Source organism: Oncorhynchus mykiss, chromosome 9, assembly GCF_013265735.2.
Source record: "Oncorhynchus mykiss isolate Arlee chromosome 9, USDA_OmykA_1.1, whole genome shotgun sequence".
NCBI lineage: Eukaryota > Metazoa > Chordata > Actinopteri > Salmoniformes > Salmonidae > Oncorhynchus > Oncorhynchus mykiss.
In genome coordinates this window covers 13,205,738-13,335,923 of record NC_048573.1, presented here as the reverse complement: position 1 = coordinate 13,335,923, position 130,186 = coordinate 13,205,738, and the positions used below count along the sequence as shown (strand labels likewise).

The 130,186-nt window shown below is 41.2% G+C and overlaps 4 protein-coding genes across 5 annotated transcripts; 1 reads left to right on the top strand and 3 right to left on the bottom strand.

Annotated features, from left to right (window-relative positions):
• Positions 1 to 12,032: 12,032 nt before the first annotated feature.
• On the bottom strand, positions 12,033 to 14,618 carry LOC118966160 (sterile alpha motif domain-containing protein 9-like). The gene has a single exon (XM_036989252.1). The coding sequence runs from the start codon at positions 14,616 to 14,618 to the stop codon at positions 12,033 to 12,035; it is 2,586 nt and encodes an 861-aa protein (XP_036845147.1).
• An 11,290-nt stretch (positions 14,619 to 25,908) lies between these two features.
• Positions 25,909 to 36,196, bottom strand: LOC110532923. 2 transcript variants are annotated; one of them, XM_036989201.1, is made up of 9 exons: positions 36,162 to 36,196; positions 35,710 to 35,748; positions 31,508 to 31,778; positions 29,369 to 29,514; positions 28,601 to 28,880; positions 27,901 to 28,067; positions 27,423 to 27,514; positions 27,208 to 27,326; positions 25,909 to 26,871 (listed from the first exon to the last, which is right to left on the bottom strand). In XM_036989201.1, exons 1-9 carry the CDS (start codon positions 36,193 to 36,195, stop codon positions 26,856 to 26,858), a joined length of 1,164 nt encoding a protein of 387 aa, XP_036845096.1. In that variant the 5' UTR covers position 36,196; the 3' UTR covers positions 25,909 to 26,855. The 2 variants fall into 2 exon arrangements, with proteins under 2 accessions (XP_036845096.1, XP_036845097.1); XM_036989202.1 differs by lacking the exon at positions 35,710 to 35,748.
• Positions 36,197 to 49,098: 12,902 nt separating this feature from the next.
• On the bottom strand, positions 49,099 to 118,418 carry LOC110532922. The gene is made up of 16 exons (XM_036989251.1): positions 118,325 to 118,418; positions 72,381 to 72,666; positions 71,900 to 72,051; positions 71,416 to 71,507; positions 71,194 to 71,314; positions 64,877 to 65,162; positions 64,396 to 64,547; positions 63,912 to 64,003; positions 63,690 to 63,810; positions 57,373 to 57,658; positions 56,892 to 57,043; positions 56,408 to 56,499; positions 56,186 to 56,306; positions 49,869 to 50,154; positions 49,388 to 49,539; positions 49,099 to 49,106 (listed from the first exon to the last, which is right to left on the bottom strand). The coding sequence occupies exons 1-16, from the start codon at positions 118,416 to 118,418 to the stop codon at positions 49,099 to 49,101; spliced, it is 2,493 nt and encodes an 830-aa protein (XP_036845146.1).
• Positions 118,419 to 118,922: 504 nt separating this feature from the next.
• Positions 118,923 to 124,409, top strand: LOC110531504 (E3 ubiquitin-protein ligase TRIM21). The gene is made up of 9 exons (XM_021614714.2): positions 118,923 to 119,134; positions 119,526 to 119,630; positions 119,832 to 120,001; positions 120,199 to 120,297; positions 120,712 to 120,930; positions 121,440 to 121,545; positions 121,831 to 121,857; positions 122,310 to 122,485; positions 122,862 to 124,409. Exons 2-9 carry the CDS (start codon positions 119,528 to 119,530, stop codon positions 123,234 to 123,236), a joined length of 1,275 nt encoding a protein of 424 aa, XP_021470389.2. The 5' UTR covers positions 118,923 to 119,134; positions 119,526 to 119,527; the 3' UTR covers positions 123,237 to 124,409.
• Positions 124,410 to 130,186: the final 5,777 nt, after the last annotated feature.

The following is a 130,186-nucleotide window of genomic DNA, read 5'->3' as shown; positions in this document are numbered from 1 at the left end:
GGATGGTGGTGATGACAGCACAACTGAAACAGAGAGAGAGAAAAAGATAGAGAGGGGGGGGTGGATGGAGGGGGGGGTGGGTGTGTGGGGGGGGGGGGGTGGAGGGAGGGGGGGGGGTGAGAGGGGGGGGGCGGGTGTGGAGGGAGGGGGGGGTGGGGGGGGTGAGAGAGGGGGGGTGGGGGTAGGGAGAGAGGGTGGTAGGGAGGAGAGATGGCGGGTGGAGGGACAGAGAGAGATGGGGGTTGGGGGGAGAGAGAAGTGTGGTGAGGGAAGAGAGAGAGAGGGGGTGGGAGAGAGTGGTGAGACAAAAGGGAGGGAGTGGGGGAGAGAGAGGGGGGTGGGGGAGAGAGCGAGGGACATGATTGTTTTCAACTCTAGAGACAGCAGGAGTGGTAGAGATACTCTGAATGATCGGCTATGAAAAGCCAACTGACATTTACTCCTGAGGTGCTGACCTGCCTGTTGCACCCTCGACAACCACTGTGATTATTATTATTTGACCCTGCTGGTCATCTATGAACATTTGAGCATCTTGGCCATGTTCTATTATAATCTCCACCTGGCACAGCCAGAAGAGGACTGGCCACCCCCCATAGCCTGGTTCCTCTCTAGGTTTCTTCCTAGTTTCTGGCCTTTCTAAGGAGTTTTTCCTAGCCACCGTGCATCTACACCTGCGTTGCTTGCTGTTTGGGGTTTTAGGCTGGGTTTCTGTACGGCACTTTGAGACATCAGCTGATGTAAGAAGGACTAAAAGTAGAAAAAAAATCCAGAAAATCACATTGTAGGATTTTAATGAATTTATTTGCAAATTATGGTGGAAAATAAGTATTTGGTCACCTACAAACAAGCAAGATTTCTGGCTCTCACAGACCTGTAACTTCTTCTTTAAGAGGCTCCTCTGTCCTCCACTCGTTACCTATATTAATGGCACCTGTTTGAACTTGTTATCAGTATAAAAGACACCTGTCCACAACCTCAAACATTCACACTCCAAACTCTACTATGGCCAAGACCAAAGAGCTGTCAAAGGACACCAGAAACAAAATTGTAGACCTGCACCAGGCTGGGAAGACTGAATCTGCAATAGGTAAGCAGCTTGGTTTGAAGAAATCAACTGTGGGAGCAATTATTAGGAAATGGAAGACATACAAGACCACTGATAATCTCCATCGATCTGGGGCTCCACGCAAGATCTCACCCCGTGGGGTCAAAATGATCACAAGAACGGTGAGCAAAAATCCCAGAACCACACGGGGGGACCTAGTGAATGACCTGCAGAGAGCTGGGACCAAGGTAACAAAGCCTACCATCAGTGACACACAGGATTTGAGTCCCCGCCAGGGACTCAAATCCTGCAGTGCCAGACGTACTGGCTTAAGCAGGGGGACACATGTCCAGGCCCATCTGAAGTTTGCTAGAGAGCATTTGGATGATCCAGAAGAAGATTGGGAGAATGTCATATGGTCAGATGAAACCAAAATATAACTTTTTGGTAAAAACTCAACTCATCGTGTTTGGAGGACAAAGAATGCTGAGTTGCATCCAAAGAACACCATACTTACTGTGAAGCATGGGGGTGGAAACATTATGCTTTGGGGCTGTTTTTCTGCAACGGGACCAGGACGACTGATCCGTGTAAAGGAAAGAATGAATGGGGCCATGTATCGTGAGATTTTGAGTGAAAACCTCCTTCCATCAGGAAAGGCATTGAAGATGAAACGTGGCTGGGTCTTACCGCCCGGGCAACGAAGGAGTGGCGTCGTAAGAAGCATTTCAAGGTCCTGGAGTGGCCTAGCCAGTCTCCAGATCTCAACCCCATAGAAAATCTTTGGAGGGAGTTGTTGCCCAGCAACAGCCCCAAAACATCACTGCTCTAGAGGAGATCTGCATGGAGGAATGGGCCAAAATACCAGCAACAGTGTGTGAAAACCTTGTGAAGACTTACAGAAAACGTTTTACCTCTGTCATTGGGGTATTGAGATACACTTTTGTTATTGACCAAATACTTATTTTCCACCATAATTTGCAAATAAATTAATAAAAAATCCTACAATGTTATTTTTTTTCTAATTTTGTCTGTCATAGTTGAAGTGTACCTATGATGAAAATTACAGGCCTCTCTCATATTTTAAATTGGGAGATCATGCACAATTGGTGGCTGACTAAATACTTTTTTGCCCCACAGTACATACAGGAAAACGATTCCAAATAAATGACATTGTTATGTGCTCCACCACCCATGTTATCTACATGAGAGAGAATAAAGTACACGGCACACGTCAAACGTTTGATTTATGACCCTATGTCCGGATGACGTGTAAATGCTCATATTTGGGAATCCGGTCAGGACATCCTGGCGGGAAGTTATCACGTGGTTATGCCCATATATGGGCATCCTGTTCCTGTTCTCACGCCTTAGAGTGAGTGTTAATTTATGCATATAGTGCGTCTATTCCTTTGAAGCTGTCACGCTTTAGTTGGTGTTTATTTAACAAGATAGTGCATCTGTATATGTTAAAGCATGTGTAGGCATTTGATCTATCCTGGTGTGTGTGTGTGTCTCTGCAGGGTTGTTTGAAACAATGTTTTTTCAAATCTAAACACTTCAACAATAGGAGGGCATATATACATAACGATACCCAAACAACAGGTGATTTTCCTAGGTAGGAGAGCTGCTCTCCAGGGTGGGGGCTGTCACAGTCAATCATGCCAGCCTATTTTTGAAAGGTCTTTACTTATGACTTAAACAGATTCATTTTCTACCCAGCTTATTAATTAATTCTGTGTGATAAATCAGGTGTTTCTTGGTGGGCTTAAACAAATCTACTGTGAAACAAAAGTACGGTCATACGTCTTGTTGACCCCAAGATGGCCTGCCATAGTAACATCATGAGCCAACCTCAGTATCTCTTGTCGAAGTGTAACTGGAACGACAACGAGCTGTCAACTCACAGGCATTGTAGCATTTGGCTTGTCATTTTTCTTCACTGTCCAATTACATACTGAGGGGAGTGTATTTGTTTAAAAAAAAAAATATTTCTATTGTATATTTTGTTGTCTGTAAATCCAGGGCATCTAGGTGACATGGTTGAGCATTTATCTTTTCAGAGGACTTCCTTGCCGGAAATTCCAAGCCAACTCCTGTATATCATTGACAAAATTCCAAGCTAAAATGTAGGGTTCCTGTGCTGCTGGCTACTAACATTTAAATGTAGAAGTAAAAGAAGGGATGATAAAATAACGATTCTATGCTCCTGTTATATTTGTGTATTTCTTGTAAACACAGAAATAAAACAAAGCCTAAATGCCATCACGCCCTTTCCCCTAAAATAATCTTCAAATGCCCCCCATTCTCCATCCCAGCTCCTCATTCACTCTTCAGGTCTCTGATTAGCAGATACTTCTCCAGGTTCTTAAAGAAAATATATTTGATGCCGCTTGCTTTCAGAGGTCCAATGCAGAGTTCCCTCATCTGATCGTATCTGGTGTTTTTGGCCAGTACTTCACTGTAGCCCTCGTCAGTGAAGACTCTTTTGGCCAGTACTTCACTGTAGCCCTCGTCAGTGAAGACTCTTTTGGCCAGTACTTCAATACATCTGAATATACCGTATATTATGTTTAATAAGTTTGGATGCAAAATAAGAACAATAACAAAAACGAAACTGATTTAGTTTAGGATATTCTAATGTTTACAGGACTTACTTTGTAAATAGCAAGTGGTACTCGTTGTGTAATCAACTGAAAAGGAAACAGAGACAATTACTGTCACGTTCTGACCTTTATTTCCTTTGTTTTGTCGTTATTTAGTATGGTCAGGGCGTGAGTTGGGGTGGGCAGTCTATGTTTGTTTTTCTATGATTTTGGGATTTCTACGTTTTGGCCTAGTATGGTTCTCAAACAGAGGCAGGTATCATTAGTTGTCTCTGATTGAGAATCATACTTAGGTAGCCTGGGTTGCACTGTTTGTTTGTGGGTGTTTGTTTCCGTGTCTGTGTTTGTTCACCACACAGTACTGTTTTCGGTTTCGGTTATTCACGTCACGTTTATTGTTTTTGTATTTTAGTGTTCTGTTTGTCTTTAAAATTAACATCATGAACACTTACCACGCCACATCTTGGTCCGATCCATACTACACCTCCTCTTCAGATGAAGAGGAGGAAAACCATTACAATTACTATTCCTTTTACATATGACTTGAATGACCTTAAACACACATTGAAATCATATTTGAGGACATGTACTGTATACAAATCACTGGATAATATTCTTCTAACCTTTCCATATTGTATGGGCCCATGTGATGTACCCCTTTCAGTTTAGGGATTAGTTCCATCCTGAAGTAAACATCTGCATCTTCTATAACTCAAATAAATGTGTTAGATTGACATATCTCAGGACTATTTCCTGTTGTGTGTGTGAGGTAGAGAGAGAGACTATAAAACTGTAGCTTAAGACTGACATGGAGCCGACAGTTTCTTCTGACACAAGGTTATTTACATTTCTGATAATTCTTAGTTTATTCTGGATACATTGCTATCTTGTTTTGGATTTCATACATTTTCTATAGGACTTCAAAACGTACAGAAGGGTCAACATTGGAAGGGGAAAGGGGGATACCTAGTCAGTCGTACAACTGAATCCATTCAACTGAAATGGGTCTTCCACATTTAACCCAACCCCTCTGAATCAGATGTTTTCTGACCGATTGACCGATGGGTCTTCTCTGGTCTTTGTTTTAGAGTCCTTGTGTTGTGTGTTTAACCTGTTAATATAGTATCAATTCACCTGTTAATGTAGTATCAATTCACCTGTTAATGTAGTATCAATTCACCTGTTAATGTAGTATCAATTCACCTGTTAATGCAGTATCAATTCACCTGTTAATGTAGTATCAATTCACCTGTTAATGTAGTATCAATTCACCTGTTAATGCAGTATCAATTCACCTGTTAATGTAGTATCAATTCACCTGTTAATGCAGTATCAATTCACCTGTTAATGTAGTATCAATTCACCTGTTAATGTAGTATCAATTCACCTGTTAATGTAGTATCAATTCACCTGTTAATGTAGTATCAATTCACCTGTTAATGCAGTATCAATTCACCTGTTAATGTAGTATCAATTCACCTGTTAATGTAGTATCAATTCACCTGTTAATGTAGTATCAAGTCACCTGTTAATGTAGTATCAATTCACCTGTTAATGTAGTATCAATTCACCTGTTAATGTAGTATCAATTCACCTGTTAATGTAGTATCAATTCACCTGTTAATGTAGTATCAATTCACCTGTTAATGTAGTATCAATTCACCTGTTAATGCAGTATCAATTCACCTGTTAATGTAGTATCAATTCACCTGTTAATGCAGTATCACATGGCATCAGATATAAACATACTACATTAACAGGTTAATTGATACTACATTAACAGGTTAATTGATACTACATTAACAGGTTAATTGATACTATCACATGGCATCAGATATAAACGGAGCGTGAGATGTGCTGCTGTCCTAGCCCAATAGATCTGCAAGTCACAGTGTACAGGAAACCATGAAAACCCTCCTGTAGGATAACTCCCTTCAGAAAGATGGATAGAGAATCTTGAAGTGGAAGCGGGTGAACTGATCTGCATTTTCTATGTACACACCACAGTGTTCTACGTGTAGAACTCTCCCTTTCTCCTTAATGGAGGGATCATCACACGCAGGGACACATGCACAGATCAGTTTGACCTCTTAATTGAACTTGGATGAGAAAAATATGCCTCATGTTTGGGTTAGGAAATGTACAGTACCAGTCAAAAGTTTGGACACACCTACTCATTCAAGGATTTTTCTTTATTTGAACTATTTTGTACATTGTAGAATAATAGTGAAGACATCAACACTCTGAAATATCACATATGGAATTGTGTAGTAACCAAAATACTTTAAACAAATGAAAATACATTCTATATTTGCGATTTTTCAAACTAACCACCCTTTGTCTTGATGACAGCTTTGCACACTCTTGGCATTCTCTCAACCAGCTTCATGAGGTAGTCACCTGGAATGCATTTCAATTAACAGGTGTCCCTTGTTAAAAGTTATTTTGTGGAATTTCTTTCCTTTTTAATGCATTTGAGCCAGTCAGTTTTGTTTTGACAGCGTAGGGATGATATACAGAAGATAGCCCTATTTGGTAAAAGACCAAGTTCATGTTACATATGGCAAGAACAGCTCAAATAAGCGAAGAGTCGACAGTCCATCATTACTTTAAGACCTGAAGGTCAGTCAATCCGTAAAATGTCAAGAACTTTTAACCTTTCTTCAATTGCAGTCACAAAAACCATCAAGCACTATGATGAAACTGGCTGTCATGAGGACCTGCTACAGGAAAGGAAGACCCAGAGTTACCTCTGCTACAGAGGATACGTTCATTAGAGTTACCTGGCTGTCATGAGGACCTGCTACAGGAAAGGAAGACCCAGAGTTACCTCTGCTGCAGAGGATAAGTTCATTAGAGTTACCTGGCTGTCATGAGGACCTGCTACAGGAAAGGAAGACCCAGAGTTACCTCTGCTGCAGAGGATAAGTTCATTAGAGTTACCTGGCTGTCATGAGGACCTGCTACAGGAAAGGAAGACCTAGAGTTACCTCTGCTGCAGAGGATAAGTTCATTAGAGTTACCTGGCTGTCATGAGGACCTGCTACAGGAAAGGAAGACCCAGAGATACCTCTGCTGCAGAGGATAAGTTCATTAGAATTACCTGGCTGTCATGAGGACCGCTACAGGAAAGGAAGACCCAGAGTTACCTCTGCTGCAGAGGATAAGTTCATTAGAATTACCTGGCTGTCATGAGGACCGCTACAGGAAAGGAAGACCCAGAGTTACCTCTGCTGCAGAGGATAAGTTCATTAGAGTTACCTGGCTGTCATGAGGACCGCTACAGGAAAGGAAGACCCAGAGTTACCTCTGCTGCAGAGGATACGTTCATTAGAGTTACCTGGCTGTCATGAGGACCGCTACAGGAAAGGAAGACCCAGAGATACCTCTGCTGCAGAGGATAAGTTCATTAGAGTTACCTGGCTGTCATGAGGACCGCTACAGGAAAGGAAGACCCAGAGTTACCTCTGCTGCAGAGGATACGTTCATTAGAGTTACCTGGCTGTCATGAGGACCTGCTACAGGAAAGGAAGACCCAGAGATACCTCTGCTGCAGAGGATAAGTTCATTAGAATTACCTGGCTGTCATGAGGACCGCTACAGGAAAGGAAGACCCAGAGTTACCTCTGCTGCAGAGGATAAGTTCATTAGAATTACCTGGCTGTCATGAGGACCGCTACAGGAAAGGAAGACCCAGAGATACCTCTGCTGCAGAGGATAAGTTCATTAGAATTAACTGCACCTCAGTTTGCAACCCAAATAAATGCTTCACAGAGTTCAACAGACACATCTCGACATCAACTGTTCAGAGGAGACTGCGTGAATCAGGCCTTCATGGTCGAAGTGCTGCAAAGAAAGTACTACTAAAGGACACCAACAATAAGAAGAGACTTGCTGGGGCCAAGAAACACAAGCAATATACATTAGACCTGTGGAAATCTGTCTTTGTTAGATTCAGAGTTGGTGAGGAGATGTGATGGTGTGGGGGTGCTTTGCTGGTGACACTGTCAGGGATTTATTTAGAATTCCAGGCACACTTAACCAGCCTGGCTACCACAGCATTCTGCAGCAATACGCCATCCCATCTGGCTTGCGCTTATTGGGACTATCATTTGTTTTTCAACAGGACAAACACACCAGGCTGTGCTGCATCAGATGACCTGGCCTCCACAATCCGCTGACCTCAACCCAATCCATTGAGATGGTTTGGGATGAGTTGGACTGCAGAGTGAAGAAAAAGCAGCCAACTAGTGCTCAGCATATGTGGGAACTCCTTCAAAACTGTGGGAAAAGCATTCCTCATTAAGCTAGTTGAGATAATGCCAAGTGTGCAAAGCTGTCATCAAGCCAAAGGGTGACTACTTTGAATAATCTAAAATATATTTTGATTTGTTTAAAACATTTTGGTTACTACAATGTAGAAAATAGTAAAAATATAGAAAGCCCTTGAATGAGTAGGAGTGTCCAAACTTTTGACTGGTACTATATGTATAATGTTGAGTTTGTCAGTATGGGGTATTGAATAAGGCTGTAACGTAACAAAATGTGGAAAAAGTCAAAGGGTCTGAATACTTTCCAAAAGCACTGTATGTATTAGCAGACCCTTATCCAGAGCTATTTACAGTAAGTGAGAGCATACATTTTTTGTATTTCTCCACCATGGGAATTTAACCCAAAACACAGTGCCATGCTCTACCAGCTGAGCCACAAGGGCTCAAATGTATATTCATTTTAGCACACTAACAAAATAGCATCATTTCAGTTTAGTCTCATTTAAATCAGGACAAAGCCACATCTGTACGTAGGTATTTATTTCAATACATATTCTAAAACCTTTGTTGTGAAAATGTCACAAAAATTCTCACATATCATTACTGTTTAAAACGTTGTATTAGGCTTGTACATAAAGCTTTACAAAGTCATATCATACATGTATTTAGATCGCTGGTATTCCTTACCCTCACTGACTTGTCAATCATTTAGTAGCCAAAATAATTCAATTGTTCTTTTTATCATTGATTCTTTACACAGTATACTTTTGTATTTTCATAATATATTTTCTTTATATATTTTCTTGTCTGTAAATGATCTAGAGTATCCAGGTGAGATGGTTGAGCATTTATCTTCCAACCCAACTTTTACCAGACCCCCAAGCTCGCTCAAAATGTTATATCTTTGGCAAAGCCTCAAGGCTAAAACACTAGGTTGCTGGTTGCTGTTCTGCTGGCTACTAATATTTACATGTAGAAAAATAAGGATAAAATAATGAGGCTATACCTCTCTTAGGTTGTGTTTTATTGAACACAAAGTAGTAAAACAAAGCGGAGCTGCTGTCATTTATGCCCTTTTCCCCTAAAACAAACTTTAAATGTCCCCAATTCACCATTCCAGCTCCTCATTCACCCTTCAGGTCTTTGATTAGCAGTGGCTCCAGCTCCTTCAGGATTTCATAGAAAATATATTTTGCTCTGATGCCACTTGCCCTCAGTCCTGTGGAGAGCTCCCCCATCTGGTCCTGTGTACTGGGCCAGTACTGAACTTTAGCTCTTGTCAGTGATGAGTTTATCCAAGATGGGCTTCACCTGGTTCACCCTCTAGATCAGTTCTGTCCGGTGAAGTCCTCAAAGTGCTGGCCTGAGGTCTGAGGTAAAGATTGGTCGCAGAACAACTGCATTTAAACACAATGACATCCACAAATGTAATACACTAAAACGACATTAAAAACATGATAAATGGGGCTGAAGCTTGAATGCTACTGGAGACTACTAGGGTCAAGTGAAGATAAAAAATAACTGAACGGCAATAGGTGGTGGTACTTGGATTATTACATATTTTTTAAATGATTTTTTTTTTTAAAATCGAGAATAATCTAAATTAAATTTTAACAAGGAAATCCTTTCACTTTTAGAACATACTTACCATATTATTAAAAGTAGACATTTTAGGACCTGCAAGAGGTCGTGCCATAGATTATTTTCAGAAGAAGGAGCCACACAGAATTGGATGAGGTATTTCATCCCAGTTTTTGTGTCTACATACATAGACAGTTGTGTGTGTATGCTGGTGTGTGTGTGTTTGGTGGGGGGGTCTAATACACTCGTTCAAACAGGCTTCACAGATACACATTGTCAGCGTTGTAAGACTGCGAAGAGGCCTATAATTATCATCTTGTGAATGTAGGTCAAGGATTGCGCAGAGAACGATTGCGCATCCCTGTCGGAATCAAGGGCTGCCCCCAAAAACCAAGTGAAGGAGCTTGCATAGCCACAATACTCTACAATGTGAACAAGTGGTAGTCTAAATGAATGGTATAGCTGAGACAAATAGCCTATAATGGAGATGATGCACCTGTTTTGGGATAACCTATGCATCCTTCACTCCTCCCATCCTTGAAAGCTTCACCAAAAGATGGATAGTGAAATAATAGAACGCGTGCGCTATAGGCTACAACCAAGTCATGTCAGATCAGTGATGATTTATTTTTTAGCATGTCATCATTTATCTAATAGCCATATATTTAGATCAATGATTATTTCAAGAAAGGGAGAATCCAGCCTTGAATCAAACAGCGTCTCAGGTTAGCTGGTTTGCGGATGCAGCAGTGGTCCTTGAGTTGTCTTTCCTGGCTGCTCCCACAGACACGTCCATAAAACTCCTTCTTCATTGTTCATTCATCCCGCAGCTGTTGACTAGGCCTATAATTTATGGTGATTTGCCAACTTTAATTTAAGATTAGCCTACATGTTAGGCTACTTAATCGAGTGTGCCGATATAGGTTTATAATTGAATGCAACATATCGGTGTAGTAGAGAATCTGGAACTTTGCTCTTTATAATATATGTTTTTCCTTATGGAGTCATAGCCGCGGAAGGGTGCTGGAGGTGTCGCAGCACCCCTGATAAATTGAAATACATTTGCCAAAGTTATAGAATTACTGCTAAATGTAATAATTCAGAATACTACACCAGGAGTAGGCCTATAATTCAGCCACAGAGGAGCAATAGCATATTTAAAATAAAGAGCCTAGCTGTGGATTGTGTGAAGCCCAATCACAAGGCCTACAGTCGGGAAGCGCAGCAAATCTGCCAGTGAACAGCATGTAGCAAAAAAGGCCTTTCAAATATAAAAAGTCACAGGAAAGCACTGGTTGGAAAGACAATTATTCTACTGAAAAGAGAAGACTAACTTGTCTGCAGGCTACCAAATATGTTATCAACTTCCAAGTAGGCCAATTGAGCAAACAGCTGCATTTATTGTAGCTGGGGATTTTAACAAAGCTATCTTGAGAACAAGGCTACCTAAATTCTTTCAGCATATTAACTGCAGCACCCGCTCGGGCAATACACTGGATCACTGCTACTCTAACTTCTGGGATGCATACAAGGCCCAACCCCCGCCTTCCCTTCAGCAAATTCAGCAAACCCGACCACGACTCCATCTTGCTCCTACCGTCCTATAGGCAGAAACTCAAAGAGGATATACTTGTGACTAGAATCATTCAATGCTGGTCTGACCAATCGGATTCCACGCTTCAAGATTGTATTGAGCACGGTACTGGGAAATGTTCCAGGAAGCCTCATATAATAACTTCGATTTATACGCAGTGTAGTTATTCCCTCCGCAAGGCAACAGCTGCAGCAATCGGTATAAGCTGCTCAGATAGCTGATGCTTAAAGTTAGTGAGGGAGATATAAGTCTCAAACTTCAGCGATTTTTGCAATTCGTGAATGAGCGTCAATTCGTGAATGAGCGATGATAATGCATGCAATGCTTGATTATAAAAGTAATTTTTTCATGTGTTCTGGTACCAGGTAACACCCCTTTCGCGCTCACTTTTTGTTCCATCACCTCCCATTTTGACAAATTATGCACTCGAATTACGAATTCGAAGAATGCAGCTGCCAGCCGTGAAACTGGAGCAAAATGTAGGATTTTCCCACCATATTTGTTATTTTCATGAAAACTATGTAATATTCATAAATACAAAGCTCAGTCAACATAGGTGGTGGTAAAGTTGCATTTGTCAAACACTTATCTATTACTATTGTACGCTCTATGAATACTGTAACAAACATTAACTCACCATCACATTGGCACGTTGTTCAACTTCTCACAGGCCCTGGGGACAGACACATCAATCAGAAAATCAGCCAAACCAAGCACTAACCTCAGTGATAATACAGTGGTCTTAATTTCCTGGTACACAAAGCATTTTAAAATCAATGATATCACAAATACCAGCGTCACTCTCGCCCCTGTGTAGATTGGTAGGTTTGGACGTCCCGTGTCATTATATTGTGTATTAGAACATTAAAATATCAAGAGCCTGTACATGAGTGAGAGAATATAGAGATACAAATTTGAAAAATACCGGTCTTTGATCAATTCGATGTCCGGTACTTCAATACTTTAATCCTACGTGAATAGGATGGGTAGTTGATGTCGTAGGCCACAGGACCTCTAATGGTGAAGCCAAGGTAGAAGCAGACGTCTCCGGACTTCCAAACTTTGCTTTGTTGGCCGGCACAAACGTTAATCTTCTTGCCATCAACGTGCGCAAACACCTTGTGCTGTCTAACCACTCCATTGACTGGAAGAAGAAGGTCCTGGACACTGGGTTCTCTCCACACTTCACCACTGCTCCACTTTTGAGAGATAAGGTCTGGCCTTGCCTCTGGCCTTGCCATTGGATTCTCCTCTATCAATAGGTTGTCTATTTTTGCTCTATGAACCAGTCTGCTCAAACCCTCACCCTTACCCAGGAAAATAAGGGGGAGAAGGTACCTTGAGCGAAGATGCTTTTTGTATGTGTTTTTGTAGGACTCTTGCATCTCCAGAACACATTTGTTGAGGTCAATATTGAAATCCATTTTTTTATGCTCCTCAGGCCAAAACAGCAAAAGGACTAAGAAGTAAAACTCTGGGGTTTGGTTACTAAGATTAGCCACTAGATGTCTCTCCAGACTGCTTCTTAGGATTGGCAACGGGGTAAGAATTGGAGATGCTGCTTCCACTTTGCTTAAGATGATGTTGGCAAGGATGAAGTTTTGGGACGCTTTGTTGTCACCATCTTTCTTGTTTATTTTTTTATTTATTTCCCCCCACAATGTTGTTATTCGGCGTAAGTTAGATGCATCATAGCCCTTATCAAGACAGCAAAGCAGTCCAGGGAAGGCAATGGCCATTTCTTCTTTGAGCTTCTGGAGGGGTACATCTATTGCAGACTCTGAGTGTATAGGTGTGCATGTCCCCACGTATTTGCAGTAGCAGTTCTTCACATCAGTCTGAAAGTAATGCGGTTCATTTTCTTTCATGCTGGGTTTGGAGTAAGTCAGGTAACCATCAAAAAACTCACATTTCCTCTCCACCTCATCCCTGAGGCTGATGATGAGTGGCTTGTACTTGAAGAGCTTTTTCTGTCCGATTGATATGAAGAAAGAGTCAGCGGATATTTCCATGGTAAGGACCTTTTGCCAGTTTTTATCAAGAGAGACAAGTGAGTCAAAAACAATGTTGGCAACCTGTAGATAACCAAATAGTCCCCTGTTGTTATAGATGTGTGAGACTTTGTTAATACCATCGTATTGCATGTCTGCTCCCTGCTCATTTTCAGCAGCCCATTCCTCATCTTTGAAAGCCTCAAAGGCCATTGTTGATAGTTGCAAAATTTCTTGTGCAGAGATGGAACCCAGCTGTTTGGGAACCCTGAAGGAACTCTGCTCTACTTTCATTCTGCTCATCAAATGGTTCTTGTATACTTGCCCCAGTGTGTCAGCAACAAATGAATTGTTGGGATCTCTGTCTTTTGCTATTTTTGCCCACTTCTCCGCTTTAGAATAGTCTCTCTTCACAATGTAAAAGAAACGAGCAAGAGCTTGAGGAAAGAATGGGTTTTGCTTGAATTTCTTTGAAGCTAGTTGTAAAACAGATACACAGTTGCTTTTGGATTCTTGGCCTTCAGTATCTTCAATATCTTGAATCAACCTGGAAAACTTGCTTTTCCTTTCTTCTCTCATTTCCCTTTTCGTTAACATGTCTCGTTTCCATTCTGCATTCTGCTTAACATCCACAGTGATTTCCCTCTTAGTTAGCATATCTTTGATGACGGACATCAAATGTTGCTGCACCTCTTCTCTACAAAAGTCTGTCAGAAAGTTCCTTGCTGTATCACTTCTGGTCACACCTGCTGTAGCCAGTAACTCAACACACTGCTGTGCAATCAGTGGGTGAGCCAAACGGACATGTTTGTCTTGTCCCTGTTGTGAAGGGAATGTCACTATCAGATGACTGAAAGGCTCCATTCGCTGCTCAAAGGAAGGACCTCCATAAATGGGATCTGGAGGCCCCAGGAATGCCTGACATTGAGACTGCAGAAGGTGGGAGCCAGGAACGTAGGCATTCACCAGTGATAAGAATGCAAGAAGCTGGGATTTTTTAGGCCTTCTTTTTTTCCTGACATCTAAAAAGGCACACGTTTCTTTAACATAATCTTCACTAAAATTTTCTCGCATTATGTTAAAGCCATGAAACTGTTTGTGTTCATTGCTGTAGCTTCGACTGATCTCAATCTGTTTCTCCTCAAACTGTTGTTTCTCTGCTTCAGAAAGTTCCGCCCTGAGAATAACATGTCTTGAGTTGTTATGGTCCTCTTGTTTGATAACTGCCTTATGCACACAGTTTAAAATGATGACCACAGGCATGTGGGTTGTAATGTTTCGGTCTGTAATCTCTTTCATGATGGCATCCTGCAGATTCTTCTGAATACACACATCATTCAGCAGTAAGAGCACAGTGTTCTGGTGGCCTTGGCTGCCTGCAGTGAAAAGGTGAATCACCTGCTTGGCGATAGCGGTGAAGTCTGAGGTAGCACCTGTTAGAACAGCACATCTGAGCTTTTTACGCATATCCCAGAGCACCTGCTTGGCCAGAGTGGTTCCTCCGCTGCCTGGCTGATGCAGCAGATTCATGGTAGAAGTCAGGTCGCCCTTAAGCTGTTTCTTAATATTTTGTATCAGCTCAGTGTACCCATCTCTTTTGATAAAGGGGGTAGTTTTATTAGCTGATGTTGCCTTTTCAGCCCAGCAGAAGTTAAGCCATTGAGGTGGGGCTCCTCTGTAAAAATCTGCCTCTGCCTTTTTCGCTACTGCTGAGTCTATGTCCTCTTCTTCGAATGCATTTGAGTACAAAACATCCAGAAGGGAAATGGAATCCCTGATTTCACTTCCAACATAAATTTCACGACCACGGGCATTGGACAGGGACGACCCCTTGTTGTGTGCCATCTTTGTTGTCTCCCGTCCCAAGCTGAACCAATTTTCTGAATATTAGTTGTTCTTCATTAGGTGGTATGGACTCTGAGAACGGAGACAATAATGTTTCAGTAAAAATGTCAAACGGCATTAACAGTTATAAACAAAAGGCTGATTATAGTACATCTTTGACTTTGTTGGACTTTAATTTATATAGCTAATAGATTGGACATTGGTTGGATGTATCTACAGACATTGCATCCTGCTGATAAATACAACAGCATGCCTATGTGTTTTTTGTTTCTTGTTGCTAACCTCTGATAAAAAAAAAAAATCAGTCACATTTGTGCAATTTTCACTAGTATCCCAGTCCATCACGTGGACTGGGACATGTTTCGTATTGCGTCAGATAACAATATTGACGAATACGCTGATTCGGTGTGCGAGTTCATTAGAACGTGCGTTGAAGATGTCGTTCCCATAGCAACGATTAAAACATTCCCTAACCAGAAACCGTGGATTGATGGCAGCATTCGTGTGGAACTGAAAGCGCGAACCACTGCTTTTAATCAGGGCAAGGTGTCTGGTAACATGACCGAATACAAACAGTGCAGCTATTCCCTCCGCAAGGCTATCAAACAAGCTAAGCGTCAGTACAGAGACAAAGTAGAATCTCAATTCAACGGCTCAGACACAAGAGGCATGTGGCAGGGTCTACAGTCAATCACGGACTACAGGAAGAAATCCAGCCCAGTCACGGACCAGGATGTCTTGCTCCCAGGCAGACTAAATCACTTTTTTGCCCGCTTTGAGGACAATACAGTGCCACTGACACGGCCTGCAACGAAAATATGCGGTCTCTCCTTCACTGCAGCCGAGGTGAGTAAAACATTTTAACGTGTTAACCCTCGCAAGGCTGCAGGCCCAGACGGCATCCCCAGCCGCGCCCTCAGAGCATGCGCAGACCAGCTGTCCGGTGTGTTTACGGACATATTCAATCAATCCCTATACCAGTCTGCTGTTCCCACATGCTTCAAGAGGGCCACCATTGTTCCTGTTCCCAAGAAAGCTAAGGTAACTGAGCTAAACGACTACCGCCCCGTAGCACTCACATTCGTCATCATGAAGTGCTTTGAGAGACTAGTCAAGGACCATATCACCTCCACCCTACCTGACACCCTAGACTCACTCCAATTTGCTTACCGCCCAAATAGGTCCACAGACGATGCAATCTCAACCACACTGCACACTGCCCTAACCCATCTGGACAAGAGGAATACCTATGTGAGAATGCTGTTCATCGACTACAGCTCGGCATTCAACACCATAGTACCCTCCAAGCTCGTCATCAAGCTCGAGACCCTGGGTCTCGACCCCGCCCTGTGCAACTGGGTACTGGACTTCCTGACGGGCCGCCCCCAGGTGGTGAGGGTAGGCAACAACATCTCCTCCCCGCTGATCCTCAACACTGGGGCCCCACAAGGGTGCGTTCTGAGCCCTCTCCTGTACTCCCTGTTCACCCACGACTGCGTGGCCACGCACGCCTCCAACTCAATCATCAAGTTTGCGGACGACACAACAGTGGTAGGCTTGATTACCAACAACGACGAGACGGCCTACAGGGAGGAGGTGAGGGCCCTCGGAGTGTGGTGTCAGGAAAATAACCTCACACTCAACGTCAACAAAACTAAGGAGATGATTGTGGACTTCAGGAAACAGCAGAGGGAACACCCCCCTATACACATCGATGGAACAGTAGTGGAGAGGGTAGCAAGTTTTAAGTTCCTCGGCATACACATCACAGACAAACTGAATTGGTCCACCCACACAGACAGCATTGTGAAGAAGGCGCAGCAGCGCCTCTTCAACCTCAGGAGGCTGAAGAAATTCGGCTTGTCACCAAAAGCACTCACAAACTTCTACAGATGCACAATCGAGAGCATCCTGTCGGGCTGTATCACCGCCTGGTACGGCAACTGCTCCGCCCTCAACCGTAAGGCTCTCCAGAGGGTAGTGAGGTCTGCACAACGCATCACCGGGGGCAAACTACCTGCCCTCCAGGACACCTACACCACCCGATGTTACAGGAAGGCCATAAAGATCATCAAGGACATCAACCACCCGAGCCACTGCCTGTTCACCCCGCTATCATCCAGAAGGCGAGGTCAGTACAGGTGCATCAAAGCTGGGACCGAGAGACTGAAAAACAGCTTCTATCTCAAGGCCATCAGACTGTTAAACAGCCACCACTAACATTGAGTGGCTGCTGCCAACACACTGACACTGACACTGACACTGACTCAACTCCAGCCACTTTAATAATGGGAATTGATAGGAAATGATGTAAATATATCACTTGCCACTTTAAACAATGCTACCTTATATAATGTTACTTACCCTACATTATTCATCTCACATGCATACGTATATACTGTACTCTATATCATCGACTGCATCCTTATGTAATACATGTATCACTGGCCACTTTAACTATGCCACTTTGTTTACATACTCATCTCATATGTATATACTGTACTCGATATCATCTACTGTATCTTGCCTATGCTGCTCTGTACCATCACTCATTCATATATCCTTATGTACATATTCTTTATCCCCTTACACTGTGTATAAGACAGTAGTTTTGGAATTGTTAGTTAGATTATTTGTTGGTTATCACTGCATTGTCGGAACTAGAAGCACAAGCATTTCGCTACACTCGCATTAACATCTGCTAACCATGTGTATGTGACAAATAAAATTTGATTTGATTTGATTTGATTTGATTTAGTATGTGGTTTATTTTCAGCACATAAATCAATTGACTGAGTACAGTAAAGAAATGCACAAAGTCACTTGTTCCCTGCAACAAATCACTCAAACAAATTATAATAATATAGATATCAATATAAGTATCTGCTTATCATAATGTTGTATTCACATTTATTTTTATATGTTTTTTTGTCTTTTGTTAACAATACATTTAACTATGACTTAATTAAACTGCTAAAAAACTGCTAACTACTGATCCAAAATTGTATTGTCTAGTTTACATGTATAGTTTGAGCAATGCTGAATACTGTAAACTTCTATATATTTTACATCATGAATATATCAACTGACATTAATTTACTTTGGAAGGTAAAAAAACAATGGTATAGGGTCTTTATAAACTTTATAAACACTTTACTTGACACCCACCCTGTCATAACACATTATGACAGGTCATAACCATGTCATAATACTGTATGTCATAACTGCTGACATAACATGTCATAACCTGTGATTATATGGTCTTAACACTGTCATGACCCATATATTTACATCTGTTTTGGTATATATTGCGTTATTTCATGGCTGGTTATTTATTTTATTTTTTATTTTACCTTTAGACTAGGCAAGTCAGTTAAGAACAAATTCTTATTTTCATTGACGGCCTAGGAACAGTTGTTCAGGGGCAGAATGACAGATTTGTACCTTGTCAGCTTGGGGATCAGCTCACCGCTCTAACCACTAGGCTACGCTGCCGCCCCACCTACATAAGAGTGTCAAAACCCACATTTATTCAAATGTATTTTTGCCCTTCCAAGAAGTTACCTTTCGTTTGCAATTTTGTTGTTGTTGTAATGAATATTTTGCAGTCATTTTTTTTTCTATAATATTTTAAATTACTTGTAGAAACTACAGTTTAACACTGTCATGAAGCATTAGCCCAATTAAAGGTTTACAGAATGGTCCTAAGAAAATGCACTTTATCGCACTGTCAAGAAGCATTATGACCAACATAATCATACAAGCCAAATAGGCCTGTCATTACATGTCCTTGTCAGTCATCAGTCAATAAGAGGGTGTCCTTCTCCTGAAATCTGCTCCTGCATTCATCAGCACCAGAGCATTGGGGTTGGTGCATGTCTGACATCAATGTGTGCACAATTACAATGATCATTTAATACGGTAAGAACATTTTATATAACAATCATACTATTGACAAGTATGATATGGTGTAATGGAATGTTTTGCCTTGTGTGGTGGGTTTTGTTGGTTTGAAACTTACAGTATGTAGATGTCATAACCAACCATAAAATAAAACTCTCACCTTTATATAGATTGGTCATATTAGTGTGTAGCCCAAACTGATCATACGGTACAGACAGAATTTGCCAGATCGGCGGTATCGAATTCAGACGAGTCCCGTGGTGCTTCTGTGGGTCGTAGAGCTAAGAACAACATCGTGTTCGGGAGGGCTTCATCGTTGCATATAGGGGTCATAGTAGTTTGTGGGCCAAACCGTTCCAACACTAGAAACATTTCCGTGAGATGACCGATTTCCGCCATGTCTGATGGTCGAAGGCTGAAGCAGTCGATGCAGTGGATTGAGACCCAGTCCTTGTAATAACACATATCTCTATCTTAAACAGACAGATTTTTATGGGGATTTTGCTATTATGCTAATTCGATATCTACAGAGTGTGGACATTGTAAACTGCTGTAGTGAGTCTAAATACAAAGTCTGGAATAAATCTGACATATGGTTCATAAGCTAAAAGATGGGGGCACTGAGGAGGACGCTTGTCCTGACGGTTCCTGTCCGACTTCACTTTTTTATGGCTATGTTTGTATTAATTATTACTTTGTTTGCTCAGAATGTTTGTGCAATAATTTCCTACGACCAACAAACACTTCTGGATCATGAATCGTAAACTACTCACTTATCTCGCAGCCTCCCAGATCTGAAATACTACATTCACTACTTTGTTCCCCACACAGTGAGTGTACCTGTTGCTCCTGGCCGAGATTAACCTAAGGCAAAGTCAGTGATGAAGAAGAGGAATGAAACATGGATTCCAAGCTGGGCTGAAAAGATAGGCTACACTGCCTTGTCGTCCAGGGATCCTGATGGCTAATGTCCGATAGCTGGAAAATAAACTTTGTGAACTCAGATCAAGGCTTCCATCGCAGAGGGACATCAGAAAATGCTATGTATTTGTTTTTACAGAGACTTGGCTTATGGAAAATACACTGGACTCTGCTATTCAACCAGCCGGCTTCTCCATATGTTCATTTACTAAAGTTCAGCACTCAACACAACACCAGCACAAGCTCAGAACCCTGGGTCTGGACACAACCCTCTGCAACTGGATGATTGACTTCCTGACGGGCAGACCACAAGCTGTGAGGATTGGAAACAGCGCCTCCCCCACACTGACTTTTAACACAGGGGTGTGTCCTCAGCCCTCTGCTGTACTCCCTGTTCAATCAGAAATGCATTGCTTTGCACCACACCAACTCCATCATCAAGTTTGTTGACAACACCACGGTTGTAGGCCTGATAACCAACAACCAAGCGTCAGCCTATAGGAAGGAGGTAAGTGAACTGGTACTATGGTGTCATGACAACAACCTATCCCTCAAAGACAGCAAAACAAAGGAGTTGATTGTTGACTTTAGGAAGCAGAGGAGGGAACATGTCCTGATCCACATCAATGGCACTGCAGTAGAGTGAGTCACGAGTTTTAAGTTCCTCATCTCAACCAATGCCATTCGGTAAAATGATCATGTGGTTTTCATAATCGCACTCCTGTATTTCCTTAAACACAAATTAAAAGATGGTTGAAAACCAGGAAGTGAAACGTTTGTGTGCCAATATAAATACTCCAGCACTGGAGTGCTGTCCTATTTTTGTTCTTCGCTGCAGGGTTGTAGCCACTTATTACATGTTTTGTTTGTTGTTTTTTCTATTTGGTTGGTTGTTTTCTTGTATTTTCTTTTTCACATCTACTTTCTCCCATTATTTTAACAGCCACCTTGGGCAGGGGTTCTCTAACTTTTGGGGTCCGGAGACCCTTTTTGTGATTTATCAGGAGCCCCTTCAAAATCAGAACACAACTCGAGTGAGATAAAAAAAATATGTATACAAAGAGTTTTACTATGACTTCGGCAGTGCATGGCCGGATGAACCATGTCTCGGAGCCCAGACAAAGAACATTTTAAAGCCTCTTGGCATTGGAGAGAAAGTGATGCCGTTTTCAAGCTAATTTCCTTCCATTCAACATATTTTATCATGAAGCAGAGAAAGAAATGTTTTGAAATATTTTATATTTTAAGATCTGGTAGCGGACCTCCTGCAGTACCTCCTGGGGATCCGTGGACCCAAATTTGAGAACCCCTGATCCAAGGACCTGAATGTTGGGGGAAGTTTATTGTGAAATGTTTAGGATGCTTTCCTCAATGTTTTTATCTATCTGCCCTGGGACTACAGATTAATATTAGCCAGCTGACAAAATCTGACACATTTACAGAAAAGTTCATTGATGTGCATTGTCCATGACAAGTAAATAAATACATGGATTCTGTTAGAAATTTGGCCTTTTCCCCTCGAGTGTAAAGTTAATCAATCATCTTATAATTCTGTGTGTTGTTGACTAACTTCAATGAGTACATTTGATATTCCCTACCAAGATAAAATATTCCATGGAAAATAGACATTACTCTTACCTTTGTCTGTTTGAAGAAGGTTCTATATTTTTGTGGGAATCACGGCCGAGTCTGGAAAGAAACATATCATATTTACACTTCAGAGAAACAATTACTTTAATCTGAAATCCGGTTCATCTGAAAGTACAGCCTTTGTATTGTATACATGAAATGGTTTATAAAAGTAGGTTGCTAAGTTATTACCTGTCTTGGCTCTTGAAATGCAATGACTGACCCTGGATGATGTGTCCCTTTTATAGTCAAATTTGAGTTGAGCCACCCACATTCAAACCGGTTCAGGTTGATGTTTTCCCCTGTGTAGTTGGTCTCTATGCATCAGTCTGTGCCAAGTTTACAAGGTAAACTGGATGACCTGGACAGATTAGATGATGATGAAGTTGTCATTGCTAACTTAAGTTACATTTCACTGTAAATTAAAATAAGTTGGGGGACCTCCCGAGTAGCGCAGCGGTCTAAGTGCTAGAGGTGTTACTACAGCCCCGGGTTCATTCCTGGGCTGTGCCACAACCGGCTGTGTCTGGGAGTGCCATAGGACGGAGCACAACTGTTCCCCCGTCGTCCGGGTTTCGCTGGGGGGGCTTTACTTTGTTCATTATGCCCTAGCAACTCCTTATGAAGGGCCAGGTTCCTGCAGGGTGACACCAGTTGCACTTCAACCCACCCCCTCCGGAACACCTCACCACACCCCTCCCCCCTCCACTCCACCACTACTACCCCATGACCTGGAGAAGCAGATGAGAACCTGTTCAGGTATTTACCCATGCTCTCAATTCCTTGAATCGGATCTCCTCGCCTCCTCAACCATATTGGAGGAGGAAGTCCAAGCCTCCTCTGACCTTTTCCAATGTGTTTTGAGAAGGCGGTGAGGATGCAAGGAATTGAGAAGGAAACTCTCTTCTCATTTGTGCAATATACACTGAGTATACCAAACATTAGGAACACAATACTAATATTGAGTTGCACCCCCTTTTGCCCTCAGAACAGCCTCAATGTGTTGGGGCATGGACTCTACAAGGTGTCGAAAGCGTTCCACAGGGATGCTGGCCCATTTTGACTCCAATGCTTCCCACAGTTGTCAAGTTGGATGGATGTCCTTTGGGTGGTGGACCATTCTTGATACACACAGGAAACTGAGCGTGAAAGCTGCTGGGTTTTTGAAAAAGAAAAGCAGAGCCGCACACTCTAGGAGCTCAGATGCAATAATGTAACAACCTAATAACCAACTATTCAACAGACAAGCGGTCGTCATCAGGGTATCATGACAAACACTAGTCACTAGTTTATAAAGTGTCAAAGGACGCACACAGGTGTCTAATCATGACCGGGTGGATTGACATCATTGGTATATTCTCAGATATAAGAACATACAAAAACATGAATGCATAGCATACGATAATAGATACAATTTGGCTACATAGGCCTACAAACATTAACAATGAATAGAAAAATCACAAGAATGACTTTGATCTGAAGCCAATGCTGAGACTGAAGGGAGCAAGGGTCTTTAAATTAAAGATCCAGGCAGCCTCTCGTTTGAACAATAAATTGAAAAGTGGGTAAGTCGTGTTTTTGCACCTAACGATGCTCGGAGATTTGTAGTTTTATTTCGCACTTTGTTTAACCCAATTTGTTTACCGCAAGGACAAGTTATAAGATAAAATAACTGCCTTAGTGGAGCGCATGATAACACCTTTCTTTGGGATAGTTTTTCCTGTTAGGGGGTGTTTGAAGGATCTACATTTGCAAGTGCCATTGCATTGAGTGCAGCTATTACACTTTTAGTTTCCATCTGGTAGAGGTGCAAATAGATGTTGCGAAGGGATATTTTGAGGTGGTAAATCAGAGTTTACCAACTGATCTCTGAGATTTCTGCCCTGTGAGATTCCAACCAATGGAGGGTCCAAAAACACATTACGGATACTGTCATCGGATCTTAGAATGTGCCAATGTTTGAACAATTCCCTTAATTTGTTCAGAGCATACATTGAATATTGGCTAGTTAGAATGCTTATTTTTGCGAGACTGTACATGAAAGAGATCATGTCTCTGTTTAGAATTTTCTCAATGTCCGTATTAAGCTAACGGTTTTTGTACCCCCTCTCCTTGAATTTTCTTTGTGTCTCAGCCATATTTCTGTCGCAATCTGACAGTTCTTTTGCAAATTCTTTTGATTCGACAATTGGCTATAGGTCAAACTGTTTTCCAAGGGGAAGTGTGTGACAACTATCAGCCCTCAACACACTGTTACGATCAGTAGGTTTCCTGTAAAGATCAGTGTATAGAACATTGTCCTCACACAAAATCAGAAGATCAAGGAAACTGATTTCACGTGTGTCAGGTTGCATAGTAAATATCAGGTGCTCAGAACAAGAGATGAGAAGCATGGAATGCCTGGTTCTATTTTGCATCACCCCTCCATAGAACAAAAAGTGTTCTAATTTCTAACATTATTATTTGGAAATGGTACGTTGACATTTTTGAAGGGATTGAAAATGGACTGTTTCTCCATGTAACCCACATACAAATTAGCATAGTTAGGAGCCGTATGGGGTCCCATAGAAGTACCCTTCGTCTGAATAAAGAAATCCTTTAGAAACATGAAGTGTTTGTGTGTGTGTGAATAGTATTTCAGCAAACTATTTCAGCCAAAATGACCTGCTTCTGGGTTGCTTGTGTGATGTCTGTGTTCCAAACAAAAAAATACAAGTGTGCTTGCTTTACTTCCTCAACGGCACAGCTAGGAGAGAACCTAACAGTTGAAGGCTCTTTCCATGAGTCATAAAAGTTTATTGAAATTACTTAGGGACTGTGCACACTTGAGAGGTGTGTGGCAACTTGGAGACACCAGTTATATCTCTCACTAACCCTTGCATTGTTTTAATCTTATCTTACACCTACTCCAGATTATGCAGCAATATTCTTATGTTACTGAATGTATCCAGAGTAAATCCAGATTTCGTTATCAACAAATGCTATGAAAAGTTCAGTAAAATGTATACTGCACAGTCAAAAGTGTAAAGTCTGTATTCAGGTGATCTGTTGTGTCCTCATCTTTGTTCTGATAATACATTGATTCTGTTAGAAATTTGACCCTGTCCATTTAGGTCAATTCCCTCGAGTGTAAAGTTAGAGTTGGATAAAACGCCCACAGATTTTAGACCTGAGGGGTTTACAACCAAACAGGATCAGTCGGTTAGCCAGCTAATATGCCTAAATATTTTTTATTAATAATTTATGTTTTCGAAAGATAAGCTTGAAATGGGCATGGTGTAATTAACTCAACAACCTTAAACACAGATCTAAGTTTAGATTTCTTAATGAACCTGAAAATCAATAGTTATATCTGGTGTTTTGTCAACGTTAGCTGGCTAACTGAGTCAGGTTACCACGCTAGGGGTGAGATTTCTTAGTTCTACTTTCATTATTCGGTGTCAGATGTATATTTTAGTTTTCCTGGAAATGGTGTGACAGAAAGAACACTGCAGTATGTGCCAAGTTCACATTCCCAACCCACCTCTCTGCAGGAGCAGATACTCATCATCACATTCCTTCCACATAAATTGAAACTTATAAGTCATAGTTATTGTGATGTAATAGGAATGTTAATTAAGCAATAAGGTACAAGAGGCTGTATCATGACTGCAGTCACAGGCAAATGGTGTTGTTCGGCCCCCCGGGATTGTCAACCCATTTACCTGTGACTGTATTCCTGATACATGCCTTATTGCTTTTAGAAAACTGTTACCAGCATATTCAAATAACAAAGAATTAAGAAAGAGCTCTTACTCCACTAGCGCGTCGTGAAACACACCATCCAAGTCGCTAATTATTGTTCAGAGAACGTTGATTACCCTCGTTGATTATCCCTTACATGTAGGGCCCTGAGTTTTCCCTGACAACATGATCTGACCAGGGAAAACTATGTGCCCTACTTATGGTCTACCCTAGCCCTTATGAATGAGTGAATACCAGTTGAAATACAGTAATGAATGAGTGAATACCAGTTGAAATACAGTAATGAATGAGTGAATACCAGTTGAAATACAGTAATGAATGAGTGAATACCAGTTGAAATACAGTAATGAATGAGTGAATATCAGTTGAAATACAGTAATGAATGAGTGAATATCATTGTAATACAGCAGGTACATTCCAAGAGCAGACGATACACTGTGATATTTCTCAGGTTATTGCATTTATTTATATTCTATAAACTGTTCATACATTAACTTATATTATTTCCCAACTCTGTCTCAATGTTTTAACAGGTGATTCTGTCACCCATTTGAATGGTCACTGCACAATGAAATGAAAACACCTACAGCTTTTCTTCTATTGAGAAAAGACCAGATTGGGTATAGTGCAAAGCAGGATCAATGAGTTAGCCACAAACTTCCCTAAATATTTAGAAATAACTTTTTATTAAAAAAAATAAAAAATATACGCTTGAAATGGACATGGCCTAATTGACTCAACAACGCAAAACATATATTGAAGTTTAGCTTTTTTAATATACCTGAAAATCAGTCTTTATTTTGGTTGTTTTTCAAAGTTGGCTGGCTAACTCATTGGTGCTGCTTTGGTTCGTCAAAAGAATTGAGGCTTGAAGTAATATACTTGACTAAACCATGTTCATTATTTGAAATAAAAATGAACCAAACTGCATATTAACTTTTACATGTTGAAAAGAATAATGTTGTTTCTACATACATTCAAATACCGTAAAACTTCAATGAATCACCCCAGAGTTTATTTGCTTCAATCACTGAACACAACAGATACAGGCTTCTATTTCAGCCAGGCGTCTAGTTCCTTAACGCACACAGCTTTTACTCATTTGCATAGTTCATTGTTTAATTCCAGAATTCACTACCAGCATTTTTATTAATTTATTTCACTAATGTGTTACCATTTACACACTGTATCACACTTGGTTTATCTTGGTAGGCTTTTATAATAAAAATAAAAAAGAATCCTTGACAGAAAGTTATTCTCCTCTTTGACTGTGCATTTAAGGCAATTCCTACGTTCACCACTAGAGGGCAATCAGATGCTTTCTGGGGGTCTGTACCCTCAAAGATGTTGACTGCTTTTGTGCTTGCCAGTTAGATAGCAGTTCTTAGCTGTTATCAGCCCATGGCTAGAAGTTGCTTACTGTCGATAAAAAATGTATTTTTGGCATCATTTTTTTCAGTCATTACTGAATTAAACTATTTGGAAACAATTCACGGTAATTCATGGTAACATCGTAAACAATTACTTTAGTTAATTTAATTCATTTAATTTGAAACAGGAATTTATTTGCTGAAATGTGTGCCGTTGCCTGGATATTAAAAGGGACAGGCGGCTATTTGAGACTCGTCGTTTAATTGAAGTTTTACGGTCGGTTGATTGGACTGTATTGATGACAATCTTAAAACTATTGTTTCTCATTGGAGTCTCTCACCAGGCTAGCCCTCTTCAGGTCCACAGACACCTGGAAGAGAAATGACATACAGAAACTCTTTCATGTACTAATTTAGTTATGACTCGCTAACACGTTCTCTTCTTACAATAACAACTTGGCAATAATATAATAAGACCCAGAGTTAGGGTTGATTACATTTCAATTCAGTCAATTCAGGAAGTAAACTGAAATTCCACTTTTACATTTTCATAATTGAAACTCATTAAAGTATATTGAAATTAGAATAAATAAAATATGTTTTTTCCCTGAAATGGTATAGAACCCAACTCTGATGAAAGCACAATGTCTTCATTGCCTGTCTGTTGCAATAAGGAAAACAGTCTGTAATATGCTCCTTGTTGTTACCTGTCTGTGGGTCCACCCTCCTTCTCTTCTTTCTCACGGTGGAAAATGTGTCGACCTGGCTGAGTCCTCCAGAGCAGTTGAAAGTCAGACACCCCCTGCTTCACAAGCTCTACATTCAGCTAGATTAAAGCACAAGCTTTTAGGTTAAATTGTTAGATTATTTTCTCACTCACTCTCTCTGTCTGTCTCTCCCTCCCCCTTTCCCTCTCGCTCACCTGCTGTAGTAGCTGGTCACCGACTGCCTGGTTTGTCAGATCAGCATCTGATTGGATCTTCATCCTCACCACCGTTCTCTTTGACTTGGGGGCTGAAATACATTTGCTGATATTTTTTATGGTGCAGAATAGTTCAAATCTATGCAAAATACCGTAAATACCACAAAACTGAATGTCTTGACAGTATGATTTTATTTAACATATTTCTTTAACAATGCGCTGTACAAAAAGGTGATTGTTCAGCTTACTAAACTTTAGTAAAACAATGTGTAAATTACACTGATTTGTACTAATTTGCATTGTGAAAATGTCTCCCACATAGTCACAAAATAACATTCAATATAACAAAACATGAATTGTGGGAAAAAAAAGTATAATCTCCACTAAACCGAAGTCCGATACGAAAATATGTTCATTAAAGTCATTATTCGACGTACCTTCTCTGACAGAATAAATAAATGTACCAGGAAAGAAGTACCTTCTGTGGAAGACTCTGGAGGTTTGACTGTGGCAAATACTTCCACCTCACAAAGTGTGAGCCACTCAGACCTGCCAGGGATGACCACAACAACATAGCGACCCTCCATCTCATTACACTGGAAGGTGTAGGTCTTTCCTGCTGGGATGTGGGAGATGACAACACATCTGAAAGAGAGAGAGATGGTGAGAGGAGAGAGAAGGAGGTGGGGGATAAAGAGAGATGGGGTGGGGGGAGAGAGAGAGATAAGGGTGGTGGGAGAGAGGGGTGAGATGAAAGAGGGAGTGGGGGAGAGAGAGTGGGGGGTTGTGGGAGAGAGTGAGGCGGAGTGAGAGGAGAGAGGGGGTAGGGGGAACGTGGGGGGTGGGGTCGAGAAAGAAAGGGGGTGGAGTTTGAGTTTATTTTTTACAGGGACAGTGCACATTAATCAGCATTTCAGTAAAAGTGCCGGTTTTAGCCAGCCGGCTAATTTTCCTGCGCAGTCCCTGGGCAGGTTATTAAAAACAATTACAATATAGACAATCATTGGGAGAGAGAGAGGGACATGATTATTATACAGTGTGTTGAAATAGTGAAAATGCCTCTTCACTACAGGAAGACTGAACATATTAACATATTTCATGAAACAGTTTTTTTTTAATCACATAAAATGTACAATCAGATTATAGTATAATGTTATTTATTCTATTTCACTACTCACCTGGGGTTGTTGATGCCGTTGTTCTCCAGTGAGTTACCGATACGAATCTCAGCACCATCAAGTCTCTCAGGAACAACATCTCCTCTGTTGGTGATGGTGACAGCTGTCACTCTGGTCACATCCAGAAGGTCCACTCTCCACCAGGGGTTGGTCTCCTGTTCAGTGTGTGTGCAGGATCTTTTGTAATAGTCTGAATCTCTGTTCCCATCAATGGCATTGTGAGCATTGCCATACCCATTCAGTGATGACTGGCTGGCCACTCCTTTCAATGCTACATTTACTACCGGGACATAGAATGTTTTAATATAGAAATGCAAGTTATTCTTTATCATCTTACAGTGTATACATTTGACATGTTTAAAAGACGGGAGATATTAGTGGTGGGAGGGGGAGTGGAGGGGAGAGGGGTGGATGTTAGAGAAGAGAGGAGATATTAGTGGTGGGAGGGGGAGTGGAGGGGAGAGGGGTGGATGTTAGAGAAGAGAGGTGATATTAGTGGTGGGAGGGGGAGTGGAAAGAGGAGTTTATGGGTCTGAAATAAGAGGTTAAGAGTTCAGTTATTATTACGATCTCTATATAAGACATAAATACAACATTAAAAGTGTGAATGCAGAAGCAAGTAACACTAATAAGAATATGACAGAAATCTAGAGTGATGTTCTGTCAGCAAGCACATTATTTATACTTCCAGAACATTGATGTTCTACTATATAAAAGTAATGTAAACTTGACTTGGTGATGGATGTGAAGACAGTGACAGATGATTACCTGCAGGAGTGCCATATACTTCCAATTCACACAGAGTGAGATATTCCTTCCTGACATAGATGACCACAACAACATAGCGACCCTCGATCTCATTACACTGGAAGGTGTTGGTCTCTCCTGCTGGGATGTGGGAGATGACAACACATCTGAGAGAGAGAGAGAGGGAGAGAAAGAGACGGTGGGGGAGAGAGAGATGCATGATTATTGTACAGTGCGGTGCTGTAGTTCAAATGCTACTTCACAAAAGTATTACTGAAAATATCAACACATTTAATGAATAACTGTTATTTTTACTGAATCCCATAAACTTGACAATTAATCAGAACTACCGGCTCTGACGTTCGTCGGATGCGGCGGTGCTTGCAAACTATTATGGAATACAAAGTGTAACCGAGCTGCGAGCTGCCCATTGACACGAGCCTACCAGATGAGCTAAATGCCTTTCATGTTCGCTTCGAGGCAAGCAACACTGAAGCATGCATGAGAGCACCAGCTGTTCTGAATGTTCTGGCTCTCCATAGCCAATGTAAGCAAGAACTTTAAAAAGGTCAACATTCACAAGGCCCCTGTTACCAGGGCGTGTACTCAGAGCAGGCGCGGACAAACTGGCAAGTGTCTTCACTGACATTTTCAACCTCTCCCTGACCGAGTCTGTAATACCCACATGTTTCAAGTAGACCACCATTGTCCCTGTGCCCAAGGAAGTGAAGGTAACCTGCCTAAATGACTACCACCCCGTAGCACTCACGTTGGTAGCCATGAAGTGATTTGAAAGACTGGTCATGTCTCACATCAACACCATCATCCCGGAAACCCTAGACCCACTGCAATTCGCATACTGCTCCAACAGATCCACAGATGACACAATCTCAATCAAACATCATACTGCCCTTTCCCACCTGGACAAAATGAACATCTATGTGAGAATGCTATTCATTGACAACAGCTCAGTGTTCAACACCATAGTGCCAACAAAGCTCATCACTAAGCTAAGGAACCTAGGACTAAACACCTCCCTCTACAACTGGATCCTAGACTTCCTGACAGGCCGCCCTCAGGTGGTAACGGTAGGCAACAACACATCTGCCATGCTGATTCTCAACACCGGTTCCCCTCGGGGGTGCGTACTTAGTCCCCTCCTGTACTCCCTGTTCACACATGACTGCGTAGCCAAGCACAACTCCAACACCATCAGTAAGTTTGCTGATGACACAACAATGGTAGGCCTGATCACCGATAACAATGAGACAGCCTATAGGGAGGAGGTCAAAGACCTGTCAGTGTGGTGCCAGGCCAACAACCTCTCCCTCAATGTAAGCAAGACAAAGGAGATGATTGTGGACCACAGGAGAAGTAGGGCCAAACAGGACTCCATTTAAATCGACATCGCTGAATTGGAGCGGGTCAAGAGTTTCAAGTTCCTTGGTGTCCACATCACCAACAAACTATCATGGTCGAAACACGCCAAGACAGTTGTGAAGGGGCTACGACAACACATTTTCCCCCTCAGGAGACTGAAACTATTTAGATTGGGCCCCCAGATCATAACAAAGGTATACAGCCCAATACATCACTGGAGCCAAGCTTCCTGCCATCCAAGACCTATATACCAGGTGGTGTCAGGGGAATGAAGGCCCAATAAAATTGTCAGACTCCAGTCACCCAAGTCATAGACTGTTCTCTCTCTCCTACCGCACGGCAAGCGGTACTGGAGCGCCAAGTCTAGGTCCAAAAGCCTCCTTAACAGCTTCTACCCCAAGCTATAAGACAGCTGAACAATTAATCAAATGGACACCCTGACTATTTACATTGACCCCCTGCTGCTACTCGCTGTTTATCATCTTATCATCTATGCAGTCACTTTACCCTTACTTACATGTATAAATTACCTCGACTAACCTGTGCCCCTTGAGTAACCTGGGCCCCTTGTATGTAGCATCGTTATTGTTATGTATTTCTACTGTGTTACTTTTTGTTTTTGACTTTATTTAGTAAATATTTTCATAACTATTTCTTGATCTGCACTGTTGGTTAAGGGCTTGTAAGTAAGCATTTCTCTGTCAGGTCTACACATGTTGTGTTCGTCGTATGTGACAAATACGATTTGATTTGAGTACAATGTTGTTTATTCGATTTCACCTGGGGTTGTTGATGCCATTGTTCTCCAGTGAGTTACCGATACGGATCTCAGCACCATCAAGCCTCTCAGGACATTCATCTCTGTTGGTGATGGTGACAGCTGTCACTTTGTACACATCCAGCAGGTCCACCCTCCACCAGGGGTTGGTGTCCTGTGCAGTGTGGGAGCAGGATCCATAGTTTGTGTTTCTGTTCCCATCAATTGCATAGTGAGCATTGCGATCCGAAAACTGTGATGACTGAGCAGCCACTCCTCTCAATGCCACGTTGTCTGAGTGACAGAGACAGATATAATACACAGGTTTATTCATTAGTGCACACCGTAGCAATACGTTTTGCAACTGAAAACGTTTTGCAGGTTAGTTCAGTTTAGTCAGTCTCCATTTTGTCCAGTTTGGTTCCTAGTGAATACACCTCAGATATACACATCCCCATCCCCCTGTACACACACACCTGCACCAACTTGTATTAAATGTAGATAGTTACCTTTAATTGGGCACTTTGTATTTGTAATTTATTATGGATCCCCATTAGCTACTGCCAAAACAGCAGCTACTCTTCCTGGGGTCCAGCAAAATTAAGGCAGTTTATACAATTTTAAAACATTACAATACATTCACAGATTTCACAACACACTGTGTGCCCTCAGGCCCCTACTCCACCACTAGAAGAAAAAGAAACGCACACCTATTTAGACGAGGTGCCGGCTAGCGGAGTAGAAAACTTGAAAATAAAAGAGAGCTGCACGCTCTAGGAGCTCAGATGCAAAATTTTAATTACCAACGTTCCGACAGCCAAGCTGTCTTCATCAGGGTATGATCACAAACACTGCGGGATGACTCGTTTATATAGTGTCAAAAGACACAGGTGTCTGTAATCATGGCCAAGAGTGGCCTAATATCATTGGTTAATTATCAAATATTAAAATGACATACAAACAACAAATGGATAGCATACGATCATAAATTCATTTTCGACTACACAAGCTTACAAACAATTACAATGGCAAAGTCACAATAAATCACAAGAATGGCTGCAAAGTCTACGTTGAGACCGAAGGGAGCAAGGGTCTTCAAGTTAAAGATCCAGGCAGCCTCTCGTTTTAACAATAAATTATCAAGACGCATTCTTGTGTTCTAACTACCTGCTTTTCAAAGCGTTCTGAACAAATTAAGGGAATCGTTCACAAACATTGGCACATTCTAAAATCCGATGATAGTCTCGGTAATGTGTTTTCGGACCTTCCCTTGGTCGTATTCTCGCGGGGCAGAAATCTCAGAGACCAATTGGTAAACTCTGATTTACCACCCCAAGATATTCCTGAACAACGTCTCTTTGCGCCCCTCCTGGATGGAAATTACAAGTGTAATGGCTGTGCTCAATGGAATGGCACTTATAAATGTAGATCCTTCAAACACCCACAAACAGGGAAATTGAACCCATTCAAAGGTGTTCTTACGTGCTCCACTAAGGCAGTCATTCATCTTATAACTTGTCCTTGTGGTAACATTTATGTGGGTAAAACATAAAACAAAGCGCGAATTAAAAGTACGTATCTCAGAGCATCGTAGCACCATTAGGTGTAAAAACTTTACTTATCCAGTTGCGGCCCACTTCTTGGAGGCAGGCCACTCGATTTCATCTCTGCGTTAAATTGGCATCGAACATGTCACCCTCCCTAGGAGAGGGGGTGACCTTGATAATTTATTGTTAAAACGAGAAGCTGCCTGGATCTTTAACTTAAAGACCCTTGTTCCCTTCGGTCTCAAGTAGACTTTGAAGCCATTCTTGTGATTATTGTGACTTTGTAATTGTTTGTAAGCTTGTGAAGTCGAAAATGAATTTATGATCGTATGCTATCCATTTGTTGTTTGTATGCTGTTCTTTGTATGCCATTTTAATATTTGATTATTAACCAATGATATTAGGCCCCTCTTGGCCATGATTACAGACACCTGTGTTTTTTGACACTATATAACTATTTGACACTGACTTAGAATACGTGGACAACTACAAATACTTAGGTGTCTGGTTAGACTGTAAACTCTCCTTCCAGACCCATATCAAACATCTCCAATCCAAAGTTAAATCTAGAATTGGCTTCCTATTTCGCAACAAAGCATCCTTCACTCATGCTGCCAAACATACCCTTGTAAAACTGACCATCCTACCAATCCTCGACTTTGGCGATGTCATTTACAAAATAGCCTCCAATACCCTACTCAACAAATTGGATGCAGTCTATCACAGTGCAATCCGTTTTGTCACCAAAGCCCCATATACTACCCACCATTGCGACCTGTACGCTCTCGTTGGCTGGCCCTCGCTTCATACTTGTCGCCAAACCCACTGGCTCCATGTCATCTACAAGACCCTGCTAGGTAAAGTCCCCCCTTATCTCAGCTCGCTGGTCACCATTGCATCTCCCACCTGTAGCACGCGCTCCAGCAGGTATATCTCTCTAGTCACCCCCAGGACCAATTCTTTCTTTGGCCGCCTCTCCTTCCAGTTCTCTGCTGCCAATGACTGGAACGAACTACAAAAATCTCTGAAACTTGAAACACTTATCTCCCTCACTAGGTTTAAGCACCAACTGTCAGAGCAGCTCACAGATTACTGCACCTGTACATAGCACACCTATAATTTAGCCCAAACAACTACCTCTTTCCCTACTGTATTTAATTTATTTATTTATTTTGCTCCTTTGCACCCCCATTATTTTTATTTCTACTTTGCACATTCTCCCATTGCAAATCTACCATTCCAGTGTTTTACTTGCTATATTGTATTTACTTTGCCACCATGGCCTTTTTGCCTTTACCTCCCTTATCTCACCTCATTTGCTCACATCGTATATAGACTTGTTTATACTGTATTGTTGACTGTATGTTTGTTTTACTCCATGTGTAACTCTGTGTCGTTGTATGTGTCGAGCTGCTTTGCTTTATCTTGGCCAGGTCGCAATTGTAAATGAGAACTTGTTCTCAACTTGCCTACCTGGTTAAATAAAGGTAAAATAAAAAAATAAAAAAATAAATAAACGAGTCATCCCGCAGTGTTTGTGACTATACCCTCATGAAGACAGCTTGGCTGTCAAAACGTTGGTAATACAATTTTTGCATCTGAGCGCCTAGAGTGTGCAGCTCTCTTTTATTTTCAAACCCAACTCCACCACTATCACATATCTACAGTACTAAATCCATGTGTATGTATAGTGCGTATGTTATCATTCGTGTGTGTGTGTGTGTGTGTGTGCATGTGTCTGTGCCAATCTTTGTGTCTCTTCACAGTCCCCGCTGTTCCATAAGGTGTTTTTTTTATCTGTTTATTAAATCAAATTTTACTGCTTGCATCAGTTACTTGATGTGGAATAGAGTTCCATGTCGTCATGGCTCTATGTAGTACTGTGTGCCTCCCATAGTCTGTCTGGACTTGGGGACTGTGAAGAGACCTCTTGTGGGGTATGCATGAGTGTCAGTAGTTTAGACAGACAGCTCGGTGAATTCAACATGTCAATACATCTCATAAATGAAAGTAGTGATGAAGTCAATCTCTCCTCCACTTTCAGCCAGGAGAGATTGACATGCATATTATTCATATAGCTCTCTATGTGTACATCCAAGTACCAGCCGTGCTGCCCTGTTCTGAGCCAATTGCAATTTCCTTAAGTCATTTTGTGGCACCTGACCACACGACTGAACAGTAGTCAAGGTGCGACAAAACTAGGGCCTGTAGGACCTGCCCTGTTGATAGTGTTGTTAAGAAGGCAGAGCATCGCTTTATTATAGACAGACTTCTCCCCATCTTAGCTACTACTGCATCAATATGTTTTGACCATGACAGTTTACAATCTAGTGTTACTCCAAGCAGCTTGCTCAACTTGCTCAATTTCCACAATATTTATTACGATACTTAGTAGAGGTTTTAGGGTTTAGTGACATTAACTGAATGAAAGTTATTACTAGGCCTAGCTTCTGTCACAGCGGCCAATGCTTGTACTTCATGCATTGATTAGTTGATTTATTTACTTATTCATTCATGTTTTTACTTATTTTTTTTTTTTATGTATTGCTTCTGTCACAGTGGCCAATACTGATACTTCGTTCATTGATTCATTGATTTAGATTGTTTTTTTTGTCTGTCTGTCTGTCTGTCTGTCTTTCTGTCTGTCTGTCTGTCTGCTTTATTAAAAATGCATTTACCTATTTGCACCGTGACCCTCAGAAAGAGTAGGAAAATCCCTGTAAAGCCACAATAAGCATATGAATGATTAGTCATAATTAATCAATGTGAATGCACTATATGACAAGTTCTCTAATGTGCTATTACGTAATGCTGATCATTAAAGATCTTTGACTTAGAGATGGAAGGGTTGGGGTCGATTCAATTTCTGTAAATTCAGGAAGTACACTGAAATTCGAATTATTTGTTAAACTCTGAGTGGTTGTTTTGGGCTCTGTACATGAAAATAGAAAGTGACACATCATTTGAAAACTACAGGCCTTGTCTTTTTGGAAATGGAACTAAAATCTTACTGCTGACAATGTCATAAGAATCTCTTAGAGTTGAACTTCATTGGAATGCGGTTCACGTTCTGATTCGACAGGAACTGAAATAGAATTGACCCGAACCCTTGTAGGGATTTAGTTCTCACCAGAGACAGGGACAGCTCTCCTACTCCACTCCATGGATCTGGGATGTAGCAACATATTCATCAGTCAATATGAATTAATAACGTTAAACATTTCCCCCTTTTAATTATCAGTTAATATGATCTATTTCTGGACATCCAACACCTGCCATGTATAGGATGTGGATGTACTATTCTTGTCCTTTCAGCATTTCCATGTCACACATACCACAACAACAATAACCTTTCATTAATGTGATAATAAACCATTTTCTTTACATGTATATTATCATCATTCTTTATTATAGCCAAGGTTTTGAATAATAAAACAGTATATCCAAACATAAGATTAACATACCTGTATTGACAGGGCTATCTTGTCCTTTGCTGAATCCCTCGCTGCTCTCCTCCGTCTCAGTGTGTGCGATGGATTCTTCTTACTCTCTTTCTCTCTCTCTGTCTGGCAAACATGCAAACCTGGGCCATGTTCATTAGTGAACACAACAGAAAAAATGTAGCAACTTTTTGCAACTGAAAACAAAAATGTGTGTTTGTGATTGGAAAATATCAGATAGTCCCTCACTCCTTGTTACAATCTGTTTTCTTCCGTTTGGTGCCTTATGAACACAACCCTCTATTAGCCAAAGTTGGGGAGGTTAAGGTGAGGTGTATTTGGTTAGCAGTGAGCTGTAGCCCACCACCCTGTGTGTGTGTGTGTGTGCCGGTGGGTTTGCCTGTGTGTGTGTGTGTGTGTGTGTGTGTGTGTGTGTGTGTGTGTGTGTGTGTGTGTGTGTGTGTGTGTGTGTGTGTGTGTGTGTGTGTGTGTGTGTGTGTGTGTGTGTGTGTGTGTGTGTGCCGGTGTGTGTGTGTGTGTGTGCCGGTGTGTTTGCCGGTGTGTGTGTATGTGGTGTTGTTTCCTGGGGATTTGTTTAACAGTCATCCAGATAACTTCATCCTCTCCCTGAGGTGTCAATAGTTACACAACTTCAGCCTTTCCCGTCCCTGATGGAAACTGTTTGAATCTGATGGAAACAGTGGATGCTCCTCAGAGGAGGAAGTGGAGGACCATCCTCCTTGGTGAATTTCATACACATTTAAACGGTGTAAACATTTTTAAGTGATCTTTTTTAGATACAACTAGTATATTAAATATAATCACGTCACCAAACAATAGATTAAAACACACTAGTTTGCAAAGAAGGTCTACATTAGCCTCAACAGCACTCTGTAGGGTTGCACCATTGTGTAGCCAGAAGACAGCTAGCTTCCGTCCTCCTCTGGGTACATTGACTTCAATACAAAACCTAGGAGGCTCATGGTTCTCACACTCTTCCATAGACTTACACAGTAATTATGACAACATCTGGAGGACGTCCTCCAGCCTATCTGAGCTCTTGCAGCATGAACTGACATGTTGTCCACCCAATCAAAGGATCAGAGAATTAATCTAGTACTGAATGCATACGATACAGCTAGCTAGCACTGCATTGCATAAAATGTGGTGAGTAGTTGACTCAAAGAGAGAGAAAGACAATAGTGGAACAGTTTTGAACAAATTAAAGTAAACTCACCCCATTCCTTACAAATGTGCGTAACCGCGACATTCAAACAAAGCTACAAAGAAAACTAATGGGACTGTAGTGACTGTGTTGACTTCAAAATCGGGGGTGTGAACTAGGTTTCTATTCAAGCGTTGATCGACATGGTAATGGCTCTATAGTATTGGAGAAAAGTTGAAAAAACGGACCCTCTGTTACATCGTGACGTGTCATGTCGTATTGTACAGCACGCATAAAGCTACTATTTATGTCTTACAATCTCTCTCCACCAGGTGTAGCACTTCTCTTATCCTTTAAAAACAAGAAATGGACAGTGACGGGGGTAAGGGGGGATACCTGGTCATTTTTTGCGTCATCATTGCATGCGATCATCATTCTCAAAGCCGCTGTTTACTTTTTAGATCACTTTAGCACCGCCCTAAAAACCCGATTCAAATTCGTAAAAAAAACATTCAAATATGTACGTAATGACACATTATATAAACTCTTTATAGTGTTTTATTTACATTTTAGAGGCGATAAGCTGATAAATTGGACAGATGGAGTGAAAAAATAAATAATTCTCTCGGTCTCACTACCAAGCATTAGTTTCGCTTCCCCACCCGCCATTTTTAAAAAGACCCGAGGGGGCTCATTGCCTGCTTGAATTATGCAGAAACGGGCAACGTTTAGGTCATGTAATAGATTCTGTTGGAAAGGGGAGAAATTGTGCTTTACACTGGTATTGACATTACAGTTGATCTGGAAGTATTACGTTTGTGGGCCGCTAAAATAAGGGCGATGTTTACGTGACTTTGCGTTAATGTGTTACAAAATGAAGGAGAAGCAAGAGAGAGAGATTTTTTTCACTTTCAGATACTTGGCTAGTTTACTTGGCTAGTTTAGCCTACTGAAACACCCTGCTCAAAGAGAGGGATGCTATGTTAGCTAGCTGGCTATGACTAGCAACACTGTTACGGAGTCTAGTTGATAGGTAATCGACTAGTCGGACTGTTCCCCGGACTCCACGTGTAGGGATTTGTACAATGCACAACCAAGGCAATTGAACTTGACATTGGTGTCTGTCTTTATTCCTTTATCCAACACATCATACTGAAACAAACACTGGAACTCTTCCAATTTTTTATTTATTTATTTTAAACTTTATTTAACTAGGCAAGTGAGTTACTTACGCGTTAGTTCTGTTAGCTATGCTGACTATGACGTTACTTTAGCTAATATGGTGACAAAGATGTAGGCTGTGTGTAGCAGTTTGGCTTGGAAAGGTGTTTTCGTCTGGTCACATACAGCTGATGTGTTGTGCATTGAAGTCCACAAGCGAACGGCCAAGGTGAGAGGAGGAGAGCGCATAGAAGGAATACATTGTGGCTGCTATAAAAGTGAACTGTCAACTGTCAACAGTCAATTTACGCATGATCAGGGGTGTATTCATTCCACCGATTCTGTTGAAAAAAAGTTTCTTAAACGGAAGCAAACGGAACAAAATGGGGATAAACATACATTAATTTGTCCAATAGCAACTATCTTTTGCAACTGTTGGACTAATGATTACACACTATATCAGCTATATGTTGTATGTGTCAAACTGCTTTGCTTTATATTGGCCAGGACGCAATTCTAAATGAGAACTTGTTCTCAACTTGCCTACCTGATTAAATAAAGGTGAAATAAATCAATAAAATATGCAAGCAATATTGTGCAAGGTGGTATTGAATGTCACTGTCTGTCCATGTGTCACTGTCTGCCCCCTCAAAATTTTCTCTCGATCTTTGTGCACCTGCATTGTAAACTTTCATTCATAAGTTGTAGTAACTTCGTTATGGGTATAAGGACAATTTGAGTATCATGTAGTAGCCTGAACCCATCGCTGTTATATTGAACTGGATGAATGGGATATGAATGAGATTCATCCAATATGCATGCTGTAATAGAAATTAGGCCATGTTCATGTGAAAAAATGTTGTCCTCCCTCATCATACACGACATTGACCGCAGCTAGATAGAATCAGTGTTAATCTGATGGAAACTGTGATATTCTGATGGTAATTGTATGAATTTGATTGAAACTGTAAATCTGACGGAAACTGTTTTGAATCTGACAGAAACTGTGTAAATCTGATGGAAACTGTGTAAATCTGACAGAAACTGTAAATCTGATGGAAACTGTGTAAATCTGACAGAAACTGTGTAAATCTGATGGAAACTGTGTAAATCTGACAGAAACTGTAAATCTGACAGAAACTGTGTAAATCTGATGGAAACTGTACATCTGACAGAAACTGTGTAAATCTGACAGAAACTGTAAATCTGATGGAAACTGTGTAAATCTGATGGAAACTGTGTAAATCTGACGGAAACTGTGTAAATCTGACGGAAACTGTATAAATCTGATGGAAACTGTTTGAATCTGGAAACTGTGTAAATCTGACGGAAACTGTGTAAATCTGACAGAAACTGTAAATTTGATGGAAACTGTGTAAATCTGATGGAAACTGTGTAAATCTGACGGAAACTGTGTAAATCTGACAGAAACTGTAAATCTGATGGAAACTGTGTAAATCTGACGGAAACTGTGTAAATCTGACGGAAACTGTTAATCTGACGGAAACTGTATAAATCTGACGGAAACTGTGTGAATATGATGGAAACTGTGTGAATATGACGGAAACTGTGTAAATCTGACGGAAACTGTGTAAATCTGACGGAAACTGTATAAATCTGACGGAAACTGTGTAAATCTGACGGAAACTGTATAAATCTGATGGAAACTGTTTGAATCTGGAAACTGTGTAAATATGACGGAAACTGTGTAAATCTGATGGAAACTGTGTGAATATGATGGAAACTGTATGAATATGTTGGATACTGTTTGAATCTATTGGGTCATTATTGAGTTCTGGTGTTAAACTGTCCCTTGACTTTGGCCCCATGTAAAAGAAAAAAGACAAAAACATGACAAATAATACAATTCTTGTTAAATTGAACTGTTTCCCCCCCCCCCTCCGTTTTGTGTCATTTGTGTAATTCGTGTAATGCATTCAAAATAACTAATTCCAAATATATACAAGGACGTTGAGCATTCTCTCCAGTGGCAAACTGTTATCGGTGGAGGGGTCTAGATTCAAGACAATTATTAGCTAATCACGCTCTTTTAGTATTTCATACATTTGAGGATTCCATTGATCATTTGTTGTCTAAATCCAGTGTCATTTGTTGTTACTGTAACTAATTGAAGGGAAATAAGATTTTGAGCATAATTATTAATCATGTCACTTTAGACAATATTTGTTTTATGATTGATTTCAGAAAACCCTTCTTTACCTGAACTGTGTCATTGGTGATACTGCTGCTACTGGTGGCACAATGTTATCATAATGATACAACATTTTCCATGTCTTTTAAGATAGGATTTTAGTTGATTTAGAATGTAGGTAAAAAGGGACATTTTCTAAATGCCTAATTGCCACCGTAACTCAAGAATAACCCTTTTGGAAACTGTGAGTCTGTTGGAAACTGTGAATCTGATGGAAACTGTGAATCTGATGGAAACTATGTGAATCTGTTGGAAATTAAATATGTCATTGTAAATATTCCAATACCATAAATAAAGCCAAAAGCTGAAATGAGTCGTTTCTACTTTAACAATAATGCAGCTTTTTTATTTGTTTCCATTCCCCTCCAAGTTGCTGAATCTGCTCTCTATTTCAGTTTCCTCCTTACCTCCTAATTGTATTAACTTATATATTATCATCATTCTTTATTGTAATATTAGCCAAGGTTATTGAACAATCAAACAATATAAATAAACATATTGTACCTGTATTGAGAGGGTTATATTGTCCTTCGCTTGAATCCCTCGCTCCTCTCCTCTGTGTGCGTGATGGATCTTCTTGCTCTCTTTTTTTCCTCCCTCTCTGTCTGGCAAACATGCAAATCTGGGTCATGTTCATTAGGACACACAAAATAAATAAAAAATCAACTTTTTCCAACAGGAAACAAAAATTATTATTTGTTATTGGATAAGATCAGGTAGTCCCTCACTCACTGTTTCAATCTGGTTTCTTTCCATTGTTGCCTTATGAATACAACCCTGTATTATCCAATCAATGGGAAGGTAAGGTGAGGTTTCTTTGGTTACCAGTGGTCCGTAGCCCACCATCCCATGTGTGTGTGTGTGTGCGTGTATGTGTGGTGTTTCCCGGGGGGATTTGGTTAGCAGTCATCCATAGAACCTCATCTACTACCTGAGGTGAAATATGTAAACTGTGGTTTATTTAACATCAGTGCTTTTACTCAGAATACATCTCACTTTAAATCATTACAATCAATTAATCTATTACTCAAATGTATAATAATGTATATTCAACTTGGAAGTTGTATTTTTATTAAACCTCTACTATCTGTATCTTAGAGGTGACATACACTTAAAGACAAAACCAAACAGAAAAATCCATTATAATTAAGTTTTACATGTTTTCTCCCAGTAAGAAAGAATAACATATTCTACTATTTGTATAATTTATTCCGTTTAATCTAAAACTATTTTGTCTCCCTGGAGGGTCTTGGTGCTGGGGTCTCACATGTCCATAACCCACAACCTCAAGAGTGTGTGTGTGTTTTTATTAAACTAGGCAAGTCAGTTAATAATTCTTATTCACAATGACGGCCTAGGAACAGTGCTGCCTTGTTCAGGGGCAGAACGACAGATTGTTACCTAGTCAGTTACACTGGCAATACTAAAGTCCCTATAAGAACATCCAATAGTCAAAGGTATATGAAATACAAATGATATAGAGAGAAATAGTCCTATAATGTGATTTACCCAAAGGATTTTGCTGACATCTTGTCTTTTTCAAGTCTTCTCTCATTGATCGAGACAGGTGGGTGTCCACCCCAAAGTGCTGCATTTTCTGATGACTGAGACCTGTCTCGATCACGATGGTGGCGCACATATTGTTGGATTACTTTATGGAGCAAAAAAAGTATTTAATTTCATAATGGAGCATTTTCTAAAATCAAACTGACAGACCTTTTATGAGACTCCTGTTTCTCCAAATTGAGGATGGAGACCGCATCGCTAAGGTTGGTAGAACATTCTGTGCTACACCAAACAGTACCTATACTGTATCTTCCAGTAACCTGGTGTAACAATCTGTAGCTAAAAGAACTGGTGATCACAGATGATGGGAGAGGTGGTCATTATGAAATTGTAATTCCAAAGAAACATGCAGTAAGTTCAGGGAATATGTAGGTAATAGGTAATGTTGTGGGAGGAGTGTGATGCTCAAACTGCCATTCAGTTCCTGATGAGTCATCTGCTTGAAATCGAGCATAATGTCTAATCCCTCGAGAGGGATACAGTTCACGGGATACAGTTCTGCTACAATGACGCATGTAAAGGCCTTCTGTTTCTGTATCTAGAATACAATTCAGGATGATGCCCAGGAACCACACGATATTGTCTGGAAGACAAATGAACAAACAAAATGATACTCTATTCTGCAGTTTGAACAACAGTTGAACCGTGCCAGCAAAACATCAACATTAGGGTAGACTAGTTGAACATGCATACATGGGCACAGGCACAAAGATTACATATACAACCATATCTAGCCTAATAGAAAGAAATGGGGCACAACCCTCAACCTTTGCAGTGACCAGACCATACAAATTAGCCTAGGTAGGTAGGCAGACAGTATCTACCTACAGCCATGTCCATCAAGCATGCTTAGGCAAATATGTTTTATAGTACAATCAGCTTCAGTTTTACAGATTTACAACAGTAAATTGTTGTACTATTGATTCACCTCACTGTTTGCTAGTAAACTTAGCTAGCCTGCTTGCTGGATATCCAATACTTCTAATTTACATCTGTTTGGAATCCTGTTTGGAATCCTGTTTTGCGTCATGCCTATAGCTTTGTGATTGAAATGCATCCAAAGTCATAATCATAACCAATGTCAACCCTCGTCAATTATGTTACATAGGTAGCTAGTAAAATGCTTTACAGTTGCTGATGTGATACGTTCGCTAGCAAGTTACAAATGCGAGGCCAATAACATGATTCAGCCACCACTATGCTTGAAAATATGGAGTGGTACTCAGTGATGTGTTGTGTTCGATTTGCTCCAAATATAACTCTTTGTATTCAGGACATAAAGTGAATTTCTTTGCCACAATTTTTGCTGTTTTACTTTAGTGCCTTACTGCAAATATGATGTATGTTCCGGAATATTAATGTTCTGTACTGGCTTCCTTCTTTTCACTCTGTCATTTAGGTTAATATTGTGGAGTAACTACAATGTTGTTGAGCCATCCTCAGTTTTCTCCTATCACAGCCATTAAACTCTGTAACTGTTTTAAAGTCACCATTGGCCTCGTGATAAAATCCCTGGGTGGTTTCCTTCCTCTCCAGCATCTGAGTTAGTTAGGAAGGATGCCTGCATTTTTTCCGTGATTGGGTGTATTGATAACCATCAAGTGTAATTAATAACCATACTCAAAGGGATATTCAAAATAATGTTAACCCATTTTTGCATGGCAGTGGACAAACTCCCTGGTCTTTGTGGTTGAATCTGTTAAGCACAATTTTACTCGTGAACTTATTTAGGCTAGCCATTACAAAGAGGTTATGCCTCCTCCCCAGCCATGTCAAGGGGACAAAATATGGTCCTCTAATCAATTTCTGTTTTTCATGGACTCTTGGAAGATTATGCCCCATTGGCGACATAAATAGATTAAAATAAACAAACTCCTCTACTATGTTGACAACAATAGTAAGAGATGGATAACTTGCTGAAATATTTTCAAAATAACTTTATTTCTTTTTTGAAAGAGAAAGCTTGAAATGGGCATGGTGTAATTAACTCAACAACCTTAAACACAGATCTAAGTTTAGATTTCTTAATGAACCTGAAAATCAATAGTTATATCTGGTGTTTTGTCAAAGTTAGCTGGCTAACTGAGTCAGGTTACCACGCTAGGGGTGAGATTATTTAGTTCAAGTTATTATTTGGGGGCAGATGTACATTTTAGTTTTCTTGGACATGGTGTGAGAAAGAACACTGCAGTATCACAGTAGTTATGGTCTATCCTGGCCCTTATGAGTGAATATCAGTTGAAATACAGTAATGAATGAGTGAATATCAGTTGAAATACAGTAATGAATGAGTGAATATCAGTTGAAATACAGTAATGAATGAGTGAATATCATTGTAATACAGCAGGTACATTCCCTAACCAGAAACCGTGGATTGATGGCAGCATTCGTGTGAAACTGAAAGCGCGAACCACTGCTTTTAATCAGGGCAAGGTGTCTGGTAACATGACCGAATACAAACAGTGCAGCTATTCCCTCCGCAAGGCTATCAAACAAGCTAAGCGCCAGTACAGAGACAAAGTAGAATCTCAATTCAACGGCTCAGACACAAGAGGCATGTGGCAGGGTCTACAGTCAATCACGGACTACAGGAAGAAACCCAGCCCAGTCACGGACCAGGATGTCTTGCTCCCAGGCAGACTAAATAACTTTTTTGCCCGCTTTGAGGACAATACAGTGCCACTGACACGGCCTGCAACGAAAACATGCGGTCTCTCCTTCACTGCAGCCGAGGTGAGTAAGACATTTAAACGTGTTAACCCTCGCAAGGCTGCAGGCCCAGATGGCATCCCCAGCCGCGCCCTCAGAGCATGCGCAGACCAGCTGGCCGGTGTGTTTACGGACATATTCAATCAATCCCTATACCAGTCTGCTGTTCCCACATGCTTCAAGAGGGCCACCATTGTTCCTGTTCCCAAGAAAGCTAAGGTAACTGAGCTAAATGACTACCGCCCCGTAGCACTCACATCCGTCATCATGAAGTGCTTTGAGAGACTAGTCAAGGACCATATCACCTCCACCCTACCTGACACCCTAGACCCACTCCAATTTGCTTACCGCCCAAATAGGTCCACAGACGATGCAATCTCAACCACACTGCACACTGCCCTAACCCATCTGGACAAGAGGAATACCTATGTGAGAATGCTGTTCATCGACTACAGCTCGGCATTCAACACCATAGTACCCTCCAAGCTCGTCATCAAGCTCGAGACCCTGGGTCTCGACCCCGCCCTGTGCAACTGGGTACTGGACTTCCTGACGGGCCGCCCCCAGGTGGTGAGGGTAGGCAACAACATCTCCTCCCCGCTGATCCTCAACACTGGGGCCCCACAAGGTTGCGTTCTGAGCCCTCTCCTGTACTCCCTGTTCACCCACGACTGCGTGGCCACGCACGCCTCCAACTCAATCATCAAGTTTGCGGACGACACAACAGTGGTAGGCTTGATTACCAACAACGATGAGACGGCCTACAGGGAGGAGGTGAGGGCCCTCGGAGTGTGGTGTCAGGAAAACAACCTCACACTCAACGTCAACAAAACTAAGGAGATGATTGTGGACTTCAGGAAACAGCAGAGGGAACACCCCCCTATCCACATCGATGGAACAGTAGTGGAGAGGGTAGCAAGTTTTAAGTTCCTCGGCATACACATCACAGACAAACTGAATTGGTCCACTCACACAGACAGCATCGTGAAGAAGGCGCAGCAGCGCCTCTTCAACCTCAGGAGGCTGAAGAAATTCGGCTTGTCACCAAAAGCACTCACAAACTTCTACAGATGCACAATCGAGAGCATCCTGGCGGGCTGTATCACCGCCTGGTATGGCAACTGCACCGCCCTCAACCGTAAGGCTCTCCAGAGGGTAGTGAGGTCTGCACAACGCATCACCGGGGGCAAACTACCTGCCCTCCAGGACACCTACACCACCCGATGTCACAGGAAGGCCATAAAGATCATCAAGGACATCAACCACCCGAGCCACTGCCTGTTCACCCCGCTATCATCCAGAAGGCGAGGTCAGTACAGGTGCATCAAAGCTGGGACCGAGAGACTGAAAAACAGCTTCTATCTCAAGGCCATCAGACTGTTAAACAGCCACCACTAACACTGAGTGGCTGCTGCCAACACACTGACACTGACTCAACTCCAGCCACTTTAATAATGGGAATTGATGGGAAATGATGTAAATATATCACTAGCCACTTTAAACAATGCTACCTTATATAAATGTTACTTACCCTACATTATTCATCTCATATGCATACGTATATACTGTACTCTATATCATCGACGGTATCCTTATGTAATACATGTATCACTAGCCACTTTATACTATACTATGCCACTTTGTTTACATACTCATCTCATTTGTACATACTGTACCCGATACCATCTACTGTATCTTGCCTATGCTGCTCTGTACCATCACTCATTCATATATCCTTATGTACATATTCTTTATCCCCTTACACTGTGTACAAGACAGTAGTTTTGGAATTGTTAGTTAGATTACTTGTTATTACTGCATTGTCGGAACTAGAAGCACAAGCATTTCGCTACACTCGCATTAACATCTGCTAACCATGTGTATGTGACAAATAAAATTTGATTTGATTTGATTTGATTTGATTTGATTTGATTCCAAGAGCAGACGATACACTGTGATATTTCTCAGGTTATTGCATTTATTTATATTCTATAAACTGTTCATACATTAACTTATATTATTTCCCAACTCTGTCTCGATGTTTTAACAGGGGAGTACATCAATTTGTAGAGAATTTATGTCACACATTTGTATGGTTTCTGCACAATTAAATTAAAACACCTAAAGCTAAGCTTCTATTTAGAAAAGACCAGATTGGGTATACTGCCAAGCAGAATCAATGCGTTAGCCACAAACATGCCTAAATATTCTAAAATAACTATATATTGTAGAACGATAAGCTTGAAATGGGCATGGTCTAAACCAAAAGCATAATGTACCTGAAAATCAGTCTTTATTTTGGTTGTTTTTCAAAGTTGGCTGGCTAACTCATTGGTGCTGCTTTGGTTCGTCAAAAGAATTGAGGCTTGAAGTAATATACTTGACTAAACCATGTTCATTACTTGAAATAAAAATGAACCAAACTGCATATTAACTTTTACATGTTGAAAGGAATAATGTTGTTTATACATTAATTTAAATACAGGACAACTTCAATTTATCGCCCCGGCATTTATTTGCTTAAATCACTGAACAAAACAGCCGCATATTAGATAAATGCTTCTATTTGAGCCAGGCATCTATTTCCTTAATGCACACAGGTTTTTACACATTTGCATAGTTAGTTGTTAAATTCCAGCCTTTTAATCAATTTCCTACACTAATGTGTTATCATTTACACACTGTGTCACATTTCTTTTGTCTCAGCATGCCTCTATAAAAAACAAAAACAATCCTTGACAGAAACATTACTCACATCTTTTACTGTGTTTTTTGTCAGTTCTTACTGGGGATGCCAATTTCTGGGGGTCTGTACTCCCAAAGTTGTTGATGTGCCATTTCATATCTATCAGTAATTCATGGGAACCTTGTAAACAATTCATTTAGACCCCGTGTTTCTTTGAAACAGGCGTTTATTTTCTGGATTGGCTATTAGAAGGGACAGGCAGCTATTTGAGATTTTGCATGGTAGATAGATTATGTCGTCAAGGCAGTCCAATCCTAAAACTATTGTGTCTCCTTGTGTCTCTCACCAGGCTAGCACCCTTCAGTTCCAGAGACACCTGGAAGAGAAATGACATACAGAAACTCTTTCATGTACTAATTTAGTTATGACTCGCTAACACGTTCTCTTCTTACAATAACAACTTGGCAATAAGTTAATAAGACCCAGAGTTAGGGTTGATTACATTTCAATTCAGTCAATTCAGGAAGTAAACTGAAATTCCACTTCCACATTTTCATAATTGAAACACAATGAGGAAAATTGGAATTGGAATTAAAATATAAATGTATTTTCTGAAATGGAAGATCCCAACTCTGATAAAAGCACAATGTCTTCAATGCCTGTCTGTTGCAAGAAGGACAACAGTCTATATAATATGCTCCTTGTTGTTACCTGTCTGTGTGGGTCCACCCTCCTTCTCATCTTCCTCATGGTGGAAAATCTGTCCATCTGGCTGAGTCCTCCAGCGCAGTTGAAAGTCTGACACCCCCTGCTTCACGAGCTCTACATGCAGCTAGATGAAAGTTCAAGCGGTTAGATAAATGTTCAAATACACAGATACATTCTATTTCTCCCTTTCTCTCTCCCTCCCCCTTCCCTCTCCATCTCTCTCACCTGCTGTAGTAGCTGGTCACCGACTGCCTGGTTTGTCAGATCAGCATCTGATTGGATCTTCATCCTCACCACCGTTCTCTTTGACTTGGGGGCTGAAATACATTTGTTGATATTTTTCATGGTGCAAAATAGTTCAAATCTGTGCAAAATACCGTAAATACCACAAAACTCAAACGGTGATTGTTTTACTAGAGTTTAGTAAGCTGAGTGAAGCATAAACAGAGTTATTTTTATAACGCACATTGTTGAAGAAAAGAAAATGTCACACTGCCAGATTATGAGTTTTGCGGTTTATTTTACACAGATTTCTACTAATTGGCATTGTCTCCCACCAAAAAAAAACATTCAATACAAAAAACATGCATTGGAAAAGAATTATCATCTCCACTAAATGTGTTCGACAGGAAATAAATTCTGGTCATTAAAGTTATTATTCGGCATACCATCACTGACGGAATAAATACATGTACTGGTAAAGAAGTACCTGGAGGTTTGACTGTGGCAAATACTTCCACCTCACACAGAGTGAGAATCTTGTTCTGTCCAGGGATGACCACAACAACATACTGACCCTCCATCTCATTACACTGGAAGGTATAGGTCTCTCCTGCTGGGATGTGGTGGATGACAACACACCTGAAAGGGAGAGGGGGGGAGAGAGGGAGGGAGGAAGAGGGAGAGAGAAAGAGATAGGGGGAATGAGGACTCTCTACAATGTACCATAGAGAATACAGTCATTCTGTTAAATAAATAGCCACTGAATAGCTACAGAAGCATGGATCAAGACCAATGTATCCAATCTCCTTCAAGACTGGACATAAAAATGTACTGATGTCCATTTGTCACCTGGAGTTGTTGATGCCGTTGTAATACAGACACAGAACAGCCCCAGAAGAATGAAGACCATATCTGAACACCTACAAGAGAATAAATAAATATGTACACATGTCTACAGTATGTGTCACCTGGGGTTGTTGATGCCGTTGTTCTCCAGTGAGTTACCGATGCGGATCTCAGCACCATCAAGCCTCTTAGGACAGCAGTCTCCTCTGTTGGTGATGGTGACAGCTGTCACTCTGTACAGATCCAGCAGGTCCACTCTCCACCAGGGGTTGGTGTTAAATGCAGTGCTGCTGCAGGATCCACCATAGTTATAGTTAGAGTTGCGGTTTCCATCGATGACTTTACTTGGACTATTTTCCCAAGAGAAAAGGGAAGACTGAGCAGCCACTCGTCTCAATGCCACATTGTCTGTTTGAGTGACAAAGACAGATATTATACACAGGTTTATTCATTAGTGCATATCATAACCATGTATTTTTCAACTGACAACATTTTACAGGTTAGTTCAGATTAGTCCCTCCCTGTGTCGGCCATTTTGTTCCGTTTGGTTCCTAGTGAAAACACCTCAAATATATAGAAATATCCCCTGCACACACACCTGCCTGCACCAACATTATCAAATGTAATTAGTAACCGTTAATTGTGACATTAACTGAACTAAATGTATTATTAGGCCTAGGTTCTGTCAGTGGCCAATACTGATACTTAATTCATTGATTAGTTGATTTGGTTTGTTTGTTTTTGTCTGTTTGTCTGTCTGTCTGCTTTATTAAAAATGCATTTACCTATCTGCATGGTGACCCTCCAAAAGAGTAGGAAGATCCCTGTAAAACAACAATATTATGAATGAATAATATTATGAATTTGTCATAGAGAATAATATTGTGAATACACTTTAACATTATATGACAAATTGTGTAACATGCTATAGGGTAATGCTGATCATTAAAGATCTCTGACTTTTAGATGAAAGGGTTGGGGTCAACTCAATTTCAATTTCAGTCAATTCAGGAAGTGCACTGAAATTTGAATGATCTTTTCAATTCTGATTGGTTCATTTGAAAGCTACAGAACTTGTCTTTTTGGAAATGCAACTCATTCTTATTCCTGGCAATGTCATAATAATCTCTCAGAGGTTAATTGGAATGTGATTTACTGTCTGTTTTGACAGGAACTGAAATAGAATTGACCCGAACCCTTGTAAGGATTTTGTTCTCACCAGAGACAGGGACAGCTCTCCTACTCCACTCCATGGATCTGGGATGTAGCAACATATTCATCAGTCAATATGAATTAATAACATAAAACAATTCCCCCTTCAAATGATCAGTTAATATGATCTATTTCTGGACATCCAACACCTGCCATGTATAGGATGTGGATGTACTATTCTTGTCCTTTTCAGCATTAGACATTACCACACGTACCACCACAACAATAACCTTTCATTAATGTGATAATAAACCATTTTCTTTACTTGTATATTATCATAATTCTTTATTATAGTATTCGCCAAGGTTTTGAACAATAAAACAGTATATCCAAACATAAGATTAACATACCTGTATTGACAGGGCTATCTTGTCCTCCGCTGAATCCCTCGCTCCTCTCCTCCGTCTCAGTGTGCGTGATGGATTCTTCTTACTCTCTTTTCTCTCTCTCTCTCTGTCTGGCAAACATGCAAACCTGGGTCATGTTCATTAGGGCACACCGCAGAAACAATTTAGCAACTTTTTCAACGGAAAACAAAAATGTGGGTTTGTTATTGGATAAGATCAGATAGTCCCTCACTCCTTGTTTTAATCTGTTTTCTTCCGTTTGGTGCCTTATGAACACAACCTTCTATTATCCAAACATGGGGAGGGTAAGGTGAGGTGTATTTGGTTAGCAGTGGTCCATAGCCCACCACCCCATGTGTGTTTACATTTGTGTGTGTGGTGGTTAATTTATGTATTATCAAATGAGGAGAGACAAGCTTATCACACAAGTGATAGTTATACTTGAACTGAATCTTTATTAGTGAGAGCTCTGTAATAGCGATGGCTGGTCGCCGAACCATCCTCGGATGATTCATTGAGAGACCTGACACAAAGGCTACAAAAATATTTTATAGCAAAAATCTACCCCTCAGTCTACATGACAATCAACAGATGTGTGGAATGGCTCACAAGGTGGGACTTGATATATGAGAAAGGAGTATCCCGCAGCCAGATAGCATTTGCTATGAAGACTGTTCTTATTGTTCAGTTTGGCCCCTAAGACGTGGCTCCGATCTCGTTCCTGGTACTTCATAGCACAGAAACACCAACTCAGTCTATGGCATAGATCGATTGTCAACTCCAGATACTCCCATCTCGAGTAAAACCCCTTCTTGACCACACGCCTGGACAAGCTGACTGAGAGGAGTGAGCCTCTAGGTCATACACTACCCCAGGATAGGATAGGTGCAACATCAGAGATGACATACAATGGACATTGTAGAGACAAGTAATTGGTTCCCCATTAATCACGCCATCCCTTCACATGGTTTAAGAATAGGTAAAGACACATTCACATGGTTTAGAATAGGTAAAGACACATTCACATGGTTTAGAATAGGTAAAGACACATTCACATATGAAGAGAATGTTCCCTCCTGTCCTCTTCTCTTTCTGATATTCTGCATAGCAACAGAGACATGTGAAAGACAAGCCTGACCTCTCCCCTCTCTGGGCCCCAGGTGACTGAGCCCCAGCTGAGGGAGAAAGTACAACTGTCAACACCAGAGTCTGAAGGGTTACATTCTAATAAGTATATCACATAAGAATATTACGCAGATAAGACATCTTAATTATCTATGTTACACAACTAATTCTGATTATTCTGTCACATCTACAGTGCCTTGCGAAAGTATTCGGCCCCCTTGAACTTTGCGACCTTTTGCCACATTTCAGGCTTCAAACAAAGATATAAAACTATTTTATTCTGAAGAATCAACAACAAGTGGGACACAATCATGAAGTGGAACGACATTTATTGGATATTTCAAACTTTTTTAACAAATCAAAAACTGAAAAATTGGGCGTGCAAAATTATTCAGCCCCTTTACTTTCAGTGCAGCAAACTCTCTCCAGAAGTTCAGTGAGGATCTCTGAATGATCCAATGTTGACCTCAATGACTAATGATGATAAATACAATCCACCTGTGTGTAATCAAGTCTCCGTATAAATGCACCTGCACTGTGATAGTCTCAGAGGTCCGTTAAAAGCGCAGAAAGCATCATGAAGAACAAGGAACACACCAGGCAGGTCCGAGATACTGTTGTGAAGAAGTTTAAAGCCGGATTTGGATACAAAAAGATTTCCCAAGCTTTAAACATCCCAAGGAGCACTGTGCAAGCGATAATATTGAAATGGAAGGAGTATCAGACCACTGCAAATCTACCAAGACCTGGCCGTCCCTCTAAACTTTCAGCTCATACAAGGAGAAGACTGATCAGAGATGCAGCCAAGAGGCCCATGATCACTCTGGATGAACTGCAGAGATCTACAGCTGAGGTGGGAGACTCTGTCCATAGGACAACAATCAGTCATATATTGCACAAATCTGGCCTTTATTGAAGAGTGGAAAGAAGAAAGCCATTTCTTAAAGATATCCATAAAAAGTGTTGTTTAAAGTTTGCCACAAGCCACCTGGGAGACACACCAAACATGTGGAAGAAGGTGCTCTGGTCAGATGAAACCAAAATTGAACTTTTTGGCAACAATGCAAAACGTTATGTTTGGCGTAAAAGCAACACAGCTGAACACACCATCCCCACTGTCAAACATGGTGGTGGCAGCATCATGGTTTGGGCCTGCTTTTCTTCAGCAGGGACAGGGAAGATGGTTAAAATTGATGGGAAGATGGATGGAGCCAAATACAGGACCATTCTGGAAGAGAACCTGATGGAGTCTGCAAAAGACCTGAGACTGGGACGGAGATTTGTCTTCCAACAAGACAATGATCCAAAACATAAAGCAAAATCTACAATGGAATGGTTCAAAAATAAACATATCCAGGTGTTAGAATGGCCAAGTCAAAGTCCAGACCTGAATCCAATCGAGAATCTGTGCAAAGAACTGAAAACTGCTGTTCACAAATGCTCTCCATCCAACCTCACTGAGCTCGAGCTGTTTTGCAAGGAGGAATGGGAAAAAAATAAGGCTCTCCAGAGGGTAGTGAGGTCTGCACAACGCATCACCGGGGGCAAACTACCTGCCCTCCAGGACACCTACACCACCCGATGTCACAGGAAGGCCATAAAGATCATCAAGGACATCAACCACCCGAGCCACTGCCTGTTCACCCCGCTATCATCCAGAAGGCGAGGTCAGTACAGGTGCATCAAAGCTGGGACCGAGAGACTGAAAAACAGCTTCTATCTCAAGGCCATCAGACTGTTAAACAGCCACCACTAACACTGAGTGGCTGCTGCCAACACACTGACACTGACTCAACTCCAGCCACTTTAATAATGGGAATTGATGGGAAATGATGTAAATATATCACTAGCCACTTTAAACAATGCTACCTTATATAAATGTTACTTACCCTACATTATTCATCTCATATGCATACGTATATACTGTACTCTATATCATCGACGGTATCCTTATGTAATACATGTATCACTAGCCACTTTATACTATACTATGCCACTTTGTTTACATACTCATCTCATTTGTACATACTGTACCCGATACCATCTACTGTATCTTGCCTATGCTGCTCTGTACCATCACTCATTCATATATCCTTATGTACATATTCTTTATCCCCTTACACTGTGTACAAGACAGTAGTTTTGGAATTGTTAGTTAGATTACTTGTTATTACTGCATTGTCGGAACTAGAAGCACAAGCATTTCGCTACACTCGCATTAACATCTGCTAACCATGTGTATGTGACAAATAAAATTTGATTTGATTTGATTTGATTTGATTTGATTTGATTCCAAGAGCAGACGATACACTGTGATATTTCTCAGGTTATTGCATTTATTTATATTCTATAAACTGTTCATACATTAACTTATATTATTTCCCAACTCTGTCTCGATGTTTTAACAGGGGAGTACATCAATTTGTAGAGAATTTATGTCACACATTTGTATGGTTTCTGCACAATTAAATTAAAACACCTAAAGCTAAGCTTCTATTTAGAAAAGACCAGATTGGGTATACTGCCAAGCAGAATCAATGCGTTAGCCACAAACATGCCTAAATATTCTAAAATAACTATATATTGTAGAACGATAAGCTTGAAATGGGCATGGTCTAAACCAAAAGCATAATGTACCTGAAAATCAGTCTTTATTTTGGTTGTTTTTCAAAGTTGGCTGGCTAACTCATTGGTGCTGCTTTGGTTCGTCAAAAGAATTGAGGCTTGAAGTAATATACTTGACTAAACCATGTTCATTACTTGAAATAAAAATGAACCAAACTGCATATTAACTTTTACATGTTGAAAGGAATAATGTTGTTTATACATTAATTTAAATACAGGACAACTTCAATTTATCGCCCCGGCATTTATTTGCTTAAATCACTGAACAAAACAGCCGCATATTAGATAAATGCTTCTATTTGAGCCAGGCATCTATTTCCTTAATGCACACAGGTTTTTACACATTTGCATAGTTAGTTGTTAAATTCCAGCCTTTTAATCAATTTCCTACACTAATGTGTTATCATTTACACACTGTGTCACATTTCTTTTGTCTCAGCATGCCTCTATAAAAAACAAAAACAATCCTTGACAGAAACATTACTCACATCTTTTACTGTGTTTTTTGTCAGTTCTTACTGGGGATGCCAATTTCTGGGGGTCTGTACTCCCAAAGTTGTTGATGTGCCATTTCATATCTATCAGTAATTCATGGGAACCTTGTAAACAATTCATTTAGACCCCGTGTTTCTTTGAAACAGGCGTTTATTTTCTGGATTGGCTATTAGAAGGGACAGGCAGCTATTTGAGATTTTGCATGGTAGATAGATTATGTCGTCAAGGCAGTCCAATCCTAAAACTATTGTGTCTCCTTGTGTCTCTCACCAGGCTAGCACCCTTCAGTTCCAGAGACACCTGGAAGAGAAATGACATACAGAAACTCTTTCATGTACTAATTTAGTTATGACTCGCTAACACGTTCTCTTCTTACAATAACAACTTGGCAATAAGTTAATAAGACCCAGAGTTAGGGTTGATTACATTTCAATTCAGTCAATTCAGGAAGTAAACTGAAATTCCACTTCCACATTTTCATAATTGAAACACAATGAGGAAAATTGGAATTGGAATTAAAATATAAATGTATTTTCTGAAATGGAAGATCCCAACTCTGATAAAAGCACAATGTCTTCAATGCCTGTCTGTTGCAAGAAGGACAACAGTCTATATAATATGCTCCTTGTTGTTACCTGTCTGTGTGGGTCCACCCTCCTTCTCATCTTCCTCATGGTGGAAAATCTGTCCATCTGGCTGAGTCCTCCAGCGCAGTTGAAAGTCTGACACCCCCTGCTTCACGAGCTCTACATGCAGCTAGATGAAAGTTCAAGCGGTTAGATAAATGTTCAAATACACAGATACATTCTATTTCTCCCTTTCTCTCTCCCTCCCCCTTCCCTCTCCATCTCTCTCACCTGCTGTAGTAGCTGGTCACCGACTGCCTGGTTTGTCAGATCAGCATCTGATTGGATCTTCATCCTCACCACCGTTCTCTTTGACTTGGGGGCTGAAATACATTTGTTGATATTTTTCATGGTGCAAAATAGTTCAAATCTGTGCAAAATACCGTAAATACCACAAAACTCAAACGGTGATTGTTTTACTAGAGTTTAGTAAGCTGAGTGAAGCATAAACAGAGTTATTTTTATAACGCACATTGTTGAAGAAAAGAAAATGTCACACTGCCAGATTATGAGTTTTGCGGTTTATTTTACACAGATTTCTACTAATTGGCATTGTCTCCCACCAAAAAAAAACATTCAATACAAAAAACATGCATTGGAAAAGAATTATCATCTCCACTAAATGTGTTCGACAGGAAATAAATTCTGGTCATTAAAGTTATTATTCGGCATACCATCACTGACGGAATAAATACATGTACTGGTAAAGAAGTACCTGGAGGTTTGACTGTGGCAAATACTTCCACCTCACACAGAGTGAGAATCTTGTTCTGTCCAGGGATGACCACAACAACATACTGACCCTCCATCTCATTACACTGGAAGGTATAGGTCTCTCCTGCTGGGATGTGGTGGATGACAACACACCTGAAAGGGAGAGGGGGGGAGAGAGGGAGGGAGGAAGAGGGAGAGAGAAAGAGATAGGGGGAATGAGGACTCTCTACAATGTACCATAGAGAATACAGTCATTCTGTTAAATAAATAGCCACTGAATAGCTACAGAAGCATGGATCAAGACCAATGTATCCAATCTCCTTCAAGACTGGACATAAAAATGTACTGATGTCCATTTGTCACCTGGAGTTGTTGATGCCGTTGTAATACAGACACAGAACAGCCCCAGAAGAATGAAGACCATATCTGAACACCTACAAGAGAATAAATAAATATGTACACATGTCTACAGTATGTGTCACCTGGGGTTGTTGATGCCGTTGTTCTCCAGTGAGTTACCGATGCGGATCTCAGCACCATCAAGCCTCTTAGGACAGCAGTCTCCTCTGTTGGTGATGGTGACAGCTGTCACTCTGTACAGATCCAGCAGGTCCACTCTCCACCAGGGGTTGGTGTTAAATGCAGTGCTGCTGCAGGATCCACCATAGTTATAGTTAGAGTTGCGGTTTCCATCGATGACTTTACTTGGACTATTTTCCCAAGAGAAAAGGGAAGACTGAGCAGCCACTCGTCTCAATGCCACATTGTCTGTTTGAGTGACAAAGACAGATATTATACACAGGTTTATTCATTAGTGCATATCATAACCATGTATTTTTCAACTGACAACATTTTACAGGTTAGTTCAGATTAGTCCCTCCCTGTGTCGGCCATTTTGTTCCGTTTGGTTCCTAGTGAAAACACCTCAAATATATAGAAATATCCCCTGCACACACACCTGCCTGCACCAACATTATCAAATGTAATTAGTAACCGTTAATTGTGACATTAACTGAACTAAATGTATTATTAGGCCTAGGTTCTGTCAGTGGCCAATACTGATACTTAATTCATTGATTAGTTGATTTGGTTTGTTTGTTTTTGTCTGTTTGTCTGTCTGTCTGCTTTATTAAAAATGCATTTACCTATCTGCATGGTGACCCTCCAAAAGAGTAGGAAGATCCCTGTAAAACAACAATATTATGAATGAATAATATTATGAATTTGTCATAGAGAATAATATTGTGAATACACTTTAACATTATATGACAAATTGTGTAACATGCTATAGGGTAATGCTGATCATTAAAGATCTCTGACTTTTAGATGAAAGGGTTGGGGTCAACTCAATTTCAATTTCAGTCAATTCAGGAAGTGCACTGAAATTTGAATGATCTTTTCAATTCTGATTGGTTCATTTGAAAGCTACAGAACTTGTCTTTTTGGAAATGCAACTCATTCTTATTCCTGGCAATGTCATAATAATCTCTCAGAGGTTAATTGGAATGTGATTTACTGTCTGTTTTGACAGGAACTGAAATAGAATTGACCCGAACCCTTGTAAGGATTTTGTTCTCACCAGAGACAGGGACAGCTCTCCTACTCCACTCCATGGATCTGGGATGTAGCAACATATTCATCAGTCAATATGAATTAATAACATAAAACAATTCCCCCTTCAAATGATCAGTTAATATGATCTATTTCTGGACATCCAACACCTGCCATGTATAGGATGTGGATGTACTATTCTTGTCCTTTTCAGCATTAGACATTACCACACGTACCACCACAACAATAACCTTTCATTAATGTGATAATAAACCATTTTCTTTACTTGTATATTATCATAATTCTTTATTATAGTATTCGCCAAGGTTTTGAACAATAAAACAGTATATCCAAACATAAGATTAACATACCTGTATTGACAGGGCTATCTTGTCCTCCGCTGAATCCCTCGCTCCTCTCCTCCGTCTCAGTGTGCGTGATGGATTCTTCTTACTCTCTTTTCTCTCTCTCTCTCTGTCTGGCAAACATGCAAACCTGGGTCATGTTCATTAGGGCACACCGCAGAAACAATTTAGCAACTTTTTCAACGGAAAACAAAAATGTGGGTTTGTTATTGGATAAGATCAGATAGTCCCTCACTCCTTGTTTTAATCTGTTTTCTTCCGTTTGGTGCCTTATGAACACAACCTTCTATTATCCAAACATGGGGAGGGTAAGGTGAGGTGTATTTGGTTAGCAGTGGTCCATAGCCCACCACCCCATGTGTGTTTACATTTGTGTGTGTGGTGGTTAATTTATGTATTATCAAATGAGGAGAGACAAGCTTATCACACAAGTGATAGTTATACTTGAACTGAATCTTTATTAGTGAGAGCTCTGTAATAGCGATGGCTGGTCGCCGAACCATCCTCGGATGATTCATTGAGAGACCTGACACAAAGGCTACAAAAATATTTTATAGCAAAAATCTACCCCTCAGTCTACATGACAATCAACAGATGTGTGGAATGGCTCACAAGGTGGGACTTGATATATGAGAAAGGAGTATCCCGCAGCCAGATAGCATTTGCTATGAAGACTGTTCTTATTGTTCAGTTTGGCCCCTAAGACGTGGCTCCGATCTCGTTCCTGGTACTTCATAGCACAGAAACACCAACTCAGTCTATGGCATAGATCGATTGTCAACTCCAGATACTCCCATCTCGAGTAAAACCCCTTCTTGACCACACGCCTGGACAAGCTGACTGAGAGGAGTGAGCCTCTAGGTCATACACTACCCCAGGATAGGATAGGTGCAACATCAGAGATGACATACAATGGACATTGTAGAGACAAGTAATTGGTTCCCCATTAATCACGCCATCCCTTCACATGGTTTAAGAATAGGTAAAGACACATTCACATGGTTTAGAATAGGTAAAGACACATTCACATGGTTTAGAATAGGTAAAGACACATTCACATATGAAGAGAATGTTCCCTCCTGTCCTCTTCTCTTTCTGATATTCTGCATAGCAACAGAGACATGTGAAAGACAAGCCTGACCTCTCCCCTCTCTGGGCCCCAGGTGACTGAGCCCCAGCTGAGGGAGAAAGTACAACTGTCAACACCAGAGTCTGAAGGGTTACATTCTAATAAGTATATCACATAAGAATATTACGCAGATAAGACATCTTAATTATCTATGTTACACAACTAATTCTGATTATTCTGTCACATCTACAGTGCCTTGCGAAAGTATTCGGCCCCCTTGAACTTTGCGACCTTTTGCCACATTTCAGGCTTCAAACAAAGATATAAAACTATTTTATTCTGAAGAATCAACAACAAGTGGGACACAATCATGAAGTGGAACGACATTTATTGGATATTTCAAACTTTTTTAACAAATCAAAAACTGAAAAATTGGGCGTGCAAAATTATTCAGCCCCTTTACTTTCAGTGCAGCAAACTCTCTCCAGAAGTTCAGTGAGGATCTCTGAATGATCCAATGTTGACCTCAATGACTAATGATGATAAATACAATCCACCTGTGTGTAATCAAGTCTCCGTATAAATGCACCTGCACTGTGATAGTCTCAGAGGTCCGTTAAAAGCGCAGAAAGCATCATGAAGAACAAGGAACACACCAGGCAGGTCCGAGATACTGTTGTGAAGAAGTTTAAAGCCGGATTTGGATACAAAAAGATTTCCCAAGCTTTAAACATCCCAAGGAGCACTGTGCAAGCGATAATATTGAAATGGAAGGAGTATCAGACCACTGCAAATCTACCAAGACCTGGCCGTCCCTCTAAACTTTCAGCTCATACAAGGAGAAGACTGATCAGAGATGCAGCCAAGAGGCCCATGATCACTCTGGATGAACTGCAGAGATCTACAGCTGAGGTGGGAGACTCTGTCCATAGGACAACAATCAGTCATATATTGCACAAATCTGGCCTTTATTGAAGAGTGGAAAGAAGAAAGCCATTTCTTAAAGATATCCATAAAAAGTGTTGTTTAAAGTTTGCCACAAGCCACCTGGGAGACACACCAAACATGTGGAAGAAGGTGCTCTGGTCAGATGAAACCAAAATTGAACTTTTTGGCAACAATGCAAAACGTTATGTTTGGCGTAAAAGCAACACAGCTGAACACACCATCCCCACTGTCAAACATGGTGGTGGCAGCATCATGGTTTGGGCCTGCTTTTCTTCAGCAGGGACAGGGAAGATGGTTAAAATTGATGGGAAGATGGATGGAGCCAAATACAGGACCATTCTGGAAGAGAACCTGATGGAGTCTGCAAAAGACCTGAGACTGGGACGGAGATTTGTCTTCCAACAAGACAATGATCCAAAACATAAAGCAAAATCTACAATGGAATGGTTCAAAAATAAACATATCCAGGTGTTAGAATGGCCAAGTCAAAGTCCAGACCTGAATCCAATCGAGAATCTGTGCAAAGAACTGAAAACTGCTGTTCACAAATGCTCTCCATCCAACCTCACTGAGCTCGAGCTGTTTTGCAAGGAGGAATGGGAAAAAAATAAGGCTCTCCAGAGGGTAGTGAGGTCTGCACAACGCATCACCGGGGGCAAACTACCTGCCCTCCAGGACACCTACACCACCCGATGTCACAGGAAGGCCATAAAGATCATCAAGGACATCAACCACCCGAGCCACTGCCTGTTCACCCCGCTATCATCCAGAAGGCGAGGTCAGTACAGGTGCATCAAAGCTGGGACCGAGAGACTGAAAAACAGCTTCTATCTCAAGGCCATCAGACTGTTAAACAGCCACCACTAACACTGAGTGGCTGCTGCCAACACACTGACACTGACTCAACTCCAGCCACTTTAATAATGGGAATTGATGGGAAATGATGTAAATATATCACTAGCCACTTTAAACAATGCTACCTTATATAAATGTTACTTACCCTACATTATTCATCTCATATGCATACGTATATACTGTACTCTATATCATCGACGGTATCCTTATGTAATACATGTATCACTAGCCACTTTATACTATACTATGCCACTTTGTTTACATACTCATCTCATTTGTACATACTGTACCCGATACCATCTACTGTATCTTGCCTATGCTGCTCTGTACCATCACTCATTCATATATCCTTATGTACATATTCTTTATCCCCTTACACTGTGTACAAGACAGTAGTTTTGGAATTGTTAGTTAGATTACTTGTTATTACTGCATTGTCGGAACTAGAAGCACAAGCATTTCGCTACACTCGCATTAACATCTGCTAACCATGTGTATGTGACAAATAAAATTTGATTTGATTTGATTTGATTTGATTTGATTTGATTCCAAGAGCAGACGATACACTGTGATATTTCTCAGGTTATTGCATTTATTTATATTCTATAAACTGTTCATACATTAACTTATATTATTTCCCAACTCTGTCTCGATGTTTTAACAGGGGAGTACATCAATTTGTAGAGAATTTATGTCACACATTTGTATGGTTTCTGCACAATTAAATTAAAACACCTAAAGCTAAGCTTCTATTTAGAAAAGACCAGATTGGGTATACTGCCAAGCAGAATCAATGCGTTAGCCACAAACATGCCTAAATATTCTAAAATAACTATATATTGTAGAACGATAAGCTTGAAATGGGCATGGTCTAAACCAAAAGCATAATGTACCTGAAAATCAGTCTTTATTTTGGTTGTTTTTCAAAGTTGGCTGGCTAACTCATTGGTGCTGCTTTGGTTCGTCAAAAGAATTGAGGCTTGAAGTAATATACTTGACTAAACCATGTTCATTACTTGAAATAAAAATGAACCAAACTGCATATTAACTTTTACATGTTGAAAGGAATAATGTTGTTTATACATTAATTTAAATACAGGACAACTTCAATTTATCGCCCCGGCATTTATTTGCTTAAATCACTGAACAAAACAGCCGCATATTAGATAAATGCTTCTATTTGAGCCAGGCATCTATTTCCTTAATGCACACAGGTTTTTACACATTTGCATAGTTAGTTGTTAAATTCCAGCCTTTTAATCAATTTCCTACACTAATGTGTTATCATTTACACACTGTGTCACATTTCTTTTGTCTCAGCATGCCTCTATAAAAAACAAAAACAATCCTTGACAGAAACATTACTCACATCTTTTACTGTGTTTTTTGTCAGTTCTTACTGGGGATGCCAATTTCTGGGGGTCTGTACTCCCAAAGTTGTTGATGTGCCATTTCATATCTATCAGTAATTCATGGGAACCTTGTAAACAATTCATTTAGACCCCGTGTTTCTTTGAAACAGGCGTTTATTTTCTGGATTGGCTATTAGAAGGGACAGGCAGCTATTTGAGATTTTGCATGGTAGATAGATTATGTCGTCAAGGCAGTCCAATCCTAAAACTATTGTGTCTCCTTGTGTCTCTCACCAGGCTAGCACCCTTCAGTTCCAGAGACACCTGGAAGAGAAATGACATACAGAAACTCTTTCATGTACTAATTTAGTTATGACTCGCTAACACGTTCTCTTCTTACAATAACAACTTGGCAATAAGTTAATAAGACCCAGAGTTAGGGTTGATTACATTTCAATTCAGTCAATTCAGGAAGTAAACTGAAATTCCACTTCCACATTTTCATAATTGAAACACAATGAGGAAAATTGGAATTGGAATTAAAATATAAATGTATTTTCTGAAATGGAAGATCCCAACTCTGATAAAAGCACAATGTCTTCAATGCCTGTCTGTTGCAAGAAGGACAACAGTCTATATAATATGCTCCTTGTTGTTACCTGTCTGTGTGGGTCCACCCTCCTTCTCATCTTCCTCATGGTGGAAAATCTGTCCATCTGGCTGAGTCCTCCAGCGCAGTTGAAAGTCTGACACCCCCTGCTTCACGAGCTCTACATGCAGCTAGATGAAAGTTCAAGCGGTTAGATAAATGTTCAAATACACAGATACATTCTATTTCTCCCTTTCTCTCTCCCTCCCCCTTCCCTCTCCATCTCTCTCACCTGCTGTAGTAGCTGGTCACCGACTGCCTGGTTTGTCAGATCAGCATCTGATTGGATCTTCATCCTCACCACCGTTCTCTTTGACTTGGGGGCTGAAATACATTTGTTGATATTTTTCATGGTGCAAAATAGTTCAAATCTGTGCAAAATACCGTAAATACCACAAAACTCAAACGGTGATTGTTTTACTAGAGTTTAGTAAGCTGAGTGAAGCATAAACAGAGTTATTTTTATAACGCACATTGTTGAAGAAAAGAAAATGTCACACTGCCAGATTATGAGTTTTGCGGTTTATTTTACACAGATTTCTACTAATTGGCATTGTCTCCCACCAAAAAAAAACATTCAATACAAAAAACATGCATTGGAAAAGAATTATCATCTCCACTAAATGTGTTCGACAGGAAATAAATTCTGGTCATTAAAGTTATTATTCGGCATACCATCACTGACGGAATAAATACATGTACTGGTAAAGAAGTACCTGGAGGTTTGACTGTGGCAAATACTTCCACCTCACACAGAGTGAGAATCTTGTTCTGTCCAGGGATGACCACAACAACATACTGACCCTCCATCTCATTACACTGGAAGGTATAGGTCTCTCCTGCTGGGATGTGGTGGATGACAACACACCTGAAAGGGAGAGGGGGGGAGAGAGGGAGGGAGGAAGAGGGAGAGAGAAAGAGATAGGGGGAATGAGGACTCTCTACAATGTACCATAGAGAATACAGTCATTCTGTTAAATAAATAGCCACTGAATAGCTACAGAAGCATGGATCAAGACCAATGTATCCAATCTCCTTCAAGACTGGACATAAAAATGTACTGATGTCCATTTGTCACCTGGAGTTGTTGATGCCGTTGTAATACAGACACAGAACAGCCCCAGAAGAATGAAGACCATATCTGAACACCTACAAGAGAATAAATAAATATGTACACATGTCTACAGTATGTGTCACCTGGGGTTGTTGATGCCGTTGTTCTCCAGTGAGTTACCGATGCGGATCTCAGCACCATCAAGCCTCTTAGGACAGCAGTCTCCTCTGTTGGTGATGGTGACAGCTGTCACTCTGTACAGATCCAGCAGGTCCACTCTCCACCAGGGGTTGGTGTTAAATGCAGTGCTGCTGCAGGATCCACCATAGTTATAGTTAGAGTTGCGGTTTCCATCGATGACTTTACTTGGACTATTTTCCCAAGAGAAAAGGGAAGACTGAGCAGCCACTCGTCTCAATGCCACATTGTCTGTTTGAGTGACAAAGACAGATATTATACACAGGTTTATTCATTAGTGCATATCATAACCATGTATTTTTCAACTGACAACATTTTACAGGTTAGTTCAGATTAGTCCCTCCCTGTGTCGGCCATTTTGTTCCGTTTGGTTCCTAGTGAAAACACCTCAAATATATAGAAATATCCCCTGCACACACACCTGCCTGCACCAACATTATCAAATGTAATTAGTAACCGTTAATTGTGACATTAACTGAACTAAATGTATTATTAGGCCTAGGTTCTGTCAGTGGCCAATACTGATACTTAATTCATTGATTAGTTGATTTGGTTTGTTTGTTTTTGTCTGTTTGTCTGTCTGTCTGCTTTATTAAAAATGCATTTACCTATCTGCATGGTGACCCTCCAAAAGAGTAGGAAGATCCCTGTAAAACAACAATATTATGAATGAATAATATTATGAATTTGTCATAGAGAATAATATTGTGAATACACTTTAACATTATATGACAAATTGTGTAACATGCTATAGGGTAATGCTGATCATTAAAGATCTCTGACTTTTAGATGAAAGGGTTGGGGTCAACTCAATTTCAATTTCAGTCAATTCAGGAAGTGCACTGAAATTTGAATGATCTTTTCAATTCTGATTGGTTCATTTGAAAGCTACAGAACTTGTCTTTTTGGAAATGCAACTCATTCTTATTCCTGGCAATGTCATAATAATCTCTCAGAGGTTAATTGGAATGTGATTTACTGTCTGTTTTGACAGGAACTGAAATAGAATTGACCCGAACCCTTGTAAGGATTTTGTTCTCACCAGAGACAGGGACAGCTCTCCTACTCCACTCCATGGATCTGGGATGTAGCAACATATTCATCAGTCAATATGAATTAATAACATAAAACAATTCCCCCTTCAAATGATCAGTTAATATGATCTATTTCTGGACATCCAACACCTGCCATGTATAGGATGTGGATGTACTATTCTTGTCCTTTTCAGCATTAGACATTACCACACGTACCACCACAACAATAACCTTTCATTAATGTGATAATAAACCATTTTCTTTACTTGTATATTATCATAATTCTTTATTATAGTATTCGCCAAGGTTTTGAACAATAAAACAGTATATCCAAACATAAGATTAACATACCTGTATTGACAGGGCTATCTTGTCCTCCGCTGAATCCCTCGCTCCTCTCCTCCGTCTCAGTGTGCGTGATGGATTCTTCTTACTCTCTTTTCTCTCTCTCTCTCTGTCTGGCAAACATGCAAACCTGGGTCATGTTCATTAGGGCACACCGCAGAAACAATTTAGCAACTTTTTCAACGGAAAACAAAAATGTGGGTTTGTTATTGGATAAGATCAGATAGTCCCTCACTCCTTGTTTTAATCTGTTTTCTTCCGTTTGGTGCCTTATGAACACAACCTTCTATTATCCAAACATGGGGAGGGTAAGGTGAGGTGTATTTGGTTAGCAGTGGTCCATAGCCCACCACCCCATGTGTGTTTACATTTGTGTGTGTGGTGGTTAATTTATGTATTATCAAATGAGGAGAGACAAGCTTATCACACAAGTGATAGTTATACTTGAACTGAATCTTTATTAGTGAGAGCTCTGTAATAGCGATGGCTGGTCGCCGAACCATCCTCGGATGATTCATTGAGAGACCTGACACAAAGGCTACAAAAATATTTTATAGCAAAAATCTACCCCTCAGTCTACATGACAATCAACAGATGTGTGGAATGGCTCACAAGGTGGGACTTGATATATGAGAAAGGAGTATCCCGCAGCCAGATAGCATTTGCTATGAAGACTGTTCTTATTGTTCAGTTTGGCCCCTAAGACGTGGCTCCGATCTCGTTCCTGGTACTTCATAGCACAGAAACACCAACTCAGTCTATGGCATAGATCGATTGTCAACTCCAGATACTCCCATCTCGAGTAAAACCCCTTCTTGACCACACGCCTGGACAAGCTGACTGAGAGGAGTGAGCCTCTAGGTCATACACTACCCCAGGATAGGATAGGTGCAACATCAGAGATGACATACAATGGACATTGTAGAGACAAGTAATTGGTTCCCCATTAATCACGCCATCCCTTCACATGGTTTAAGAATAGGTAAAGACACATTCACATGGTTTAGAATAGGTAAAGACACATTCACATGGTTTAGAATAGGTAAAGACACATTCACATATGAAGAGAATGTTCCCTCCTGTCCTCTTCTCTTTCTGATATTCTGCATAGCAACAGAGACATGTGAAAGACAAGCCTGACCTCTCCCCTCTCTGGGCCCCAGGTGACTGAGCCCCAGCTGAGGGAGAAAGTACAACTGTCAACACCAGAGTCTGAAGGGTTACATTCTAATAAGTATATCACATAAGAATATTACGCAGATAAGACATCTTAATTATCTATGTTACACAACTAATTCTGATTATTCTGTCACATCTACAGTGCCTTGCGAAAGTATTCGGCCCCCTTGAACTTTGCGACCTTTTGCCACATTTCAGGCTTCAAACAAAGATATAAAACTATTTTATTCTGAAGAATCAACAACAAGTGGGACACAATCATGAAGTGGAACGACATTTATTGGATATTTCAAACTTTTTTAACAAATCAAAAACTGAAAAATTGGGCGTGCAAAATTATTCAGCCCCTTTACTTTCAGTGCAGCAAACTCTCTCCAGAAGTTCAGTGAGGATCTCTGAATGATCCAATGTTGACCTCAATGACTAATGATGATAAATACAATCCACCTGTGTGTAATCAAGTCTCCGTATAAATGCACCTGCACTGTGATAGTCTCAGAGGTCCGTTAAAAGCGCAGAAAGCATCATGAAGAACAAGGAACACACCAGGCAGGTCCGAGATACTGTTGTGAAGAAGTTTAAAGCCGGATTTGGATACAAAAAGATTTCCCAAGCTTTAAACATCCCAAGGAGCACTGTGCAAGCGATAATATTGAAATGGAAGGAGTATCAGACCACTGCAAATCTACCAAGACCTGGCCGTCCCTCTAAACTTTCAGCTCATACAAGGAGAAGACTGATCAGAGATGCAGCCAAGAGGCCCATGATCACTCTGGATGAACTGCAGAGATCTACAGCTGAGGTGGGAGACTCTGTCCATAGGACAACAATCAGTCATATATTGCACAAATCTGGCCTTTATTGAAGAGTGGAAAGAAGAAAGCCATTTCTTAAAGATATCCATAAAAAGTGTTGTTTAAAGTTTGCCACAAGCCACCTGGGAGACACACCAAACATGTGGAAGAAGGTGCTCTGGTCAGATGAAACCAAAATTGAACTTTTTGGCAACAATGCAAAACGTTATGTTTGGCGTAAAAGCAACACAGCTGAACACACCATCCCCACTGTCAAACATGGTGGTGGCAGCATCATGGTTTGGGCCTGCTTTTCTTCAGCAGGGACAGGGAAGATGGTTAAAATTGATGGGAAGATGGATGGAGCCAAATACAGGACCATTCTGGAAGAGAACCTGATGGAGTCTGCAAAAGACCTGAGACTGGGACGGAGATTTGTCTTCCAACAAGACAATGATCCAAAACATAAAGCAAAATCTACAATGGAATGGTTCAAAAATAAACATATCCAGGTGTTAGAATGGCCAAGTCAAAGTCCAGACCTGAATCCAATCGAGAATCTGTGCAAAGAACTGAAAACTGCTGTTCACAAATGCTCTCCATCCAACCTCACTGAGCTCGAGCTGTTTTGCAAGGAGGAATGGGAAAAAAATAAGGCTCTCCAGAGGGTAGTGAGGTCTGCACAACGCATCACCGGGGGCAAACTACCTGCCCTCCAGGACACCTACACCACCCGATGTCACAGGAAGGCCATAAAGATCATCAAGGACATCAACCACCCGAGCCACTGCCTGTTCACCCCGCTATCATCCAGAAGGCGAGGTCAGTACAGGTGCATCAAAGCTGGGACCGAGAGACTGAAAAACAGCTTCTATCTCAAGGCCATCAGACTGTTAAACAGCCACCACTAACACTGAGTGGCTGCTGCCAACACACTGACACTGACTCAACTCCAGCCACTTTAATAATGGGAATTGATGGGAAATGATGTAAATATATCACTAGCCACTTTAAACAATGCTACCTTATATAAATGTTACTTACCCTACATTATTCATCTCATATGCATACGTATATACTGTACTCTATATCATCGACGGTATCCTTATGTAATACATGTATCACTAGCCACTTTATACTATACTATGCCACTTTGTTTACATACTCATCTCATTTGTACATACTGTACCCGATACCATCTACTGTATCTTGCCTATGCTGCTCTGTACCATCACTCATTCATATATCCTTATGTACATATTCTTTATCCCCTTACACTGTGTACAAGACAGTAGTTTTGGAATTGTTAGTTAGATTACTTGTTATTACTGCATTGTCGGAACTAGAAGCACAAGCATTTCGCTACACTCGCATTAACATCTGCTAACCATGTGTATGTGACAAATAAAATTTGATTTGATTTGATTTGATTTGATTTGATTTGATTCCAAGAGCAGACGATACACTGTGATATTTCTCAGGTTATTGCATTTATTTATATTCTATAAACTGTTCATACATTAACTTATATTATTTCCCAACTCTGTCTCGATGTTTTAACAGGGGAGTACATCAATTTGTAGAGAATTTATGTCACACATTTGTATGGTTTCTGCACAATTAAATTAAAACACCTAAAGCTAAGCTTCTATTTAGAAAAGACCAGATTGGGTATACTGCCAAGCAGAATCAATGCGTTAGCCACAAACATGCCTAAATATTCTAAAATAACTATATATTGTAGAACGATAAGCTTGAAATGGGCATGGTCTAAACCAAAAGCATAATGTACCTGAAAATCAGTCTTTATTTTGGTTGTTTTTCAAAGTTGGCTGGCTAACTCATTGGTGCTGCTTTGGTTCGTCAAAAGAATTGAGGCTTGAAGTAATATACTTGACTAAACCATGTTCATTACTTGAAATAAAAATGAACCAAACTGCATATTAACTTTTACATGTTGAAAGGAATAATGTTGTTTATACATTAATTTAAATACAGGACAACTTCAATTTATCGCCCCGGCATTTATTTGCTTAAATCACTGAACAAAACAGCCGCATATTAGATAAATGCTTCTATTTGAGCCAGGCATCTATTTCCTTAATGCACACAGGTTTTTACACATTTGCATAGTTAGTTGTTAAATTCCAGCCTTTTAATCAATTTCCTACACTAATGTGTTATCATTTACACACTGTGTCACATTTCTTTTGTCTCAGCATGCCTCTATAAAAAACAAAAACAATCCTTGACAGAAACATTACTCACATCTTTTACTGTGTTTTTTGTCAGTTCTTACTGGGGATGCCAATTTCTGGGGGTCTGTACTCCCAAAGTTGTTGATGTGCCATTTCATATCTATCAGTAATTCATGGGAACCTTGTAAACAATTCATTTAGACCCCGTGTTTCTTTGAAACAGGCGTTTATTTTCTGGATTGGCTATTAGAAGGGACAGGCAGCTATTTGAGATTTTGCATGGTAGATAGATTATGTCGTCAAGGCAGTCCAATCCTAAAACTATTGTGTCTCCTTGTGTCTCTCACCAGGCTAGCACCCTTCAGTTCCAGAGACACCTGGAAGAGAAATGACATACAGAAACTCTTTCATGTACTAATTTAGTTATGACTCGCTAACACGTTCTCTTCTTACAATAACAACTTGGCAATAAGTTAATAAGACCCAGAGTTAGGGTTGATTACATTTCAATTCAGTCAATTCAGGAAGTAAACTGAAATTCCACTTCCACATTTTCATAATTGAAACACAATGAGGAAAATTGGAATTGGAATTAAAATATAAATGTATTTTCTGAAATGGAAGATCCCAACTCTGATAAAAGCACAATGTCTTCAATGCCTGTCTGTTGCAAGAAGGACAACAGTCTATATAATATGCTCCTTGTTGTTACCTGTCTGTGTGGGTCCACCCTCCTTCTCATCTTCCTCATGGTGGAAAATCTGTCCATCTGGCTGAGTCCTCCAGCGCAGTTGAAAGTCTGACACCCCCTGCTTCACGAGCTCTACATGCAGCTAGATGAAAGTTCAAGCGGTTAGATAAATGTTCAAATACACAGATACATTCTATTTCTCCCTTTCTCTCTCCCTCCCCCTTCCCTCTCCATCTCTCTCACCTGCTGTAGTAGCTGGTCACCGACTGCCTGGTTTGTCAGATCAGCATCTGATTGGATCTTCATCCTCACCACCGTTCTCTTTGACTTGGGGGCTGAAATACATTTGTTGATATTTTTCATGGTGCAAAATAGTTCAAATCTGTGCAAAATACCGTAAATACCACAAAACTCAAACGGTGATTGTTTTACTAGAGTTTAGTAAGCTGAGTGAAGCATAAACAGAGTTATTTTTATAACGCACATTGTTGAAGAAAAGAAAATGTCACACTGCCAGATTATGAGTTTTGCGGTTTATTTTACACAGATTTCTACTAATTGGCATTGTCTCCCACCAAAAAAAAACATTCAATACAAAAAACATGCATTGGAAAAGAATTATCATCTCCACTAAATGTGTTCGACAGGAAATAAATTCTGGTCATTAAAGTTATTATTCGGCATACCATCACTGACGGAATAAATACATGTACTGGTAAAGAAGTACCTGGAGGTTTGACTGTGGCAAATACTTCCACCTCACACAGAGTGAGAATCTTGTTCTGTCCAGGGATGACCACAACAACATACTGACCCTCCATCTCATTACACTGGAAGGTATAGGTCTCTCCTGCTGGGATGTGGTGGATGACAACACACCTGAAAGGGAGAGGGGGGGAGAGAGGGAGGGAGGAAGAGGGAGAGAGAAAGAGATAGGGGGAATGAGGACTCTCTACAATGTACCATAGAGAATACAGTCATTCTGTTAAATAAATAGCCACTGAATAGCTACAGAAGCATGGATCAAGACCAATGTATCCAATCTCCTTCAAGACTGGACATAAAAATGTACTGATGTCCATTTGTCACCTGGAGTTGTTGATGCCGTTGTAATACAGACACAGAACAGCCCCAGAAGAATGAAGACCATATCTGAACACCTACAAGAGAATAAATAAATATGTACACATGTCTACAGTATGTGTCACCTGGGGTTGTTGATGCCGTTGTTCTCCAGTGAGTTACCGATGCGGATCTCAGCACCATCAAGCCTCTTAGGACAGCAGTCTCCTCTGTTGGTGATGGTGACAGCTGTCACTCTGTACAGATCCAGCAGGTCCACTCTCCACCAGGGGTTGGTGTTAAATGCAGTGCTGCTGCAGGATCCACCATAGTTATAGTTAGAGTTGCGGTTTCCATCGATGACTTTACTTGGACTATTTTCCCAAGAGAAAAGGGAAGACTGAGCAGCCACTCGTCTCAATGCCACATTGTCTGTTTGAGTGACAAAGACAGATATTATACACAGGTTTATTCATTAGTGCATATCATAACCATGTATTTTTCAACTGACAACATTTTACAGGTTAGTTCAGATTAGTCCCTCCCTGTGTCGGCCATTTTGTTCCGTTTGGTTCCTAGTGAAAACACCTCAAATATATAGAAATATCCCCTGCACACACACCTGCCTGCACCAACATTATCAAATGTAATTAGTAACCGTTAATTGTGACATTAACTGAACTAAATGTATTATTAGGCCTAGGTTCTGTCAGTGGCCAATACTGATACTTAATTCATTGATTAGTTGATTTGGTTTGTTTGTTTTTGTCTGTTTGTCTGTCTGTCTGCTTTATTAAAAATGCATTTACCTATCTGCATGGTGACCCTCCAAAAGAGTAGGAAGATCCCTGTAAAACAACAATATTATGAATGAATAATATTATGAATTTGTCATAGAGAATAATATTGTGAATACACTTTAACATTATATGACAAATTGTGTAACATGCTATAGGGTAATGCTGATCATTAAAGATCTCTGACTTTTAGATGAAAGGGTTGGGGTCAACTCAATTTCAATTTCAGTCAATTCAGGAAGTGCACTGAAATTTGAATGATCTTTTCAATTCTGATTGGTTCATTTGAAAGCTACAGAACTTGTCTTTTTGGAAATGCAACTCATTCTTATTCCTGGCAATGTCATAATAATCTCTCAGAGGTTAATTGGAATGTGATTTACTGTCTGTTTTGACAGGAACTGAAATAGAATTGACCCGAACCCTTGTAAGGATTTTGTTCTCACCAGAGACAGGGACAGCTCTCCTACTCCACTCCATGGATCTGGGATGTAGCAACATATTCATCAGTCAATATGAATTAATAACATAAAACAATTCCCCCTTCAAATGATCAGTTAATATGATCTATTTCTGGACATCCAACACCTGCCATGTATAGGATGTGGATGTACTATTCTTGTCCTTTTCAGCATTAGACATTACCACACGTACCACCACAACAATAACCTTTCATTAATGTGATAATAAACCATTTTCTTTACTTGTATATTATCATAATTCTTTATTATAGTATTCGCCAAGGTTTTGAACAATAAAACAGTATATCCAAACATAAGATTAACATACCTGTATTGACAGGGCTATCTTGTCCTCCGCTGAATCCCTCGCTCCTCTCCTCCGTCTCAGTGTGCGTGATGGATTCTTCTTACTCTCTTTTCTCTCTCTCTCTCTGTCTGGCAAACATGCAAACCTGGGTCATGTTCATTAGGGCACACCGCAGAAACAATTTAGCAACTTTTTCAACGGAAAACAAAAATGTGGGTTTGTTATTGGATAAGATCAGATAGTCCCTCACTCCTTGTTTTAATCTGTTTTCTTCCGTTTGGTGCCTTATGAACACAACCTTCTATTATCCAAACATGGGGAGGGTAAGGTGAGGTGTATTTGGTTAGCAGTGGTCCATAGCCCACCACCCCATGTGTGTTTACATTTGTGTGTGTGGTGGTTAATTTATGTATTATCAAATGAGGAGAGACAAGCTTATCACACAAGTGATAGTTATACTTGAACTGAATCTTTATTAGTGAGAGCTCTGTAATAGCGATGGCTGGTCGCCGAACCATCCTCGGATGATTCATTGAGAGACCTGACACAAAGGCTACAAAAATATTTTATAGCAAAAATCTACCCCTCAGTCTACATGACAATCAACAGATGTGTGGAATGGCTCACAAGGTGGGACTTGATATATGAGAAAGGAGTATCCCGCAGCCAGATAGCATTTGCTATGAAGACTGTTCTTATTGTTCAGTTTGGCCCCTAAGACGTGGCTCCGATCTCGTTCCTGGTACTTCATAGCACAGAAACACCAACTCAGTCTATGGCATAGATCGATTGTCAACTCCAGATACTCCCATCTCGAGTAAAACCCCTTCTTGACCACACGCCTGGACAAGCTGACTGAGAGGAGTGAGCCTCTAGGTCATACACTACCCCAGGATAGGATAGGTGCAACATCAGAGATGACATACAATGGACATTGTAGAGACAAGTAATTGGTTCCCCATTAATCACGCCATCCCTTCACATGGTTTAAGAATAGGTAAAGACACATTCACATGGTTTAGAATAGGTAAAGACACATTCACATGGTTTAGAATAGGTAAAGACACATTCACATATGAAGAGAATGTTCCCTCCTGTCCTCTTCTCTTTCTGATATTCTGCATAGCAACAGAGACATGTGAAAGACAAGCCTGACCTCTCCCCTCTCTGGGCCCCAGGTGACTGAGCCCCAGCTGAGGGAGAAAGTACAACTGTCAACACCAGAGTCTGAAGGGTTACATTCTAATAAGTATATCACATAAGAATATTACGCAGATAAGACATCTTAATTATCTATGTTACACAACTAATTCTGATTATTCTGTCACATCTACAGTGCCTTGCGAAAGTATTCGGCCCCCTTGAACTTTGCGACCTTTTGCCACATTTCAGGCTTCAAACAAAGATATAAAACTATTTTATTCTGAAGAATCAACAACAAGTGGGACACAATCATGAAGTGGAACGACATTTATTGGATATTTCAAACTTTTTTAACAAATCAAAAACTGAAAAATTGGGCGTGCAAAATTATTCAGCCCCTTTACTTTCAGTGCAGCAAACTCTCTCCAGAAGTTCAGTGAGGATCTCTGAATGATCCAATGTTGACCTCAATGACTAATGATGATAAATACAATCCACCTGTGTGTAATCAAGTCTCCGTATAAATGCACCTGCACTGTGATAGTCTCAGAGGTCCGTTAAAAGCGCAGAAAGCATCATGAAGAACAAGGAACACACCAGGCAGGTCCGAGATACTGTTGTGAAGAAGTTTAAAGCCGGATTTGGATACAAAAAGATTTCCCAAGCTTTAAACATCCCAAGGAGCACTGTGCAAGCGATAATATTGAAATGGAAGGAGTATCAGACCACTGCAAATCTACCAAGACCTGGCCGTCCCTCTAAACTTTCAGCTCATACAAGGAGAAGACTGATCAGAGATGCAGCCAAGAGGCCCATGATCACTCTGGATGAACTGCAGAGATCTACAGCTGAGGTGGGAGACTCTGTCCATAGGACAACAATCAGTCATATATTGCACAAATCTGGCCTTTATTGAAGAGTGGAAAGAAGAAAGCCATTTCTTAAAGATATCCATAAAAAGTGTTGTTTAAAGTTTGCCACAAGCCACCTGGGAGACACACCAAACATGTGGAAGAAGGTGCTCTGGTCAGATGAAACCAAAATTGAACTTTTTGGCAACAATGCAAAACGTTATGTTTGGCGTAAAAGCAACACAGCTGAACACACCATCCCCACTGTCAAACATGGTGGTGGCAGCATCATGGTTTGGGCCTGCTTTTCTTCAGCAGGGACAGGGAAGATGGTTAAAATTGATGGGAAGATGGATGGAGCCAAATACAGGACCATTCTGGAAGAGAACCTGATGGAGTCTGCAAAAGACCTGAGACTGGGACGGAGATTTGTCTTCCAACAAGACAATGATCCAAAACATAAAGCAAAATCTACAATGGAATGGTTCAAAAATAAACATATCCAGGTGTTAGAATGGCCAAGTCAAAGTCCAGACCTGAATCCAATCGAGAATCTGTGCAAAGAACTGAAAACTGCTGTTCACAAATGCTCTCCATCCAACCTCACTGAGCTCGAGCTGTTTTGCAAGGAGGAATGGGAAAAAAATTCAGTCTCTCGATGTGCAAAACTGATAGAGACATACCCCAAGCGACTTACAGCTGTAATCGCAGCAAAAGGTGGCGCTACAAAGTATTAACTTAAGGGGGCTGAATAATTTTGCACGCCCAATTTTTCAGTTTTTGATTTGTTAAAAAAGTTTGAAATATCCAATAAATGTTGTTCCACTTCATGATTGTGTCCCACTTGTTGTTGATTCTTCACAAAAAAATACAGTTTTATATCTTTATGTTTGAAGCCTGAAATGTGGCAAAAGGTCGCAAAGTTCAAGGGGGCCGAATACTTTCGCAAGGCACTGTATGTTACACAACTAATTCTGTGTGTGTGGTGTGGTGTGGGTTTGTGTGGTGTGGTGTGGTGTGTGTGTGTGTGTGTGTGTGTGTGTGTGTGTGTGTGTGTGTGTGTGTGTGTGTGTGTGTGTGTGGTGTTGTTGTTTTCCAGGGTATTTGTTTAGCAGTCATCCATAGAACCTCATCCTTTCCCTGACGTGTCAATAGTTACATCACTTCAAACGTTTCTGTCCCTGTCTGTCTCATCATCACTGACTGTGTGAATCTGTTGAGTCATTATTGAATTGTAAAAAAAAAACACTTTCAAATGACAAAAACATGGAAAATAATACATTTCCCATTTAACCGTTATTTAATATGAAAACACACGTGTCCTTTATACAGCAAAACATATATTTTTATGAACTAGAAACGACTGGGCACTAGCAAATCGTCTTGATCCACTGGTAATTTGTAGAGGTGTGTTTCTGGGATTTAAAGATATCTACTATTTTGAATGCTAGAAAGTGAACAAATGTATTTATTATATTGTAAGGATCAATAAAAACATGGAAGGCTATTAAAATACCTGTTTTTACCTCAGTTTTATTTAATTGTTGTTACTGCTTTAAAAATCACTGATTCCAAATATATTCAAGGACCTTGAGCATTCTCTCCAGTGGCAAAATGTTATCGGTGGAGGGGTCTAGATTCAAGACAATTATTAGCTAGTCAAACCCTTTTCGTACTTCATTAATTGTGGATTCCATTGATAATTTGGTGTGCCTAAATCCAAACTGTCATTTGGTGTTTGTCAAATTAATTGAAGGGAAATAATACTGTGAGTAAAATTATTAATCATATCACTTCAGTAAACAACTTTTTCATGATTGATGACCTTAGATTTCAGCATTTGTGTCCAGCATTTCAGAAATTGTTTTACCTAAAATGTCTCATTGGTGTTACCATCATTTGTGTTACTACGGCTACTGGTGGCAGAATGTTATCATAATGGTAAAACATATTTCATGTCTTTAAGCTATGATAATAGTTGATTTAGAATGGGTAGACAAAAAGTTTACAACAAATCCAAATGCCAATGGCCAATTGCCACCTTTATTCAAAAATGACCCTGTTGGAAACTGTGTGCATCTGCTGGAAAGGAAATACTTCATTGTATATGTTTTAAAAACATGTAGGCCAAAAGTCTTCCTCATGTTGATGGATCTTCTTCTCACTCTCTTATTATTCTCTCTGTCTGGACAACATGCAAACCTGGGTCATGTTCATTAGGGCATGCAACAGGAAAAATGTAGCAACCTTTTTCAATGGGAAACAAAAAGAGTGTTTGTTATTGGATAAGATCAGGTAGTCCCTCACTCCCTGTTTCAATCTGTTTTCATCCATTTGGTGCCTTGTGAATGATGATATCTCAAAGTGCTGTACAGAAACCCAGCCTAAATACCCAAACAGCAAGCAATGCAGGTGTAGAAGCACGGTGGCTAGGAAAAACTCACTAGAAAGGCCAAAACCTAGGAAGAAACCTAGAGAGGAACCAGGCTATGTGGGGTGGCCAGTCCTCTTCTGGCAGTGTCGGGTGGAGATTATAACAGAACATGGCCAAGATGTTCAAATGTTCATAAATGACCAGCATGGTCAAATAATAATAATCACAGGCAGAACAGTTGAAACTGGAGCAGCAGCACGGCCAGGTGGACTGGGGACAGCAAGGAGTCATCATGTCAGGGAGTCCTGAGGCATGGTCCTAGGGCTCAGGTCCTCTGAGAGAGAGAAAGAAGGGGAGAGAAAGAGAGAATTAGAGAGAGCATACTTAAATTCACACAGGACACCGGAAAGGAGAAGTACTCCAGATATAACAAACTATCCCTAGCCCCCTGACACAAACTACTGCAGCATAAATACTGGAGGCTGAGACAGGAGGGTTCAGGAGACACTGTGGCCCCATCCGATGACACCCCCGGACTGGGCCAAACAGGAAGGATATAACCCCACCCACTTTGCCAAAGCACAGGGTTGAAGACAACCCTCTATTAGCCAAACACGGGGAAGGTAAGGTGAGGTGTATTTGTTTAGCAATGGTCCGTAGCCCACCACCCTGTGTGTGTGTGTGTTGCTTCCTGGGTGTGTGTGTGTGTTGCTTCCTGGGTGTGTGTGTGTGTGTGTTGCTTCCTGGGTGTATTTGATTATCAGTCATTCATACAACCTTAACCCCTCGCTGAGGTGAAATAAGTCAACAGTAGTTTATTTAATAACAGAGCTTTTACTCAGAATACATCTTACTTTGAAGAATGACAATCAATTCATCTATTATTCAAATATTCTTATTCAACTTTCTTATGAAGAAGAACATAACAATGAAATTGAGGATCAGATATTCTCTAGTATTAAAAAAGGGATGTCTTTATTTCGTCCAGATTTCTAAATCCGTTCAAATGCAGAATTTAGACTAACTGTAAAATATAAAACATTGTGTGAAAGATCACTGTTCAAATGTTTTTTTTAATGGCATCCAATATAATTCCTACTTTGAGACTCATGATATGGTTCCCGTTTGTCTTATTTTTCATGATCTGAAAAGCAAAAGTGACCCTAGATCAGCACTCATAGTCTTGGATACCTTGTAAATATGGGCGCAGAACTATGCATATAAAGTGGATGGTTTAAGTGATGGTGAATAACCCAGTTACCAGTATTTCCCATGGTTAGTCACAGTGCATTCGGAAAATATTCAAACCCCTTGACTTTTTCCATATTTTGTTACGTTACAGCCTCATCCTAAAATGGATTAAATAAAATTGCTCAATCTACACATACTGTAATACCCCATAATGTCAAAGTGAAAACACGTTTTTAGAAATGTTTGACAGAAATACCTCATTTACATAAGTATACAGACCTTTTGCTATAAGTCTCGAAATTGAGCTCAGGTACATCCTGTTTTCATTGATCATCCTTGAGATGTTTCTACAACTTTATTGGAGTCCACCTGTAGTAAATTTAATTGATTGGACTTTTTAGAAAGGCACACACCTGTCTATATCTATATTTTCTAATAAACCATGTGTTTGACGGTAATTTAGTTGTCTGTGGTTATTTTCGTTCTCACTTTTACTTTTTCACTATTATAATTTGCATGAGTTATGTTAAGGGTCTTGTTACCATCTCCCCCTAGACTGTCGGGCCAAAAGTGATTTGTAACAGACACTAAGCACACATCCAAGACAACGCACGAGTGGCTTCAGGACAAGTCTCTGAATGTCCTTGAGTGGCCCAGCCAGAGCTCTGACTTGAACCCGATCGAACATCTCTGGAGAGACCTGAAAATAGCTGTGCAGCGACGCTCCCCATTTAACCTGACAAAGCTTGAGAGGCGCTGCGGAGAAGAATGGGAGAAACTCCCCAAATACAGGTGTGCCAAGCTTGTAGCGTTATACCCAAGAAGACTCGATTCTGTAATTGCTGCCAAAGGTGCTTCAACAAAGTACTGAGTAAATGGTCTGAATACTTATGAAAAGGCGATGTTTCAGTTGTTTTTTTTTATAAATTAGCAAACATTTTGCTTTGTCATTATGGGGTATTGTGTGTAGATTGATGAGGGGGAAACACTATTTAATCAATTCTTAGAATAAGGCTGTAACGTAACAAAATGTGTAAAAAGTTAAGGGGTCTGAATACTTTCCGAATGCACAGTAGATTAGAGGGTAGCAACAAGAAGAAAAGCACACAGTCTGTAATTTTCAGAGACATCCATTGTCAATCCATTAGCTATATCAATGAAAGTCCCAACAAAGTCAAATATATACTGTAAATCAGTGTTTTGTTCATATCCGTTAATGCCCTTAATGCCCTTCGACATTCTTACATTACCGTCTCCTTTATCAGAGTCCATACCACCACATAAGGTACAACTAGTATTCAGGAAACTGTTCATTTCTGGTTTACACTTGAGGCGGGACACAGTAAAGATGGGACACAACAAGGGGTCATCTCTGTCCAATGCCCGCGGTCGTGAAATGTGTGTTGGAAGTGAAATCAGGGATTCCATTGAACTTCTGGATGTTTTGTACTCAAATGAATTTGAAGAAGAGGACATAGACTCAGCAGTAGCTAAGAAGACCGAGGTAGATTTTTACAGAGGAGCCCCACCTCAACGGCTTAACCCCTACTGGGCTGAAAGGGCAATGTCAACTTCTAAAGCAACACCCTTTATCAAAAGAGATGGTTACGATGAGTTGATACAAAATATTCAGAAATGGCATAAGGGTGACCTGCCTTTTACCATGAATCTGCTGCATCAACCAGGCAGCGGAGGAACCACTCTGGCCAAGCAGGTGCTCTGGGATATGAGGAAAACACTCAGATGTGCTGTTCTAACAGGCCCTACCTCAGACATCACCGCTATCGCCAAGTAGGTGATTCAGCTTTTCGCTGCAGGCAGAAAAAGGCCACCCGAACACTGTGCTCCAACTGCTGGTTTCATGACATTATTAACATAAGGAGAGAACATTTTAGTGGAGATTGTGTTCAAAAATGTGTACCTTTTTGGGAGATGTCAGGAAAAATAGAAGACCAAAAAATTCCTAACTTCTTGCTTCCTTATCACTGGTGAATGCCTACGTCCTTGGATCCCACCACCTGCAGTCTTAATGTCTGCTGCAGTCAGCATGGCTCACCCACTGATTACAGAGCAGTGTGTTGAGTTATTGGCTATGGCAGGTGTGATACTGCAAGGACCTTCCTGACAAACTTTTATGAAGAGGTGCAGCAATATATGCTGGCCGTCATCAAAGATACACTAAGAGGGAAATCACTGTGGATGATTGTCAGAACGCAGAATGTAAACTGGTTTTTGGAAGAGACATGCTAATGAAAAGGGAAACGGGAGAAGAGGGAAGTTTCAGGTTGATTCAAGTTATTGAAGCCAAAGGATCCAAATGAAATTGTGTGTCTGTTTTACGATTAGCGTCAGAGAAGTTAATGCAAACCCTTTTTTTCACTCAAGCTCTTGCTCGTTTTTTTACATTGAGATGAGGGATTATGTTGAAGCGGAGAAGGAAAAAAACATTTTTTGCTGATACACTGGGGCACGTATACAATAAGCATTTGAAGAGCAGGATCAACAACCATTTGAAGCAGGGTCCAAGTTCTTTCCATCTCTGCACAAGACATTTCGGAACTGGCAGAAACCGCCTTTGAGGTTTTCAAAGACGATCAAAGGGCTGCTGAAAATGATCAGGAAGCAGATATGCAAGATGTTATGACCAAAGTCTCACGTCTTTAACTGTCAGCTACAGGTTGACATTGTTTTTGACTCACTTGTCTCTTGACAAAAACTGTCAAAAGGTCCTTACCATGGAAATGTCAGCTGACTCCTTTTTCATCAATCGGACAAACAGTCACTCAGCCTCAGGGATGAGGGAGAGGGGATTTTTTTTTAACCATTAACTGACTTACTCAAAGACAGAAACAGAAGATTACCCACATTACTTGGTGGTGTCAAGAACTGCTACCACAAATACGTGGTGACATGCACACCTATACACTCAGTCTGCAATAGGTGTACCCCTCCAGAAGCTCAAAGAAGAAAAGGCCATTTACTTTCCCTGGGCTTCTTTCCTGTCTTGATAAGAACGATGACGAATCTCACTTGCGCCAAATAACAAAATGGTTGGGGGGAAAAAAAGATGAGAACAAAGTTGAACAAAACGTCATCCTCGCTAAAACAGGAGACATCCAAACCCACCAATCTACACAAGGAAAAACGTGACACTGGGAGGATTTGACTCATCTCATGGAGATCATTGTTAGCATTACAGATCATTGTTTGCACTAAAAATCAATAAAGATCATTGTTAGCACCTTATTTTACATTGCTTTGTGTAGCAGGAAATGAAAACACACTGGTATACCCTGAGCACTGTATTAAGACAGAGCTTTGAGTGGTTGATTTTCTGATTGGTGTGTTTCAGAATAGATTGAACAGGTGGCCGCTTCATCGGTGCCTCTTCTGCGGTGCCGTTGATTTGGGTCGACTACTGGTATTAGATCCATTTCCCAGGGTGGTGGTCCGAACAGAGGATCCGCTTCAGGAAAGTTGTAATTGTTACGTACGCCTCTTGGAGGAACACAACACCCTGCTACATCTCAACTCCCCATGGAGTGAAACAAAAGTATGTGATTGTAGGTCAGGGGAAGGAAGACAGAGGCATAGAAAAATACCATTTACAGGGAATTTATTATTCCTGAATGCTGTAATGTGGGGAAAAGGGGAGGGATGGAACCAAAGAAAAGTAAGTCAAAGTAAGTCCCTCTCCTACCTTACCTGCCTTCCCACCTAACCTTTAGCACCACCTGGCTTGCTAACCAAGATACAGGGGGTGGTCCGCCCAGGTCTTACCTAGTGTGCAAAGACAGATTAAATATGACAGGTTATGTAAGTCCGCAGGCCTCTTGCCTAAACATTCCCAAGGTGTGTTCCCCTTCTCCCACTGGGAACAAATTAAACAGAATAATTGACCAATATTTTAAGTGAAAATGGTCAATAAGCACAAACACTAAGTCCTATTTTCATACACATACCTCTGAAGGAGCAGCTACATAACAAAAAAAAACAACACAGGACATAACAAGAAACTTTCCCCTCTGATGAAGGAACACTGGCTTTTATCAAGCTGGAGAAAGAGTTGGTAATTGAAAACAGCTGTATCCCCTGACGAGAGGGAGGGGTCAGAGCTCCAATCAGCAATGGGGCCGACCAATCAGCTGCTTTAGGAATCCAGGAAGCCATTTCCTGAAATACACACGCATACAATCCCACAACAACACAGAAACTGGGGAACGTAACAGTAATGTTGGTAAGTTGACGTTGCTCTTATATCCAATAGTTCTTCCCGGCTGTATGTAATAAGACTTAAGATTTCCTGGGGTAACACTGTAAGAAATAATACATTAAAAAAAAATACGGCATTGTTTCCTAAGAACTCGAAGCAAGGCGACCATCTTTGTCGGCGCCATCTTACTTACTTTTGACATAGCTTACGTGTTCATATCCTATCTGGGGAGTGAAAGGAAAAGGTAAAGGGGGATACCTAGTCAGTTGTACAACTGAATGTATTCAACTGAAATGTGTCTTCAGCATTTAACTTAACCCCTCTGAATCAGAGTGGTGCTGGGGGCTGCCTTAATCAACATCCACGTCATCGGCACCCAGGGAACAGGAGGGAGAGGTGGCAGTAGATGCATAATCCTGATTTTACTTACAGGAAAATAAAACAAAATTGATCAGAAATTGTGTTATATACTGTAAGTATTGTCAACCTAAAATATTGTCATATAATCATAAATAAAGATTATACATGTTTTACACAAATTTTGCTGTATGAATAACCTTTAAAATATATGTAGCACCATAAATGTCTAAAATATATTTTTTTGCAAAGCTGAGTGCTATTATATGATACAGTATCAGTACTTGTTGCATTTACAATTTGTTTAATCTAGATGATTTCAGCCTGTGTGTGTGTTTGGTCTGACCTCAAGTAACCATATGACCAGTTCATAATCCATGGGGGGACTTTGTGGAACATTACCAAATACACACTCACACAGACAGACACACGCGCACACGCAGAGAGAGAAAATACACACACACCTGTGTTATGGACCATTAGTAGCCAAAAACACCACCTGGCTGATGCTAGCCTCGGACTACATACCAAAATGGCACCCTACTCCCTATTTAGTGCGCTACCTAATTTCCTGAAATTCCACACAAACTGTCATGGAGCAGAGATAAACATTTGCAGTATTATAGCTAATCTCATGCTACTCTACACATTTTGTAATGAGGCTGAAAGAATTTTCCCTTTTTAAAGCTAATCCCCTTCGATTCTACATCTTTTGTAATGAGGCAGAGAGAATTTTTCCTTTTTAAAGTTAATCCCCTGCTATTCTACAGCTTTTGTAATGAGGCAGAGAGAATGTTTCCTTTTTAAAGCTAATCCCCTTCGATTCTACATTTTTTGTAATGAGGCAGAGAGAATGTTTCCTTTTTAAAGCTAATCCCCTTCTATTCTACATTTTTTGTAATGAGGCAGAGAGAATTTTTCCTTTTTAAAGCTAATCCCCTTCGATTCTACATCTTTTGTAATGAGGCTGAGAGAATTTTTCCTTTTTAAAGTTAATCCCCTGCTATTCTACAGCTTTTGTAATGAGGCAGAGAGAATGTTCCCTTTTTAAAGCTAATCCCCTTCTATTCTACATTTTTTGTAATGAGGCTGAGAGAATTTTCCCCTTTCAAAGCCAATCCCCTTCGATTCTACAGCTTTTGTAATGAGGCTGAGATAATTTTCCCTTTTTAAAGCTAATCCCCTTCGATTCTACAGCTTTTGTAATGAGGCAGAGAGAATGTTTCCTTTTTAAAGCTAGTCCCCTGCTATTCTACACGCTATTACATATTTAGTGCACTACCTTTGCCCAGGGCACACAAGGCCCACAAGGCCCACAAGGCCCTGGTCAAAGTAGTGCACTATACAAAATAGGGTGCCATTTGGGACTCATAATGGGGTTAAACAGGTGTATTAACACATTTAGCATGCTGAGGAGGAGATACCTGAGACTTTGGCCACGTTCCAGACTGACTACATTGCAGACAATACCAGATCTCACATCTCACAACGCCTGGATAGATGACTGCGCCTGACTGCGCTATTGATGAAGTGGAACGGAACCATTGGTTGATGCAGTCAGTGCAACCTCTGCAATGTAGTTGGCCTGGAACGTGTCCACAAAGACTTGACGTCCTCAGGAGAGACACAGACAGAGAGGAGAAGACTCCCCCTGCATCCAGGTATGTTTATATTTTTTGCTGTAAGTATTGATAGTAGGCATTTTGCTGCACCTTTTATACCTGCTGTAAACTGTATGTGACTAATACATTTGATTTGATGATAACCTCCTTTTGCCTTACAGTGTAGATAGGAGAATTTTAGAAAGTACATTTTTATAGAGTTTAGGATCTAGTTTGAGTTTCCCACTAGATAGATAGAATTCTAAAAATGATCTTTGAGTCACTTAAGATAAGAGTCTCTTCAGTGTAACTGTAAAAGACGGATGAGTCATCATAATCATCATCATACCTCACCTTTTTTGTAGTCCCAAGGAGTTGAGTTGGAAAGCCCTACTTTTCTGTGGTGGGCATTATTATACATCTCTTTATTATCAACGATATGACAGGTTGGCAAGTACCCTAGTGGTTAAGAGCGTCGGTGGTTTGAATCCCAGTGCCACCTAGTTGAAAAATCTGTAATTTGTCCCTGCATATTGCTCTGAATAAGATCGTCTGCTAAATGACAAAGTGTAAATGAGGATTTGCATGTGAATATTGGATCACAATGTATAATTAAGTAAATCGTCTGAATCACAAATAGTAATTATCAACAGACTTTGAATTGATCTGGTTATCACCATACTGAACACAACTACCAGTACAACTTCCATTACTAATGCATCTTCAACTAAAATCACTAATATAAATGATAGTACAACATGTTATTTGCAGGGACTTTTTGCCTTTTTCTTTCTCCTCAGTCAAGTGAGAATATAGCTTGTCGTGTCAACATATACATCCATTAAAACATGCTTTTCAACAATAAATACATAATACAGAAAATATATAAAGTAACAAAATGTGGGAAAAGTCAAAGGGTCTGAATACTTCCCGAAGGCACCTTAAATTCAGTGCATTCGAAAGTATTCAGACCCCTTCCAAATGTTCCACATTTTGTAATGTTACAGCCTTATTCTAAAATGGATTTATATATTTTTTGATTATTTTCAATCTACACACAGTACCATATAATGACAAAGAAAAAACATGTTTTGACATTTTTGCAAATGTATAAAAAAAAACTACTGAAATATCACATTTCCGTAAGTATTCAGACCCCTTTACTCAGCACTTTGTTAAAGCACCGTTGGCAGTGATTACAGCCTTGAGTCTTCTTGGGTATGACGCTACAAGCTTGGCACACCTGTATTTGGGGAGTTTCCTCCATTCTATGCAGATCCTCTCAAGCTCTGTCAGGTTGGATGGGAAGCGTAGCTGCACAGCTATTTTCAGGTCTCTCCAGAGATGTTCGATCGGGTTCAAGTCCAGGCTATGGATGGGCCACTCAAGCACACTCAGAGACTTATCCTGAAGCCACTCCTTCTTGGCTGTGTGCTTAGGGTCGTTGTCCTGTTGGAAGGTAAACCTTCACCCCAGTCTGAGGTCCTCAGCGCTCTGGAGAAGGTTTTCATCAAGGATCTCTCTGTACTTTGCTCTGTTCGTCTTTCCCTCGATAGTCTCCCTGTACCTGCTGCTGAAAAACATCCCCACAGCATGATGCTGCCACATCCATACTTCACCGTAGGGATAGTGCAAAGTTTTCTCCAGACGGGACGCTTGGCATTCAGGCCAAAGAGTTCAATCTTGGTTTCATCAGACCAGAGTCTCTTGTTTCTCATGGTCTGAGAGTCCTTTGGGTGCCTTTTTTCAAACTCCAAGTAGGCTGCCTTTTACTGAGTCTTCTGCCTGGCCACTCTACCATAATGACCTGATTGGTGGAGTGCTGTAGAGATGGTTGTCCTTCTGGAAGGTTCTCTCATCTCCACAGAGGAACTCTGAAGCTCTGCCAGAGTGACCATCGGGTTCTTGGTCACCGCCCTGACCAAGGCCCTTCTACCCCGATTGCTCAGTTTGGCCAGGTGGCTAGCTCTAGGAAGAGTCCTGGTGGTTCCAAACTTCTTCTATTTAAGAATGATGGAAGCCATTGTGTTCTTGGAGACCTTCAAATGCGGCAGAAATGTTTTGGTACCCTTCCCCAGATCTGTGGCTCGACACAATCCTGTTTTGGAGCTCTACGGACAATTCCTTCGACCTCGTGGCTTGGTTTTTGTTCTGACATGCACTGTCAACTGTGGGACCTTATCTAGACAGGTGTGTGCCTTTCCAAATCATTTGCCACTGGCACCTTTCTGGGTGCACAGACTGTGGGCATTACTGACTCGTTCAGTTTCATGTGGTATACCACTGGTAGTTAGACAGGTCACTATACTCCTGGAGCTCTGGGGCCTGTTGGTTCAACATGTGCACATCAGGACCTTGAACGACAAAAACCTCTGCCTCCCTCCTCAGTTCCTTTGTACCCCTTTATTACTGCTCATTTAGCATGCACAGATGACAGCTGATTATTTATTTTTTTTACGTTGAGGTTGCTTGAGCACAGTGTCACTTTGTATACCACAATACAGTCTCTAACCAATGTGGGGGATTAGTTGGGTAACATAGATAAGATGTTTTATTTTCATAATATGCTTGTGAGATACTTGTCATTTAGAATGTATATTTTTGTACAATAGGGTTGGCCGTTTGCAGTTATCCTTTCTCTGTCAGGGCTCAGTTACTTGGGCCCCAGAGAGGGAAGAGGTCAGGCTTATCTTCATGTGTAAACATATCTTTTAAACCATGTGAAGAGATGATTGAGGGGGAACCAATTATCTCTTGGCTCCACAATGTCTGTGTGCCAGTCACTCCCTACTTTACTTATTGGGGAGAGGAGGATGGCAGTGTCTGGAACCATTGTATGTTCCCTCTGAGGTTGCCCTTATCTTGACCTAGAGGCTCACTCTCCTCTTCGTGAGCTTGTCCAGGAGGGATTGTATTTGAGATGGGAGTATCTAGGATTGACAATTGATATATGCCATTGGATGAGATAATGTTTTGGTCCTAAGTGGTACCAAGAACAAGATAAGAACTTTGTCTAAAAGGGCAAACTGAAAGATAATTTATAGCCAATGCTGTCTGGCTATGGGATACTCCTCTCTGAAGTAAAGTCTTTCTTTGTGTAATGTTCCTAAGACCTGTGGTTTGTCATGTCGACTAGGGGGGTGGAACTTTACTATAAAAGATCTCAGTTGCCATAATGTTGACCACTCTCAACTTTTCATTAGAGATACTGAAATGTTGAAAGTCAAAATGCAATTGCAAAAGCTTAATTATTATTAAAGGTGAAGATTAAGCATAACTCTGACTGGTGTGTGATTTGCTCTCTCATCATTTGGTAATTAAGGAAATTTCCACGACACCAGTTTGTCAGTTAGTGGACCAAAGTCACATTTCTTTGCCAGTATATCCGCCATTCCTTCTCAAACTTTTTCCAGTTGTCAACAATGTTTTCATTGAAAACCAGGTGGTTGATACAGCGCAATCCCTGTGCCATAATCCCACTTCTGACACCACGTAAATGCGTGGGTGAATAAGGGAGTCTGACAACTTTACTGTCAATGTACAAATGTCCAATGTTTACTTTACCCTCTGCATTTCATGCATGATACAGCCACTAAAGTTTTGCTTCACTCCACACACTACAAGCTCGACAAGTGTCTCTCCTATAATGAACGAAAAGGCACCCGCGAAAGAAATTCAAGGAACTTGTTTACCTATGTTGTTTTTACAGATATATTGGTGTTTTGTGTCTGATGCGCTCAGGGTGTTGTTACATGTCATTTGCGGTGTGCATTGTGAGCAAAGTCTTTGTAGCCTATCATTTCACTTCCCCTATGAGAACCATGAGCACGGGCTGACTTGGCTTTGCTGTACCGCAGCTGAAGCCTGCCAGCAGCCTACCTACCAAAGTCTGCACTGTGTCCATTAAAATTTAGAAAAACGCATCTCTATCCCATACCTTTCGATAGTTATCTATATTATAAGATGAGCTTCATCTTATTCTTTCTAACTATTTCAATGGCGGATTGACTAGCCTAGCCAGCTAGCCATCTTTTGAATATGGTGTAGTAAAACAAAATGTATAACATTAGCTAGCTTGATAAGGTTAGCAAGATAGCTAGCTAGATAAGGTTAGCAAGATAGCTAGCTAGATAAGGTTAGCACGATAGCTAGCTAGATAAGGTTAGCACGATAGCTAGCTAGATAAGGTTAGCACGATAGCTAGCTAGATAAGGTTAGCACGATAGCTAGCTAGATAAGGTTAGCACGATAGCTAGCTAGATAAGGTTAGCACGATAGCTAGCTAGATAAGGTTAGCACGATAGCTAGCTAGATAAGGTTAGCACGATAGCTAGCTAGATAAGGTTAGCACGATAGCTAGCTAGATAAGGTTAGCACGATAGCTAGCTAGATAAGGTTAGCATGATAGCTAGCTAGATAAGGTTAGCAAGATAGCTAGCTAGATAAGGTTAGCAAGATAGCTAGCTAGATAGATAAGGTTAGCAAGATAGCTAGCTACACTGACAGCTGTCAAGGCCCTATTTGTTGATGTTTCTCCACTCCACGAGGAAATCCCCATGACTTTCCTTCCCACCCACAATTTGTGAGTCAGCGTCATTATTCGGAGGTGGAACCTAAACGAGCATTTCCACTCTAAGACTAGAATGAACGAAGTAGGGGCGGCAAATTCCTCTGGTGGTGTTCTTTAAACAAAGTAATTAGGATTTATATCAGCCTAATCGAGGTGTAGATTACATCACATATGCCAGGGTTCGAACTTGTAACATGGCTGCATGGGATTTCTACTAATGTGTCTTATAATGTAATCTACGGGGGATCTCAAATTTCCAGAGTGGGATCTCGCCTACTTTTAGAGTTATGATCAAATTTGTAAGTATTACCAACAAAGTGAATGTGATAAATGTATTCAAAGTGGTCAAGCATACACTGAGTATACCAAACGTTAAGAACACCTTCAGAAGAGCCTCATTTCGTTGGGGCATGGACTCTGCAACGTGTCGAAAACATCCATTTGGATGCTGGCCCAAGTTGACTCCAATGCTTCCCACAGTTGTGTCAAGTTGGCTGGATGTTCTTTGGGTGGAGGACCATTCTTTGTACATACGGAAAACTGTTGACCATGACACAAACCGGTGCGCCTGGCACCTACTACCATACCCTGTTCAAAGGCACTTACATGTTTTGTCTTGCCCATTCAATCTCTGGATTGCACACACAAACAATCCATGGTGTGCCTCAAGTCTTGAAAATCCTTATTTCCTTATAAATCCTCCCCTTCATCTACTCTGATTTAAGTGACATCAATAAGGGATCATAGCTTTCACCTGGATTTACCTGGTCAGTCTATGTCATGAAAGAGCAGGTGTTTTATGTACTCAGTGTATGTCAGCAATCCTTTCTCCGAAGGACAATTCTATGGATTCAATTTACACATCATCATCTGCACATCTATCACTCTAGTATTAATGCTAAATTGTAATTATATTTACCTCTAGGGCCTATTTATTGCCTACCTCCCTACTCTACTACATTTGTACACACTGTACATAGATTTTTCTATTTTTATTTTTATTGTGTTATTGACTGTACGTTTGTTTATGTGTAACTCTGTGTTGTTGTTTTTTGTCGCACTGCTTTGCTTTATCTTGGCCAGGTCGCAGTTGTAAATGAGAACTTGTTCTCACCTGGCCTACCTGGTTAAATAAAGGTGCATTTTTTTCAATTAAATGTCATGACCATCCCCATAATCATGTTTTTGTGTTGTCCTGGTTTTGTGAGGAATCAACCCAAAACAGTATCATAATCTTGCTTTCCATGTCTCTTTCTCACTTTATCTTGCGCACACACTTTCTCTCTCTGACTCCATCTCTCTCTATCCTCCAACCCTTCTCTCTGACTCCATCTCTCTCTATCCCCCAACCCTTCTCTCTTTCTCTCTCTGACTCCATCTCTCTCTATCCCCCAACCATTCTCTTTCTCTCTCTGACTCCATCTCTCTCTATCCTCCAACCCTTCTCTCTGACTCCATCTCTCTCTATCCCCCAACCCTTCTCTCTTTCTCTCTCTGACTCCATCTCTCTTTATCCCCAACCCTTCTCTCTTTCTCTCTCTGACTCCATCTCTCTCTATCCCCCAACCATTATCTTTCTCTATCTGACTCCATCTCTCTCTATCCTCCAACTCTTCTCTCTGACTCCATCTCTCTCTATCCCCCAACCCTTCTCTCTTTCTCTCTCTCTGGCTCCATCTCCAACCCTTCTCTCTCTCTGACTCATCTCTCTTTATCCCCAACCTTTCTCTCTTTCTCTCTCTCTGGCTCCATCTCCAACCCTTCTCTCTCTGACTCATCTCTCTTTATCCCCAACCCTTCTCTCTTTCTCTCTCTCTGGCTCCATCTCCAACCCTTCTGTCTCTCTCTCTCTCTCTCTCTCTCTCTCTCTCTCTCTCTGACTCATCTCTCTTTATCCCCAACCCTTCTCTCTTTCTCTCTCTGACTCCATCTCTCTCTATCCCCCAACCATTCTCTTTCTCTATCTGACTCCATCTCTCTCTATCCTCCAACCCTTCTCTCTGACTCCATCTCTCTCTATCCCCCAACCCTTCTCTCTTTCTCTCTCTCTGGCTCCATCTCCAACCCTTCTCTCTCTCTGACTCATCTCTCTTTATCCCCAACCTTTCTCTTTCTCTCTCTCTGGCTCCATCTCCAACCCTTCTGTCTCTCTCTCTCTCTCTCTCTCTCTCTCTCTGACTCATCTCTCTTTATCCCCAACCCTTCTCTTTCTCTCTCTCTGACTCCATCTCTCTTTGTCCCCAACCCTTCTCTCTTTCTCTCTCTGACTCCATCTCTCTCTATCCCCCAACCCTTCTCTCTTTCTCTCTCTCTGGCTCCATCTCCAACCCTTCTCTCTCTCTCTCTGACTCATATCTCTTTATCCCCAACCCTTCTCTTTCTCTCTCTCTGACTCCATCTCTCTTTATCCCCCAATCCTACGCTCCCTCTCTCGCTTCGCTTTCTCCCTCGCCCCCCCTCTCTCTTTCCGATGTGCTATCATCTCCTGGATCCCGACAAATGACGGAAGGCCGTCAGTGTAAACAAGAATTGGTTCTTAACTGACTTGTCTAGTTAAAAAAATAAAAAATAAATGTAAAAGAGAGACCCACGCTTTCCAGTGTAGCTAGATGGAGGGTCGCTACATCATTGTGGTCATCCCTGGACAGGGAAAAACTCTCACTCTGTGTGAGGTGGAAGGATTAGGCACTTCTAAGCTTTCACTGGCTTCGACAGAAGGTACTCCATTCAGTTTATTTATTTAGTCATTCATTTATTTATTCATTCATTAATTTGTATTTAATGTTTGTTCTACATTTATGTATTAATTTGTTCATTTATTAATGTATTCATTCATGTATTCATTTAATATTGTTTGTTCTACATTTATGTATTAATTTGTTCATTTATTAATGTCTTTATTCATGTATTAATTTAATGTAGTTTGTTCTCCGCAGGCCCCTGTTCTTCTTCCTCCTGTCTTCTAGAGTACATCCTTCTGACTAACAAAACCAGCTGGACTGAAGCACAGAGCTACTGCAAAGAGAGGTACACTGGCCTGTCCGCCATAGACAACATGGAGGATATGGAGAGGGTCATAGAGTTAGGGTCCTTGGTATCTTCCACTATCTGGATAGGACTCTATGATGATGTTAATAGCTGGAGATGGTCTCTGGAAGAGTTCTATAGGTTTCTCCACTCAGTCGCTCCCTCTCTAACAACAACATGTCAACCCAACATTGTGTTTGCATCATCGATGATGGAGAATGGAGAGATGAACCATGTTCTGATTAAATGTTCTTTGTTTGCTATGATGGTAAGACTTTCCTGTAGCCCTTTATTTATACATGCATAAAGCCTTTATAACAGCTACATAAGACATATCAGTCTTAGGCAGTCATTCTATATTTTCCATGGTATTTTCAGGTAAGAATAACAGCCATGTTTTCATTGACAGAAGAGAACTGGTCTGAAGCTCAGAGTTACTGAAGAGAGTACCACACAGACCTGGCCAGTGTGAGGAACCAGACTGAGAACCAGGAGATGGTGTCTGAGGGTAGTAAAGTGTGGATCGAACTGTTCAGAGACTCCTGTAAGTGGTTGGATGAGAGTGACTCCTCCTTCAGATACTGGTGGCTTTCACAACCCACTAATGATAACAACGATCACCGCTGTGTTTACATTCAAGAGAGGAAATGGAATGATTGGAGATGCCCAGCCTCACTCAGCTACCTCTACGACAGTAAGTATAAAAGTTTAGCAAGCTCTAGAAGGTGGATTCTCTAACTTGAATTGGCTTATAAAAGTATTGCCCGTGCACTTGCCTGTAAATGAAAGGGCTTGGCAGAACCATGTTTTTTTTATCCAAACATTTTCAGACTAAATGTGTTTTTAGTCATTTAAATTGTATGATGTATAATTATTTCATGTTAAAAACAATGACATTACTTCAAAGACTGTCCATTAAAATACATGTTTTGCCTAAAGTCTGTCCTCATCTTGGTTCATTGTCTCCACAGTCCTACAGTGTGACTCCACCTCCTCATACAGTGAAAATCCCAACAGATGTCAGCCAAGGTAAACTAAATTACAGACTCAATCTCTAATGCAAAAAACATGTCCACAATGTAGCATTGACATGACCAATAATAGTAATTAATTCATTTTATTCACATTCTATCCACAGTACAAGAGAGTGTGACTTCATCTCCTTCAACTGTGAAAACACAAGTCAGGCTCCACCTTTAATGACAAAAATGAGTCAAGAGTTCATTCACCTATTCCAAATGACCCATTCTAAATTTTAATCCACAATGGTAGCATTGTCATGATCAAATTAGTAAAATGTGTGTGTGTGTATATATATATATACACACAGTGGGGCAAAAAAGTATTTAGTCAGCCACCAATTGTGCAAGTTCTCAATCAATCTCGCAAATGGGCCATTTGTAGCCTTAGCATTTGGCTCATTTGGGGCGGCAGGGTAGCCTAGTGGTTAGAGTGTTGGACTAGCAACCGGAAAGTTGGAAGTTCAAACGCCCGAACTGACAAGGTACAAATCTGTCATTCTTCCCCTGAACAGGCAGTTAACCCACTGTCATTGAAAATAAGAATTTGTTCTTAACTGACTTGCCTACTTAATTAAAGGTAAAAAAAAAATAATAATAATATTGTATCCATAGTTATGCACATGCACAAAGGGGATTTATTTACAATTATAAACCTGGTTCAAGCCCTGAATGCTGATTGGCTGAAAGCCGTGGTATATCAGACCATATACCACTGCTATAACAAAACATAAATTTTTACTATTTTAAATACGTTGGTAACCAATTTATAATAGCAATAAAGCACCCCCGGGGTTTGCTGTAATATACCACATCTAACTGCTGTATCCAGGCACTTCGCAATGCATCATGCTTAACCTGTCTGGGAACGGGGTTCCGCTAGCGGTAGCGTCCCACCTGTCAACAGCCAATGAAATTGCAGGGCGCCAAATACAAATCAACAGAAATCTCATAAATCATTTCTCAAACATACAAGTATTAGGCACCATTTTAAAGATAAAATTTTCGTTAATCCAGCCACAATGTCTGATTTCAAAAATGCTTTACAGCAAAATCTCCACAAACGATTATGTTAGGTCAGAGCCAAGTCACAGAAAAACCCAGCCATTTTTCCAGCCAAAGAGAGGACTCACAAAAAGCACAAATATAGATAAAATGAATCACTAACCTTTGATGATATTCATCAGATGACACTCATAGGACTTCATGTTACACAATACATGTATGTTTTGTTCGATAAAGTGCATATTTATATCCAAAAATGTGAAATGCGCGTGACTGAGATCGAGGCTGCTGCCTCAATCCCCTCTCATTCAGCCCCCCTTTACAGTAGAAGCCTCAAACAAGGTTCTAAAGACGGTTGACATCTAGTGGAAGCCTTAAGAAGTGCAACATAACCAATATCCCACTGTGTATTTGATAGGGGCTGAGTTCAAAAACTTCAAACCTCAGATTTCCCACTTCCTGGTTGGATTTTTCTCCGGTTTTTGCCTGCCATATGAGTTCTGTTAAACTCACAGACATCATTCAAAAACTTTTGGAAACTTCAGAGTGTTTTCTATCCAATACTACTAATAATATGCATATATTAGCATCTGGGACTGAGTAGGAGGCAGTTTACTTTGGGCACGCTTTTCATCCAAAAGTGAAAATGCTGCCCCCTATCCCAAAGAAGTTAAGAACAGCCCTTAGCCGTGGTATATTGGCCACATACCAAGGGCGAATTCTCTTTACTCTTGCCACTGTTGTTGAAAATTGCAAGATTATGTTATAATGCTTGTATTGTGAAGTTTATAACTCTTCTCATTTGGTAAAGCAGAAATAAGCCACCACATCACCTATTCGAATTCCTTTATTATGTCCTGTCATAGCTTGGAATAATTATTATTTTGAGGAAACCCTAATTTTGCTTCTAACGTCATTACAAGTTATTATTATATTTCTTCTTAATTGTTTCGATAACGTTATGGAAAAAGTTGCATTGTATAAATATGGCAACTCCTCTCTTGCTTGAAAAAAAATGGGTTTGTTTTCAGGCCTTTTTGGCAGGTTTTGAGTGGTCATTGGGCTAGAAATGTTCTGCTTGACCTGGCAACCCTGCTACAAACTTACACCTGCAGCTATTGAAGCATAATTTTTGCATATTTCATACACAACATTGTAAGTTATAAACTTTTTGATTAAAATAATTTGATACTGTTTTTGGATTCATAATTGTGTTAAATGCAGCAGATAATCGCTGGTTTGGCTTTGCATGTATTATTCAACAGATAACGTTTGCTGTGTCTGGAGTGGGCTGGCTAGTAACTATTAGTAATGGGAAACTGAGGCTTTCTGAAGGCTTTTGCGCTTTCATAATGTTGTGCCAGAAAACGGTTCATTGCCCTGGGCTTCATTCACAATGCACAGTAGGGACATCTGCTGGTCAGCAATAAATAGCAGACGTTTGTTTTCTTCACTGTTTTCATCTGTACTCTGTGGCACAGCAGTAAATCGTTGCCTTTGTATAATCAGTTGTAATACCAGGTTTGTATCTCACATCATGCTTCCCGTTTTTTCCTTCAAGTTTACTATTTTTCAAAAACGGAATCTATGGCATTATTTAGGATGCTTAACACAGAAGCTTATACTATACTAAATAATACTAATTATTTAAACAACAGCACAGAAAGTGTGCTTTCACATAAAACTATATTCCAAATAGTGTCTTCAACGGGATTCGACCTCATACCCTCACCTCCCTTAACGCTCCATAGTACCCTACTCAGTGGCGATTTTAGCATGTAAAATCTTGGTGGGACAAAAAATAAACATTTGTGGGATGCATGCCAGCAATGCTACTATAAAACACTACCCTAAACAATACATGCATTGCACTATAACGGTGCCAACCGGTGCCAACAAACTGTTAGGGCCTACATAAAGCTGTCCCAACAACAGTCCCAACATCTTACCACTCTACACCTGGCTATCAGCGGAGCCTTTTCTGGCAGCAAAAGAGTTCATTCAGCCTCATTTTCTTCCTTAAAAAAACATCGCTGATATGGCTGACTTGTTTAAAACTTCTTGCTGCACGGATCCCATTAGCGGGATAATTTTTGTAAACAACCGCTGAATTGCAGAGCGCCAAATTCAAAAATAATACTAAAAATATTTATAATCATGAAATTACAAGTGAAATATACCAAAACACAGCTTAGCTTGTTGTTAATCCACCTATCGTGTCAAATTTAGAAAATACGCTTCACAGCGAAAGCAATCCAAGCGTTTGTGAGTTTATCAATCACTAGACAAAACAGTAAGAACAGCTAGTCCCAAATTAGCATGGTCACGAAAGTCAGAAAAGCAATCAAATTAATCGCTTACCTTTGATAATCTTCGGATGTTTGCACTCACGAGACTCCCAGTTACACAATAAATGTTATTTTTGTTTGATAAAGATTAGTTTTATAACCCAAAAACGCCATTTGGTTTGCGCGTTATGTTCAGAAAACCACAGCCTCGTTCCAGTCCTGAAAGGCAGACGAAAATTCCAAAAAGTATTAGTAATGTTCGTAGAAACATGTCAAAGGTTTTTTATAATCAATCCTCAGGTTGTTTTTAACATACATAATCGATAATATTTCAACTGGACGGTAACCTATTCAATAAAAGAGAGAAAGAAAATGTTGAGTACCCCTCTCGCGCGAACTAATCGAACTAATCAAAGGACACCTGACTCGTTTTGATAAATCTCGCTCATTTTTCTAAATAAAAGCCTGAAACTATGTTTAAAGGCTGGTCACAGCCTGAGGAAGCCATTGGAAAAGGAATCTGGTTGATACCCCTTTAAATGGAGGAGGGGCAGGCAATAAAACGGGGATAAATTTTTAAAAAAAAGGCACTTCCGGATTGGATTTCCTCAGGTTTTCGCCTGCAAAATCAGTTTTGTTATACTCACAGACAATATTTTGACAGTTTTGGAAACTTTGGAGTGTTTTCTATCCCAGTCTCTAAGTTATATGCATATTCTACGATCTGGGCCTGAGAAATAGTCTGTTTACCTTGGGAACGTTATTTTTCCAAACATAAAAATTCTGCCCCTGAAAGAAGTTAAACAAATGTGGTTTCTAACGACAATTGAGTTGTACAAACTATGGCATAAGGGGACGACAAGTGGAGAAGAGGCAATCCATGATTTCGATTAAGACATTCATGAGCGAGCTAGGTCGGACATAGTCAATATACGTAAATATTTGTTTACCACTTTTGAAATGTACAGCAACAGAATTCAGAACATGGGCCATTCTTACAGTGTTCTCCCTGTAAACGAAGTAAGAACTGTAGGATAATTAAAGGGGGAATATACAGTGCCTTGCGAAAGTATTCGGCCCCCTTGAACTTTGCGACCTTTTGACACATTTCAGGCTTCAAACATAAAGATATAAAACTGTATTTTTTTGTGAAGAATCAACAACAAGTGGGACACAATCATGAAGTGGAACGACATTTATTGGATATTTCAAACTTTTTTAACAAATCAAAAACGGAAAAATTGGGCGTGCAAAATTATTCAGCCCCCTTAAGTTAATACTTTGTAGCGCCACCTTTTGCTGCGATTACAGCTGTAAGTCGCTTGGGGTATGTCTATCAGTTTTGCACATCGAGAGACTGACATTTTTTTCCCATTCCTCCTTGCAAAACAGCTCGAGCTCAGTGAGGTTGGATGGAGAGCATTTGTGAACAGCAGTTTTCAGTTCTTTCCACAGATTCTCGATTGAATTCAGGTCTGGACTTTGACTTGGCCATTCTAACACCTGGATATGTTTATTTTTGAACCATTCCATTGTAGATTTTGCTTTATGTTTTGGATCATTGTCTTGTTGGAAGACAAATCTCCGTCCCAGTCTCAGGTCTTTTGCAGACTCCATCAGGTTTTCTTCCAGAATGGTCCTGTATTTGGCTCCATCCATCTTCCCATCAATTTTAACCATCTTCCCTGTCCCTGCTGAAGAAAAGCAGGCCCAAACCATGATGCTGCCACCACCATGTTTGACAGTGGGGATGGTGTGTTCAGCTGTGTTGCTTTTACGCCAAACATAACGTTTTGCATTGTTGCCAAAAAGTTCAATTTTGGTTTCATCTGACCAGAGCACCTTCTTCCACATGTTTGGTGTGTCTCCCAGGTGGCTTGTGGCAAACTTTAAACGACACTTTTTATGGATATCTTTAAGAAATTGCTTTCTTCTTGCCACTCTTCCATAAAGGCCAGATTTGTGCAATATACGACTGATTGTTGTCCTATGGACGGAGTCTCCCACCTCAGCTGTAGATCTCTGCAGTTCATCCAGAGTGATCATGGGCCTCTTGGCTGCATCTCTGATCAGTCTTCTCCTTGTATGAGCTGAAAGTTTAGAGGGACGGCCAGGTCTTGGTAGATTTGCAGTGGTCTGATACTCCTTCCATTTCAATATTATCGCTTGCACAGTGCTCCTTGGGATGTTTAAAGCTTGGGAAATATTTTTGTATCGAAATCCGGCTTTACACTTCTTCACAACAGTATCTCGGACCTGCCTGGTGTGTTCCTTGTTCTTCATGATGCTCTCTGCGCTTTTAACGGACCTCTGAGACTATCACAGAGCAGGTGCATTTATACGGAGACTTGATTACACACAGGTGAATTGTATTTATCATCATTAGGAGCCACCGTGCTTCTTCACCTGCATTGCTTGCTGTTTGGGGTTTTAGGCTGCGTTTCTGTACAGCACTTTGAGATATCAGCTGATGTACGAAGGGCTATATAAAATAAATTTGATTGAATTTGATTGATCATTAGTCATTTAGGTCAACATTGGATCATTCAGAGATCCTCGCTGAACTTCTGGAGAGAGTTTGCTGCACTGAAAGTAAAGGGGCTGAATAATTTTGCACGCCCAATTTTTCAGTTTTTGATTTGTTTAAAAAGTTTGAAATATCCAATAAATGACGTTCCACTTCATGACTGTGTCCCACTTGTTGTTGATTCTTCACAAAAAAATACAGTTTTATATCTTTATGTTTGAAGCCTGAAATGTGGCAAAAGGTCGCAAAGTTCAAGGGGGCCGAATACTTTCGCAAGGCACTGTATTTCCCTGGCATATTACATCATTTATGCAGCAATATACAAAACATTTTTGGACTCATCTTGTTGTGCTAACTTGAACAGGAAGGGGGCTCGGCGGTCCTTCGTGGCAAATTTTTGGCATCAGAGTCTGGTATTCTCTGGATTTATGGTGCTTTTAAAACAACTGGGAACTCTGAAAAAAAAAAAAAAAAAGTTGAATCATGATGACGTCATTGATCTTCAGATTATAGCTCTAGAAAGAGGCTGGATTTCCAATTCCGAATACCGTTCAGAATGTATTTTCCCAGTTGGAGCTCGTTTATTCCCGACTTCCCAGTTGTCTTGAACTCACTGAAGTCAAGTTTTCACAGTTCAGAGTTAACAGTTGTTTTGAGCGCGGCACAAATCATGCTTAATTGACAGCATGGCCAATTGTGAATGTTTATCATTTTAAAATTGGAAAAGAGCCCCTTATTCCCAGATTTGGGACCACACAGCCACTGTCACTGATTCCTTTCAAACCACTCATTGTTGAATTTACGATTTCCAACTTGTTATGTAATGTTTATGTTCAATGGCCGATGAGCACTGATACGTTTTATCTATCATTTCTCGTCATTATTTCTCTTCATATGAATTAAAAAGGATTTGCCAGCAGATTGTTGACTTGATTCATGATGACAATTGCTAGCTAAGATTTAGAAAGTATGATGTTGAGAGGACTTATTACTTGAATCAGTAGTCAAAGTTTGTTGAACTTCAGTGCTGAAAAGTTGAGTGAATTCAAGTTGACATAACTTTTTTTTATTTTTTTACAGAGAATCAGTTTCATTGGAATATGCATTTAGAAATTATTGAATTGCTGTTTCATGAGCAAATTAGAGCAAATGGTTTTAAACTATTGTCTTTCTTGTATTTTGTTTCAAAGTATGTATCCTGCCAAGTGGCTCTCTGTTGAGTTTTAGCCACATGAGGGAAAAAAGACTGTTCGGCTTCAGTAAGCATCCTAAAAGCTCAACAAATGTCTGTCTGACAAATCAACCTGTCTGATTGAGGTGTTTTTGGTGTAACAGTAATATAGGCCTACTATGCTATTATATTCAGGTTCTGATATGTAAAATACACATTAATCATTAGGCCTATGTCATGTTAAAAGACATAGGCTACAATCAGACAGGGCTAGTTCATTAACTTTGTCATACATGAGCCCCAAGTCCATAACAAACTGTTTTGAGGACAGCCGTTTTAGCAACTCCTTGTAGAGTTTTCCGTCTTTGGCTGTTCTTGTTACACTGGATTTTTGTATTTGTATTTGTTATGGATCCCCATTAGCTGTCGCCAAGGCAGCATCTACTATTCCTGGGGTCCAGCAAAATTAAGGCAGTTATACAATTTTAAAAACATTACAAAACATTAATAACAGATTTCACAACCCACTAAGTGTGTGATCTCAGGCCCCTACTCCACTACCACATATATACAACACAAAATCCAGGTGTACGTGTGTGTATAGTGCTTATGTTATCATGTGTGTGTATGCATGTGTCTGTGTCTATGTTTGTGTTGCTTCACAGTCCCGCTGTTCCATAAGGTGTATTTTTATCTGTGTTTTAAATCTGATTCTACTGCTTGCATCAGTTACCTGATGTGGAATAGAGTTCCATGTAGTCATTGCTCTATGTAGAACTGAGCCCACTCAAAGTGAGCGCCGGGCATTTTGGACCAGGAAAGAGACATCTATTTGTGCTACTTTTTGCTGCAGTCAGCACCCAGTGAGTTGGTTACCTCTAGGCTGCTATACATATCTATTTGGTTTGCCAATTTATAGTTTTAATTGAATTTAAGTGGTAATTAAATATAATTCATAAAATGTCTGTAATTGAAAAAAGTGATGGAGCGTGATTATGGTTCAAATCAACCCATTCCCCCTATAACCAGAGCAGGGGGACACTACAGATGGAGGAGTGAACAGGAAGATCCAGAAGTTCTATAATATCCTCCAATATTATTTATGGGCAACTTGTTTTTATATTTTGGGTGTTATACCATTTGGTTTACAGTAACTTAAAGGATTTGGGCATTATTTCTGAAGCATCCTGTCGTAGGCCATACCACTCCCATTGTTTCACTATCAGCGATGCTAATGGTGGCTGTTTGGTGAGTAAATAAAGAAAACTAAGCCATATTTTTTGTCAATATATTCAATACCCCCCAAAAAGGTTGTGGTAGTTAGTTGCAAAATTGTTTATTATTATTATGACTGGTAATGTTTGTACTGATTAAATACTTCTTGGTATTTTCCAACGAAAACCTGCACCACGCTGTAAACTCTCAATGACCAGGTGTCATTGACCACTGCTGTACACTTACCCATCTGAATGTTGTTCCTGTGATAAATGTTGAACGATGTTTGAACCATTCATTGACGAGAGATACTTACGAACTCAAAGAAACATGTCGCTGGTTTCGGAGGATTCAAGCATTGTTAAGGACAACCAACCAAATCAACAAAACAAAACAAAACCAGGTTGGCCAATAGGTATCAACGATGGAACCAAACCATCCCCTAGTAAGAGTGGGGAGAGGTTTACTGATATGGATGTTGACTTGTTAAAATCCATTAATGAAAGGCTTGCCAAACTTGATATCTTGGATATATTAGGAGAGGACATCAATGCATTATGTGCCAGTCTCGAATTCAGCCAATGTCAGATTGATGATCTAAGGAAAGAGAACACTGCGCTGAAAGGTACTGTAGACTCTATTCACAGCAAGGTGGAGGTGGTGCAAAGGGAGAACAAACAACTTAAAGAAACCTTGCTTGATGTACAGTGTCGATCAATGCGGAACAATCTAATATTCTCAGGGATACCAGAGAATGACAACAGCAGAGGCAGTGAGGACACAGTCCGAGACTTTATGTCAACTCAACTAAAACTGCCCACCGATGTTGTGCGTAATGTCACTTTCTCCAGAGTCCATAGAATAGGTAAGGCCTCTGGAAATAGGCCACAGGCTATTATTGCATGTTTTGATAAATTTAAGCAAAAGGAAATGACGAAGAACATGGGGAGAGAACTCAGAAACACTGATTTTGGAACTTCCCCACCGAGATCAATGAAAGGAGAAAAAAACTATATCCCATCATGAAGGAAATTCGTTGCCTGAAACAACGAGTCTCCATGGTGATGGATAAACTTTATATCAACGGGCAACTGTATCAGGACTCTAGAGTAACTCCCTGGTTATTTTAATGTAATGTTTAAAACTGAGTTTGTGTGTTGTAGTGTATCATGACAACTTCAACTATAAGAAATACATGCTATATTGATATCCACTTGATAAGGAAAGGGCTGCATATAGCTCAAGTTAATGTATGTAGCCTTCCTAACAAAATACATGAGGTTTTTAACTTGGTCAACATAAATAATATTCATATTTTTGACCGAAATGCATTTAGATGCATCTGTAAATGATGGGCAAATGAACATTCAATGATATAGTCTACTGAGAAGGGACAGGAATAGGAATGGTGGGGGTGGAGCACTGTATATTCAGAATCATATACCTTTGAAGAGGAGGGATGACCTTAATGTAGGTCAAATAGAGGCACTATGGGCTCAAGTACATCTGCCTCACCAGGCACCCATATTGGTAGGATGTGTGTATAGACCTCCTAGCTCTAAGGTGTCCTATCTGGATGACTTATGTACTGGGTTTGACCAGGCCACAGATACCAACAGAGATGTATTTATCTTGGGGGATTTTAATATAAATTGGAAGGATCACAATAATTTGAATAGAATAAAATTGATGAGATATGCTAAGAACTGTGGTTTGAAACAAATGGTTAATGATACTACTAGATCTTCAATTAAGTTGGGTCATCGTTCAGACACATGCATTGATCTGATTTTCTGTAATATACCATTGCGATGCTTAAAAGCCAGATCAATGCCAGTGGGCTGGACAGACCATAATATTGTGACCATAACCATGAACACCAAGGTTCCAAAGACACCCCCTAGGATTGTGGTCAAAAGAAATGTTAAAACATTTAATCATGAGTTATTTCTAAATGAATTAGCTGCTGTACCCTGGGAGCTAATTTATCTAGAGGATGATTTAAATCACGCTACAGAATGTTTTATTGATTTGCTCACTGAGGTAATGGACTATCATGCCCCTATAAGAAAGAGAACAGTTGGTGCCCGTCCATCTCCATGGATTGATGATGAACTGGGTGAAGCTTTTTCTCAAAGAAATATGGCAAAAGTCTTAGCAGCTAAGTCAAAATTAGAAATTGATGAACAGAATTATAGAACATTACGTAATTATGCAGTTAAATTGAATTGAAGGAAAAAAAGGTTATTTTACAACAATGCTTTTACTGATTGTAAAAATGATTGTAAAAAGGTATGTAACACAGTTAAGGGCTTACTTGGTACATCTATCTCATCATGCCCATCTAGTGTGGAGGTTGACGGGAGAATGATAACAAAACCAGATGATAATGCCAATCATTTTGCAGATTTTTTTACACAGAAAATTTAATTACTGAGCAACAATGTAGACATACATTCTTCCAAACAAGCTATTGTCCAATGGATTGATGATCATATTATGAGCAATAAGATCTGCTCTTTTAGTCTACAAACGGTGTCAGTGGAGGAGGTGTTAAACCTATTGAAGTCATTACCTGATGGTAAATCTACAGGTTATGGTCTTATGGACAATTTTTTGCTTCGCTGTGCTGCTCCCCAGATTGCAGTTCCACTGAAATACATATTTAATTGGTCACCGGAAAAGGGGTTGTTTGCAAATGTATGGAAGCATGCGAAACTGTGTCCTATTCCGAAAGACTGCAAAGAACCCATTACTCCTGCCAATAGTCATCCAATTAGTCTACTCCCCACACTCAGTAAGATATTGGAGGGTATTGTGAGTAGACAAATGTGGAAGTATATGGAAAAGAATGATCTGATTACAGCCAATCAGCATGCTTATCGCAAAAACCATTCCACTACCACTGCATTGGTTGCCATGACTGACCAGTGGCTCAATGCTATGGATAATGGCAGGTTTGTAGGTGTACTATTTTTAGATTTCAGTGCAGCATTTGATTTAGTGGATCATGAAATTATTTTGACAAAATTAACGCATTATGGTTTTAAGGAGGTAGCATTGAATTGGGTACAGTCATATCTAACTGACAGGAAACAGTCCACCTATATCAATGGTTCATTTTCTTCCCCTAATGTGTTAAACTGTGGAATACCGCAGGGCAGCTGCCTTGGGCCACTTCTCTACTTAATATACACCAACGACCTTCCCTATGCCTTGGTTGAAACTCAAGCTACTATATTTGCAGATGATACTACAATTTATGCAGCAAGACAATCGGTTCAACAGGTACAGCAAGCTTTACAAGGAGATTTGGAGAATATCAGGAAATGGGTTTGCCAAAACAAACTTGCTTTAAACACTAAGAAAACCAAAGTTATGTTGGTCTGTTCAACTAGGAAAAGGCCAAAACAGCATGGGATACAATTAAGTATGGGAGGAGTACAAATTGACGAAGTGGCAGAAACCAAACTACTGGGAGTGCAGCTAGACAACTGCTTATCATGGTCGTCTCAAATAACTAATCTATGTAAAAAAAAAATACAAATAAAACAGCATGCATAATCAGAAGGATAGCTAAATATTTACCAGGGAAAATTCTTCAGCAAATAACACAGGCATTGGTTGAGAGTCAGGTGAACTATTGTTCGGTGGTCTGGGGAAATGCATCATCTAGTGAAGTTAGGAGGCTGCAGAATGCACAGAATAAAGCAGCAAGGATTGTTTTAAGGCGGAGATATGGTTCTTCTGTTGCAGTCATGCGTAGTGTTCTTGGTTGGTCATCAATCGACAAGATAATTAAAAAAACATGCTTATTTTATTTCATAATATACATCATTTAAAATGGCCAAGTTCTATTCACAATGGTATTCAGTTGGTAAGAGACAGACATTCCGTAAATACAATGAATAGTTTGTCCACCATCTATGCGTTATCCAGACAGAAAAAAGAAATGGGCAAAACAACATTTCGATTTAGAGCGAAGAAATTGAATAAATTAACTGAGCAAACTAGAAAACTTTCAATAAATAAGTTTCAACATTATTTTAAAACAATTTAAATATAGTATATAGAAATGTTGTGGGACTATAGTAGATGAAGAATCAATATTTTTTTAGATTGAGTATTTATTGGGTCATTATGCTAGTGTATTATGTATGTTTGTAATAGTGTGTTATATGTGAAAGTGTGTTTGTATTATAAATTGTATTTTAATGTTAAGGACTCTTGGAAGATTAGTCCAAATGGGGACTAAAAGAGATCCTAATCAAATCAAAATCAAATCAAATGTTGTCCTGTGGGGTTCTCTCAAGTGGCACAGCGGTCTAAGGCACTGCATATCAGTGCATCCTGGTTCGATTCCAGAGTGTATCACAACCGGCCGTGAGTCCCATAGTCCCATCCGGGATTGGCTGGAGTAGGCTGTCATTGCAAATAAGAATTTGTTCTTAACTGACTTGCCTAGTTAAATAAAGGTTACATTTAAAGATATATATATATATATATATATATATATATATATATATATATATATATATATATATATATATATAAAAACATGTAGCTGTAGGGAGGGTCCCGGGTATGGGCGAGGTTCATGTTTTATTGTCTGTCATGATTCATTACCAGGTGACTGTGGAGCAGGAGGAGAGTGAGACTCCCTGGAGGCCTGGACCAAAGCTCTGGACTGGGAATGTGACCCTGGACCAGAGTTATAAAACATTACCGTTACACATTAAAGACAAACTGTTTTCTATGATTAAAATTATTGGGCTATCATTACTTTCAATAATTATTTGCCTTCAAATAGCCCTCAATTAGCCTTCAGTAACCATCAATGGCGATCAATGAAGCTGTCCATGCTGTCATAGAAGCCATTGTTGCAAAGATGTGAAGATGTGCCCTCTATCCAACTTTATGGTATTGTTATAGGCCCTAAATAAGGACATGTGATATGGTGAGGAAAACTACTTTTTTGTTCACATGTTCATGAGGAAAATATAGGATATCAAGTTTATATAATCAAGACCCCAAAATGGTTTTATTGTAGCTAATTACATCCTCATTGTTAATATTTAGTAATATTATTATGACTTGGATTGTTTGTTCTGATTAAATGCTTCTTGATATTTTCCAAAGCATTTAATAAAATATGTAGCCCGTAAACAATAGTTGAATGAATTATGGTCAATGTTCGTTTGAACATTAGAATGTGTTTACAATATTTAAAACATTTTTTATAAACATCACAATTTTCCAAAGTATGAATAGAATAACTGTTGTTGATAGAAAGTGAAAACTTGTTGGCCAATCAAGGAGGATCACAAACAAGTACATCTGCTATTCAGTTGCAACTAGCCTCTACATATATATTTACATTTTGGTCATTTAGCAGACACTCTTATCCAGAGTGACTTATAGTCAGTGCATTCATCTATGGTAGGTAAGACAACCAGGACATCATCCCCTGTTCCTGAAGACAAACCAACTCAGAACAGAGTCAGTAATGGGTCACAGGCACGGCAGGTAGAAGAAAACATAACTAACTGTCCAAGGGCCTGTGGTGTTGTATTATTGATGAACAAGTAGACATGGCCACTGCTAATACCTTCACACTCTGACATGTATCTTTGGTGGGATTAAAACAACTGATAATGCTTCTTAGCACAGTTACATAACAGGGGAGGTAATCAGCTGCAAGTGTATCCGTGAGGAGGAAGGACACGAGAAAGGCTGAGACGTTGTCTGTCCCAGCGTTTATGATAGACAGACAGGCTAACCCAACCGAGGGCAGGGAGGCAAAGGCCAACGAGAGGAAGCACTGACATTGAGACCCCACTGATGAGGTATTAGGTAACAACATTTGTTTAAAATATACTGCTGAATGTGAAATTGAAAGGTTTTTGAAAAGTAATTGATTTTGTCACGTCACCCAGTTTCTTGTGATGGTTGTGCACAGAGAGACTTAAACCACATACCCACAATCACATTCACCAGTTATACTTATTCTCAAGGCTACATACAGTTGAAGCCGGAAGTTTACATACACCTTAGCAAAATACATTTAAACTCAGTTATTTAATCCTAGTAAAAATTACCTGTTTTAGGTAATTTACAATCACCACTTTATTTTAAGAATGTGAAATGTCAGAATACTAGTAGAAAGAATTATTTATTTCAGCTTTTATTTCTTTCATCACATTCCATTGGGTCAGAAGTTTACATACACTCAATTCCATTTAAAACGGAACCCAAACCGCGTGCGCAATCGTGCATAAATGTATTTTGTCCCCCCAAACCAAACGTGATCACGACACGCAGGTTAAAATATCAAAACAAACTCTGAACCAATTATATTAATTTGGGGACAGGTCGAAAACTATTAAACATTTATAGCAATTTAACTAGTTAGCTTGCACTTGCTAGGTAATTTGTCCTATTTAGCTAGCTTGCTGTTGCTAGCTAATTTGTCCTGGGATGTAAACACTAAATTGTTATTTTACCTGAAATGCACAAGGTCCTCTACTCCGCCAGTTAATCCACACATAAAACGGTCAACCAAATCGTTTCTAGTCATCTCTCCTCCTTCCAGGCTTTTTCATCTTTGAACTTATATGGTGATTGTCATCTAAACTTTCATAGCATTACCACGACAACCGGCAAAACAGTTTGTCTTTTAATCACCCACATGGGTATAACCAATGAGGAGATGGCACATGGGTACCTGCTTCTATAAACCAATGAGGAGATGGAGGCAGGACTTGCAGTGCGATCTGAGTCAGAAATATAATTGATTTATATTTTAGCCCTTGGTAACGCAGACGCTCATTGGCGCGCACGAGCAGCGTGGGTGCGATAATTTAATAACATGGATTTCTACATTTATTTTGCAACACTCGCGCACGTGTGTGGTCAGCCTATTACATTCACCAATGCTCTGGTTAACACGAAAACTGCCTAACCAGGTATGCTAGGGAGAGTAAAATGGTTAGAGTGGTCTCATTTGTGTCTGGAAGTAGCAAGCAAGCTAGCCAATGTTAGCTTGGTTGCTTGACTTGCCTCTGCACCAACGTCCAGTGTGTGTCATGTTGTCTTGTCTCTGTCCTTTCCCTTCACCCTGTCTCCCTCTGCTGGTCGTGTTAGGTTACCTTTTCTCCCCCGCTTTCCCCCAGCTGTCCCTTGTCTCCTCTAACTACCCATTCACCCCGTTCCCCACCTGTTCCCTTTTTTCCCTCTGATTAGGTCCCTATATCTCTCTCTGTTTCTGCTCCTGTCCTTGTCGGATTCTTGTTTGTTTGTGTCATTCATGCCTGAACCAGACTGTCGTCATGTTTGCTGTAACCTTGTCCTGTCCTGTCGGAATCTGCCGGTCCATCTGAGCCTACCTATGTTTGGTAATTAAAGAAGCTCTGTTTAAGTTGATTCGCTTTTGGGTCCTCATTCACGCACCGTAACAGAAGAATCCGACCAAGAATGGACCCAGCGACTTCGGATCCTCTCCACTCAGCCGTCGAGATCCAGGGAGCGATGCTAGGCAGACACAAGCAGGAATTGTCTGCTGCTCGACATGCCGTTGAGACCCTGGCCACCCAAGTCTCCAACCTCACAGAACAGGTTCACCATCTCCGCCTCGATCCACCGGCCACTTCCAGGGCTTTCGAATCTCCGGAGCCCAGAATCAATAACCCGCCGTGTTACTCTGGGGAGCCCACTGAATGCCGCTCGTTCCTCACCCAGTGTGATATTGTGTTTTCTCTCCAGCCCAACACTTACTCCAGGAGCACTGCTCGTGTCGCCTACGTCATATCTCTCCTTATTGGACGGGCTCGTGAGTGGGGCACGGCAATCTGGGAGGCAAGGGCTGAGTGTACTAACCAGTATCAAGACTTTAAGGAGGAGATGATACGGGTTTTTGATCGATCTGTTTTTGGGGAGGAGGCTTCCAGGGCCCTGTCTTCCCTATGTCAAGGCAATCGATCCATAACAGACTACTCTATTGAGTTTCGCACTCTTGCTGTCTCCAGTGGCTGGAACGAGCCGGCCTTGCTCGCTCGTCTTCTGGAGGGTTTCCGCGCAGAGGTAAAGGATGAGATTCTCTCCCGGGAGGTTCCTTCCAGCGTGGATTCCTTGATTGAACTCGCTATTCGCATTGAGCGACGGGTTGATCTTCGTCACCGAGCTCGTGGAAAGGAGCTCGCGCTCTCCGTCGCCTCCCTCTCCGCATCACTACCATCTTCCTCTGCCGGCTCGGGTGCTGAGCCCATGCAGCTGGGAGGTATCCGCATCTCGACTGAGGAGAGGGAACGGAGAATCACCAACCGCCTCTGTCTCTATTGCGGTTCCGCTGGTCATTTTGTCACTTCATGTCCAGTAAAAGGCCAGAGCTCGTCAGTAAGCGGAGGGCTACTGGTGAGCGCTACTACTCCTGTCTCTCCTTCAAGATCCTGCACTACCTTGTCGGTCCATCTACGCTGGACCGGTTCGTCAGCTTCCTGCAGTGCCTTAATAGACTCTGGGGCGGAGGGCTGTTTTATGGACGAGACCTGGGCTCGGGAACATGACATTCCTCTCAGACAGTTAAAGGAGCCCACGGCCTTGTTCGCCCTGGATGGTAGTCCTCTCCCCAGGATTCAGCGTGAGACGCTACCTTTAACCCTCACTGTTTCTGGTAATCATAGTGAAACCATTTCTTTTTTAATTTTTCGTTCACCTTTTACACCTGTTGTTTTGGGCCATCCCTGGCTAGTTTGTCATAATCCTTCCATTAATTGGTCTAGTAATTCTATCCTCTCCTGGAACGTCTCTTGTCATGTGAAATGTTTAATGTCTGCTATCCCTCCTGTTTCCTCTGTCTCTTCTTCACAGGAGGAGCCTGGTGATTTGACAGGGGTGCCGGAGGAATATCACGATCTGCGCACGGTGTTCAGTCGGTCCAGGGCCACCTCTCTTCCTCCACACCGGTCGTATGATTGTAGTATTGATCTCCTTCCGGGAACCACCCCCCCCCCCGGGGTAGACTATACTCTCTGTCGGCTCCCGAACGTAAGGCTCTCGAAGATTATTTGTCTGTAGCTCTTGACGCCGGTACCATAGTCCCCTCCTCCTCTCCCGCCGGAGCGGGGTTTTTTTTTGTCAAGAAGAAGGACGGGTCTCTGCGCCCCTGCATAGATTATCGAGGGCTGAATGACATAACAGTGAAGAATCGTTATCCGCTTCCTCTTATGTCTTCAGCCTTCGAGATCCTGCAGGGAGCCAGGTTTTTCACTAAGTTGGACCTTCGTAACGCTTACCATCTCGTGCGCATCAGGGAGGGGGACGAGTGGAAGACGGCGTTTAACACTCCGTTAGGGCACTTTGAATACCGGGTTCTTCCTTTCGGCCTCGCTAACGCTCCAGCTGTCTTTCAGGCATTAGTCAATGATGTCCTGAGAGACATGCTGAACATCTTTGTTTTCGTTTACCTTGACGATATCCTGATTTTTTCACCGTCACTCCAGATTCATGTTCAGCACGTTCGACGTGTCCTCCAGCGCCTTTTAGAGAATTGTCTTTTTGTGAAGGCTGAGAAGTGCACTTTTCATGCCTCCTCCGTCACATTTCTCGGTTCTGTTATTTCCGCTGAAGGCATTAAGATGGATCCCGCTAAGGTCCAAGCTGTCATTGATTGGCCCGTCCCTAAGTCACGCGTCGAGCTGCAGCGCTTTCTCGGCTTCGCGAACTTCTATCGTCGTTTCATCCGTAATTTCGGTCAGGTGGCAGCTCCTCTCACAGCCCTTACTTCTGTCAAGACGTGCTTTAAGTGGTCCGTTTCCGCCCAGGGAGCTTTTGATCTCCTCAAGAATCGTTTTACATCCGCTCCTATCCTTGTTACACCTGACGTCTCTAGACAGTTCGTTGTCGAGGTTGACGCGTCAGAGGTGGGAGTGGGAGCCATCCTTTCTCAGCGCTCCCTCTCTGACGACAAGGTCCACCCATGCGCGTATTTTTCTCATCGCCTGTCGCCGTCGGAACGTAACTATGATGTGGGTAACCGCGAACTGCTCGCCATCCGGTTAGCCCTAGGCGAATGGCGACAGTGGTTGGAGGGGGCGACCGTTCCTTTTGTCGTTTGGACTGACCATAGGAACCTTGAGTACATCCGTTCTGCCAAACGACTTAATGCGCGTCAGGCGCGTTGGGCGCTGTTTTTCGCTCGTTTCGAGTTCGTGATTTCTTATCGTCCGGGCTCTAAGAACACCAAGCCTGATGCTTTGTCTCGTCTCTTCAGTTCTTCAGTAGCCTCCACTGACCCCGAGGGGATTCTCCCTGAGGGGCGTGTTGTCGGGTTGACTGTCTGGGGAATTGAGAGGCAGGTAAAGCAAGCACTCACTCAAACTCCGTCGCCGCGCGCTTGTCCTAGGAACCTTCTTTTCGTTCCCGTTCCTACTCGTCTGGCCGTTCTTCAGTGGGCTCACTCTGCCAAGTTAGCCGGCCACCCTGGCGTTCGGGGTACGCTTGCTTCCATTCGCCAGCGTTTCTGGTGGCCCACCCGGGAGCATGACACGCGTCGTTTCGTGGCTGCTTGTTCGGTCTGCGCGCAGACTAAGTCCGGTAACTCTCCTCCTGCCGGCCGTCTCAGGCCGCTTCCTATTCCCTCTCGACCGTGGTCTCACATCGCCTTAGATTTTGTCACCGGACTGCCTTCGTCAGCGGGGAAGACTGTTATTCTTACGGTTGTCGATAGGTTCTCTAAGGCGGCTCATTTCATTCCCCTTGCTAAGCTTCCTTCTGCTAAAGAGACGGCACAAATCATCATCGAGAATGTTTTCAGAATTCATGGCCTTCCGTCAGACGTCGTTTCGGACAGAGGTCCGCAATTCACGTCTCAATTTTGGAGGGAGTTTTGCCGTTTGATTGGGGCTTCCGTCAGTCTCTCTTCCGGCTTTCACCCCCAGTCTAACGGTCAAGCAGAACGGGCCAATCAGACTATTGGTCGCATCTTACGCAGTCTTTCTTTTCGCAACCCTGCGTCTTGGTCAGAACAGCTCCCCTGGGCAGAATACGCCCACAACTCGCTTCCTTCGTCTGCGACCGGGCTATCTCCTTTTCAGAGTAGCCTCGGGTACCAGCCTCCGTTGTTCTCATCTCAGTTCGCCGAGTCCAGCGTCCCCTCCGCTCAGGCTTTTGTCCAACGTTGCGAGCGCACCTGGAAGAGGGTCAGGTCTGCACTTTGCCGTTATAGGGCGCAGACTGTGAGAGCTGCTAATAAGCGTAGAACTAAGAGCCCTAGGTATTGTCGCGGTCAGAGAGTTTGGCTCTCCACTCAGAACCTTCCCCTTAAGACGGCTTCTCGCAAGTTGACCCCGCGGTTCATTGGTCCATTCCGTATCTCTCAGGTCATTAATCCTGTCGCAGTGCGACTTCTTCTTCCGCGATATCTTCGTCGCGTCCACCCGGTCTTCCATGTCTCCTGTGTTAAGCCCGTTCTTCGCGCCCCCGCTCGTCTTCCCCCCCCCCCCCCCCCCATCCTTGTCGAGGGCGCACCTATCTACAGGGTCCGTAAGATCTTGGACATGCGTCCTCGGGGCCGTGGTCATCAGTACCTAGTTGACTGGGAGGGGTACGGTCCTGAGGAGAGGAGTTGGGTTCCCTCTCGGGACGTGCTGGACCGTGCGCTGATTGATGATTTCCTCCGTGGCCGCCAGGTTTCCTCCTCGAGTGCGCCAGGAGGCGCTCGGTGAGTGGGGGGGTACTGTCATGTTGTCTTGTCTCTGTCCTTTCCCTTCACCCTGTCTCCCTCTGCTGGTCGTGTTAGGTTACCTTTTCTCCCCCGCTTTCCCCCAGCTGTCCCTTGTCTCCTCTAACTACCCATTCACCCCGTTCCCCACCTGTTCCCTTTTTTCCCTCTGATTAGGTCCCTATATCTCTCTCTGTTTCTGCTCCTGTCCTTGTCGGATTCTTGTTTGTTTGTGTCATTCATGCCTGAACCAGACTGTCGTCATGTTTGCTGTAACCTTGTCCTGTCCTGTCGGAATCTGCCGGTCCATCTGAGCCTACCTATGTTTGGTAATTAAAGAAGCTCTGTTTAAGTTGATTCGCTTTTGGGTCCTCATTCACGCACCGTAACAGTGTGAGCTCCGAGAGCGAAACGGTCTGAATTTACCCAGAGGGTTTTTCGTTTTTCATGGAATAGAAACACCATAAAATTCATCTAATTAATTAAGCAAGTACCAGGCAAATGTTTGTAACACCTACTCATTGCAGGATTTTTCTTTATTTTTACTATTTTCTACATTGTAGAATAATAGTGAAGACATCACAACTATGAAATAACACATATGGAATCAGTTAAGAACTCATTTTTATTTACAAGGACAGTCTACTCCTTCCTCCCCTTTTTGGGATTGAATCCCGGTCTTCCGTGTGTCTGGAATATGGAAGACTATCAAATGCTTCTCAAAGATGCCCTCTGGTGGTAAAACTAGCAAAAACTTGCAGTAACAGAAGAAATGGCTGAGAATTAAATGACGCGCCATATAATGCTGAGGCAGCATGGAAGGTGTGTCGCAGTATGACGCAACTTTTAAAGGAGGAATAACTGTACTCGTCTGTTCCCTATCAGATGACCCGCGGGAGAAGTATACATCCTGCTGCATGCTTTAAACGGTGAGTTTTCTCGTCATTTTGAGGATTTCAAAGTGCTGGAAAATGACATACTGTTGGTTTCCTCTCCTTTCAACTTCAATGTGGATAACGCTCCACTGACCTGCAACTTGAGTTTATCGATCTTCAGTCTGATGCGGTGATTGGAAAACTATTCAAAACAATGTCACTGACTAGGTTCAATGCATTCTATGCATTAGGAGTCATGCTCAGAAGATGTTTGTAGTTTGGGTAACCTATGTATGTGAACAGAAATGTTAATTGATGAAATATAACAAGTCAAGGCACATATAATCTCTTACTGACTCACCTCTCAGCAATCCTGCGCATATCGATGTCAGAAACTATACCTGACTTCACTGCTCTAGTCAATGCCCATCAGAGACTTCACTCCTCACACTGATTGAGTAGTTTAAATGTCATGTTGAGCTCTCTCTCTTTCTTTAGTTTTTGTGCATACCCGCAAGAGTTCTGACCGTGGTGCTGAATGCACAGTGTACTTTTCCCCCTGTGTAGTTCCTTGCATGTTTAATAATGAAAATACCTACCAAAAGGAGAACATGGATGTGGTTAATTTCTGTGCATGTTAAAACAGTTAAATAAGTAGCATATCTGGACGTGATTTACAGTAGATATCAACACAGTCATACACATGATGTATAATCCTGTAATATGATTCTGGCCCGCAATGGCAAAAATATATTCTAATGTGGCCCTCCATGGAAAATAATTGCCCAGGCCAGTCTTATACACTATATTAGGCCCAGCCTTTGGAACTTTGGTTTTCCTAGATATGGCTATTATATTGTGATCACTACATCCTATGGATCTGGATACTGCTTTAAAGCGCATTTCTGCAGCATTAGTAAAGATGTGATCAATACATGTTGATGATTTAATTCCTGTGCTGTTTGTAACTACCCTGGTAGGTTGACTGACAACCTGATCCAGGTTACAGGCACTGGTTACAGTTTGACGTTTTTTATTGAGTGGGCAGCTTGATGAGAGCCAGTCAATATTTAAATCACCCAGAAAATATACTTCTCTGATATCACATACATTATAAAGCATTTCACATATATTATCCAGATACTAACTGTCAGCACTTGGTTGTCTATAGCAGCTTTCCACCAGAATGGGCTTTAGGTGAGGCAGATTAACCTGTAGCCATATTACTTCAACAGTATTTAACATTATATCATCTCTAAGCTTTACAGGAATGTGGTTCTGAATATAGACCGCAACACCGCCTCCGTTGGCATTTCTGTATTTTCGGGAAATGTTATAACCATGTAATGCTACCACTGTAACATCAAAGGTATTATCTCAGTGAGTTTCAGAGATAGTCAGAATATGAATGTCATCTGTTAATAGCAAGTTATTGACTTCATGAACCTTGTTTCTGATGTTTATTATATGTTAATATGAGCTATTTTTAGCACCTTTCTGGTTTGCTTGATTGTTTTTAATGCTTTACTGGGAAGCATATTAAAAGTAGACTCGCTCATGTTATTTACATTGGAGCTGATAGTGCAGGGTGAGCTGCACAAAGTGGTCTTCCTACTAGGGCACACCGCTTCAGTGCTAACAGCGTAACTCTGGTTCATAGGCTCATGATTACAGCATACAATAGCTGTAGGATAAACAGAGGTATTCGGTGCAATTAGAGTCACATAAATTAAGTGACTTACATTGTGTTTGCCAATGCCCCTAGGATCATGTACATTTGATGCAGCATTATGACGATTAATTGTCACAATGGTAGGGATTAACTGAGTTGGTCTTACTACACCACCCTCTAGAGAGCCCTGCGGTTGTAGACGGTGCAGTTCCTGTAGCAGGTGGTGATATAGCCCGACAGGATAATCTCAATGGTGCATCTGTAAAAGTTTGTGAGCGTCTTAGGGGCAAAGCCACATTTCTTCAGCCTCCTGAGGTTGAAGAGGCGTTGTTGCGACTTCTTCACCACACTGTCTGTGTGGGCGGACCATTTCAGATTGTCAGTTGAAGCTTTTCACCTTCTCCACTGCGTCCTGTCGATGTGGATGGAGGCGTGCTCCCTCTGCTGTCTCCTGAAGTCCACGGTCAGCTCCTTCATTTTGTTGAAGTTGAGGGAGAGGTCCTGGCACCACTCTACCAGGGCCCTCACCTCCTCCCAGTAGGCTGTCTCGTCATTGTTGGTAATCAGGCCTACCACTGTTGTGTCATCTGCAAACATGATGGAGTTGGATGGAGGTGTACGTGGCCATGCAGTCATGGGTGAACAGTGAGTTCAGGAGGGGGCTGAGCACGCACCCTTGTGGGGCCCCTGTGTTGAGGATATGCTAGTGGATGTGTTGTTGCCTACCTTCACCACCTGGGGGATGCCCGTCAGGAAGTCCAGGACCCAGTTACACAGGGAGTAACCAGGGCCCAGAGCTTAATGATCAGCTTGGAGGGTACTATGGTGTTGAAGGCTGAGCTGTAGTCAATGAACAGCATTCTGACGCAGGTTTCCCTCTTGTCCAGATGGATAGGGCGGTCTGTAATGCAACGGCGATTGCATCATCCGATCTGTTGGGATGGTATGCAAATTGCAGTGGGTCTAAGTGTTAGGTGATATGATCCTTAACTAGCCTCTCATTGCACTTCATGATGTGATGACAATCCCACTCTGTCTGCCGAATTCTTTCTCTTTGCTCTTGTTTTCCTTAATAGGATGTCGGTGGGCGGAGCTGGGAGGATCGTCAGCGCCATGGCACACACCTGGGTTCATGTGTGTCCCGGGATAAATACACCTTTTCCCCATTCATTGAGGAAACTCTCTCCATGCAGACACGCTGTTAGATTTTGGTTGTGGCCGTTTTGTTTGTTTGCTTTGGCACCTTTCAACACCCCTCATTATCATATTTATGCACGCAACCACTCACTTACACTACTGACTACACCCCTCATTATCACATTTATGCATGCAACCACTCACTTACACTACTGATTACTGACTACACACACCATTGTTAATTGTATTTACGTTACTTCAGTAAATAAATATATTTTTGTTATTCCTTATCGCCACATGGTCTCCCTTTTTGTTACGGACTTCGAGCCGGTTCGTGACAATGATGACAGAAGTGAGTGCTACGGGGAGATAGTAATTTAGTTCAGTTACCTTCGCTTTCTTTGGTACAGGAACAATGGTGGACATTTTGAAGCAAGTGGGGACAGAAGACTGGGATAGAGAGAGATTGAATATGTCTGTAAACACTTCAGCCAGCCAGCCAGCTGAGGACGGGGCTAAGGATGCATTCTGGGCCGGCAGCCTTGCGAGAGCTAACATGCTTAAATGTCTTACTCAGGTCGGCCACTGAGAACGAGAGTTCACAGTCCTCAGGAGCGGCCCGTGTCGGCGGCACTGTCTTATCCTCAAAGTGGGCAAAGGTGTTCATCTTGTCCTAGAGCAAGACGTCTGTGTCCGCGATGTGGCTTTACAATCCGAAATTGTCTGGAGTCCCTACGTGTCGTGTCTGAGCTGTTGAATTGCGACTCCACTTTGTCTCTGTACTGACGTTTTGCCTGTTGTATTACCTTACAGAGGGCATAACTGGACTGTTTGTATTCAATCATACTGTAATTGGAAAAATTGCTTTTGTTTTTTTTTATAATAAAAAAACATATACTTTAGTTGAAAGAGCTATTTTTCCAGTAGAAAAGCAATATTCCAATAATATTAATACAGTAATATAGAGACACACAGAGGATGACATTGTGCCATCTAATGTGGAGACCTGTCTATTGACCTGCCTACTGAAATGTTCCTGTTGGTAAATTACGTGATAAATGAAGTGCTTAGCGAAGGCTTTGAAGACTTTATTTCAATATCCCCACATTTGAGCCCACACTGTGCCTTTAAGAGAGATTTATATTGCACTGAGGGAGAAATGCATGAAGACTTCTATGTGAAAGTGAAAGTGTCCAGCTCCCCTCCTCTTTCTATGTGAAAGTGAAAGTGTCCAGCTCCCCATTTCTTGTAAACGGCACCGTTACAAATAATTCATCTGGGCAGATGAACAGCCAGACCCGTTGGTATAGTCTGCTTTCGATACACTGGGTGATTACACTTCAATGTTCTCCGCTGTCGACAGCAAAACATTCAAGAATTAAGGTAGGAACAGTCCATGTCAAGACAATTTCTGCATTATTGTGTAACAACATGTTAATACAATCCTGTCGGTTGGGTGATTACAATGTTACTGACTGTAAATAGCTCTGGATCAGAGTGTCTGCTAGCTAATAGACTAAAATGTAAATGTTCTACAAAGGAAAAAGGGTTAAAGCAATGTAAATTGATGCCTAACATTATTAGCCTATATGATCAAATTGTGTGTGTGTGTGTGTGTGTGTGTGTGTGTGTGTGTGTGTGTGTGTGTGTGTGTGTGTGTGTGTGTGTGTGTGTGTGTGTGTGTGTGTGTGTGTGTGTGTGTGTGTGTGTGTGTGTGTGTGTGTGTGTGTGTGTGTGTGTGTGTGTGTGTGTGTGTGTGTGTGCGTGTGTGTAGATATGGCGTCTCTGAGCATGACAGAAGACCAGTTGCGCTGTTCCATCTGCCTGGATCTCTTCGTCCACCCTGTCTCCACTCCGTGTGGACACAACTTCTGCAAATGTACGCCATCTTTTATGGATCTTAACTTTGTATTAAGTTTCAAACAGTAAATTGTATCTATTTTTTGTCTGTCACTGATGTACATAAAAATTGTCCCTAAGTGATTAATAAAGTTCCTGTCTGTCTGTCTGTCTGTCTGTCTGTCTGTCTGTCTGTCTGTCTGTCTGTCTGTCTGTCTGTCTGTCTGTCTGTCTGTCAAAGCTTGTATCTCTGACTACTGGGATATCAGGGAAGCCATCTGCCCTCTGTGTAAGGAGACGTTCAAGAAACGTCCTGACCTCCACGTCAACACGTTCATTAACGAGATAATCAACCAGTTCAAATCGGCACAGGAGGACATTTCTCCACACACCATTTTGCCATTGAGAGAGGTACGTGGTGTGGGACAGCTGAGTAAAATTGTAAAGCTAGAAGATTTTTGTTCTTGATCATGTGACCTTACTAGGAAAAACTCCAGGCCCTGTTTAGAACTTATAACCAGGGCCCAGAGTTTTACCTGGTATGGTCAATTAAACAATTGTCCATCAACATTGTGATTATGGTTGAAATCAACCCATTCCCCCTATAGCCAGAACAGGGGGATGCTACAGATGGAGGAGTGAACAGGAAGATCCAGGCCAGACTGAAGAAGGTGGAGGAGATCAAAAACTCAGTGAAGATCAGCAGAGTGAGTTCTGGATCGTTTTCATAAAGAGTCTTAGAAGTGCTGATATAGGATCAGTTTTGCTTTTTTACAGCATAATGAATATGATTATTATGGACAGGGGAAACCTGATCCTAGATCAGCACCCTGACTCTGAGATGCTTTATGAATACAGGCCCTGATAGGCATCGGACTGTTGTTCTCATCTATGTAGGGTACAGGTCTTCTGCAGTTGTAGTAATTCAATTGAATTAATTTAATCATCATAGCTGCATTAAAAAAAATTAAAACTGATAAATAGTTCTGGCCCACCCAGTCTGAATGGCCTGATTGTGTGCTTTATTCCCTCATAAAGTAACACCTGTGACCCAGATTTCCAATAGGTAATTTCTTTACAGTACATTAATTGGTCTGAATCTATTTCACTTCTTTCCACAGGCTAGTTCACAGAAAGACATAGAGGAAAGTGAGCAGGTCTTCACTGAGCTGTTGCACTCCATTGAGAGGAGCCAGGCTGACGTCGTCGGTGAGATCCAGGAGAAACAGAGAGCTGTGGAGAAACAAGCTGAATGTCTCATCAAAGAGCTGGAACAGGAAGTAGCAGATTTAGAGAGTGGAAATAATAAACAAGGGGAACTCCGTTCCACCCCACAACAGGTAGATGTGCTACTGCTTCTCTCTGTGGTCGAGTTGAATGTTGTCGACTACAGGGTTATAGTTAGGATTGAGACGGGATGTGGACATGAAGCTAGGGTTATGGTTAGGGTTGAAGCTATGGTTAGGATTAGGCTTAGCGTTGAGATGGGATGTGCACATGAAGCCAGGGTTAGGATCCGTTCTTAGTAAAACTCAACTCAGCTGACTCTATCCAGTATAGCCAGCCACCCCTTTGAGTCGGGTTTTTCTCTCTTCTGCTCTGTGCTGGGTTACTGTTACGCAGTTTACAATTGGCTCATTCATCCCCCTCCTCTCCCCTGTAACTATTCCCCAGGCCGTTGCTGTAAATGAGAACGTGTTCTCAGTCAACTTACCTGGTAAAATAACGGAGAAATAAAAAATGAATAAAATAAAAACTTTGTGACAATGTTTATGCAAATAATGTAGAAAATACATTTAGTTGAAGTCTGTCCTTAGTAAAACTCGATCCCAACTGTCCTCTGGTGTAGATCTGTTCTGAGACCAGTGCTAGCGGTGGTGGAAAAACCATCTGGGGAATTGTGTCCCAACTGGAGGATACCTTCAGAGAGGAGATGAAGAAAGTCATGGATAAAGGTTACTAATTCTTTATTTATCTATAATGATACATTTGATAAAAGTTTACAAATACTGTAGAATCATGACCCACTGGGCACAGATGTCAATTCAACGTCTATTCCACATTTCTTCAACGTAATTTAGTTGAAATGACGTGGAAACAATGTTGATTCAACCAGTGTTTTACACATTTACAGTAATTTTCTATTTGGACCCATTCGATTTTTCTATAATTAAATTAGATTAAATCTTCATCGTGAACAATGACATTTTCAATTGTGAGTTTTTTAAATTTTCTTTCAGGGTTGAAATTGCTGAAGACTAATGCAGGTAAAACATGCTACAATTTGCAATCCACATATTCACATGTTAATCTCTCGTTTCTCAACCTTTTAACCCACCATTGAATTATTTACCACACCATTTAATTCCTTATTTTACATTTTACTGTAATTTATCCGTTCTTGTTTTGATCCTAACTATAGCCTGGTCAGGTGACACCACAGGGTGACCCCTGTGTAGAATCAAGACCCCTGTCCCTAATTACAACTAACAGAATGGATGGATGGATTAAATAATGGATGGATGAAAGGATTAATGTATGATGAATATTTTGATGAATGGATAGATGGATAAATTAATGTATTAATTAATGGATGGATGGCTGAATTAATGCATGGGTGAATGAATGCATCAATTGATGGATGAATGAATGGATGGATGTATTAATTAATTGATGAATGGATGAATGATATATCTGCTTTATTGTTATTTTCCGATAGTGAACGTGATTCTGGACCCCGACACAGCTCATCCTTTCCTTGTTCTGTCTGAGGATGGGAAACAGGCCAGACACGTCAACGATTGGAGGATCCTGCCTTTCAACCTCAAGAGGTTCAATACCAGTATCAGCGTTCTTGGGAGGACAGGGTTCTCCTCCAGGAGATTCTACTTCGAGGTGAGATACAGTACAATAAAGAAGAGCCAAACGGATGTATCGGTTGACTGACATTATCGGTGGATATTTGACTTTTTGGGCTTTTAGATATTTATTTATACCACCATTATAGACTGGACAAAAAAAATCACACTAATCCTTTCAGATCATTGTTTCCAAGGTAAGAAATCAGCCCTCAGAGTATCATTGTAGGGATGTTTCCGTTTTGCGGGTATATTAGAGGGAAGTTGTACTTACTATGACTGTAAGATGTGGTTCTCGTACCTAGCGATGAACACACTAACTGTAAGTCGCTCTGGATCAGAGCATCTGCTGAATGACAAAAATATAACTATAAATGTTTTTTTGTTTTTTTTACTTGAATTTGAACTTAAAGGTGCAGGTCTCTGGGAAGACTGACTGGGGCCTAGGAGTGGCCAGGGAGTCCATCGACAGGAAGGGGAAGGCACTCCCGACCCCTGCGATTGGCTACTGGACCTTGTGGCTGACCAATAGGTATGAGTACAGGGCTGCAGATGATTCTGGCTCCATCCTCCTCTCCCTGAGAGAGAAGCCCCAGAAGGTGGGGGTGTTTGTGGATCACAAGGAAGGGTTGGTCTCTTTTTACGACTCGGAAGCCAAGGTTCATATCTATTCCTTCACTGGGTGCTCCTTCAATGAGAAACTTTTCCCCTTCCTGAACTCTAGTGTCAATGACAATGATGAAAACTCTGCTCCATTTGTCATCTTGCCTGTCAGTCATAGAGGCTGACAGGCTGATTGGTTAGAAATCAAGATGGGATGGGCCACATGTATTTTGATTGGTTCTGGTGTGTTGAGAACTCTCATTCTTGACATAGCCAAGGGAAGTAGGGCTGCCGCAACCCCTGATAAATTGAAATAATTTTGCCAAAATTATATAATGTCTTCTGTCTGAACACTGACTGAATATGTGCAGCACGTGCGCCAAATATTGAACAGCATGTTGAGTTGTGGCCATAGAGATATTATCCATAGAAGGATTCTCACCTTGCCAATTTTACTGGTAAACTCATGGGTAAGCTTAAAATGGCTGCCAGTCCTGACTTAATGGACACTTTCCTTCTATGGATTCTGCTTCTATGGATTGTATTTCTATGGGTTTTCTTTTTCTCTGTTGCCGTCAGTGAATAGCTAAAGGCCTTTTGCAAATGTCTAAATGCAATTGCGGGAAATATGTTAGGAAAGCAAATGCCTACTGCTGAAAAGAGAAGACTAATCTGTCTGTCGGAGCTACCAACTCAGACGAACAGCACTGTTTTTTAAAGTAGACAAGGCCTATCTTGAAACCATCATCGGTACAGTGACAAAGCTAAACATATTCATGCTACCTTCATCACTGGGTGAGTCAATGCCAGTTGAAAGTTGATTTAGAATCCTGCTATAATACGTTTCCTCCTAATGTTGTACAATCTGTCTCGTTTCTTTTTATTAGCCATGGGCCAGGTCAAGACCAGGTCATTTTTAATTAATCTGTTTGACAGTGTCAGAGTAGCCACTCATTTCGTTCATTTGTGTGGTAATATAAAAAAATTATTCTGATAATGTCTCCTGTCATGTAGGCTTAAATGACATAGAATTGCATTAAATGTGTTTATTAAAGGCCACATTGTTTTAAGACAATGCAAAAAAACATCCCCATCTGTGTCCTTCCTAAAAACGCTTCTGCTGAACTGTTTGCCAGTATACAAATGTAATGATATATGCGATATCATAAATGGTATTTTATGATTCTTGAACTCTGCCCGATTTGTCATTCTGCTTGTCAGTCATAGAGGCTGACAGGCTGATTGGTTAAAAATCAAGGTGGAATGGGCCACATGTAATTTGATTGATTCTGGTCTGTTGAGAACTGTAGTTCTTGATGATAGTACTGATTCAATAATAAATCTGCCTATGTGTTGAACTTGGTGTAAACTGTCTGTGATTTAGATAATATGACTAACATGACGAATAACATTTCAATAACATTACAAATAACATTTCAATAACATGACAAATAACATTTCAAAAACATGACGAATAATATTTCAATAACATGACGAATAACATTTCAATAACATTACGAATAACATTTCAATAACATGACGAATAACATGTCAATAACATGACGAATAATATTTCAATAACATTTCAATAACATTTCAATAACATGAAGAATAACATTTCAATAACATGACGAATAACATTTCAATAACATAACAAATAACATTTCAATAACATGAAGAATAACATTTCAATAACATGACGAATTATTTCAATAACATGAAGAATAACATTTCAATAACATAACAAATAACATTTCAATAACATGAAGAATAACATTTCAATAACATGAAGAATAACATTTCAATAACATGACGAATAACATTTCAATAACATGATAATAAGATGGCAATAACATGAAGAATGTTGATTTAGTTGATATAGTATATTCAAACATTTATTAGATGAGAGATTACAGCTATTACAGTGTATTTTCAATCACAAATAGCATGAATTAATTGGTATTAGTTTGTTATAAGCCTAGTGAAGGACTCAGTATGCATTGTTATCCTTGTTAAGAGTCGGAAAAATCTAACAATAAAGCTTTCTTTCCGTGCCGGATTTCCTCTACATTTTCCATGCAAAAAATACATGAATCTCTCTTCATTCTCTTCATCCACTCATCTCCTCCATCCTTCTCCTCTCTCCTTCTCCTCCTCCCTCCTTCTTCCATCCACCTCAGTCAGAATCAGTCATTTTTCTGCCATCGAAGGGTGACAGAGTCGGATATCCCTCGCTGTCTCAGTTCATCTTGTAGCTAAGAGACACAAGGATCACCACATGATCTGACTATCTAAATGTATACACGCATGACTGTAAGTCGTTTGGATAAAATCGTATGCTAAACTGCGTATATCAGGAATCATCAACTAGATTCAGCTGCAGGCTTATTGTTTCTGGAGCGGATGGTCATTTTTTAATTATTTATTTTACCTTTATTGGGGCGGAACATACACTACCATTCCAAAGTTTGGGGTCACTTAGAAATGTCCTTGTTTTTGAAAGAAAAGCACATTTTATGTTCATTAAAATTGATCAGAAATACAGTGTAGACATTGTTAATGTTGTAAATGACTATTGTAGCTGGATAAAGCTGATTTCTTATGGATTATCTACATAGGTATACAGAAGGCCAGCATCCCAGAGTCGCCTCTTCACTGTTGAGGTTTAGACTGGTGTTTTGTGGGTACTATTTAATGAAGCTGCCACTTGAGGACTTGAGGCGTCTGTTTCTCAAACTAGACACTCTAATGTACTTGTCCTCTTGCTCAGTTGTGAACCGGGGCCTTCCACTTCTCTGTCAATTCTGGTTAGAGCCTGTTTGCGCTGTTCTGTGAAGGGAGTAGGACACAGCTTTGTGCCAGATTTTCAGTTTCTTGGCAATTTCTCGCATGGAATAGCCTTCATCTCTCAGAACAAGAATAGCCTGACGATTTTCAGAAGAAAGTTCTTTGTTTCTGGCCACTTTGAGCCTGTAATCAAACCCACAACGGCTGATGCTCCAGATACTCAACTAGTTTAAAGAAGGCCAGTTATATTGCTTCTTTAATCAGGACAAAAGTTTTCAGCTGTGCTAACATAATTGCAAAATGGTTTTCTAATGATCAATTAGCCTTTTAAAATAATAAACTTGGATTAGTTAACACAACGTGCCATTGGAACACAAGAGTGATGGTAGCTGATAATGGAACTCTTGTCACGCCCTGGTCGAAGTATTTTGTGTTCATCTTCATTTATTTGGTCAGGCCAGGGTGTGGCATGGGTTTTTGTATGTGGTGTGTTGGTATTGGGATTGTAGCTTAGTGGGGTGTTCTAGTTAAGTCTATGGCTGTCTGAAGTGGTTCTCAATCAGAGGCAGGTGTTTATTGTTGTCTCTGATTGGGAACCATATTTAGGCAGCCATATTCTTTGAGTGTTTCGTGGGTGATTGTCCTTAGTGTCCTTGTTTCTGTCGCTGCGTTACTTTGCACCAGTATTAGGCTGTTTCGGTTTTCGTGTTACGTTTATTTGTTTTTTTATTTGATCGTGTTTACTTTGTCTCATTAAACATGGATCGCAATAGCCACACCTGCATTTTGGTCCGACTCTACTTCACCTATAGAAAACCGTTACAGAATCACCCACCTCAACAGGACCAAGCGGCGTGGTAACGGGCAACAGCAGCGAAAGGAGGAATGGACATGGGAGGATGTTATGGACAGCAAGAGCATGGACTATACTACTTGGGAGGAGATAGACAGGTGGGCGGTCGACCCAAGGAGAGTGCCGGAGCCCGCCTGGGATTCGATGGAGCAGTGCGCTGAAGGTTATCGGAGAATGGAGTTGGCAAAGCAAGCACGGCGGCGCGCAAGGAAGCCCGGGAGTCAGCCCCAAAAATGTATTGGGGGGGGGGGGGGGGGGGGGGGGGGGGCTAACAGAGAGTATGGCTACACCAGGTAGGAGACCTGCACAAACTCCCTGTGCTTACCGGGGGGCTAGAGAGACCGGGCAGGCACCGTGTTATGCTGTGGTGCGCACGGTGTCTCCAGTGCGGGTGCATAGCCCGGTGCGGTACATTCCAGCTCCGCGTATCGGCCGGGCTAGAGTGAGCATCGAGCCAAGTGCCATGAAGCCGGCTCTACGCATCTGGTCCCCAGTGCGTCTCCTTGGGCCGGCTTACATGGCACCAGCCTTGCGCTCGGTGTCTCCGGTTCGCCTGCATAGCCCAGTGCGGGCTATTCCACCTCGCCGCACTGGCAGGGCGACCGAGAGCATTCAACCAGGTGAGGTCGGGCAGGCTCGGTGCTCAAGAGCTCCAGTGCGCCTGCACGGTCCGTTCTATCCAGTACCACCACGCATCAGCCCTCCGGTGGCAGCTCCCCGCACCAGGCTTCCTGTGCGTGTTCTCGGCCCAGTACCACCAGTGCCAGCCACACATCAGGCCTACAGTGTGCCTCGCCTGTCCAGCGCTGCCAGAGCCTTCCTCCTCTCCAGCGCTGCCGGAGTCTCCCGCCTATCTAGCGCTGCCAGAGCCTTCCTCCTCTACAGCGCTGCCGGAGTCTCCCGCCTGTTTAGCGCTGCCAGAGCCTTCCGCCTCTACAGCGCTGCCGGAGTCTCCCGCCTGTTCAGAACTGCCAGTCTGCATAGAACTGCCAGTCTGCATAGAACTGCCAGTCTGCAAGGAGCTGCCAGTCTGCAAGGAGCTGCCAGTCTGCAAGGAGCTGCCAGTCTGCAAGGAGCTGCCAGTCTGCAAGGAGCCGCCAGTCTGCAAGGAGCCGCCAGTCTGCAAGGAGCCGCCAGTCTGCAAGGAGCCGCCAGTCTGCAAGGAGCCGCCAGTCTGCAAGGAGCCGCCAGTCTGCAAGGAGCCGCCAGAGCTGCCAGTCTGCAAGGAGCCGCCAGAGCTGCCAGTCTGCAAGGAGCCGCCAGAGCTGCCAGTCTGCAAGGAGCCGCCAGAGCTGCCAGTCTGTATGGAGCCGCCAGGGCCGCCAGTCAGCATGGAGCCGCCAGTCAGCATGGAGCAGCCAGAGCCGCCAGTCAGCATGGAGCAGCCAGAGCCGCCAGTCAGCATGGAGCAGCCAGAGCCGCCAGTCAGCATGGAGCAGCCAGAGCCGCCAGTCAGCATGGAGCAGCCAGAGTCGCCAGTCAGCATGGAGCAGCCAGTCAGCATGGAGCAGCCAGAGCAGCCAGTCAGCATGGAGCTGCCAGTCAGCCAGGATCTTCCAGATCTGCCAGTCAGCCAGACTTTTCCAGATCTGCCAGTCAGCCAGACTCTTCCAGATCTGCCAGTCAGCCAGACTCTTCCAGATCTGCCAGTCAGCCAGACTCTTCCAGATCTGCCAGTCAACCAGACTCTTCCAGATCTGCCAGTCAACCAGACTCTTCCAGATCTGCCAGTCAACCAGACTCTTCCAGAACCACCAGCCAGCCAGGATCTGCCGGATCCAACTACCTGCCTGAGCTTCCTCTCAGTCCCGAGCTACCCCTCAGTCCCGAGCTACCCCTCAGTCCCGAGCTGCCCTTCAGTCCCGAGCTGCCCCTCAGTCCCGAGCTGCTCCTCAGTCCAGTGGGGTTCTGGGTGAGGACTACTAGGCCATGGTCGGCGGCGAGGGTGGACTATCCAGGGACGCGAGGAGGAGGGACTAAGACATTGATAGAGTGGGGTCCACGTCCCGCGCTAGAGCCGCCACCACGGACAGACGCCCACCCGGACCCTCCCTATTGTTTTGATGTGCGTCCGGGAGTCCGCACCTTGGGGGGGGGGGGGGGGGGGGTTTATGTCACGCCCTGGTCGAAGTGTTTTGTGTTTATCTTCATTTATTTGATCAGGCCAGGGTGTGGCATATGTGGTGTGTTGGTATTGCGATTGTAGCTTAGTGGGGTGTTCTAGTTAAGTCTATGGCTGTCTGAAGTGGTTCTCAATCAGAGGCAGGTGTTTATTGTTGTCTCTGATTGGGAACCATATTTAGGCAGCCATATTCTTTGAGTGTATCGTGGGCTGTTTCGGTTTTCGTGTTACGTTTATTTGTTTTTGTATTTGATCGTGTTTACTTTGTCTCATTAAACATGGATCGCAATAGCCACGCTGCATTTTGGTCCGACTCTCCTTCACCTATAGAAAACCGTTACACCTCTGTACACCTATGTAGATTTTCCATTTAAAAAATCTGCCATTTCCAGCTCAAATAGTAATTTACAACATTAACAATGTCTACGCTGTATTTCTGATTAATTTGATGTTATTTTAATGGACAACAAATGTGCTTTTCTTTCAAAAACAAGGATATTTTTAAGTGACCCCAAACTTTTGAACAGTAGTATAGACACAAATCATTTGTAGACTGAAAATTCAATGCAAGAAGACCCAACAGATACCATATTTGACAAAAAGAAAAAATTCAAACCTTGCATCACATACACTGAGTATACAAAACATTAAGAACACCTGCTTTTTTTATAGCTATGATCCCTTATTGGGGATTTGTTCAATTGACTTCATTCATTGTAGATGAATGGGAGGAGACAGGTGTTTTTACAGTATGTTATGTCCAACAATTAATAATAAAAGGTTAAACAAATTGCTCAGAAACCTTGGGGGGCCGAATATAATCATCCAGTTGGGGAACCCTGTTATATATTATTCATATACATTATATATATTATTACCAGGAATAACTCCTAACTAACTAGGGCCCAGAGTTTTTCCTTCAGGTGAGGTAGAATGACTCCCCTTCTTCAAGACCAGCTCGGTGATGTTAGCGCTGTTGTCGAGGTGAATTTCACCTGCACTCCAACATATCCTCCAACACACACACGCACACTTAGTACATCCTCCGTCTTTCAAATATTTTCATGCTCTCATTATTACTATAATATTTGGGCACACAAACACACGTCACTCACCTGTGTAGTAGCAGACAAAAGACTGTGGATGAGTGCAGATAATATCGTTCCAGAGTCCATTGTTAGTGATCCATACTTCAACACAACCCACAGACGTTCCTTGGAAATTATTAGCCTCTCCCTCGAGCCAGTATCTGAACAAGGAGTCGCTTTGGTCTGACCACTTCCATGAGTCTCTGAACAGGCCGGTCCACACGCTGCTACCATTGGCCACTGTCTGTACCAATCAATCAAATGTATTTTTTTACATCAGCAGTT

Excerpts from the sequence above, each read along its gene's own strand:
- LOC118966160 (XM_036989252.1), bottom strand. The coding sequence starts at position 14,618 with ATGAATCTGCTGCATCAGCCAGGCAGCGGAGGAACCACTCTGGCCAAG.
- LOC110532922 (XM_036989251.1), bottom strand. The coding sequence starts at position 118,418 with ATGAACACCTTTGCCCACTTTGAGGATAAGACAGTGCCGCCGACACGG. Across the intron at positions 72,667-118,324 it reads GTTCTCAGTGGCCGACCTGA|ACAATGTGGCATTGAGACGA; the intron begins GTAAGACATTTA and ends TCACTCAAACAG. Across the intron at positions 57,659-63,689 it reads GGGTGGACCCACACAGACAG|ACAATGTGGCATTGAGACGA; the intron begins GTAACAACAAGG and ends TCACTCAAACAG.
- LOC110532923 (XM_036989201.1), bottom strand. The coding sequence starts at position 36,195 with ATGGAGTGGAGTAGGAGAGCTGTCCCTGTCTCTG. Across the intron at positions 31,779-35,709 it reads GAGGGTCACGGTGCAAATAG|ACAACGTGGCATTGAGAGGA; the intron begins GTAAATGCATTT and ends TCTGTCACTCAG. Across the intron at positions 29,515-31,507 it reads AATGGCATCAACAACCCCAG|ATGTGTTGTCATCTCCCACA; the intron begins GTGAAATCGAAT and ends TCTCTCTCTCAG.
- LOC110531504 (XM_021614714.2), top strand. The coding sequence starts at position 119,528 with ATGGCGTCTCTGAGCATGACAGAAGACCAGTTGCGCTGTTCCATCTGC. Across the intron at positions 120,298-120,711 it reads ACTCAGTGAAGATCAGCAGA|GCTAGTTCACAGAAAGACAT; the intron begins GTGAGTTCTGGA and ends TTCTTTCCACAG. Across the intron at positions 120,931-121,439 it reads TCCGTTCCACCCCACAACAG|ATCTGTTCTGAGACCAGTGC; the intron begins GTAGATGTGCTA and ends CCTCTGGTGTAG.